The 144,179-nt window shown below is 41.9% G+C and overlaps 1 protein-coding gene and 1 long non-coding RNA gene across 4 annotated transcripts; one reads left to right on the top strand and one right to left on the bottom strand.

Moving 5' to 3' along the window:
* Window positions 1-15,454: 15,454 nt before the first annotated feature.
* On the bottom strand, window positions 15,455-17,021 carry LOC147023440 (uncharacterized). Its single transcript, XR_015059741.1, has 3 exons — window positions 16,771-17,021; window positions 16,519-16,677; window positions 15,455-15,961 (listed from the first exon to the last, which is right to left on the bottom strand). It is a non-coding gene; the product is annotated as an uncharacterized LOC147023440 (long non-coding RNA).
* A 26,485-nt stretch (window positions 17,022-43,506) lies between these two features.
* On the top strand, window positions 43,507-104,739 carry LOC147023439 (protein phosphatase 1 regulatory subunit 16A-like). 3 transcript variants are annotated; one of them, XM_085888858.1, is made up of 10 exons: window positions 43,507-43,676; window positions 57,765-58,059; window positions 63,286-63,356; window positions 65,448-65,593; window positions 77,587-77,690; window positions 91,906-92,027; window positions 93,593-93,718; window positions 94,303-94,378; window positions 101,623-101,737; window positions 103,832-104,739. In XM_085888858.1, the coding sequence occupies exons 2-10, from the start codon at window positions 57,795-57,797 to the stop codon at window positions 104,430-104,432; spliced, it is 1,626 nt and encodes a 541-aa protein (XP_085744984.1). In that variant the 5' UTR covers window positions 43,507-43,676; window positions 57,765-57,794; the 3' UTR covers window positions 104,433-104,739. The 3 variants fall into 3 exon arrangements, with proteins under 3 accessions (XP_085744984.1, XP_085744983.1, XP_085744985.1); XM_085888857.1 differs by lacking the exon at window positions 43,507-43,676 and having other exon boundaries at window positions 57,653-58,059; XM_085888859.1 differs by lacking the exons at window positions 43,507-43,676; window positions 63,286-63,356 and having other exon boundaries at window positions 57,672-58,059.
* Window positions 104,740-144,179: the final 39,440 nt, after the last annotated feature.

Raw genomic sequence — 144,179 nt, 5'->3', positions numbered from 1 at the left:
ATAGTTTAATTTTCTTTGCACAATAATCCCCATCTAAAATATTGAAAAACAAAACATTTGAATCTTTATATTTTTTAAGATACCCCTTTTGTGCCATTACGAAATGATAAACTTCTCTTAATGCTCTTGTTTGACCACCTCCTGAGCCACATATAATTTTGAGATTATAGTAAATTGTTTTTTCATTGTTCAATTGATAACCATCAAAGTTTTCAGTCCATTCAAGGATATTCATTTTTTTCTTTACATCCTCTAACTTACTACTTTTTAAATTGATTCGCTTATTTGTTTTATTTACCTTTGTTTTAGTTATTTTTTCAATAAGACTTATTTGATATTTTTCACATTCATTATGTTTTCCATTTATATACCAAGACTGAGATTTTCTCCACTCTTTAGTTTGATTAATACTTGGTTTGACCATTTATATATTGCAAAAACCAAGTGTAGCCCTTAAAAAACCCTAACCCATCTTCCCATCGTTAAAACACAATCTATTCTATTCACTCTATCATACAATATCCATATGGAACACAATCTATTCCATTATCTAAAATAAATCTCTTATCATCAAAGGCTCCTAATGCCTTTTTATTTACTTCTTCACTATATATGTTATGTTTATAACTTCTTATTGTCTTCATTTTCCTATATTCTTCTTTCTTATTCATGAAACAATTATAATAATTTATAAAAGTTATTGATTTCTTTATTACATATTTCTTTATTCCCTTTAACCTCTTATCAATCTGATCACCATACTTATAAGCAATATGCCTTTGCTCTCAATCCAATAAACTCACTCATTACTTTTCCACCCAACTCATCCTTAAACTTACCAATAACCTTTTCATTCTTTTTGGAAAATAACTCGCTCTTCTTGCTGAAATTACTTGTATCATATACTCCAATATTTTTCTTCATATCTTTATAAACATCATCAGTTTTTATATCTAGGATAAAACTATCAGTGTCCATATACAACAATGAAACATTTTCACCATACTCTTTCTTTAAGTCATTATACAAATAATCATACATCAATATCTTTGATAAATCAAGAACTGCTGTTCCAATATAAATTGGTTTATCCATTACAATACTTTCCTTTTTCATATGAATTGCAGAAAAGTTCTCTGAAAAAACCTCTTCTCTCTCAAAACTTGGTTTATTTATCAATCTCGAAGCTTCTTTCCAAGATGTTGCGAATCTAATGTTTTGCCTGTTTCTAACATTTTCCATAGTCTTTCCAAATACAGCATTATTCATTAATTTATAAAAGTCTCCTTCAAATTTTACTTTTGTATTTGCTCTCATATCTGTATTGAATTGAATATACTTTTTCACCCAAGGACTTTGTTTAAATTTTAAAACTCTATGAATTTTAGCTACTCTCAATCCTTCTCTCAAAAACTGTTTTAAGCTTCTCTGATGCAAAACATATCCCTCTATCATAGAATGTTATTAATAACTTTTCTGTTGATTTGCCTTTAATATTAAAACTTTTATGATAATCACTGAACCATTCTTTCTTTGGGGTTTCTTTCTCACATGCAAAAGGAAGGTCTTTATGCTTATTATGAAGATCACTCGGGTACCTCAAATCAACTTCAAAATAATAACCTTCTTCTTCGTCATTCAATTCCTCTTGACAAGAAATAACAATATTCATCAAAGCCTTTTCATAATCCTTTTCTTCCACCCACTCTAATTTACCATAAGGCAGAGATTGAGACATCGCCCATCCATACAAATTATTAGCATCAAAGTACATCAAATAATTACTGTCTTTTTCACTATCATAATTTGGAAGATATTTATTATTTGCTTTAGCATATCTTTTTGAACATACTTGTGATATTCCACCTCTCTTGGACTTCTCAATCATCAAAAGCATATCAACATCACTGATTAAATCTATATCTTGTTTTGTCATTTTCAACATTGCACTCCAAGCTAAACCAGGAGCTGTGAAATAGTGGGCAGGATCTAATCCATAACAATTTTTATTATGACAGAGTGATCTAAAAGCTTCAAACACATCAGCTAACAATAAAACATCTGTTTTTAGATATAAATCATGATATTCTCCAAGGTTCTTTATCTTAAATATTTTCCATATTTCTTGTGCGTGTTTATATTCCTTATCACTTATCTCTTCTTCATAAAGGTTATTATAGAAACTTTCTTTTGAAGGAAGTTGTGTTTCTTTAAATCTCATAAATGAATCCATATAATCATAAGGATAAATTCCCTTACTTGTAAGAATTTTCTCTTTACTTTGAATTTCATTCCTTGTTTGAATTTCCTCTCTCGTAAGAATTCCTTCTTTAATCAGAATTTCATCTTTAATCTGAATGTCCTCTTTGGTTAGAATTTCATTCATTGTTCGAATTTTCTTTATAATTAGAATTTCATCTTCAGTTAGAATTTCTTCATTAATTTCCTCATTAATTAGAGTTTCCTCTTTACTTTGAATTCTCTCTTTAATCCGAATTTCCTCTTTAGTGAGAATTTCCTCTTTTGGAAAGAATGAATTAAGATTTGGAAAAGAGTCCGTGGAGCTTAGATTTGATGCGAGGTAGGCTAGTGGTGTTCCCATAAACTTGTAAGAATCTAGAAACCTAATACGAGTTAAAGGTTTTGTGAATATCATTTTTGTAAATGAAATATACTTTTGACTTGTATTTGTTATGGCAGAAATATTCCCTGGTGTTTTTGAAAGTTCATTTATAAATAGATGTGTATCATAGTTGGCGCTGTTGTGAAGAAAGACTGGAATAAAAGAAGGTAATTTATAATTAAGATTACAACAGGAATGAGCGGGACCTCTATATTTACCAGTAAGATGACAATGATCCCTAACTTTAGACTCCTTAATTTCCCCCTCACAAATATGACAGATATTGTTCTTTCTAAATTCTAATTTTTCTTCTTTGGTTAATTTCATCGGTTCATTTGTTTCTTTCATTAATTTAGTGAGTCTTATACAATCCTTTTCTAATCGTTTTACAAACTTGTGAAGCTTTTTTTCCACTATAATGTTCAAGTTTGTTATACTTTTCTCCAACAGATGATTTGATATAATAACAGAAACCACAAGGAATATGTTTTTGATATTTATTTGTATATGATTCTTTTGGATTAGGAGAAGCAGTATTTATCTTTTTAAGGATACATTCAAAATCAGCGTATATCACAAATGGGTGCATGATAGATTTATTATAATCTTCAAAAGAAATCTTTTCACCAGGTTTAGGCATTGTAATTACAGCTGATTTATGATTACTACAATATTTTGAATGTTGTTCTAATCGTTCTTTTGTATGAAATGAATTAAGACATCGCTTACAAGGATATATTTTGTTTGCTGTTCTGAATACCTGAGAAGAGATTAATCTTGATAAATTATTGATGTATGTGTAATGTGAATTATTTCCAACACTAAAATATAAAAGATCAATGTGTGTTTCTTCATTTTTATAGTTGTTTGAAATTTTTAATATTTGAACTTTGTTTGTATCCGTTAATCCATATACATTAATAGAAAGATTATTCTTTTTCTCAAATTTAGGAATATCTGTTAGTGGCATTGGGAATTTAAAATCTTTAATGTCCAAGGTATTCTCATATTTCATATATTGTTTTACTCTTTCTGAATTACATTTTGGTGGATGAAAGTGAGCAAGAACAGACCAGAGAAAACATTTATTATCATTGTTCTTAATATTAACAACTGCCTTCTTTAGTTTTATTTCTTTTGGTAATTCAATATAAGAAGAAGCTTTAAGAGGGTTTGATTTTAGAATGTGTATATCTAAAAAGATGATTTTTTTAATATTGAATCCACTTCCTACCACTGTATTATCAACATCCTCCTCTTGTTTTGATAGTTCTTCATAAACCCCACTATTCAAAAAATCTTGAAATGATGTTATAAAATGAAGATCTGTTCTCATATAAGGAGTTTGTTCTTCATCTTGTCTTTTCATATTCATTTTCACTCCCATATAAAACTTTAAAGTTTAAAGTTTTCATTTCTTTTAATGTCTTTTTAATAACTTTTTCAACATCAGGTTTCACTATTTCAATTGATTCAGCTATTGATGATGGACCGGGTTCTCCAAATTGAAAAATCCTTATTTTTATATGCCCTTTAAATGCCCCATCAGTGTTTTCAATATAATAGTCTCCCTTTACTTTAAACTCATTTTTCTTGTGTTTTTGTGATTGAAGATGTCTATTATAACTACTCTTCAAAACATCCTTTGAGCAGATATCACAATGTTTTCTTTCCAATTCAAGAGGAGATATTTTATGAAATAGATTAAATGTGTGTTTGTTGGTTCGGAGGTGTTTTCTATAATGCTTATATTTGTGATTACAAACATCGCAGTATGTTGTATTCACCATATTTATATAATAAATCTTTGCTTAAACTAAAATTTTCTTGATGAAAATTTTGTTTATTTTACAGGTGAATCTGTGCTTAAAACCATTTTATCCTCCAACTTTTTCACTTAATAAATACAATGTTTCAAGACACAAAAGACAAGTTTCAATCAATCTCTTCATTTGTTAAAGATACTGAGAAATATGTCAAGGATGTAAAATTGAACAAAGATAAATATAACAACTATTGGATAAAAACAATTATGGTAAATAATATGAGTTCTTCAATTTCCTTCAGTGGAAGGGCTTTTAGTATACCTGGTAGAACATCAATTAAAGTATCTCTAACAAAAGTTTCTCCTCTCCTTCTGGTAATATATTCAAAACTAGAAAAAGCAATGAAACAAGAAAAAGTATCAAAAAACAAAAACCTTATGGATGAAGCTTTAGAAAGAAAAGATAAGACCATCTGTAATATGCAAGGAGAAATTTGTCTTTTTTTCAACAACCCTAAAGATGTAAATCCTGATGAAATAAAGGATGTTAATATATCAGGTGAAATGACATTTCGTTCAATAGTAGTTAACGATCATTTTAAAATTCCCTTTTATGTAAAAAATGTTGTCGTTGAATCTGGTAATGAAAAAAAGTATATCAATATCGATGGTAATATTATTAAATGAGTCAATATACAACTGAAAGTATTGATGAATTTCAGTTTAAGTAAAGTTTTACTTTATAAATATTCTAGACTTTCCTGATTCTCCATATGACAAATTTGAGAATTGTCCTGCGTGTGAAAGACGGGGATTAAACACAGAGTCAAAAGCCTATAAACAATGTATATTCTGTGATTATCTTCTAATTAATGATAATAAAAAATCTAAAAAGGAAAATAATTCTTTTCGATTTACACCAAAAATGAATTACTTTACAAGATTGATTAGAGAAATGAATGTAAAGTATGAGGGTGATAACACACCTTTCCTTACAAGGGAAGAAACAACGTATAAGAGAAATGTTCAAAGGATTGTTGTTATATATTATTCATGGATGTAATTTTCAGGGAAATATCAACACAAGATATTGTATAAATAAAATAATGGATTATCTTGAAATTAAACCTGAACTTAGGATAAAATATAGAGTTTCTAAAAAAGCCAATAATAAATTAAATAACCTGTTTTCCAAATATATAAATGAATGATTTTTTACCCATTTGGGAAAATAAGATAAAATTTAACAACCATAAAAATCTCCCAAATTCATTAAGATGTCTCATAGTTGGTTCAAGTGGATGTGGAAAAACCTGCTTACTTTTAAAGATGCTCCTCACTCCCAACTTTTTAGATTATGATAATTTAATAATTTTCACAAAGTCGAGTTTTCAACCAGAGTATCAACTACTCTCACAAGGTTTTAATGCTGGTCTTCAAAAAGAAGATATAATCGGTTTATTTAAACGTCAAAAAAACCTAAATGATTATAACATTGAAGATATAATTCAACTATTTTGTGATACACAGAGATGTAAAAAGAAATCAAATCCTATAACTTGTATTCTTAGTGATAATACGGATGATATACCGTCTCCCTAAGATTTGGATAAATCAAAAAGAACCTCGTTATCTTTGATGATTGTGTTAATGAGAGAAACCAAACGGTAATGGACAGCTACTACACAAGAGGGAGACATTCTTCTTGTAATTGTATTTATCTTAGTCAATCGTACTTTCAACTTCCTCGTCGTTCCATCAGAAACAATGCTAATACTTTTATTTTATTCAAGTTAAATTCAATAGATATCAATAATTTTTGGAGAGATAATTGTTCTACATTATGTAGTAAAAAGAAATTTGAGGATTACATGAAGCACACGACTGAAAAATATAAATATATTGTTGTGAAACAAGATGAGATATTAAGGGATATATTTTTTGTTTTATAAACAATTACATATATAAATGACAACTATTATTATAAATCTTGTGGGTTAATCTGCTTCTGGAAAAAACTTTCATAAATCAAGGTTCTTGTGTAGTACAAATGAGAATATTGTAAATTTACTTAAAAAACACCCCGTGATACGCATTGTATCAACAACAACTAGAGCAATAAGACCTGGAGAAGTAAAAGGTGAAGATTATCACTATATTTCAGTGGAGGAACATATGCGATTGAGGAATGAAGGTCAAATATTTGAGGAGGTTTCTCTTGGTACAACAAAATATTCACATTGTAAGAGTGAGTTAAGGAAACTAAAATCTGGTGGTGTTGGGATATTAGAAACTAATCCAGAAGGAACGAGACAAATTATTAAACATCTGAGCGGAGTGAAGATTTTATCATTTGGTTTTGATGTTGATGAAGAAACTCAATGCAAACGTATGAAAAGCAGAGATGCAAGTATTAGTGAAGAAGAAATTACAACTCGCATTAATGTTAATAAAGAATTTGATGAAATATTTAAAGAAAAGGATTTATTTGAACACATCTACTTGAATGATGAAGAAAAGGAAAATTTCCCTGTTGATCTTTACAATTCATTAAATGATATTTTACAATAAATAAATGGATGCAAAAGAAAGAGCAAGAAGATTTAAGGAACATCAAGAGTTGGTTTCAAAAGTTGTAAAACAGCAGGAAGACATAAAGAAGAAACGCAGACAGAAACTAACAGGCGAAGAAGCATTTGAAAGAAAACAAGAGAAATTTTTTAAACCACTTTTAAAAACTTCCCAAGAAAAAATGAAAGATGTTTCCACAGTTCCCACAGTAGAATATACTCCTAACAAACTTCAAATGTTAAAAGATTTTGATCAAATGACGAAGGAAGAATTAGAGCATTTAGGGGAATTAAAGGTATATGATGATGAAGGTTTATTTCAACAACTGGAAGAGATTAATCGACCCCCTGATTATATTGTGAATGCTCTTCAAAACAATGAATATTCAGCGGATTAAAAAACCAAAGCAGGACTCATTCCAACAGAACAACCAGCAATATTTCATCTTGTTCAAGAAAAGGTATTGATATTTAATGATGAATTAAGGTTCTTGGGTTCTGCTCAACCCCCTGTTAAATTAACTCCGAGATTAATGTTTCTTCTCACAAAAGATGGAAGACAAGGTTCAACTGTGAGGGGTGAATCAAAGTATATTGATAAACCATTGGATATGAAAAATAATGATGATAGAGTATATATTGATCTGCTGAACACTCTAAATTATAGGGTTAGTATTTCTAGTAAAAGTAGGAAAAATGAGAAGGAGAAACACATTATTCAGGCTTTAAGTATCCTTGGTTCAGGTATTAGTTTTCTTCCAAATGACCCATCGCAATTAGTTAATAGACTGTTATTGTTGTTAGGTAGTAAGAAGGCTGGAAATAACAATTGTTTAAATGAAGCATCAGCCATTTTAGACCAGTTGATGAACATGAAAATAATTAATAAATATCAATATAAAGACATTTTATCTCATATTAAATAAGATGAGAAGCACAATCCTTAGTTTCAATTTCACAACAAGCGACCACACATCTTCATTCCCATACCCACTACAACTTGACCCAACAAAAGAATATGAGGCATCTTTATTGTCCATGGAAACTTATAATACCTTATTTAATATAACTGATAAAAATGACAAGTTTAGTTATAATCCCGGAAATGGATACAAAACGATAACAGTCTCACCCGGAGCATATGAGATTTCTCAAATATCTTCCGAAATTGCTCGTCTTATGAAAGAACAGGGTGATGAACCAAAAAATATTGTTATAGACATTCAAAAACATACTTCAAAATCAACGATTAAAGTTAAAAATAACGACAAGTTGATTTCACAATTGATAATTCATTTAGAGAGTTGTTGGGTTTCTCCTCAAAAAAGATTGAAACTAATGGAACGTTTTACAGTGATAATGTCATTCAAATATCCTCAGGAATAAATTCGGTGTTAATTCACTGTGATTTGATTGATGGTGCTTATAATGATGGAAAAAAAACAAATGCAATATTTTCATTCAGCGCATACTCAACCCCAATTGGTTATAAATTCAATATGGAACCCAAAAATTTGGTTTATCTCCCTGTGTCAGGAAAAACCATACACAGAGTAAATTTTAGGATAACCGACCAAGATAATCGTATGATTTCTTTTAATGTAGAAGTTATATCCATCAGAATTCACCTACGTGAAGTTTTCCAATAAATAAATACGATGGTTATTGTGAGGAAACACGAGTTGGGAAAATATAAAATAATTACAGGGGATGGGATGTTCCTTTCCCCATACTACAAGGGTGAAGGTATGTATCTTGGTAGAGGATACTATAAACCTAAGAGACAAAGGGGTATTGGACATCAATTTAGAGGAGATGGGATAATTGATACTCTCATGGGTATTGGTTCAACTATTCTTAAACATAAAGATCTAATTGGTTCAACTGCTTCTGCTGTGGGAAATGTAGCAGGTGCTGTAAAGAGCATAAAAGATGCCCAGAAGGAATCTCATAAATTACAAGCAATAAAAGAAATTAAGAAAGGCAAAACTCAGTTGTCCCCCCAAGAACGACAGAAAATAATTCGAATACTTGGATCAGGGTTTCAAAAGTTTTAACATCTTTTTTTCCTAAATAAATACAAGTATGGAAGCAATTGATAGTATCTATGATTTGGATGATACTATTATTATCTCAAACTCCACTAAAAAATAAGATTACTTCAAGGGAAATGCAATAACTGGAACAGACTGGAATACGAATGGTACAAAAAGTTTTGAAATTAATAATCAACAAACCTATTTGAATCTCTCCGAAAGTTTCTTGTTGTGTAAATTTAAATTCACTAAAGCTGGGAATAACACAAACGCTACACTTGTAAATGATTTCTTCTGGAAAATGTTTTATAGTGTGCGTTTGTATATTGGAACACAAGAAGTTGAAGCGGTTGATTATGTCTCTGCTGTATCTGAAATGATGAAATTTACACTCTATACATTCAGTGATAGAATGGGAAAGGGGTCTGTCGAAGGTTTTATTCCTGATATGTCAATGGGAACAAACACAGACCCTGGATATACTCAAAGGAAAGGAATGCATAATGATGATACAAAAGCAGAAAATAGTTTTACTGTGGCAGTTCCTCTTAAAGGTATATTTGGATTTTGTGATCATGATAAAGTTCTGTATGGTCTTAAAATTAGATTTCAACTACAAAGGAATGATAATGAAAATAGATTGCTTTTTGGTGTTGCTAGTGCTTTTAGTGAACAGAATAAATTTGTAATTGAGGAGATGAGTTGGTATATCAGTGAATATACTCCTAATCTTAAAACAGAAGAGATGTTGAATCGAAGACTTAACTCAAAGAAACCACTCAGTGTATCATACCTCAAAAGAAGATGTCAACACGTAAAACTCAACCAAACTACTTACACGTGGAATTTGGGTGTTCTGGAAGGAAAGCCACGATATCTGTGGATCATTTTTAAAAAGCCAGATGGTGATACTGCGACTGATAAGAATAATGCATTGAGTGATAATGCTAAGGTGAAACAACTTCGCGTTTCTCTAGATGGAACATTTTATCCACGAGATAGATTGGAAATTAATTGGGAAAAAATGATTTTGCTGAAGCATACAAGTCTTACCAAAAGGTGTGTGAAAGTAATGGAAATAAAGAACCTATTTTGGATATGACAGCATTTAAAAGTTTGTATACAATCTATGCGTTTGACCTGAGTGCTCAAAAGGAAACTATAAAGTCTAATCGAGTGGATACTTCCCTATACATTGAAAGAGGAGAGAGTGAAGAAGTTGATACATATTGTTTGCTTTTGGAAGAAACAGAATTGCAGATTAATACAGATAATGGTGTGATGATTAGTCTCACATAATTTTTTGTTAAAAAAATGAGTGGCAAAGTACCAACTGGGGTATATGTTAATTAAATCAATCTTCATAAACTATCATCTTGTGTTCAAAATCAAAAGCCTTGTACGATTAACGTTAATAAAATTCAGAGAAAAGGAGCAGTAAGAATTGATGTTTTGCTCACAAGAGAACAGGTTAAAATTTTGAATGACACTGGCTCACTTAAAATTAAAATGACAAAACCAATGTTGAAAAAATATTCAATAAGAGAGACGAGTGGAGGATTTCTCCCATTTCTAATTCCTTTATTTGCTGGTTTAAGTGCGGTTGGAGCATTGACGGGTGGTATTTCAACAGCGGTGAAAACTGCCAACGAAAGGAAGGCTCAACTCCAGGCTCAAAAAGAATTGGAAAGACATAACAAAGAGTTGGAGAAACAAATTAGTGGAAGTGGTGTAATTGTAGATTTTGCTGAAAAACTTGAAGGTCTGCCTGATAAAGCGAGATTGTTAGTTGGAGATATGCTTTCTTCTATAGCACAAGCAGGTGTAAAATTAACGAAAAGAGGTAATGGATTATATCTTTCTAATAAATAAATGAGCATTGATGAGTGGTTTAAAGAATTTGGAAAGAATACAACATCAAATTTACAACTTGTCAAATATTGTAAGAAATTAAAAATTAATAATGTGGTTATTTGTATGAGAGATGAATTAACAAATGTGCCGAAACATACAAAGAATATTATTATGAACTTAGAAGATAATAATGGGAACGGTTCTCATTGGGTTTGTATTTTTAATAGTCAAGACAAATATTATTTTGATAGTTTTGGTCTTCCACCACCTGTTGAAGTCATAAAATTCTTAGAGAATGGTGTTTATCAAACATTTCAAGTCCAAGAATTAAATTCCAAGTGTTGTGGTCAATTATGTCTATATGTGTTATTTCAACTCAACAAAAATAAAAAATTTTATGATATTATTTTTCATCTAATATAAATGAGTTATGTTGGCAAAGATGGTTCTATCTTTGGTGTATCCCAAGAACTGGATATTGATTTATCAAATTATTACACAAAGGCACAGGCTGAACGACATAAATATAATATAACCAAAAATATTAACATGAAAAATGCTTATAAGTTAAAAAATTATCCAAGCCCGACTGACGCGAATGACTTGGTGAGATTAAGCGATTTATCACAATATATATATATATATATATATATATATATATATATATATATATATATATATATATATATCTTCTTCTTCTTCCTTTGGCTGCTCCCGTTAGGGGTCGCCACAGCGGATCATCCGAATGATCCGCATCGTGATTTGGCACATGTTTTACGCCGGATGCCCTTCCTGACGCAACCCTGGTCGCCTCTTACGACACAGGGATATGGTACACCTATTTTAACCGGGGTATACACCGGCCCAGTACACTGGTACTCACTTCGCCGACCTCAGAAGGATGACAGGCTGAGTCAACCCCCTGGTGTATTAATTCAGTGGCCGAACGGGGCTTGAACTCAGGACCTTTTGGATCCCAAGCCGCTGCCCTAACCACTGCGCCATCACCAGGCTTGCATATATATATATATATATATATATATATATATATATATATATATATATATATATATATATATATATATATATGTATATATATGTGTATATATGTATATATATATATATATATATATATATATATATATATATATATATATATATATATATATATATATATATATATATATCCTTAAATAAAACGGCCTTGTATTCCAAAGATACAGAAGTGTTGATATTATCTCCAGGTCATACAGAATTCACAGTTCGAATTAAAATTAATTTTTATAAAGAAGGGCGTATCGTTTGTATGAGAATAGAACAATGGGGGTATGATATGAATGATTTAGGGTATAATTGGTCATTTAAAATTAACCTCGAAGAACTGGAACAATTAAATCAGTCTCGTAAGGAAGAATATTATCCACTTGGTATCGAGAATGAGTTTTGTGGGGCCACGATTAGTAAACAACAAATAAAAGAATTTAATAAGGGGAAATATAATCATGGTTTTGCCCTTGTTTATATCATGAAAACAGAAAAAACAGGATTATATATAATAAGTAAGGAAATACAAAATGATTTAACTATGGGAAGATGGGGAGGTGTTTCGTGCCATAATATTATTCTCACATATATTTCTAATACATAAATGACAGCAAGAAGGCTTCAAGAAAATTATCATTTCTGTTTCCAAGCATACCTTCAAGAAAAGGGTATTCGGTATTTTAATAAATATGTTCTACAACATAAGAATGAGGTATTTTCAACAAAAGATTGGCATTATGCTGATGTTGATAAACCGACAACTTTAGATTTAATTAGAATGTTAAATAATGAAAAAATTATAAAGTTAAGAAAAGGTAAGGCTCTTTTAGAAATTCAAAAGAAATTTTATTGGTTTCCTGTTGTAAAAAAATTATTTTGGATACAGGAATAACAAGAAATCCTGATGAATATATGTATGATATTCTATGGGGTGTAAGTGAGTCAAGGATAATAAGGGATGAGGAAGGAGTTGAAGAAGAGAGGGAAGAGGAGGAAAAGGAGAGGGAGAAGGAGGAGAGGGAGAAGAAAGAGGAGGAAAAGGAGAAGAGAGAGAAGGAGGAGAGGGAGAAGAAAGAGAAGGAGGAAAAAGAGAAGAGAGAGAAGGAGAGGGAGGAAAGAGAGAAGGAGAGGGAGGAAAGAGCGAGACAAAATAAATATCAAAATATGGAAACCAGTGAGATTAAAAAAATATTGGTGGTATTACAGAAAATAACTCAACCCACCGAGGAGGAAAACAAAGAATTGACAAGTCTATTTGAAATATTTTCGACAAGACTATTGACATCGACAAGCTATTCATTTTAATTCAAGTTTTTCATTTTTTTTCTTAAATAAATGGAGGAGAGAGTGAAGGCATTTCTAAGGATTCTTTATGTTTTAAAAATTAAGATTCAAATGTGCATGTTGGAAACTAAAAAGGTTTTTGCACTCTGCAGGAATTTTTCACATAAATAAATGAGTTATTGTCTCAAATGTAAAAAGAAAACTAATACTAAAAATATTTCATATATTAAAAGTAAAAATAACAGGGTTATACAAAAAGGTATATGTTCAGTGTGTGGTTCAAAAAAAAATCAATTTATCTCCAAACACAAACGAGGAGGAGATATACAAAAGTTTTTGTCAGGAAGTAAATTTACAACTACTAGAATACCAGGGGAATTACATCTTCCAGGGTATTCTTTCTGTGGTCCAGGCACAAACTTGGATAAAAGATTAGATGAGGCAGACAATCCTAAATCCTGGAGTAAACCCATCAATAGAGTTGATGAAGTGTGCATGAGACACGATATTGATTATGGGAATACCACAACGTTGGAAGAAAAGCATGAAGCCGATAGAGAAATGTTGTATAATTTGTCTCTGATAAAAAATCCAACCTTGAGAGAAAAAGTTTATCGGTTCATTGTGAAGAAGATGATCAGTGCTAAATTGAAAGTTGGACTTGGAAATTCAAAAAACTTATAGGCTCTAATGATGTCATTAAGACTGAAGAGCAATTAGCTGATGAATTACATAAACCAATATTCACAAAGTTTCAGAGAAGAAAAGTTTATTCCAAGGAAGTTGATTATATCTGGTCTGCTGATTTGATTGAACTCAATAATGATAAGGGGTACAAGTATGCTTTAACCGTTATTGATTTGAGGAGTAGATACGCATGGGTTGTACCATTAAAAAACAAAACAGGTAATACTCTTATGTTAGCCTTTCAACAGATATTTAATAAAAGTAAGAGAAAACCTAAAAAATTGTGGACTGATGAGGGTAGAGAGTTTTATAACAAGACATTTATGAATTTTCTAAAAAATAACAGTGTTACATTATACAGTACCTTTAATGAAGGGAAGGCAGTTGTTGTTGAACGTTTTAATCGTACCTTAAAAGAGAGATTATATAAAAAATTCACACAACTCGGTTCACAACAATGGTCATCTTTTATTCAGGATATTGTGGATAAGTATAATGACACGATTCACACGTCAACAAATATGAAACCATCAGAAACATTTACAAAATTAAAATATGAAAAAGAGATTAATGTCAGAAAACCTAAGTTCAAAGTTGATGATGTCGTAAGAATATATAGGTGGAAATCTCATTTTGAAAAGGGTTTTACTAAACGATGGACGAAAGAACTTTTTAAAATTGTTGATGTAATAGATACGGTTCCTTGGACTTATAAGATATATGATTTGGAAGGGGAAAAGATTTTAGGTTCATTTTATTCACAGGAATTACAAAAGACAAAGATAAATTGAAATTTTTGGACTCCGCCCATTTTTGACTCCGCCCACACAAAACCCACCCACATAAACCCCACCCACACAAGCCCCACACAAACCCCACACAAACCCCACCACACACAAACCCCTCACAAGCTCCACACAAAAACTCCACCCCACACAAGCTCCACACACACAAACCCCACACAAGCTCCACCCATATTCATCATATTCACATAATTAGTGATTAGTTAATTAGTTCCCCACACACAACATGTTTATTTAATTAAAAAATTATCCACCCATCCACACAAGCTCCACTCATCCACCCATCCACCCATCCACCCATCCATTTATCCACACAAACCTCATCCACATAAGCCTCATCCACATTCACCCCTCCCACATAAGCCCCACCGAAGCTCCACCCACATAAACCCTGCCCACATAAACCCTGCCCACATAAACTCCTCCCACACAAGCTCCACCCACATAAACCCTGCCCACACAAACCCCACCGAAGCCCCACCCACATAAACGCCCTCCCACAAGCCCCGCCCACACACGCCCCGCCCACACAAGCCCCACCCACATAAACCACACCCACACAAGCCCCGCCCACACAAGCCCCGCCCACATAAACCCCACCCACACAAGCCCCGCCCACACAAGCCCCACCCCTCATCCCCCCTGTGCGCCCCCACCTTTGATCCACCACCTCCCTCATCCCACCCCCACCCTTCCCCACACACACACATGGGGAGGGGGGGGGGGGGATGAGGGGGTGATGGGGCGGTGGGGGGGCCCCCCTCCCCCCCCCCACCTACACCCTCTCCTTAATGTCTTGATCCTTTTTTTGAAATTCAAAATCAAGTAATTGTAAACAAAACAAATATAATTAATCAAAATTGAAAATATTAAATATTCATTTGCGAGAATGTATAATCTTTCCCAGCAATCTTCTTCAGATGTCTTGTGATTTCGAAACTCAGACACCATATTCTGTTTTGAAACAAAAAGTGGATAATAATTAGGTTTTATAAAGATAATTACATGGTAATATGAGTAAGCCTGGTGTTGGTTCTAAGTTCAAGCCTCGTTGACCACTGAATTAACACACCAGGAGGCCGACTCAGCCTGTCATCCTTCCAAGGCCAATAAAATGAATTCCAGTGTACTGGTAAAACCGCGTCCAAACTAATGATGCAACCAACATAAGACGACATTCCAAAGAGAGAGTGATATTAATAAACAAATAACTAAATAATAATTCAGAAACATTTACCTCCAGAAAATCATGTGTTGTACCAGATTGCTTCAACAGCTGATGTTGTGTGATCGAGCTGAAAAAAAAAATAATAATGAGTCAAGGGTATAGATGGAGAGACAGACAGAGAGAGGTAGGTAGAAAGACAGACAGAGAGGGATACAAAGAGACAGACAGGAGAGATAGAGACAAACAGACAGGGAAAGAGACACACACACACGCACACACACACGCACACACACAAACACACACATATATATATATTCACACGCACACGCACACATATATATATATTCACACACACACACACACACATATACACACACAGACACACACATATATATATATATATATATATATATATATATATATATATATATATATATATGTATATATATATATATATGTATGTATATATATATATATATATATATGTATGTATATATATATATATATATATATATATATATATATATATATATATATATATATATATATATATATATATATATATATATATACATATACACACACACACACACACACACACATACATATATTCACACACACACACACACACACACACACACACACACACACACACACACACACACACACACACACACGTCTCACCATTGGTTTAATTTATTCGAGATCAGAGGCCGTGATAAGACTTCGTACCAGTCATTATAAATGTTTTTCAATTCTCTTCTAAAATCATTGACCTCTTCAATAAAAGCATTCATTTGATGCACCTCATCGTGATATGTAAACTCCACTTCTTCCAAGGACCTGCCAGGAAAAAATATATATTTTCGCATTATCACGATTTAATTTATAATCAATTGCTTCATTGTTCAAAGAGGAAACCATACACAAACTTACCAACTTTGTAGTGAGCTGTTATCTTCATCGGAAGAGAGTGAGTCCATGTCTCAGTTTTTTTTTTACCATTGGTACAAGATGGCAAAAAGATCAGAGGCCGTGATAAGACGTCGTGTCAGTCTTTAAAAATGTTTTTCAATTCTCTTCTAAGATGATTGACCTCTTCAATAAGAGCATTAATTTCATGCACCTCGTCGTGATATGTAAACTGCTCTTCTTCCAAGGACCTGCCAAGAAAAAAAAATATATATATATATATATATATATATATATATATATATAAATATATATATATATATATATATATATATATATATATATATATATATATATATAAGAATTATCACGATTTAATTTATAATCAATTGCTTCATCGTTCAAAGAGGAACCTATACACAGGCTTACCAACTTTGTGTTGAGCTGTTTTGTTCGCGGAAGAAAGATCGCTCATGTCTCAGTTGTAAAAATGAAAATCCTGTCTGGCAGAAACTTTGTCTGGCGAATCACTTATGAGGCAACGATGAGGAGATTGCTTAATCATTGGGTGTGGCCACAGGAAATGACGCTTCGGGCGAGATAGCTTGGAAAATAACTGGGCGATATATTCTCAATTTGTATGAATCATTTTTAAAACATACTTAAAATACCCTAAAATGGTTTTGTTTCAAATGTTTTCAGTTCGTGTTCTGAGATAAAATAGAAACACGAGGCCTTGTCTCAGAGAATAGTTCCTATTTTTTCACAGCATGACTGTCCAAAAACACTTCCTCATTCACACAGCACGACCGTGTCAAAAAAAACACTTCCTCATTTTCATGACACGAACTGAAAACATTTGAAACAAAACTTTTTTTATGGTGTGGTTTATGTACAAAAATGATTTGCAACTCGGGCGGTGGCCAGATGAGATCATTCAGAGAAGTTTATCATTTCGTAATAGCACAAAAGGGGTATCTTAAAAAATATAAAGATTCAAATGTTTTGTTTTTCAATATTTTAGATGGGGATTATTGTGCAAAGAAAATTAAACTATTGAAGGAATTTGAGAATGAACAAATCTTTATAGGTTCAATGAGTGAGCTAAACAATATGCATCGGTTATTTGATAAAGAGTGTCCCGAGGCTTAGACGTTTTAGATATTTCTTTCGAATCACCTTCAACAAATCACATTACCACTTTAGTACTTGTACAAATCTTTATCTTATTGTATGGATTATTTGAAAAAAAAAAGTGTCCCCAGGTTAAAAGGGGAGACAAATAAATATACCTTGGGATAAAAAGGGGGTTTATTTTTCGGGAAAAAAAATATGAATCGCTGAAAATCCCCCATTCATTTACATGGGGAAAAGTGAGCCAGAACCAGTATATTCACCCTACTATCAGCCAATAACAATACATCATTTTAAAGATACAAATCATGATATTCTCCAAGATTCTTTATATTAAACTTCTCCCAAACCTTTTTAGCTTGTGTATAATCTCTATCGGAAATATGAGTTTTATTCAACTTGCCATAGAAACTTTCCCTTGAAGGAAGTTGTGTTTCTTTAAACTTCTCAAATGGATCCATGTAGTCATACGGATATATTCCCTTTTGTGATAAGAGATCAATCTCTTCTTGATTTGAAAAATGTGATTTAAGATTGGGTAATTTTTTAATATTTGATGCTAAGTTAGATAATGGACTTGCCATAAACTTGTATGTGTCATGAAATCTGATATGGGTTATGGGGGATGTATGAATTGTTTTTGTGAATGAGATGTATTTTTGATCTGTGTTCGGAATGGCAGAAATATCTCCAGATGTCTTTGAAAGTTCATTTATGAATAGATGTGTGTCATAGTGAGCGTTGTAAAGAAAGACAGGAATAAAGTTTGGGGGCTTGTAATTAAGATTACAACGGGAATGAGCTGGACCTCTATATTTTCGAGTAAGATGACAATGATCCCTAACTTTGACCTCTCCCTCAATTTTCTCCTCACAAATATGACAGATACTGTTCTTTCTAAATTCCTTTTTCTCTCCCTTTGTTCATGACATTGGTTTATAGGTTTTAACCATTATTTATCTTAATCTTATACAGTCTTTTTCCAATCGTCTTACAAATTCCTCTGAGGCATCTTCTCCTCGATAAAGTTCTAACTTGTATTCATCACCAACAGATGATTTGATATAATAACAGAAACCACAAGGAGTATGTTTTTTTGATACTTATTTGTGTATGATTTATTTGGATTTGGAGAAACAGTATCTATCTTTTCAAGGATACTTTCAAAATCAGCATATATCACCAACGGATGTTTTATAGATTTGTTAAAATCTTTGAATGACGTGTTTGAACCTGCTTTTGGTAAATTGATGACTGTTGATTTTTGATAACTATAAAATTTTGAATGTTGATTTAATCGTTCTTTTTTATGAAAGGAGTTGAGACATCTCTTACAAGAATACGTTTTACATTTTCTCTTGTATAGTTGTGATTTGGTTAATCTTGATAAATTTTTGATGAAAGCATAATGTGATTTTTCCTTTGAAGTAAAGTAGAGAAGGTCAATGTGTGTTTCATCATTTTTATAGTTGTTTGAAATTTTTAATATCTGAACTTTGTTTGGATCCGTTAATCCATAGACATTAACAGATAGATTATTCATTTTCTCAAATTTAGGAATATCTCTCAATGACATTGGAAACTTTAAATCTTTAACATTTCATGTATTCTCGTATTTCTTATAATGTTCAACCCTTTCAGGTTTCCATTGTGGAGGATGTAAGTGAGCAAGAACAGACCATAGAAAAACATTTATTATCTTTGTTTTGAATGTTAACAACCGCTTTCTGAAGCTTTATCTCTTTTGGTAAATCAATATAAGAAGAAGCTTGAAGAGGATCTAATTTTAAGATGTGTATATCTAAAAAGATTATTTTTGAAATAGCAAATCCACTACCTACTGCAGTGTTATCAACATCTTGTTCTTGTTTCTGGAGTACATCGTAAACATCACATCTTACAAAATCTTGAAATGATGAGATAAAGTGAGGGTTTGTCCTCATATAGGGAGTAGTTTCATCACCTTCTCTTACCATATTCAATTTTACTCGGGCATATAAAACTTAAAAGTTTTCATTTCACTTCATGTGTTTTTAATTAACGTTTCAATACTTTGTTTAACCATATCAGCAGCTTCAATGATTGAAGATGGTCCAGGGTCTTGAAAGCGAAACAATCTTATTTTTATATGTCCTTTAAATGCCCCATCAGTGTTTTCAATAGAGAATTTAGTGGCACCTTCCCTTTCTTCATTGTTCTTGTGTTTGTGTGATTGAAGGTGTTTATGATAATTTTTTTAAAGAATATCATTATCACATCTATCACAATGTTTTGTTTCTTGGTCAAGTGGAGATATTTATCTGAAAAGATTGAATGTGCGTTTGTTGGTTTGAAAGTGTTTTTTATAACATTTTTATTCATGATTACGAACATCACAGTACGTTGTATTCACCATATTTACAGGACAAAACTTTGCTTAAAATGAAATTTTCTTGATGAAAATTTCATTTAATTTATAGGTGAATCTGTGCTTAAAACCATTTTATCCTCCATCTTTTTTCACTTAATAAATACAATGTATCAAGACACAAAAGACAAGTTTCAATCAATCTCTTCATTTGTAGAAGATACTGAGAAATATGTCAAGGATGTAAAATTGAATAAAGATAAATATAACAACTATTGGATAAAAACAATTATGATGAATAATATGACTTCTTCAATTTCCTTCAGTGGAAGGGCTTTTAGTTTATCTGTAAGAACATCAATTAAAGTAGCTCTCATAACAGTTTCTCCTCTCCTTCTGGCAATATATTCAAAACTAGAATAAGCAATGAAACAAGAAAAAGTATCAAAAAAGAAAAACCTCATGGATGAAGCTTTAGAAAGAAAAGACAAGACCATCTGTAATATACAAGGAGAAATTTGTATTTTTTTCAACAACCCGAAATATGTAAATCCTGATGAAATAAAGGATGTTAATATATCAGGTGAAATGACATTTCGTTCTATAGTAGTTAAGTTCCATTTTAAAATTACCTTTAATGTTAAAAATGTCGTTGAATCTGTTAATGAAAAAAGTATATAGATATAGATGGTAATGTTTTTTCTACTAATTAAATATGAGTCATTATTCAACTGAAGATTATGAGAGTGATTGATGATGGTATCTCTGTTGGAACAGAAGACAGTTATGATACCGAGAGTTTGTGTTCAAACGATAGTTATGAAAGTTGTTTTATAGATGTTTGTGAAAGCACCAATGAAAGTACCGAAGATGATACTGAAGTTGAATTTTATTTGAAGTAAAGTTTTACTTTATAAATATGAATAGTTTACTAGATTTTGAGCGTCTTGAATTTCCTGATTCTCCACATGACAAATTTGAGAATTGTCCTGCATGTGAAAGATGGGGATTAAACACAGAGTCAAAAGCCTATAAACAATGTATGTTCTGTGATTATCTTCTAATTAATGATAATAAAAAAAATATAAAAAGGAATATAATTCTTTGAGATTTACACCAAAAATGAATAACTTTACAAGATTGATTAGAGAAATGAATGTAAAGTATGAGGGTGATAACACACCTTTCCTTACAATGGAAGAAACTGAACGTATTAGAGAAATGTTCAAAGGATTGTTGTTATATGTTATTCACGATTGTCATTTTCAGGGAAATATCAACACAATATATTGTATAAATAAAATAATGGATTATCTTGAAATTAAACCCGAACGTAGGATAAAATATAGTTTCCAAAAAGCCAATAATATATTAAATAACCTGTTTTCCAAATATAAATGAATGATTTTTTTTACCCATTTGGGAAAATAAGATAAAATTAAACATCCATAAAAATCTTCCAAATTCATTAAGATGTCTCATAGTTGGTTCAAGTGGATGCGGAAAAACCTGCTTACTTTTAAAGATGCTCCTTACTCCCAACTTTTTAGATTATGATAATTTAAACATTTTCACAAAGTCAAGTTTTCAACCTGAGTATCAACTACTCTCACAAGGTTTTAATGCTGGTCTTCAAAAAGAAGATATAATTGGTTAATGTAAACTTCAAAACAAACTAAATGATTACAACATTGAAGATATAATACAACTATTTTATGATACACAGAGATATAAACAGAAATCAATGCCAATATCTTGTATTCTTAGTGATAATGTTGCGGGGCCGGGTATCGGCGATGAGCGCGACCGCTAGATGGAGCCGAAGAGTCGACTCCGCCGATCACCCAGAATTTAGATCTTATCTTTTCGGAAAACTCCGAAAAGTACGGGTCCCTTATCGGACCGTGAAGCGTTAATATTTCTACCACGTGATACAGGGTTATCTGCCAATTTTCAAAATACCCAGAGATCCACGTGGCGATTTACCGAGTCTTCACACCCTCGACGGCACCCGTACGGAACGAGCCGCCGGCGTACTCGAACCGTGTGTGACCCGAGCGGACGGTCACCAATGTCCCGTTGGTCCAAATGTCGCCTTACGGCGACACAACGGCCTTGCTAATTTTCCAACACGCAGCACGCTAAATCAATGTAGGAAAGGACACGAACGAGCTGATACATTTCACAAATGGGGATATTTATTAAACAATAGGGAAATGAGGGGAGCACGTAAGGGCAGAGTTATCCGAATATAAGAAATGCAGTCAATGTACAAGCAAAAAGCACTTCACAGTTGCTACTTATAGACGGGCCCACACACAGACACACACACACAGAAATGGACCCCAATGGTCTTTATTGAAGTCTTCCAGCTCGAGGAAAGGGAGTTGGAGACCAGAGCCTGCGCTTGGACCTGTCCACCTCATGTGGTCTTCGACGATCCGGCTCGACGGGACTCGAACCCACAACACGATGCCACTTGAAGCACCAGGGACGGAGGAAAAGCGTCGGATGCCAGGTGGACGAGACGAGAGACAACCCGAGCACTGCCAAGCCGACCAGACCAGACGAGTCGATCTCCGACACCTCGAACCCGATCGCTGCCAAGCTGACCAGACCAGATGAGTCGATCTCCGGCACCTCGGACCCGATTGCTGCCAAACTGACCAGACCAGACGAGTCGATCTCCGGCACCTCGAACCCGATTGCTGCCAAGCCGACCAGACGAGACGAGTCGATCTCCGGCACCTCGGACCCGATCGCTGCCAAGCCGACCAGACCAGACGAGTCGATCTCCGGCACCTCGAACCCGATCGCTGCCAAGCCGACCAGACCAGATGAGTCGATCTCCGGCACCTCAAGGAAGCGAGGTGTGAGGAAGCGAGGTGAAAGCTTGTTGTTGTAGACGAATCTCCGCAGCGCACACACGTAATTCCCGTTAGACACAGGTAGGGGTCCTAACTCTAAACGCACACTTACCGATATAACTGTTCTATAGGGACCCTGGCTGTTGTGTGCAATGGGTTCCAGATTCGTAACAATAATATGGATGATACACCTTCTCCCCAATATTTGGATAAATCGAAAAAGAAACTCGTTATCTTTGATGATTGTGTTAATGAGAGAAACCAAACGGTAATTGATAGCTACGACACAAGAGGGAGACATTCTTCTTGTAATTGTTGGGTCGCCGAAATAGGTGACCCTTATTGTCAGTAATTATGTCTGTTTGTTTGGATGTTTGTTCGTTTGTCATCAGCATAATTGGTAGTAAACGTGGGCCGATTTTGACCAAACTCGGGTGGTAGATACATCTTATGACCTCGTGCATTGGAAATTGTGATGGTTGCTCGGGACGCTTTGCTTCCCTAGCAACAGCCGAAAAACAATAAAATCTGTACCGTTAATGCGAAATCAATTCCAAAAGCCATTATCCCACGTAGGCTTATGAAATTTGGCATGCATCATCTACAGGTGATGCTCTACCAAATATATTCCGGTTTTTGTGATATATGGAATAGTTTACCCTTAGCGCCCCCTACAAATGGGGGTATGCCCGAAAATTGGTGAAAATTGAAGGCCCCTTAGCGACCAGGTGAGTGCATCGATCCAAATGAAACTTTGCAGGTTCATAGCACGCAATGAGTACTACAACGTTGCCTCAGGACATATTGACCGATATTGCTTAGGTCAGGGGTCAAAGGGCAAAAATCGATAATATGCGAGAGCTGGAGGTGCCTTCGCTCCAAATGCTACTCCTAGGGTTATGGTCAGATGGTCATGAAAATTCACACTAATCATCTGGAATGCATTGTGCACAAACAATCGAGCCGGATTTTCGATTTATATCTTTGTTCACCCACAGCACCCCCTCAAACTTTGGGGATTTCCGATATCAAACCGCATTTTCGGTACTTTTCATTCAAATTGATACCGAGTAGTTATCAGTAGATGGAACTCGATGAGATTTGGTATGCACAATCTTAAGGTGATTCTCTAACCGCTATATGACATCCATTTTTTTCTATATCATATAGTTTCCAAATGGTAACACTCTCAACTTGGGTGTCCGGGGGCCATTGAGCATTCCCGCTGAAAAATCAAAGTACACGAGCTCCAAGACGGTTTAACCAAATCGAATGAATCTTTACATGCTTATAGACCATAATGAGTACTGCAACTTTGCTCATTTGCATAATGACCTATCTCGAGTAGGTCAGGGATCAAAGGTCAATAAGTGCATTTTTCGGGCGAAATTACCATTCAAGGCACCCTTGCTCCTACACGGATTAACCGGTATGAATGAAAGTTTATAGGTACATAGTACTCAATGAGTACTACAACTTTGCTTCAGCACATATTGACCTATCTTGGCTCGGTCAGGGGTCAAAGGTCAATGAGTGCATTTTTCGGGCAAAATGACCATTCAAATCCCCCTTGCTCCTACACGGGTTAACCGATATGAATGAAAGTTCAAAGGTACAGAGTACTCAATGGGAACTACAACTTTGCTTCAGGACATATTGACCTATCTCGGCTAAGTCAGGGGTCAAAGGTCAATGAGTGCATTGTTCGGGAAAAACGACCATTCTAAGCCCCCTTGCTCATACACGGGTTAACCGATTCGATTGCAATTTCGTAAGTAATTAGTACTAGATTAACTCAGATCAGGGGTCAAAGATCATCGGATGCTCGGCGACCCATGGCTGCCTACTGGCTTGTATTTAGGCCAAAAAAAAAATGTTGCATTGGCGTAACGGGTCACTGAAAAATAGGGTAGGTCGGTCGGGATCTTTTTTTTTTTTTTTTTTCCTAATAAATTACTCCCAAAATCTCCCCCGGCTCGAGTACCACCCTTTTTGTCGGCGGGTTCTGTCCGAAACACTTCCGGGTTTTTGCGATCGCGATCGCAATCAACAAGATACTTGAAAACGATAGCAAAACAACAAAAATAGCAATAAAATAGGGTCGGCAAAATTTTTCGATAGCAAAAAAACAAAAAAAAAAACGTAGGGTCGGCGGAATTTTTAGGGTCGGGCGGGTTACGCCAATGCAACATTTTTTTTTTTTTGGCCTTATCTTAGTCAATCATACTTTCAACTCCCTTGTCGCTCAATAAGAAACAATGCTAATACTTTTATTTTATTCAAGTTAAATTCAATAGATATAAACAATTTTTGGAGAGACAATTTTTCCACATCATGTAGTAAAAAGGAATTTGGGGATTATATGAAGCACATGACTGAAAAATATAAATATATTGTTGTGAAACAAGATTAGATATTAAGGGATATATTTTTTATTTTATAAGCAATTACATGTATAAATGACAACTATTATTATAACTCTTGTGGGTAAATCTGCTTCTGGAAAAAAGTTTCATAAATCAAGGTTCTTGTATAGTACAAATGAGAATATTTTAAATTTGCTTAAAAAAGCACCATGTAGTTCATATTGTATCAACAACTAGAGCAATAAGACCTGGAGAAGTAGAAGATGAAGATTATTACTATATTTCAGTCGAGGAACATATGCGATTGAGGAATGAAGGCCAAATATTTGAGGTTTCTCTTGGTACAACAAAATATTCACATTATAAGAGTGAGTTAAAGAAACTAAAATCTGGTGGTCGTGGGATATTAGAAACTAATCCAGAAGGAATGCGACAAATTATTAAACATCTGAGTGGTAATGGGGTTAAGATTTTATCATACGGTTTTGATGTTGATGAAGAAACTCAATACAAACGTTTGAAAAGCAGAGATACAAGTATTAGTGTTGAAGAAATTACAACTCGTATTAATGTTAATTTGGAATTTGATGAAATATTTAAAGAAAAGGATTGATTTGAACACATCTACTTTAATGATGAAGAAAAGGAAAATTTCCCTGTTGACCTTTACAATTCAGTGAATGATATTTTCCAATAAATAAATGGATGTGAAAGAAAGAGCAAGGAGATTTAAGGAGCATCAAGAGTTGTTTTCGAAAGCTGTAAAACAACAGAAAGACATAAAGAAGAAACTCAGACAGAAACAAATGGGTGAAGAAGCATTTGAAAGAAAACAAGATATATTTTTTAAACCACTTTTAAAAACTTCCCAAGAAAAAATTATAGATGCTTCCACAATTCCCACAATACTTTATACTCCAAAAAACTTCAAATGTTAAAAGATTTCAGTCAAATGACAGAGGAAGAATGAGAGCATAGAGGAGAATTAGAATACGATGAAGGTTTTGTTTCAACAACTGGAAGAGATTAATCAACCCCCTGATTATATTGTGAAAGCTCTTCAAAACAATGAATATTCAGCGGATTCAAAAACCAAAGCAGGACTCATTCCAACAGAACAGCAATATTTCAATATTCCAACAGCAATATTCCAACAATATTTCAATATTCCAACAGCAATATTTCATCTTGTTCAAGAAAAGGGATTGATATTTAATGATGAATTAAGGTTCTTGAGTTCTGCTCAACCCCCTGTTAAACTAACTCCGAAGTTAATGTTTCTTCGAAGAAAAGATGGAAAACAAGGTTCAACTGTGAGTGATGAATCAAAGTATTTTGATAAACCATTGGATATGAAAAATAAGGATGATGCAATATATATATATATATATATATATATATATATATATATATATATATATATATATATATATATATATATATATTTGCTGGACTCTCTTAATTATAGGGTTAGTCTATCTGGTAAAAGTAGGAAGAATGAGAAGGAGAAACACAGTATTCAGGCTTTAAGTAGGCTTGGTTCAGGTATTAGTTTTCTTCCAAATGACCCATCGCAATAAGTTAATAGATTGTTATTGTTGTTCGATAGTAAGAAAGCTGGAAATAACGATTGTTTGAATGAAGCATCAGCCATTTTAGACCAGTTGATGAACATGAAAATAATTAATAAATCTCAATATAAAGACATTTTATCTCATATTAAATAAGATGAGAAGCACAATCCTGAGTTTTAATTTCACAAGAAGTGACCACACATCTTCATTCCCATACCCACTACAACTTGACCCAACAAAAGAATATGACGCATCTTTATTGTCCATGGAAACTTAGAATACCTTATTTAATATAACTGATAAAAATGACAAGTTTAGTTATAATCCGGGAAGTGGATACAAAACGATAACAGTTTCACCCGGAGCATATGAGATTTCTCAAATATCTTCCGAAATTACTTGCCTTATGAAAGAACAGGGTGATGAACCAAAAAATATTGTTTTAGATGTTCAAAAACATACTTCAAAATCAGCGATTAAACTTAAAAATAACTACAAGGTTGATTTCACAATTGATGATTCATTTAGAGAGTTATTGGGTTTCTCAACAAAAATGATTGAAACTAATGGGACGTTTTACAGTGATAATGTCATTCAAATATCATCAGGCATAAATTTGGTATTGATTCACTGTGATTTGATTGATGGTGCTTATAATGATGGAATAAGAACAAATACAATATCTTCATTCAGCGCATACTCAACCCCAATTGATTATAAATTCAATATGGAACCCAAAAATCTGGTTTATCTACCTGTGTCAGGAAAAACCATATGCAGAGTAAATTTTAGGATAACCGACCAAGATAATCGCATGATTTCTTTTAATGGAGAAATTATATCCATCAGAATTCACCTACGTGAAGTTTTCCAATAAATAAATACGATAGTTATTGTGAGGAAATGCGAGTTGGGAAAATATAAAATAATTACAGGGGCTAGGATGTTCCTTTCCCCATACTACAAGGGTGAAGGTATGTATTTTGGTAGAGGATACTATAAACCGAAGAGACAAAGGGTGTCGAACATCAATTTAGTAAAAAAGGAGATGGGGTAATTGATACTCCAATGAGTATAGGTTCAACTATTCTTCAACATAAAAACCTAGTTGGTTCAACTGCTTCTGCTGTGGGAAATGTAGCGGGTGCTATAAAGAGTATAAAAGATGCCCAAAAGGAATCTCATAAATTACAAGCAATAAAATAACTCAGTTGTCTCCCCAAGAACGACAAAAAATAATTCAAATACTTTGGTCAGGGTTTCAAAAGTTTTAACATCTTTTTTCCTAAATAAATACAAGTATGGAAGCAATTCATAGTATCTGTGATTTGGATGATACCATTGTCATCTCAAACTCTACTAAAAAAGAAGACTACTTCAAGGTAAATGCAAAAACTGGAACAGACTAGAATGCAAATGGAACAAAAAGTTTTGAAATAAATAATCAACAAACTTATTTGAATCGAGCCAAAAGTTTCTTGTTATGTAAATTTACTTTCATTAAGGCTGCGACTAACACAAACGCTGCACTCGTAAATGACTTCTTCTGGAAAATGTTTGATAGTGTTCGTTTGTACATTGGAACACAAGAAGTTGAAGCGGTTGATTATATCTCTGCTACATCTGAAATGATGAAATTTACACTATATTAATTTAGTGATAGAATGGGAAAGGGGGCTGTCAAAGGTTTTATTCCTGATATGTCAACGGGAACAAACACAGACCCTGGATATAGTCAAAGGCAAGGAATGCATAATGATGATACAAAAGCAGGAAATAGTTTTACTGTGGCAGTGCCACTTAAAGGTATATTTGGATTTTGTGATCATGATAAAGTTCTGTATGGTCTTAAAATTTGATTTCAACTGCAAAGGAATGATAATGAAAATAGATTGCTTTTTGGTGTGGCTAATGCTTTTGCTGATCAGAATAAATTTCTAATTGATGAAATTAGTTGGTATATTCGTGAATATACTCCGAATCTTAAAACAGAAGAGATGTTGAATGGAAGACTTAACTCAAAGAAACCACTCAATGTGTCATACCTTAAAAGAATCTGCCAACACGTTGAACTGAACCAAACCACTTACACGTGGAATTTCGGTGTTCTGGAAGGAAAGCCACGATATCTGTGGCTCATTTTTTTTCAAACCAGATGGTGATACTGCTACTGATAAGAATAATGCATTGAGTGATAATGCTAAGGTGAAACAACTTCGCGTTTCTCGAGATGGAACATTTTATCCACGAGATAGATTGGAAATTAATTGGGACAAAAATGATTGTGCTGAAGCATACAAGTCTTACCAAAAGGTATGTGAAAGCAATGGAAATAAAGAACCCATTTTGGATATGACAGCATTTAAAAGTCTGGATACAATCTATGCGATTGACCTGAGTGCTTAAAAGGAAACTATACAGTCTAATCGGTGGATACTTCTCTATGCATTGAAAGAGAAGAGAGTGAAGAAGTTGATTCATATTGTTTGCTTTTGGAAGAAACAGAATTACAGATTAATACAGATAATGGTGTTATGATTATTCTCACATAATTTTTTTCAGAAATAAATGAGTAGTAAAGTGCCAACTGGGGTATATGTTAATCAAATCAATCTTCATAAACTATCATCTTGTATTCAAAATCAAAAGCCTTGTATGATTAATATTAATAGAATTCAGAGAAAAGGAGCAGTAAGAATTGATGTTTTGCTCACAAGAGAACAGGTGAAAATCTTGAACGATACTGGCTCACTTAAAATTAAAATGTCAAAACCAATGTTGAAGAAATATTCATGCTTTCTTTTATCGCACAAGCAGGTGTAAAATTAACTAAAAGAGGTAATGGATTATATCTTTCTAATAAATAAATGAGCATTGATGAGTGGTTTGAAGAATTTGGAAAGAATACAACATCAAATTTAGAACTTATCAAATATTGTAAGAAATTAAAAATTCATAATGTGGTTATTTGTATGAGAGATGAATTAACAAACGTGTCTAAACATACAAAGAATATTATTATGAACTTAGAAGATAATAATGGGAACGGTTCTCATTGGGTTTGTATTTTTAATAGTCAAGACATATTATTTTGATAGTTTTGGTCTTCCACCACCTGTAGAAGTAATAAAATTCTTACAGAATGGTGTTTATCATACATTTCAAGTCCAAGAATGAAATTCCAAGTGTTGTGGTCAATTATGTCTGTATGTGTTATTTCAACTCAACAAAAATACAATTTTTAATGACATTATTTTTCATCTAATATAAATGACTTATGTTGGTAAAGATGGTTCTATCTTTGGTGTATCCCAAGAACTGAATATTGATTTATCAAATTATTACACAAAGGCACAGGCTGAACAAGAGAAATATAGTATAGCAAAAAATATTAATATGAAAAATGCTTATAAATTAATAAATTATCCAAGGCCGACTGACGTGAATGACTTGGTGAGATGAAGTGATTTATCACAATATATATCCTTAAATAAAACGGCTGTGTATTCCAAAGATACAGAAGTGTTGATTTTATCTCCAGGTCATACAGAATTCACAGTTCCAATTAAAATAACATTTTATCGACAAGGGCGTATCGTTTGTATGAGAATAGAACAATTGAGATATGATATGAATGATTTAGGGTATAATTGGTCATTTAAAATTAATCTAGAAGACCTGGAATGAAAGGGAAGAAGTGCTTTAATCAGTAAGTCTCAATTTTACATTTGCTTGTTTGGGAGGGGGAGGAAATCAGTCTCTTATTTTGGGCTTTTTGGGCTTGAGTCAGTCTCAATTTTACATTTGCTTGTATGGGAGGGGGAGAAAATCAGTCTCCTGTTTTGGGCTTTTGGGGCTTGAGTCAGAAAGTTTTTCCCTTTTCCCCCATTCATTTGAATGGCTGCCTCAGAACCCCATTTATCCTCTACTGAGGGGGCATGGGGTGAGGGGGTGGCATGGAAGCAGTTTGTCCCTTCACCACGTGTTTTCTGCCTTTTATTAGCCATTTCATTACCTCTGCCACCAAAGGTGGACGGAGGTTATGTATGCACCAGTGTTTGTCTGTCTTTTCATGAGCAGGGTATCTCAAAACGTTATGGACATATTTGGACGAAACTTGGTGTTCAGGTTGGGTGTGCAAAAAGGACGAATTGATTTAATTTAGGTGAAAATCCATATCTGGCTCCTATCATTTTTTTATGTGAATCTTCACCAAAAATGATATATTGCACGATACAGTATTTCAAAAAGTTGTGCACAGATTCTGACAAAACTAGGTGGATGAGGTGACGAAAACAAGGTGATCTGATTTTGGTTAAGGTCCAGATGAAGATCCGGCCTATCAGTGGGATACAAAATGTACAAAATGCTGATTTTTCTTTGTCTTCTCTGCAACTGCTTATCCGATTGACACAAAATTTTCACCATTGGTGCGACGACTCATGTAGAACATTTTAATGATAATTATGATGTCATAGGTCATGTGGTGTCGCAGCCATGTTGGAAAGAGGAAAAACTTTGGACCTCTCTGTGAAAGTGTTCCATGGAAATTTTTTTCACTTGGTACATGTGAAGTACTCCCCATAGGAAATGTGATTTTTTGATGTCATTGGTGGCTTCGTTATGATGTCATCATTGCATACGTCAAATGCCTTATCTGATCAGTATGATAATTTTTGAGTCATCTAGGACTAAATTGTATTGGGGAGGGGTCAGAAAAATTACCTGAATTACTCAAACAAGTCCCAATTTGTCTGTGGGCAACACATGCCAATGATGTATGGCGAATTAGAGGCATTCACCCAGTCAAGATCAATATAGATCCAGAAAAGAAACTTTCTCGAAAACCGCAATACCCATTGCGTCCAGAGGCGGAAGCAGGGATAGCACCCGTAGTGGAAGTGCTATTGAAGCAAGCGATAATTATTCCCACAGTTAGTCAATGTAATACGCCGATCTTACCTGTAAGAAAACCTGGGAAGTGGACGTGGACATTCGTACAGGATTTGACGGCAGTGAATGACACGGTGATTCCAGCTTATCCTGTAATTGCAAATCCAGCTACCATTCTATCAAGCATCCCAAGTACTACTACCTATTTTAGTGTCATGGATCTCTGTTCAGCTTTTTTTAGTATACCGATAGCCCAAGAAGCACAATTTATTTTTGCGTTCACCTATAAGGGAAGGCAATACACTTGGACTGTGCTTCCTGAAGGGTATGTCGAGAGCCCGACACTGTTTTCTCGAGCTTTGAAAGACAACTTGGATGACGTCGTTTCCCCCCCCCCCCCTGTGGATCCACACTGATTCAATATGGTGACGACCTGCTGATCTGTTCAGCGTCGAAAGACGCATGCGAGCGAGATGCGTTGACGCTGTTGGGAGCTTTAGCCAGAAAGGGACACAAAGCATCGAGAGCCTGGTGCTGATTAATGGGGATTAATATGGAGGTGGTCCCCCCTTTGCTGTTATAACAGCCTCTACTCTTCTGAGAAGGCTTTCCACTATATGTTGGAAAATCACTGCAGGGTTTTGCTTCCACTCAGCTTCCATTCCATTCCATGCGAGGAGGGGGGGGGGGGGATTGATGACATCATTAGTCACGTGGTTTTTTTTTAGCATAATCAAAATTCAAATTTTTTTAACAAAATCATTTTTTGTTAACATAAAAACCTTCAAAAATATTTTTCTCTGAAACAGCTGAACAGATCGAGGCGAAATTTTACAGGTATAATCGTCTATCCATGAGGAACAAAAAGTTCTCCACCTATGATGTCATATGTCACATAGATTGGCAGCTATGAATTTTTTGAAGAATAAACCTTTGAAAATCCTCTCCAAAACGGCTTAACAGATCGAGGGAAAACTTCACCCACATGTTACTTAAGCCTTGGAGATACCAGAGTGTTCAAGAATAATTAATCAGTCACCTGGTCTGGCAGCAATATTGGATTGAATGAAAATTTTAAAATAAATTATTTCTCTTGAACCGCTTCATCAGTCGAAGTAAAATGTCACAATTATGATCTCGTTGTCATCTGGAGTATATGTTGTTAATTTCAACCTGAACCCACATGGTCTTGCAGCCAGAATTTTAAAATATTTTGAACCTGGGGTCAGGGATTTACAGTAAGTCAAACTTGGTACAGGTACGTATAATAATGTAATAATGTGGGTGGAGGCATATCTGTTGTCGGAGAGCGCCCTTTAGTTTTATGTTTGAAAAGCTGAATGTTTGTATCCATATAATTTTTTATGCCTCTGCTGGCAAAGTCGCCAGAGGCATTATGTTTTGGGGTTGTCTGTCCATGATGGGTTTTTGTTAACACAATAACTTAAGAATCAGCCTGGTGTTGGCGCAGTGGTTAGGGCAGTGGCTTGGGACCCAAGAGGTCCTGAGTTCAAGCCCCGTTGCGACACTGAATTAATATATATGTATGTATATGTATATATATATATATATATATATATATATATATATATATATACATATATATATATATATATATATATATATATATATATGTGTGTATATATATATATATATATATATAATGTGTATATATATATATATATACATAATGTGTATATATAATGTGTATATATATATATATATAATGTGTATATATATATATATATATATAATGTGTATATATATATATATATATATATATATATATATATATATATATATATATATATATATATATATATATATATATATATATATATATATATATATATATATATATATATATATATATATATATATATATATATATATATATATATATATATATATATATATATATATATATATATATATATATATATATAAAAACCAAGTCGAAAACACCAGGGGGTTGACTCAGCCTGCCATCCTTCCGAGGTCGGTGAAATGAGCACCAGTTGTACTGGGCCCGGTATATGCCCCGGTTAGAATAGGTGTACCATATCCCTGTGTGTCGTAAGAGGCGACCAGGGTTGCGTCAGGAAGGGCATCCGGCGTAAAAACCTATGCCAAATCATTATGCGGACAACAAAACGAATTTCCATACCGGATCGGTCGAGGCCCGGGTTACCAACGACCGCCACCGGTACCGGTGGTCAGCAGGGTACCAGTGGAAATTGTGCTACTGCTGGGCGAAGGAGGAGAAGGAGACGGGGAAGGCGAGTCCGGAGGCAGTGTGAGAGGGGGAAGGGTAGAAGTGTGGAGGTGAGAGTTGGAACTCTGAATGTTGGGACGATGACTGGCAAAGGGCGAGAGTTTGCTGATTAGATGGAGAGAAGAAAGGTGGACATACTGTGTGTACAAGAGACCAAGTGGATGGGGAGTAAGGCGAGGAGCATTGAAGGTGGTTTCAAACTGTTCTACCATGGTGTGGATGGGAGGAGAAATGGTGTCAGGATAATCCTGAAGGAAGATTATGTCAAGAGGGTATTGGAGGTGAGGAGAGTGTCTGACCGAGTGATGAGTGTGAAGTTGGAAATTGAAGGGGTGATGATGAATGTCATCAGTGCATGTGCCCCACATTTGGGGTGTGAGATGGAATATAAAGAAGATTTCTGGAGTGAGTTCGATGAAGTGGTGGAGAGTGTATCCAAGGATGAAAGAGTGGTGATTGGAGCAGATTTCAATGGACATGTTGGGGAAGGGAATAAAGAGGATGAGGAGGTGATGGGGAGGTACGGTCTCAACAAGAGAAATGTGGAAGGGCAAATGGTGGTAGAGTTTGCAAAAAGAATGGAAATGGCAGTGGTAAATACGTATTTCAAGAAGAAGGAGGAACACAGGGTGACATACAAGAGTGGAGGAAAGTGCACACAGGTGGATTACATCTTCAGTAGGAGATGCAACCTGAAAGAGATTAGTGACTGTAAGGTTGTGGCAGGGGAGAGTGTAGCTCGACAGCATCGATTGGTGGTCTGTAGGATGACTTTAGAGGTGAGGTTGAGGAAGAGAGTGAGGGCTGAACCAAGGACCAGATGGTGGAAGCTGAAGGAGAAAGACTGTTGCGTGAAATTTAGAGAGGAGATGAGACAGGCGTTGGATGGTGGTAAAGATGGGTGGGATGATTGGGCAACGACAGCAGAAGTTGTGAGGGAGATAGCTAGGAAGGTACTTGGTGTGACATCTGGACAGAGGAAGGAAGATAAGGAGACTTGGTGGTGGAATGAGGAAGTACAGGAAAGTATAAGGAAGAAGGGGTTGGCGAAAAAGAAGTGGGATAGTCAGAGAGATGAAGAAAGTAGGCAGGAGTACAAGGAGTGGCATCGAAAAGCAAAAAGAGAGGTGGCAAAGGCCAAGGAAAAGGCATATGGCAAGCTGTATGAGGAGTTGGATACAAAAGAAGGGGAAAAGGATTTATACCGATTGGCAAGACAGAGGGACCGAGCTGGGAAGGATGTGCTGCAGGTTAGGGTGATAAAGGACGCAAATGGGAATGTGCTGACGAGCGAGGAGAGTGTGTTTAGAAGGTGGATGGAGTACTTTGAGGAGCTGATGAATGAAGAAAATGAGAGAGAGAGAAGGTTGGAAGAGGTGGAGATAGTGAATCTGGAAGTGGGGTGGATCAGTAAGGATGAAGTGAGGACTGCTATGAAGAAGATGAAAAGTGGAAAGGCGGTTGGCCCAGATGGTATACCAGTGGAGGCATGGAAGTGCTTAGGAGAGATGGCAGTGGGGTTGTTAACCAGATTGTTTAATAAAGTCTTGGAAAGTGAGAGGATGCCGGAGGAGTGGAGATTAAGTGTGCTGGTTCCGATTTTCAAGAATAAGGGTGATGTGCAGAGCTGTGGAAATTACAGAGGGATAAAGTTGTTAAGCCACACCATGAAGTTGTGGGAAAGAGTAGTGGAAGCTCGGTTGAGAGGAGAGGTGATGATCTGTGAGCAGCAATATGGGTTTATGCCAGGAAAGAGCACCACTGATGCGATGTTTGCTTTGAGAATGTTGATGGAGAAGTATAGGGAAGGCCAGAAAGAGTTACATTGTGTGTTTGTGGATTTAGAGAAAGCTTATGATAGGGTGCCAAGAGAGGAGTTGTGGCATTGTATGAGGAAGTCGGGAGTGGTGGAGAAGTATGTGAGGATCGTGCAGGATATGTATGAGGACAGTGACAGCGGTGAGGTGTGCGGTAGGAATGACGGACCGGTTTAAGGTTAAAGTGGGATTGCACCAAGGATCGACTCTGAGCCCTTTCCTGTTTGCAATGGTGATGGACAGGTTGACGGACGAGATCAGACTGGAGTCTCCATGGACTATGATGTTCGCGGATGACATCATGATCTGTAGGGAGAGTAGGGAGCAGGCTGAATCGAGCCTTGAGAGGTGGAGGTACGCATTGGAGAGAAGGGGAATGTTAGTCAGTAGGAGTAAGACGGAGTACATGTGCGTAAATGAGAGGGAGGGTGGTGGTATGGTGCGGTTGCAAGGAGTTGAGGTGGGGAAGGTGGATTGGTTTAAATACTTGGGATCAACTGTCCAAAGTAACGGAGAGTGTGGGAGAGAAGTGAAAAAGAGAGTGCAGGCAGGATGGAGTGGGTGGAGAAGAGTTGCAGGAGTGATTTGTGACAGAAGGGTAGCTGCAAGAGTGAAGGGGAAAGTATACAAGACGCTAGTGAGACCAGCTATGTTGTATGGTTTGGAGGCGGTGGCGCTAACAAAAAGACAGGAAGCGGAGCTGGAGGTGGCAGAGTTAAAGATGCTGCGATTCTCGTTGGGAGTGACGAGGATGGATAGGATAAGAAATGAGTATATTAGAGGGACAGCGCAGGTAGGACGGTTTGGAGACAAAGTGAGAGAGGCGAGATTTTAATGGTTTGGACATGTGCTCAGGAGGGAAACGGAGTATATCGGGAGAAGGATGTTGAAGATGGAGCCGCCAGGTAGGAGGAGAAGAGGAAGGCCAAAGAAGAGGTTCATGGATGCGGTGAGGGCGGACATGCGGGTGGTTGGAGTGTCAATGGAAGATGTGGAGGATAGAGCGAAATGGAGACGGTTGGTCCGCTGTGGCGACCCCTAACGGGAGCAAACCGAAAGAGGAAGAAGAGAATAACTTAAGAATGGCTGAAGGGATCCAAGTCAAACTTGGTACAAGTATTATAATGATAAAAAGATTAATGGATTCGATTGTGGGGTCAAAAGGTCAGATATCCCGTCAGGTAAAAATGAGATACTTGAGAACAGCTGAAGGGATTTAAATCAAACTTGGTACAAGTATTTTAATGATGTAATAATATGGGTGTTGGCATATTGGTCGACGTCGAAGAGTGCCGTTGTTGATTTTCTCATGGTTCGACTCCCTCCAACCTATCATCTCCCACCTCACACTCCTCCACCTGCACCCTTAAATTCAACCGACACACCTGAAATGGAAGGGCACAGGGGGAAATATGTAATCTAGTGGTTTAGATGTGAACTATTAGACTTATTTTGTGGTATTCACGTTTAGTTTTACAACTTATTATCTTGTATCAAGTGTTAATTTAAGATGAGGAGTCGCATGGTAGATGGGAGGATGTGCTTTTTGAGATAGCTCAGTTAAGGTGCCTCATCTCGTTATCCTCTGTGAACTTGAACTTTTTTTCCGGACAGTGGCGGGGTGACATCATGTTCCCCGAACCAGTTGGAGAGGGAGGGATTTAACTCCTCGCAGCAGTTTTCTGTTAGACCTCGAGAGTCGAAGAGTTGTTGAAGCCCGCGAGGTGGAGACGTATCCATCATCCCACCCTTGGTACACTGAAACTTGCACTGAGATGGATTGCCTTAGGGGTAGATTGGTGGAAGGTCATCAGTTTGGTATTATTAAAAACTTTTCTTGAGGATGACGTCCACACAACTGTAAATTGCACTGACCAAGAGTACACTTTGAGAGAAGATAAGATTGCACAAGAGGAAGAAAATATAATAATAAACTAGAACGGCACTCGGTAAGGTCCATACTTCCTCCAGGCTGAACAGTTTATGTTTTGTATCCCACTCATGGTGGATCTGAATCCGAACCTGAACCATCATCGAATCGGCTTCTTCTTGTCACCTAACAAACTCGTCCACCTCGTTTTGTCATAATCCGTCCACGGCTTTTTGAAATACTATGTGAAATATCGTTTTCGCCCCATCCCTCAATGGTGAAGGTCAGGTCAGGTATGGGAGCATGCGCCGGAGCAGCGCGTCGCTGCATCCACTCTCTGCCGGTACTCCAGGGGCCTCCGTCTGGCCATCCCCCAAGCAGATTCTTGGCCCATCCCCATCTCCTTGAGATGCCAATCAACCTGCTGCAACCCGAGGCATGCGGTCGGCCCATTGACCTCCTCCACTCACGAGGTTCCCTCGCTGAGAGAATCTGGTGAGCGGGGTCAGCAATGGTGAAGAATCACTTGGAAATTAAAAAAAAAATGTTGGATCTAGATTCGGTTCTTCACCAAAACTGAATAAATTCTTCCTGGTCACACACCCAACCTGTCCACCAAGTTTTGTCCAAATTTGTCCATAACTTTGACTGCAGAAGTTAAGTGTAACAATATTTCATATAATGATACAAGCATGAAATTAGGTTTGCATGTACCTTAGATTATGTATAAAAAGCGGAACCCAGTGGACAATAGAAATATTCGAAATGGTGGCCAAAATCCAAGATGGCTGCCAATTTCAAGTGTTTGTGTGTATCAATAGCAAAAATCACACGAGTTTCGAAAAACATTTTTTCAAAAATACTTTTATGATGTTCAAATGATAGAATTACATTTACGTTAATACTTTAAACAACGGTTGAAGCAATAACAAACCAAATTCAAAATGCCAGATACAGATCTGAAAATTAATTACAATGGCAGTATGTCAACAGCATCCTAATATGAGTGATGTTCTTTGCTCTCATGACATTCTTTAATCATGTACTAATAATGCAATATTTTGCATCTGAAAGAATATTTTATACAGGCAAATGTTCATTTATTAAGGTAAGTATAGGCATAGACTACGTGATGTGCACGGCAGTCCGGACCGTTTGCTGTGTTTACATCCAAATATTGTGTCCCCAACCTCTCACTCTCGGTACCCCCCATTCCCTATCATACCCAACTGCTCCCGGACTGCTTTTGCACCTGAGAAGGTGGAGAAATTTCTGGCAACCACTGATTCTGCATCGAGACCATCAGCTCACGTGTCATTACAAACCTGCTCTGTGGTTCTTGTACTTCCTCGCTCTGCCCTTTTAACCCTATCATTTGCCCTAGGTCATCTTCCATCTGCTTGGAAGTCAGCCAACATCACTGCATTATATAAGAAGATGCAAAAACCAATCTCCTTAACTGCAGACCTTTTAGATTACTTCCAATCAATAGCAAGGTCGTGGAATCAATCATCACTTTCGACGTGAATTCTTTCCTTTTCTCCAATGACCTCATCTCAGATTACCAATTTGGATTCAGACCAGGTACTCTACCTTGGACATGCTGCTTCTACACTCCCAACAATGGATGGAAGCCCTCAATATTAGAGATGAAATCAGGGCCATCTCTCTCGACATGCATTACTACGTGGCCAAAAGTATGTGGACACCTGTTCGTCCAACATCTCATTCCAAAACCATGGGCATTAATATGGAGTTGGTTCACCCTTTGCTATTATAACAGCCTCCACTCTTCTGAGAAGGCTTTCCACTAGATGTTGGAAAATCACTGCAGGGCTTTGCTTCCACTCAGCTTCCATTCCATTCCATGCGAGGATTTGTTTCAAAAGCATTTGTGAGGTTGGGCACTGATGTTGGGCGATTAGTTCTGGCTTGCAGTAGGCGTTCCAATGCATCCAAAAGGTGTTCAATGGGGTTGATGTCAGGGCTCTGTGCAGGCCAGTCAAGTTCTTCCACCTCGATATCGACAAACCATTTCTGTATGGACCTCGCTTTGTGCACGGGGGCATTGTCATGCTGAAACAGGAAAGGGCCTTCCCCCAAACTGTTGCCACAAAGTTGGAAGCACAGAATTGTCTAGAATTTCATTGTACGCTGTAGCTTTAAGTTTTCCCTTCACTGGAACTAAGGGGCCGAGCCCGAACCATGAAAAACATCCCCAGACCATTATTCCTCCTGAACCAAACTTTACAGTTGGCGCTATGCATTCGGGCAGATAGCGTTCTGGCATCCACCAAACCCAGATCCGTCCATAGGACTGCCAGATGGTGAAACGTGATTCATCACTCCAGAAAACACGTTTCCACTGCTCCAGAGTCCAATAGCGGTGAGCTTTACATCACTCCAGCCAACGCTTAGCATTGCACATGTTGATCTTAGGCTTGCTTGCAGCTGCTCGGCCATGGAAACCCATTTCATGAAGCTCTCGACGAACAGTGCTTGTGCTGACGCTGCTTCCAGAGTTAGTTTGGAACTCGGTAATGAGTGTTGCAACCGACGACAGACGATATTTATGCGCAATGCGTTTCAGCCCTCAGCGGTCCCGTTCTGTGAGCTTATGTGGCCTTCCACTTCGCGGCTTCGCGGCTGTTGCTCCCAGACGTTTCCACTTCACAGTCACAGCACTTGCAGTTGACAGCTCTACGGGGAAGCTCAAGCAGGGCAAAAATTTGACGAATTGACTTGTTGGGAAGGTGGCATCCCATGACGGTGCCACGTTGAAAGTCACTGAGCTCTTCAGTATGGGCCATTCTTCTACCAATGTTTGTCTATGGAGATTGCATGGCTGTGTGCTTGATTTTATACACCTATCAGCAATGGGTGTGGCGGAAATAGCTGAATCCACTCATTAGAAGGGGTGTCTGCATACTTTTGACCGTGTCGTGTATCTCTGGCATCCAAACCAACTCCACTCTTTGGTTGTTGACTTCCTTTACTCTCATAGCCAATGTGTGGCTCTCAATGGAATCCTTTCATCTCTTCTCCCTGTCAAGGCTGGAGTGCCCCAAGGCAGTGTTTTGGTCCCAGTTCTATTCCTAATCTTCATCAACGATCTCTCTGACTCTAGAAAATCCTCTTTTACTATTTGCTGATGACTCCACCCTCTGCTATGACATCCCTCATCCTTCAGACAAGCAGGCTGCCTTTTCCCTCTTTTCAGAATTTGGAAAAAAAAAATATGATCAAACTCTTAGAATTTATCTTTCAATCCAGACGAATCTTACACACTCACTATCTCTCTCTGAAAGAACCATCTGGCAAACCCTCCTATCTACTTTTTATACAATCCACTTAAAGAAGTTCAGTCATTCAAACTCCTGGGTCTCACTATTGGCTGCAGTATTTCTTGGGCAAACCACATTTCAAAGTTGGCCTCCAAAGCCAGCCACCGACTGGGCATCCTCTATCATACAAAGTCCTTCCTTGACACACTTGAACTTCCACCCACCAACAAGACCTTCATCCTCAGCTTGATGGAGTCCTGTTCGCACCTCTGGGCTGGCCCCGCTACATCACACCTTGCTCAGCTTAATGCCTTAAAAATCGAGGCCTTCAATATCATTGGAATCTTGCGTGACGAAGCTGAGTCTATGGGCCTATTACTTTGGCATCACAGACAAGTTGGTGTCTTTGTCTTCGACCACCTCCTTTCTAGTCTTGCACCATCTGTTCTTTCTGTGCCTTGCACCTCCCCCCCCCAAAAAAAAGGTTTCTGCATGACGCACGCATTCTGCTATCAACCCCTGACTGGTGAACTTTCTAAAATCCAGAATCACTCCTCAACTCCACTCATTTTTTCCTCTCTTTTCATTCCTGTGGAACCAACTTCAACATTCTCTTCAATCTCATTCTTCCCTCCAGGTCGACATGACATTTCTTCATCACCATCTCAGATCATCCCTCTTCTTAAACCATTGTCTTTTCAACCCCCCCTCCCCCCCCCCCGTTAAACCAACACTTCCCCTCCCCTCCCCTCCCCCCAAATATTGTCTGCAAGAGCTCCTCATGGTTGTTGTTCTGGTTCTTGTTTCGGGTCAATTTTTGAAATGCGCACCCATTGGTCAAACAGCTGCTGGACCCCACCCACATTTGTCACTTGACTCCACCCACCATGGCACCCGAACAAAATAAGATGGCCTCTGCTGATTATACACTGCCCGGTTTTGTTGCGTCAGATTTCTATTGGCTTTGTTTGGGTCGAGTGCTACTCATGAGGAGGGGCCCTGAAAAGTCGAATCATATGTCAAATAAAAATTATTCGTGAGGTATAATCAAGCCCGTCAGCATACACAGGAAGCGCCTCCTTAAAAATAGCATTTCGGAATTTTTGAACAGCCCAATATTGGGGTTAAACATTTTGTGACCATGTGACAAATCAGCTCGTTCTGATATAACCAGGGCGGAGGGTGACATGGATCAGAGGTGTCGAGTTAACCTTTCAAGAGTGCATTAAATGAGTGTTTCCCAATCGGCCCATTACCCAATTTTGTCGCAAGTCGTGACCACAGTGCTGTCGTTCTTGTTCCTTCCTGAGAGTTTGCTCCTGTATCCATCTTGTCCAGCCCCTTCACCTCCCCCTAACCCCCATTCTTAACCCTATCTCTTGTTTTTAATTCTCCATATATTTTGTCCTTTGACCACATCATTTTTAATCATTGCATTTATCAAGTGTGGTAAATTTGCATGGCTGCACAGGCTCACCGTGGAGGTGATCAGTTAACTACAAACGATTTGTACAAGTGCGACGTCTAATGCCATGAATACACCACCACTCTGTATTCCAATGAGCATTCCATCCTACATCATTCCAAGTCTTTGTTTCAAAAAATTTGAATTACTCTCAGCCTCCCAGGAAATTGTCTTCAGCTCAATGGAGTAATGCTCAGACCTTTGGCCTGGACTCCCAGCATTCCATGTCTTTTCTGGATTCCGTGGAATCTAAAGCTCTCGACCTGATTGGCATATCCCGCGATGAGGCTGGAGCATGCACAAGACCTGCTGCTCTCACATCGCAGAGAGGTTGGTGGCTTCTCCATTTCTTAATGCCTCTCCGGTGCAGCTCCCTCTGCTTTCCAACCCTCCAACCATGCACAACTCCTCCAGGATGTCTTCCAGTAACACCCCTCCTGGTTAAACTGTCATCATCCATGCACGCACACTCTCATTTCTCTTCATTTCTTTTCTCTCATTTCTGGAACTCCCTTCTGGAGGTGGTTGAATCGCTGGCTCTATTCCCAAAGCTTCAAGCAGATGGTGCACCACAATGTCATATGATCCTCCTTTCCTTCCCATAATCTTTTCTACCTATATTACCCTGCTTCACAACTATAGCGCTCACCTACTCTACATGAAGGACACCGTGGGATATTTAACGTTTACCAACGTATGCTGGCAGACCGGACGACATGTTTAACGTCTACCCTGAGAGTCGTTATGATGCGTGAAAGTAACACCTTGCTTGTGAAACACTAGGGTGGTAGTTTATGGTCAGGTCGAGATTCGAACCCAGGGTAGACATTCAGAGGTGAGTGTAATGTGTATATCTCCAGGATATCTTGCCAGCCCATGTGCTTTCGATCACTGTTTGAAAAAAAAAAATCATAAAAAGCAAACACGATGTTTTATTTCTCCAGGCTTCATTTTGATTCCATGAACCGATTTTGAAGGACTCCAGAGTTGACCGGGATACACAGAGTGACTGAAAAAACGTTCACATCAAGAGTTTTGGTGAGAATACAACACAAAGTCACAAACCCGTTAATAGCTTGAGGATTGTAAAATACCATGAGCGGTATAAGATTACAGAAATAGAGTTCTCCGGTAACTCAATCTTTTGGATAAATAACTTTCTAAGGTAAAGAAATACACAAGGTGCAAATACGGTTATAAAACGTATCACATTCCGAAATGCCATTCCTCTCCAGGTCAGAACATTTGGGTAACGAGGTTTGGACTTGATAATCCAACTAGGTGTGTGTGTGTGTGTGTGTGTGTGTGTGTGTGTGTGTGTGTGTGTGTGTGTGTGTGTGTGTGTGTGTGTGTACATGTACATGTATATATTAATGTATGTGGATATCAGTACATGTATAATCTTAATGTATATGTATATCAGTGCATGTTAATGTATATATTAATGTATATGTATATCAGTACATGTATATCTTTATGTATGTCAGTACATGTTAATGTATGTATTAATGTATATCAGTACATGTATTCTTTATGTATATCAGTACATGTTAATGTATATATTGTTGTGGTTGACGAAATTCACAAACCACCATTCAGGTCCCTTAGGTGAGATATCTCGGTAAGTATATGTGTAGTTAGGCCCAAACCCGTTGTCTAGAGGGAATAAATGTCATTCACTCGGGCTGCGACTCTTCAGGATAGCCGTTTTTCTTTTACTATCTTTATTTTGGACCAGCCGCCATTATTACCACCACCAACCACGTCTCAACAGCCATCACACAACAACCACCAACCACAACGCCGCTTCACAACAACAACCACCAACCACAACACCGCTTCACAACAACAACCACCAACCACAACGCCGCTTCACAACAACAACCACCAACCACAATGCCGCTTCACAACAACAACCACCAACCACAACGCCGCTTCACCACAACCGCCACGACCTTTACCGTCACAACTCGCCACCATCGCATCCACACCATCTCGCGCCACTCGTGGGCACCGATACTGGACTCGTGCAGGGCGCGCACCGAGCAGCGTATTCAAAAACATCACGGAATTTCCACAGAAAACGGATCAAAAACGACTCACGCCCACTTTTGTTCCATCCAATCGGAAAGCGTGGGCGCCTCCAGGGCGTTGGAGTGAGGTCGCGATATGCAAATTCATGGATCAAAAAGCATTCACGCACACTTTTCTCGGTCCAATGGGGAGCCAGTTAGAGGTGAAGGGTCGGATGCAAAGGGTCAAGGGTGAAAGAGCGAAGCCACGGGGCTTATATAAACGGCTGCGTTCGTCAGTAAAGGCAGTTGTGCGGAGTTCAAGAGAGTCGTCGGTGGAGCTGGAAAGAAGTGGGAGAAGTCAAGAGTGAAGAGTTGGGACGAGCCAAGAGAGGAGACGGAGAGGGCGAGTAGACGGAGCTGTGGAGAGGTGGCGGCGGCGAAGGCGGACGAGGGGGTGCTCGCGTCGGTGCCGGGAGCTGTAGAGGGAGAGGCCAGCAACGCGACCGAGGTCGAGGAGGAGACGCTCGCCGCGGGACCCGAGACAGGGTGATGTCCTCCTTCCCCCGAGCATCAGCAACCCCCTCCTGTTTCCCCCCGCGCTGAGATAGTGCGACAAAGGGGGCCCCTTTCCCACCCCCTACCAGACACTGTCCGCGAGGCCCGCGGAGTTGAGGTACCACCGCCACTTCGCGTCTCATCATCAGACAGGTAGGCCCGACCCGGTCTCGGCCCCAGGCCCGCCTCATCCTTGAGGGTGGTTCTTTTTCTTTTGTTTTGGGTACATGTGTTGTCGGCGCCGTCTGTGAAGTAAAATTGTATAAGTGTTGCCGTGTGCTCGGTAGTCAGATAGATCTGCATTGTTGCATTTGCTTTTTGTGTAATATTGCATTGTCTTCTTCTTTTACATGTGCTTTTGGTGGAATTGTATATGTGTGCTTTCCGTTCATCGCGAAATAAATGTGCTTCATGTTGAACTGTTTTCCCGCTTCGCTTCGTCTTTTCTTTCATTGAATCTCCATCTTGCTTCACGTAAAGGGTTGGTCGTGGGCTAAAACGCCCGATAATTAATCGAACCGTCGAGGCCGACGAATAACACCGCTCGGTTATCCCGATAGTACGGAACGGGTCGCTTAAAGTAGCCCGTGTCCGAAGTCGACCTGCGGCGAGGTGCGATCGCCCGGTCTACCCTCCGTGTGGGTACTTAGGTAGGTCGAATTTGGCGAGCAACCCTATCCCACGCGGGGGCCGATTGGCACGATCGTGGTGAGACCGAAAGGTCCACCCGTGACTGGTTCCCGGCGTTAGTCCGAGAGGGTCACGACTGGATTGTCCTTCCGGTGGGCGACGTGCCGCGATTCGAGTTACGTGGCCGTCCGCACGCCGGCGGGCGCGAATCCGCAACAATATTAATGTATATCAGTACATGTATATCTTTATGTATATCAGTACATGTTAATGTATATATTAATGTATATCAGTACATGTATATCTTTATGTATATCAGTACATGTTAATGTATATATTAATGTATATCAGTACATGTATATCTTTATGTATATCAGTACATGTTAATGTATATATTAATGTATATCAGGACATGTATTTGTATATCAGGACATGTATGTGTATATCAGTACATGTATATCTGAATGTATATGTATATCAGTGCATGTTAATGTATATATTAATGTATATGTATATCAGTACATGTATATTTTAATGTATATGTATATCAGTGCATGTTAATATATATCTTAATGTATATGTATATCAGTACATGTATATCTTAATGTATATGTATATCAGTGCATGTTAATGTATATATTAATGTTTATCAGTACATGTATGTGTATATCAGGACATGTATGTGTATATCAGTACATTTATATCAGTATATGATAATGTATATTTATATCAGTGCATGTATGTGTTAATGTATAAATTAATATCTATCAGTACATGTACATGTTAATGAATATATTAATGTATATCAATACATGTTCCTGTTGATGTATCTATCATTATGGATTTGGGGGTAGATGGAGGAATTTCATAGGAAAGATAGGATTGTATGGAGTAGCTTGGTCCGTGGACGTGTAGAAGACATCTCAATGTAAATTATGGAGGGAAACTGTGAGCTTCAGTGTTACATGTCACCACATGAGGTGGTGGTGTTGTATTAATTAGGTAGGGTTGAAGGATAATTTGTCCCAGTTAATGTATATGATTCAGATCGCATATGATTGCCCCCGTGACTTTTTCCAATGTTTTGCATTTCAAGACCGACGATAAAAAAGGGATCACGTCCATCAACCAACAACTGAGCTGCACGTCCAAGAAGGCAAAAAGTCTGCCTCCAGGAATGACAGCTGGCAAACCACGCCCTTGTCGTGGATGAGTGATGTGTGTGACGTCAGAGTGGAGGGGAGATAGGTTCGGATCGCAGTCGGGACAAGAGGTTCGGAGCGGGACAAAAGTGAGAGAGGCAGGATCGGTGGTTGAAAGAGAAGGGCATTACGGCTGGCTTCCCCTCGACACGGTGAAGAAGACTGCGTGATGCTTGTGTTCGTGCTGAGGGAAGTTGGCTCACATGGTGGAGCAAGACGCCGGCCATCGACTGTTAGCTGGGTCGTGTGAGACCAGCCTCAAAGCCTCCGATTGTGCCATCGGGGAAAGAGACGCCGCTATTTTGCAGAGCAGGGACGTCGGCAAGTGCGATCGACGAAATAAGTTGCACGGCATTTTCTGAGCCCTGGTGTTGAGTATCGCCGCCCAAATTGCCTCCTGTACGTTTTCCCGCCCAGACTACTGCTGGGCGCCATTTTGGGTGCATTTTCCCGCACAGTGACGAAGCAGTTTGTCGAAAATCAAGCTCCAGAAACTCATCCCTGGGCACACAACTAAGTGCAGGGATAAAGGAGGGGTTCTTCTTTAATTATTCTGTCCCCTTGTCTGTATTAAAGTCTGTGTGGAGGCACCTCAAAATTAAATTTAGTTTACCTCGCGTTCGCTTTTTTATTACTGCACTTTGATTCATTACAATTGTGAATATTTGATTTATTTTCATTAAACCCCGTATTTCTTTAAGTTGCTGGTGTTGTCTAAGTTGTGGGTTCGAGTATAAACCCGTGTTCCTCCGTATTCGCCGCCCTTCCGTCCTGCGCGCACCATAATCTCCTGAGAATCTCGGCTGTAAGCCTCCAAGGGAAATTGTTTGGTTATCCATCCAGGTAGACGCAAACCCTCTGGACATGACAACTGGTGGCATTAGAGTGCGATTTTTCAAACTCCCCACACCCAACAACTGGTGTCAGGTAGTGGGATTTGAACCCTGATCAACAATTGGTGTCAGGTAATGAGATTGTGGTTGTCTTGTGGCCACCTACATCGTGTTGATTGTGGGGAAAGTTCACTTCCACATTGGGTGGCCAGTTTTTCCACTTGGCATGGCGGTGGCGGACGTGGAGCTTGGCGCTGCAGAGGAAAGTGGCGTTGACGCCGTTTTTCGGTTGACAGTGGAGCTGTTTGTTGATATGGATAGTGAGCTCAGCACTTTTGAAAAAGGGTTTTACATTTTTGGATCCATCATGCGCTGTCTCCATGACACAGTCTAAACAGTGTCGTTTGACACCTCTCACCCAGGTCATACCAGATATGAGTCTCCTCGTCTCCCTTCCCATGGAGGTGCAACTGTGGTGCGATGGGGAGCAGGGGCCGGACACGTGAGTGTCTGCGTTGGCTGAGCATGTGAGTCCAGTAGTGGTGATTCCAGGCGAGGAAGAGCCAGAACTTAAACCGGAACCAGAACCACAGCTTTTGCTGATTCCAGAACTCAGCTGATACAAGAAGGACCCGATGAAAAAGATCTGCTGATAGCGAGCTTACGCCAGGAGAACAGGACATTGCGTATTGAACGGCAGTCCTTCAAGAGTGAAGCCTAGAAATTGGTGAGTAGACGTTGGTGGGAAGAAAGCTAGAGCCAGGATAAATGCCAACAGAAAGAACAGGAGCAGGCCTCTAAGCAGGCGTACAGCCAAGTACGACAGCAGGTTGAGGAGCAGGGAATTCGAGCAGAGAAGCTGGAGCAGAGAGTTGCATGAGGCCAAAATACATCTCGACTCACTCCAACTCTCATCGCAGGTAGCCGAGCAGACGAGCGTAACAGCCCAAGGTCAGGTGATGGCGTTTGCATTAACCATAGTGGCTGTTTGTCTGGCTTTTATCTATCATGGATGGTAGAGTACGGTTGCTGGCATCTATGCATACCAGGGAATTATTGCCTTCATAGTGGTTGTAATTCAGCCAATCATGGCTTTGCTTCATCATCATCATCCTGGCGCACCCAAGAGATACAGTTTTAACTGGGTCTACTGGGCTGTGAGAATGTCTGTCTCAATTGTAGCTGTGGCCACAGTTTTTCCTGGAGAAGGATACAGGCATCAATTGGGAGTGGATGAAAGAACAATGGGTCTACCAGATCCTGAAGGAGGATGTAGGCTTCTGGGAATAGGTGTGAGAACTCTGGATCTGCCAGATCCTGGAGGAGGATACAGGCATCGATCAGGACAGGATGAGAGAACATTAGGTCGACCAGATCCTGGAGGAAGGTGCAGGTTTCTGGGAGTGGATGAGAGAAATTTGGGTCTACAGATCCTGGAGGGGGATGCAAGCATCAATCCTGCTGCCTCTCGCAAGAAACTTTGTAGACACAGCTCCTGTGGCTGATTTGATTCTCTGACATCTCATCGAGGGTGTGCTTGAAGTCTACAATTGCACCCAAACATAAGCCACGTTGGTCTCCACGATTTTTCAATAACAGGCAAATTTAGAAGAAAAAGGGGGGGGGGGGTGGAATCCAGAGAGTTTGAAAGGAACGAATCCACAGGGGTGGATTAGAAGGGCGCGAAGAAAACTTGATAGGTTGGATGACACTCTTGGACCCGACCAACCTGCGATGGCTTGCACTTAGGGTAAGGTACCTTGATGCGTACTGTCCCAAGGGTTCAGTTTTGCTTAGAAATTTGGACATGGGTAATTAGGATGAGAGCGGGCAAGAGTGATTCAATGGTCAGTAAAGGGATCGGTTTGGAAACAAGAATTGTCTTGTAGTGTTGATGTCTGTTATGTGTGAAGAATTGGATTGTGTTTGGAGGATGAATGTGAATTATAACATGAAAGCAGGCCATGGAAAAGTAGGAACACCATCACCATCTCGCATTGCAATGTTTGAGAATTGAATGGCAACAGGGGAGGAAATGAGATGTTGGATTATGTGGGTGGGGAAGATATGTGGGTCTGCAGGAATGGATCAAGCTCTGGAGGAGCGGTGACTGCGCCCCCCCCCCCAAGGTAATTTATCCCTGGCAGCCGGTGGTGTCTGGAAATAGCGACCCAGTGGAGGGGGGGTGATTGGGTAACCACTGGGAAGGAGACCTCTGGCGACCCGGGTGAGGCCTAGACAGGCTGGATGGTGTGGAGACCCTCTCTGTCAGGATGTACAGCAAAAGAGCTTTTTGGCTGTCAGGGACCGAATAGTTGAAGGGTGGGGGGGGGGGCAGAAAAGTCGTAAGTCGGGCGACTTGTTTTTGGAACTGTGGGCACCACAACTGGAAGTGCCCCCATCATCGTTTTTTGTACGGTACCTCCCCGCTGCATAGTTGAGGATCACACGTGGTCTAATGACAGTTAAGCCATGGCCTTGCAGGTTTGGAATGAATGATTGATATTGGGTCTATGTGTGAGTGTGTGAAGGAAGGTTCACTTGATCCATGTCACGAACCTCCACCAGAGAGATAGAGCTCACATAAATTTGGAATAGGTCAATTGGAATGGCTCCACAGGTAACGTTGGGTATTGTGGCATCCACCAGGGAACGCAGTCTTTAGAAGGGGGTTGTATAAACGTTAAATAGTTTTGGATAGGGATTTCTCTGTTGCTGTGGATTTTTGTGTGTGCGTTCTGACATTTTCTACTTGCCGCAGAAGTTAGGAGCAAGGAACCAAGAGTTTGCAAGTGTTTAAATTGTTGTGTTTAAGGGGTGTATAATGTTCAGAAGAATAGGCAAGTTAGCTACGGCTTGCTTCCCACAGCCCCTCTTAATTTACTTCATCGGCTAATTTGGTGCGAGTCGGTAAGTGGTAAGTCTCATCAAGGGGGCAGTGTGGTTGATGTTGTGTGTTTTTAACCAAGACCCATGCCTCCTCCCATGAGAGGAAGAAGAAAAAAAATTACAAAAACTACAAAAACTTAAAATAGATAGATTAAAAAAAATATTTCATTTTCTTCTTTGGATCTTGTGCTGATAAATTAGTATGGTGTTCCTGCAGGCATGATGGGGTGAATGGCCTCCAACTGTATCTGATTTCCTTTTATCCTTGTAAGGCTGGAATGGTAACACCAGCGTTGAACCTTGCAGTAGCTATGGTTCTCGGGGAGGGGGCTGTGTTCGTTTGTGGGGTAGATGGAGGAATTTAATAAGAAAGAGAGGCGTGTACAGAGTAGCTTGGTCCGTGGACGTGTCGGAGACATCTTGATGTCACATTTAAGCTCACAGTTTCCCCACTTAATTTACGTGTCACCACACAGGGGGTGGTGCTGTGTTAATTAGGTAGGGTTTAAGGATAATTTCTCCCAGTATGTGATTACCTCCTGTAAACTTTTCCTATGTTTTTTGCATTTTGTGACCGACGATAAAAAAGGGATCATGTCTTTAAAACAACAACTGAGCTGCACGTCCAAGCAGGCAAGAAACCTGCCTCCAGGAATGACAACTGGCAAACTACGCCCTGGTAGTGGATGATTAAAAAAAAATATATATATATATATATATATTAAACAATGCCGAGGCTCTTATGAGAGCTAACACACAGAATGTACAAAAACGGGGGACTGGAGACAAGAGGGGTGGGAGAGGGAAGGAAAAAACAGTGGGGGACAGAGACATGAGGAGATCTGTGGAAGGGAGAGGGATGGGGTGGGGAAAATGGGGTATGCAAGATGGACATTACAGGGACTTTCAGGAAGGAAAGCAGGGAATTTGAAGGAGGTGGGTTTGGGGTGGATTAACGGGGGTGGAAAAGATCGTGGTTTTGGATGGGGGAAGATAAGAGGTGGTGGTGAACAGCTGTTTGGAAGACCTGGAGAGAAGAATAGGATTGAAGAGAGTGTGGGAGTTTGTTCCAAAGGTGGGGAAAAAGAGGAATGATTGAGTGAAGGTGAGCAGTGATTCTTTATTTTGGTAGTTTTACCAGAAGGGGGTTGTTGGCGGACCTTGAGCACCCTGCGGAAATATGGGGGGGGGGGGACATACCTCAGACAGAGCAGGGGGGGTGAGGCCGGAGAGGAGATGGCAGAAGACAGAAAAACAACTGACTTGCTTGGGCTGAGAGAGTGAGAGACCCAAAGACTCAGCCTCATCGCGGGAGATACCAATGATCCTAAATGTCTTGGTTTCTACAGTGTGAAGCCAACAAAGGTGAGAGGCAGGAGCACCAGCCCAGAGGGGAGAGCAGTACTCCATCAGCCTGCGGACGAAAGCTTTGTGTGTGGACAGGAGCTCAGGTGTGCCAAGGAAGGACTTTGTACGACGGAGGATGCCAATTCGGTGACTGGCTTTGGAGGCGTGCTTGGAAATGTGGCTTTCCCAGGAAGGATCATAGGAGATAGTGCGACTTAGAAGCTTGAATGAAAGGACTTCTTCAAGAGGATTGTTGGGAAAGTAGATGGGGAGAAGGGGGGTCCAGACGGTCCTTTTGGAGAGACATAGTAAAAGTGTGAGATTTGTCAGGATTGAAAGACATGTTCCACGTGTTGGACCAGCTTGTGATTTTATCCAGATCTGCAGAGAGTGAAGAAGCTGCTGCTTGCCGATCTGAAGGATGACAGATGGTACGGCAGAGGGTGGAGTCTTCAGAAAAGAGATAAAGAGAATTTTCCAGAGAGTCGGAGAGATCATTGATGAAAACCAGAAAAATAACAGGGTCCAGAACGCTGCCTTGAGGAACTCCAGCCTGGACAGGAAGAGGGGATGAGAGAACTCCATTTAGGGCCACACTTTGACAGACAGGAGAATATGTCTGCAAGCCATGAGTGGAGATTGCCTTCGATACCATTGGAAGAGACTTTGGTCAGCAGGGTGGGGTGCCAGACTGTATCGAAAGCACCCGATATGTCTAGGGAGATGGCACTGATCTCATGTCTGACATTGAGGACCTCTATCCTTTGTTGGGAAAGCAGGAGCAGCAAGTACAAGGTAGAGTGACCTGGTCTAAATCCAAATTGATGATCGGAAATCAAGCCATTGGAGAAGAGGAAGGATTTCATGTCTGAAGCGATGATGGATTCCATAACCTTGCTGATGATTGGGAGAAGGCTGATTGGTCTGTAGTTGCAGGGATCTGTTTTTGCACATTTTTTATGCAGGGCAGTGATGTTAGCAGATTTCCAAGCAGATGGCAGAAGACCTTGAGATGGGATAAATCTGTGCACAAGAGAGAGCAAGTTTCTTTGAAAGAATTCCCAGGACGAGTTGATATTGGAGAAAGTAGAGATGGGAGATCAGTCTAGAAGTTTGATGGCTGCTTGAAGACCCTGCAAGTCAGCCTGAGTGAAATGCCAGACTCGACGGCACTGAGGTGGTTCTCTGATAACAGCCAGAGAGATGTTTACTTTGACAAGGACGTAGTCAGATGAACCGATTGGAGCGGAGGAAGAACAGTAGATGTTTTTTGGGAAAGTTGTCAAAATTAGATCCAAAAGAGATGGAGTACCATTGGTTGAGATCCTGGTCAGGAAGTTGACAGATTGTGTCAGTCCCAATGAGTCGCAGAAGTCTTTTGATGAAGAACATGGAAGCACACCATGGCAGTTTAGGAACAAGATCACCATTTTGCGTTGCATTGTTTGAGAATTGAATGGCAACAGGGGATGAAATGATATGTTGGTTTGTGTGGGTGGGGAAGAAATGTGAGTCCGCAGGAATGGATCAAGCTCTGGAGGAGTGGTGACTGTGCCCCCCCCCCCGAGCCAATTTATCCCTGGCAGCCGGTGGTGTCTGGAAATGGGGACACGTTGGAGGAGAGGTTTGATTTGGCGACCAGTTGTAAAGAGACCCCTTGCGACCTGGATGAGGCCGAATGGTGTGGAGACCCTCCACGGTGGGACTTGCAGCCGAAGAGCTGTTTGGCTGGGGGGGGGGGGGTGGGCAAAGAAGTCATAAGTCAGTGGACTTGTTTTTGGACTGCAGGCACCACAATCAGAAGTACCCCAACCATCCTTGTTATATGGTACCTCCCTGCCGCCTGGTTGAGGATCACCCCATGTGTGTAATAATTTTTAAGCCATGGTCTTGCGGGGTTGGAATAAATGATTGATGTTGGGTTTATGTGTGTGCGTGTGTGAAGGTTTACTTGATACATGTCACTAACCTGCACCAGAGAGACAGGGCTCACGGAAATTTGGAACAGTTAAATTGGGATGACTCTACAGGTCACATCAGGTATTGTGGCATCCACCAGGGAACGCAGTCTTTAGGGAGGGGATGCATATATGAACATGTTCATGTATATGTATGTCAGTCCGTGTATATGTTAATGTAAATATTGATGCAGAAATCAAATAGCTTTTCGAAGTACGTGTGTGTGTGTGTGTGTGTGTGTGTGTGTGTGTGTGTGTGTGTGTGTGTGTGTGTGTGTGTGTGTGTGTGTGTGTGTGTGTGTGTGCGCGCGTTTGTTGTTATGTCTGGTTTCCTTCTTTGGGCTACGGTGCAGTAATTGGTCTTTATTTTGGATATGTATGTGTTAATGCATATGATAATGTTTATGTATGTATATCAGTACATGTATATGTTAATGGATATGTATATATTTGTATGTTAATATATGTGTACAAGTATATGTGTCTGTACATATTTATGTGTATGGAGATGTTAATGTATATGTTTATCAGTGCATGTATATGTATATGAGTGCATGTATATGTATATATTTGTATGTTAATATATGTGTATAAGTATATGTGTCTGTACATATTTATGTGTATGGAGATGATAATGTATATGTTTATCAGTGCATGTATATGTATATGAGTGCATGTATATGTATATATTTGTATGTTAATATATGTGTACAAGTATATGTGTCTGTACATATTTATGTGTATGGAGATGTTAATGTATATGTATATCAATACATGTATATGTATATATGTATATGTATATCAGTACATGTATATGTATATATTTGAATGTTAATATATGTGTACAAGTATATGTGTCTACATATTTATGTGTATGGAGATGTTAATGTATATGTATATCTGTGCATGTTGATGTGTATATGTATATGTATATCAGTACATGTATATGTATATATTTGTATGTTAATATATGTGTATAAGTATATGTGTCTGTACATATTTATGTGTATGGAGATGATAATGTATATGTTTATCAGTGCATGTATATGTATATGAGTGCATGTATATGTATATATTTGTATGTTAATATATGTGTACAAGTATATGTGTCTACATATTTATGTGTATGGAGATGTTAATGTATATGTATATCTGTGCATGTTGATGTGTATATGTATATGTATATCAGTACATGTATATGTATATATTTGTATGTTAATATATGTGTATAAGTATATGTGTCTGTACATATTTATGTGTATGGAGATGATAATGTATATGTTTATCAGTGCATGTATATGTATATGAGTGCATGTATATGTATATATTTGTATGTTAATATATGTGTACAAGTATATGTGTCTGTACATATTTATGTGTATGGAGATGTTAATGTATATGTATATCTGTGCATGTTGATGTGTATATGTATATGTATATCAGTACATGTATATGTATATATTTGTATGTTAATATATGTGTATAAGTATATGTGTCTGTACATATTTATGTGTATGGAGATGATAATGTATATGTTTATCAGTGCATGTATATGTATATGAGTGCATGTATATGTATATATTTGTATGTTAATATATGTGTACAAGTATATGTGTCTGTACATATTTATGTGTATGGAGATGTTAATGTATATGTATATCAATACATGTATATGTATATATGTATATGTATATCAGTACATGTATATGTATATATTTGAATGTTAATATATGTGTACAAGTATATGTGTCTACATATTTATGTGTATGGAGATGTTAATGTATATGTATATCTGTGCATGTTGATGTGTATATGTATATGTATATCAGTACATGTATATGTATATATTTGTATGTTAATATATGTGTATAAGTATATGTGTCTGTACATATTTATGTGTATGGAGATGATAATGTATATGTTTATCAGTGCATGTATATGTATATGAGTGCATGTATATGTATATATTTGTATGTTAATATATGTGTACAAGTATATGTGTCTACATATTTATGTGTATGGAGATGTTAATGTATATGTATATGAGTGCATGTATATGTATATATTTGTATGTTAATATATGTGTATAAGTATATGTGTCTGTACATATTTATGTGTATGGAGATGATAATGTATATGTATGTATATCATTACATGTATATGTATATATGTATGTATATCAATACATGTATATGTATATGTGTATATGTATATCAGTACATGTATCTCTCTCTATATATATATATATATATATATATATATATATATATATATATATATATATATATATATATATATATATATATATATATATATATATATATATATATATATATATATTTGTATGTTAATATGTGTTTTAGTATATGTGTCTGTACATATTTATGGAGATGTTAATGTATATGTATATCAGTGCATGTATATGTATATATGTATATGTATATCAGTACATGTATATGTATATATGTATATGTATATCAGTACATGTATATCAGTACATGTATATGTATATATTTGTTTGTTAATATGTGTTTTAGTATATGTGTCTGTACATATTTATGTAGATGTTAATGTATATGTATATCAGTGCATGTATATGTATATATGTATATGTATATCAGTACATGTATATGTATATATTTGTATGTTAATATGTGTTTTAGTATATGTGTCTGTACATATTTATGTGTATGGAGATGTTAATGTATATGTATATCAGTGCATGTATATGTATATATGTATATGTATATCAGTACATGTATATGTATATATTTGTATGTTAATATGTGTTTTAGTATATGTGTCTGTACATATTTATGTGTATGTAGATGATAATGTATATGTATGTATATCAGTACATATATATATATATATATATATATATATATATATATATATATATATAATGTATATGTACATGTAAGGTCCAGACTTGGTGGCATAATGGTTCGAGCGTCCACGTTGAGTCTACGAGGTCGGTTGTTCAAACCCCGACCGAGTCATATGAAAGGCTTTAATAATAGTACTTGCTGCTTCCTTTCTCGATGCTCAGCATGTAAAAAGATAGAGCACGGACAAACAACTCTGGGAAGACAACAACAAACCATCTAGTATAACATTTGCCAAAACTTTTTCGGCAGCATCAACACTTTGTCAATAATACAGTCCATCAAAATGAAATAATTGTGTATAGTTATATATATATATATATATATATATATATATATATATATATATATATATATATATATATATATATATATATATATATATATATATATATATATATATATATATATCCATCCGTTGAGATATAAAATCGTTGGTGGGTTTTAGATTGTTGCAGCTCGTTCCGATAACTTTTTGAATGTCCCAACACAAATACCTTTACAATTTATTTGAAACCCAAGCTCATTGTTTTGCCGAAAACCCCTGCCGTGCAGAGTCGCATTGCTCCCAGATTAGTTTGCAGTTACTTTGTACCTTAACCCAGAGTTACCTTTCCATTCCGGGAAATGGGAGGAGGAGAGCGAGGGCGAGGTAGGGAGGTATGAGAGGCAGGTACAGCAGGTGGAGTAACGGAGTCTCGAGTCCTAATTGTCATTTCTTTCATTCCTCAATATCCACCGGTGCGGCTCTCATGCGGTGGGTGTTGTCCATTTTGTACTTTGTTTTTTTTGCCTTTTTTTCGAAGCAGATATTTCTCACTTGCGGGTGAACAACATCAATGGCGGAGCACGGAGAGCTATTGGCAGAGATTCCTTTGCTCCTGAGACTTCCACCCGGCAAGCGACGCGCACAGGCAATCGAGAGGCGTCGGTTGCAGCTCCAGCGCTGGAATGATTGGGATCACGAGCTGGCCTTCGAGAAGGACGCGTGCATCGTCGACCCACAGAGTGCAACCAACCTTCGAGACGGACCTGCGTTGTGCGTGCGCTTTTCGAGCGCAGAGTGTCTGGTGGAGGCGACGGCGCGGGGGAACACCGCGGAAGGTGAAGTGCGATTTTTAGGGTCTTTCGGCTTTTCGGTCAGGAATCGAACGGGATTTGACAACTCAAAGGCAAAGTACAATCACCTCTTCGCCGTCGCTACCTGATATTATGATCATTTCCCTTTTACCATCTTAAAGAATAAAGTGGTCGTGAAAATTGCGTCAAAAAAATGAACAAGGTGCTCTATTTGCAAACACCTTGAAGCCAAAGGAAGGTATCCACATGACATAAGCATGTTCGTTATAATCAACCACCCAAAAACGGCCAGTGTGTAATGGTCAACACTGATTTCCACCCTGGGTTTGAATCCTGACCCAGCTGTAAACTGTCATCCTGGTGTATTGCGGGCAGGGCGATTGATCAACGGATGTGCGTCCCATTTTCCAGCATTAATTGGTGGACGTTAAAGATCCCATGATGTCCACGGTGTCCTTCGTGAAATCTTGGCGAGTTATCGCCGGCATCCTAAACATATTACAAATTCCTGCCCCGATTGACTGCCGGGAAGACAATAGCAACCCACTCAGTGTAGCCATTGCCAAGAGGTTGCTTCGGCAGTACCAATACTCTCTCTGTAAAGAGTATGGTTCAGTTTGTTGATGATGATATGTATATTGAAAACTTCTAGCAAGTTGCACGTGTCCAACGGGATTCTGTTCGGGATTGGGATGAAGGCGGCAAAAATGCGAGTGGCGTCTTCTGTCGGCGACCCGACAAGCTAGGAGCAACGATTCCCATTTATCGCCGCATCTGATACGATCTAAATGCTCTGATGATGGCGAGGTGCTCCATTTGAAACTGTTTGTTCGATATATGGAGCTTTTTGATTCCTCGGTTCCCTAATAAAAATTTGTTTTGGTGTCAAAGCCAGTGACCAATTGCAAATTAATGGTAGGATAAGAAAATATTGGCATTTCTTGGACAATAGTGAGTATTTCCTTGTGAAAACCTTTTAATTGCCAAAAATATATGTCCAGGGTAGGACATTCATTGTTGAGAAAAAGTTTGTGAACCCTTTCAAATTTTCTGTATTTCTGCATAAATTTGACCTAAAATGTGATCAGATCTTCATGCAAGTCCGAGTAATCGATAAAGAGAATCTGATTACACAAATAACATACAAAAACAAGCTCGAATGAGCTAAGGTCCTCGTCCTCTTAATGATGACGTCATAAAAACGAATATGACGTCATTGTGATGTATCAGGTTTGCGATAAATAATTATCTGTGCTAATGCCCGGCTTGATTCCCACAAACAAAATTCAAACAGCTTGCCTAGTTTCGGAGATAATTTTTAGGCGATTTCCATTAGCGGAGATATTTTGACGTCATAACTTTTTTTTCTAGGAGTAATTTTCAAAATCGGAGATGGTTACTGTCTGCGCAGGGTATTTTTACATATATATGCCAAGTTTCAGGAAGTTTCGATGAAAACTGCAGGCTGTGAAACAAAAAAGTCCACAAGAAGAACAACGTAAGACTTAGAGATCCTCCACGAGGATCTAAAAAATTGTACTTGTTCATTTATTTATTGAGCAAAATGATCCAACATCCAATTTATTTGTCGGAAAAAGTATGTGAACCTTTACGTTCAGGAACTGGTGGCACCCCCTTGAGCAGCAATAACTTCAACCAAACGTTTCCTGTAACTTGATCAATCCTGTACATCGGCTTGGAGTAATTTTGTCCCATTCCTCCTTACAAAACCGCTTCAACTCAGAGATATTTGTGAACTTTCTTTCATGAACTGCTTGCTGCAGCTTCTGCCAAAACATTTAAATTGAGTTTAGGTGTGGACTTTGACTTGGCCATTCCAAAACACAAAATCTCTTCTGCTTCAGCCATTCTGTTGTATATTTACCTGTGTGTGTCGGATCATTGTCTTGCTGCATGACCCATTTTCTGTTGAGCTTCAGCTCACCGATAGATGCCCTGACATTCTCCTGAAGAATTTTCTGGTACAATCCAGAATTCAATATTCCATCAATGATGTCAAGCCGTCCGGGTCCTGAGGCAGCAAAGCAGCCCCAAACCATGATACTCCTAACACTATGCTTCATGGTTGGGACGAGGTTCTTAATTTGGAATGCAGTGTTTCGTTTTCGCCAAACATAACGTTTCTCAATGAAGCCAAAAGTTCCACTTTCGACTCATCTGTCCACAGAACATTATTCCAATGGTCTTCTGGATCATCCAGGTGGTCTTTGGCAAACTTGAGATGGGCAGCAATGTTCATCTTGGAGAGCGGTCGTTTCCTCCTTGCTGTCAGTGTTCTTGCCATTCTTGTTCAGTGTTTTCCTAATGGTGGACTCGTGAACACTGACAGCCAATGGAAGAGAGGCCTGCAGATCCTTAGACATTACCCTGGAGTTCTTTGTGACCTACTGGATTGTTGTACACTTTGTTCTTGGAGGGATTTTCGTGAGACGACCGCTCCTGGAAAGAGTAACAACGGTGTTGAATTCTCATTTTTGTACAATATCTGCCTGACGGTGGATTTGTGGAGCCCAACATCTTCAGAGATGATTTTGTAACCTTTTCCAGACCGATGAGAATCGACAACTCTTTTTCTGAGGTCCTCAGAAATCTCTTTTGGTCGGGGCATGACATGCTTTTACAAACCTGTGTGGTGAAGACCAGACTCTGATGGTGATGAACAAAGTTTATGTTTTTCATATAGGACAAGGCCACCAAAACTCACTCCTGATCGTCATCCCATTGATTGAAACACCTCACTGTAATTACCCCCTTAATTGAGCTGATTAACCTGGAGGTTCACACACTTTTTCCGACAATGTTGGATCAATTTTCTCAATAAATAAATGAAAACGTACATTTTTGGGGGTTGTGTGCTATTTTTGTGTAATCAGGTTCTCTTTGTGTATTATTAGGACTTAGATGAAGATCTGATCACATTTTCGGTCAAGTTTATGCAGAAATAGAGAAAATTTGAAAGGTTTCACAAACTTTTTCTCACCGCTGTACCTTTCTAAGCAAATTGATGTTAATCCCACATATTATTGCAAAATGGAAAATTTTTGCCAATCTATTTTTCTGCTCTTATTAATTATAGGCCCAAATTACTCGTTTGTTGGGTTTTCATTCAGAACAATGACGTCACGCCTTTCGAAAGTGCGTTCATGCAAAACGAGACCTTATATAGGTCGGAACTATATGAGGGACAAAGATCTCTTATTGCTTTTCACAATACACTTTGCACGATATTAATCAGACAAAAAAACGCGTTCCATTAAACTTCAACGTTACAGTAAATACAGTGAGACTGTAATATTCCTGTTTGAACTTTGGTTCAATTTGAACAGAGTATGAAAGTTTGAACTGCATATAGAAGATGGTAAAGAGACATTAATGGACTTCATGTGAACAACAGAGACATTGAGAGACCGCGGTCATTTTTATGGTATCAAACCTGGAATCATAGCAATTGCTCGGATGGAATCACCTAACTCAATAATGGGTGGTGAGGGATGAAAGAGCGTGGAGCTAAAGGCTGGGTGTGGTGCTTGATCAGAATGGGGTTTTTCAGGAATGAGATGCATGAGCATGTCTCTGCATGCACGCACTTGCCGAAACCGATGACTATAATGGACACCCTTTCCAGCAGTTGATGATTGCTCCACAAGTTTGTCTGATTTGCGTAAACATGATGTTTATCGATGGACTGTTGTCATTGGTGAATGCATGTTGGATTGAGATTCAATTCTGACTTCAGCCCTCTGGTTCCATCATCGCTGAGCTGTGACTGTGCCGCTGATGCATTGTCCCTGCACATTCAGGAAGGAATTTGTTATTCCTTCAGGGTACCAGCGATGCACTCCTCTACTTTTCACAAACGACAATGTGGGATCTTTAATGTCTAACATCTCATGCTGGCAGATGGGACACCCAGCTTAACATCCTTCCAACGGACAGCGCACAAGTTGATGCATCACCGTGCATGTGAAACACCAGGATAGCAGTGTATAACTGTGCTGAGATTTGAACCCAGGCTCGACAGCTCAGAGGAGGGTGCATACCTCTCGGACCTCGGCCATCCTACCAGCCCGATTAACCAGCTGATTATTTACAGTATGCCTGGTGTTGGCTTAATGGTTAGGGTGGTGGGCTTGGGATCTTAGGATCCTGAGTTCAAATCCCGCTCAGCTGTTGAATTAATACCAGGTGGGGTTAACTCGACCTGTCATCCTTCCGAGGTCGGCAAAATGAGTGCCAGCATTCTGGTATACTGCGTCGGAGTGGCGACTCGTCCAGGATTGTGCCCAATAGCCAAGGAGACTGCTTCAGCAGCACCAACGCTCTGCACAGAGTATTGTCCCAACAGAATAGATATGCATTCAGCAAACAGACCCCTTCGTCACTTCTGAACCGTTAGCACCAGTGAGAGAGAGAGGAGTTAATGGAGTTATTATGACTAACGGTAACGGCGTCAGGAAGATAGGCATTTCCTCAAGATCATTTCGACCTTCATAATCAATAACCAAATCAAGTGTGTCAAGACATTGCAACCCATTGAAAATCATCTGAAGATATGGAAGTGACTCTTTTGTTACAGTCAACCTCCATAAAGGTGATGATAGAGTTAGGGATCCGTTGAGATGTCAGGTAAGCACCCGTGCAGTTCATTGAGCCTTGCATCACATTGGATACTACCGAAGAGCATATGCAAACTTGTAAGCATTTAATCAGTGTCAGCGTGACACAATGTGGTCCATCCAATGGGACATCCCGTCGTTTTGAAATGCGAAACAATTTTTGAAGAGCATCGAGTCGAGGTGTATATTGTCCAAGTCTGATGGTGGGGTCTGTGGGATTGCATTGACACAACAATTATGGCCACAACATCGACCACAAAATCAAAACGAACTCGATGTGCTGTACGGGGAATACAGCAGTGGAGCAACAGAAAAACGTTGTCCTTCAAACCGAAAATCTTCAACCCCCTCTGTCATTCGATTCCTCCGCTAGCTTCGATCTCTGTAAATATAACAATAAAATTAGAACAGTTTTTGGCCCAAAACACTTCCAGGTCTCTTTGCTTATGTTTTCTTTTCTTTTTTTAAACTATTTGTTTGCAAAGTTGAAGCTCATTGAAGAGTGGAATACATTTTGATAAATGACTACATGTAGAGTTACTTGAAAACTTTAAAAAAGAAAAAAAAATTGGATGTTTCTGATTTCCATGCTGCCTGGCGTTTAACCTTGCAGTGTTAAAGCTTCTGGATAATGGAGTTGATGCACACCAGCAGAATGCACAAGGACTCACCATGTTGCATCAGGTACTGCCGTGAACATAACCACAGATTGCTCATCCCTCACTGTGCAGCGTTGTTGGGCTGTATCATAAGTTGTCCGTCGCATTGGATTTGACGTGACATCATCCCGTGATAGGTTGACCCATTCCCATGATGATAGGTTTTGATCTTGCTGTTGCTCTTCATTTTATACAATGACCTATAGGCACGCACAATTCCTAAATAACAAATGTCATTGGACATCCTTGAGATGAACTTCAACGATACATATCTTCCTTACATTGACTGAAGTTCGTGCAGGAGCTTGTGAGACAATAAATTACATTATTAGACATTTTAGTACTTTTTATGTTAATTTACAAAGATATTATTTGAGTCGACGATGGACGAATCAAATCGGTGTGAGATCACGGCATCATGAGCTAAACGTTTAGATACTGGGAACATGACAAACAGATCAATTCATTCTTCATCACAATCCATTGTTCATTTCCTTGTATTAATTGTGTAAATTATTGATAGAATTAAGTAATTTTGAATCTCTTGAGACATGCTGAATAATCTTGTATCAGGTTGATACCTCGTTGCATCCCGACTATGATTAATTAAGATAACAAACACCAAGCACTTTGCGGGGCCCACATGCGAAGCCCCCACTATTCTCAACACAACAAACACAACTAACCCCGACCCTCTTGCCAAAATCTTCACCCCCCCCCCCCCAACGCTATTCTCCTGCCCATGGAGCCTACACTATTCTCGAAAAGTTTGGTCACGATCAATTCAAGTGGTTATACCCTTCCCAATATTCCAAATCCCCTTCTTCGGTCTCAAAATCTATTGAGGCTAATAATTTCATCTTTTTCATCATTAACCCCCCCCCCCCATGAGGCCTGTCCTATCCCTACCAGGTTTGGTGATGATCACTTAAGCCATTACAGAGATCTCCCATCCTCCATCTTCCAAATCCTCCAAAATGAGAGATTTATAAAAGCGAAAAACTTCATTATTTTTATCCCCCATGAGGCCCTATTATGATATGCCACGTCTGTTAGCCCCCTACCTCCTTCCCTATAATCGCCACCCCCTGCCAATAACACCCTCCATGAGGCCTCCATTATGCATGCCAAGTTTGGTGGTCCCCCAATGTTCCCTTCTCAAGATATACAAGATAAGGGAGCGGACAGCCATGCGACAGACAAATAGAAAAATGGAGTGTGACAAAAAGGACAGCTTCGCGTTTGTGATGGCTTTGCCTCATGCGAGGCTGGTTTGCGGACGTGCCACACGTGGACCAATAGGGGCACAGGAAGTGTAAGTTTAAAAAGCACAATTTTTCACAATCACGACAGCCCAATAGATAGGTGGCATTCCAACAATTCAATCAAGCTCGGTTGACTCCTCATTAAGTTGTATCCAACTTCAAACAACAATTGTGAGGTCTTATGCTCCTGCTGTCCTCGAGTGGGGCCGTAAAGCCAAATAGTTTACTTGCGTTTACTTGCACTTGTTTGTGGATGCTACTGGTCATGTAGCATGGTGGTGATGGTGGTGGGGTTGTTGTTTGTTCTTTGTTGTTACCACACTCCTCAGGAAGTTAACAGAACTACATCGTAGTCTGAAATGTTTCCATAGCTTACCTTAGAAAGGTCACTTCTCCATTGCAGAATGCTGCTGAAACTCGCGGCCCTCAACCAGAGCAAGAATTAATCATGTTGCCATGTGACTGGAACACGGTGACCTACTATTATTGAGAGGTGTTGTGGGATCTTTAATATCAGAAGTGAATGCGAACATATAGGCATACCGACTTGACGTTCCTTCCAAAGGACGGCCCACTCATTGACGTGATGCCTTCTCTTCCCCCGTTGATCAAATTTGATATTTTATTGTCGGAATGGGAATCGAACACAGACTAGACAGTTCACAGTGAAGTATACAACCTCTGAGATATCCTTTAGTTTGGTAATGTGGCAAAATTAAAAATTTCCCTGTGTTCAACACAAGGTGAAGTTTGTTGACATCAACTGTGGTTGAAATGCATGAAACTGTCATAAATGATAATTATCCAGCAAGTTGTTCTTATCTTTTGGCTGCTGGATATTCCCTGTCCAGGCATGTCTCTCTGGCTCAAAGGAACTCGTGGAAGACCTGCTAGACACGGGTGCCGACATCGATGTCCGTGATAGTGGACAGTGGACGCCTCTCCATGTTGCAGCGGCAAGTGGTCACACAGGGGTTGTCTTCCTCCTCGTGGAACGGTGAGAGCCATCATATGCCCGTGGGACGTCTTACAATGACATACTTTAGTACTTTAGGAACCATTTATTTATTATGTCTGCAAATATGATGGAATTTTTGACCCACTCCCCTCCCCTTTCTCAGCATAATTGCTCTAAACAAGTCCCTTCCCTTTCCTTCCTTTACTCGGTTTCTCCGGTAGGGGTTGGGGAGTGGGGTAGACAAGAAACAAGTGCTTTAGGGAAAGAAGAAATGAGCAGCAAAGATGACATCTTTCAATTTACTCCCCACTCCTTGCTTTCCTTTGCCACCATCCACCGGAGAACCACCTTTCCTTTCTCTCCTTTCCGATGCCCTCCGATAACTTCCTTCCATCGACCTATCAACCTCCATTCTATTTATTTTCTCAGTTTTCATTTTCTCAATTTAGTCCTTCCCCTCTCCCCCTTCACCATCCCCACATCCCATCTTACATAATTATCAGTTGTTGCTTCTGTATAATATTCAGCTTGATAACTCCATGTTGGGTGTTTTCTATTCAGAAATCGATTCTTGTGGAATATTTAAATGAAAGTGTTGAAATGGCGAAGAAATGCAGACAGATATTGGATACAGAGACTTTTTTTTTTTTGAACAATAAGGGCCAAAGAGTCAACAGACACAAAATAGGGCAAAGGGAATAAAGGAGGACAAGAACGTACAGAATCGGCACAGCACATGATGAGGAAATGCGACTGAGGGGTGAGAACAGGGGTTCGGTGGCTGCAGTAAAGCTCAAAAATCTAAATATTGGGAAAGACCAAGGGGGTCGCAGTAAGGACGGATTGAAAGTTCTTGAGGGAAGAGCACGACGCAATAAACTGTTGAAGAAGATGGTTCCACATGCAAGAGAAGAGGGGAATGAATGAAGTGAGGGTTGTTTGGACTGTGGGAGGGATGACAATGTGAGGTCTTTGGTGGAAAATGTGACCTGAAGGATCCGTCAGGTTGGGTGGAGAGGTGAGGCAGCAGTATCAGGACCAGAGTAAAGGCGGTAAAAGACTGCAACTCGGTCACCAACTTGCCTGCAATGAGCAACAGGCATATCCTGAGAGTAGACATCCTCTTGTGAGATGCTAACGACATATAGACAAAATTTTCGACATTACAAAACTGGCATGTCCCACATGAAACGAGGATTTAACGTCTCAGGGAGGATAGCCAAAATCTTGCATCGCACCGTGTAAGAGTTGCGCTAGTTGAATACATGGCAAAAATACACAATCCGGTACTTGAGTGAGACATCATGCCAAGAAAAATGCAAGAGGGCTTCCGCTGCGCAAACACAAGCCGTTTTGACCATTTAGTAGATGACGAGTCAGATCCGCTCTTTCATAAAAGCCGCAAAGGCCAAGAAGGGATCTGGAGTGACTAACAAGGCAGCAGCATTGGCCAAACAGCATCCAAGGGACAAGAAAACACCTGTGCCAAGTCCCATTGCAGAAGTTGGAGCCACTGAGTCAGCTGGTGACTGCAGGGCTCAGGAGGAAGGGTTGGCAATGTGTTCACCAGCGGTCTGGCCTGCGCACATCTGGTGCTTGAATGGGGATTCCCTTTTGGCGCAACAGCATGTTCGAGCACTGTGTTCTCTCTGAGAGTTGGCAAGGTCTATGATCTGGTCCTCGTCCTGACTGGTAGGTTGGACACCCTGATCGGGAAGTTTTTGGTCCCTGCCCTGTTGTCCGGACCTTCAAGCATTTGATTGAAGACAAGGGTGAAGAGTCCACAGTGTCTTCTACTGATAAGTCTGGCTGGCCTCCCTGGGGCCGTGAATGTTCCCGAGGTGGGTGTGTGGGTTAGCGGGAGTGGGGGGGGGAGTCAGTCACGCAGATGGATTTGGAATTTATTGAGTGAGTGGTTATAATTGGCATAGTATGAGTGATTGCATTGGTCTGAAGCTGGAGGACAGGCAAGGACGGAGTGGATCTCACGAACAGAGGCTCCTTGAGGAATGACACCAGAGAGATAAATCACTCAAGTGTCAAGTCTACGAAGCATGTTGGTGATCAAACCACTGTGGCAGCAAGGGGTCTAAGCCTGGAGAAGAAGAGGATGAGATGAAGCAGATGTCACTGGATAAGTGCAAGGCCGGGGACAAATGCATGAGCGGTTATAAACTCTGTGTTGGTTGTTGTATGTGTGCAATGTTCAGATTTGTGGTGACTGGAGAGGAAAGGAAAGGAGGAGTGGTCTTTCCTGCTGTAAATGCTTGGACTATAGGTGGCTCATCTTCGAGCTTTGGTGGGTAACCTGAGAAAAGGGTTAACATCTTTGCTGGATTTGTCATCGGGTGGGGGGTCGGTTGTAGAGTGTCGGTTGTGTTTGCTGGGTGAATCAACTACAGGTGCATACATTGGTGGCCATGGGGGGGGGGGCATGGGGCACAGAGATTGTGGGTGGTATTGGGGTGCGGAGTGTGAGGACGATGATGGAAGTTCAGCGTATGCTGCTGGCATTGGATTTACGGATGGGGTGGGCGACAAACTGTGGTGTGATGGGTGAGGTTGCCAGTCTGGGTGCAGGTGAAAATGTGGATGTAGGTGGGGGGCAGGCTGTGCAAGTATGGGTATTGTGGTTGAGTGGGTTTAAAACAGAGGTAATGGCATTGGGTTGTGGTTGGTGTAGACAGTGTTGGGAGTGTTGCAGGTGCAGGAAGTGATGGGAATGCTGCAAGTGTGCATGGGGGCTATAGCGCTGATTATGGAGGTGGTGGTGCTTGTGTGCATGATGGTAGGCGTTAGCTGGAGGTGGGAGAGAGGGTAGCCAGTGAGATTTTTTTTGTCAGGGATGAGTTATTGAATATGTGTACTCCACATTTTGTCACAAGGATACGAGACATGGGGTTTTGTTTTGTTTTTTTGCTTTCGAGGGATAGGGGTGGGGGTATTGATGAAATTGTGGATGAGGGTTTGTCGGATTTTTTAGCCTCAAACACTGATGATGGTTCATGCAAGGGTAATGATGTGGGGAGGGTCTGCTTGGAACCTTTGAAGACAAGATATGAGTTTTTGGGGAATCATTTGAAGGATTTGGGTTGTGAAGTGATATTTTTCAGGGATGGTATTCAGTGCAGATTTCTGTACTAGAGCGATGGATGTTTCGCAGTGGTCAGAATGGTGGTATTGGGTGGGGGGGTGGAAATGGTTTAATTTCTTATGAATATGTAGGGATCTCTGCGTGGTCATCGTAAGTGCAGTCTGCAGTCAACTGCTCAATATAAAGTGCGCGGTGTACATCAAGGCCCTGCGTTGAGTCCAGGCCGGCGCTGTTGTACAAGGCGTGGAGACACAGCCGATAATCAGAGGGTTGGAGCAAAGATTAGATATGTCTGAGATGAGGATGTTGAGATGGTTGTGTGGTGTAATGCGGGAATACCATGTGAGGAACAGATGCATCAGAGGAACTGTTCAGGTGGTTGAAGTGTCAAATAAGCTACAGGGAAATAGGTTGAGATGGTATGGGCATGCGATGAGAAGGGATGAGAGAAGTATGTGGGCAGAAGGATGATGAGAATAATACCACCTGGGAAAAGATGACTAGGCAGACCGAAGAGGAGATGGAGTGATTGTGTTGAAGCTGACATGAAGAAGAAAGCTGTGGATACATAATGGGTATACGACCGACCCAAATGGTGGAACAGGATCCATGTCAGCAACGCCACTTGAAGTGGGCGAATAAGGCTGTAGAAGAAGAAAGAGATTGATGATGGGGGATTCAAATTTTCCAGAGATAAATTGGTTCCAGGAACAGGAGAAGGACAGAGTGGATGAGTATTTTCTATCTTTTTTTTTTGTATACCTTGTCGAGGCTCGTATGAGAGCTAACACACAACGCACAGCAAGGAGGCACGAGACAAGAGGGGCAGGAGTGGGAAGGACAAAACAGTGGGGAACAGAGACATTAGGAGATCTGTGGGAGGGAGAGGGATGGGGCGGGGAACACGGGGTTTAATAGATGGACATTACAGGGACTTTCAGGAAGGAAAGCAGGGAATTTGAAGGAGGTGGGTTTGGGGTGGATTGACGGGGGTAGAAAAGATCGAGGATTTCGATGGGGGACAATAAGAGGTGGTGGTGAACAGCTGTTTTGAAGGCCTGGAGGGAAGAATGCGATTGAGCAGAGTGAGGGGGTTTATTCCAAAGGCAGGGAAAAAGAGGAATGAAAAAGTTAAGGTGAGCAGTGATTCGTAATTTTGGCAGTTTTATCAGAAGGGGGTTGATGGCAGACCTTGAGTGCCCTGCGGAAATATGGTGGGGACATATTGCACACAGCGCGCGGGGGGAGGGGGGGTGAGCCTGGAGAGGAGACGGTAGAAGACAGAAAGACCACCGACCTGCTTGCGGTGAGAGAGTTAGAGGCCCAAAGACTCAGCCTCACCGTGGGAGATACCAATGATCCAAAATGCCTTGGTTTCTACAGCGTGAAGCCGAGAAAGGTGAGAGGCAGGAGCACCAGCCCAGAGGGGAGAGCAGTACTCCATCAGGCTGCCGACGAAAGCTTTGTATGAGGTCACGAGCTCAGGTGGGCCGAGGAAGGACTTTGCACGATGGAGGATTCCCATTCGGCGACTGGCTTTGGAGGCGAGGTTGGAAACGTAAGATCTCTTGTCCAAGATTACTTTTTAACCCCTTTTGTGGAATATTTCATGAGGGGGAGTGCAGAGTTAGACCTCTTTTTAAGTAATTATCACAATGTACAGCAAATACAACTCTATTGATGAGATGTGAAGTTTTGTTTCGTGGTGTGAGGCTGTTGGATTTTCGGGGGGCAAAGTTTTGAGGGTATGAGAAGTGATTTAGGTGAAGTTGATGAGTGGGTTGTCTGCATCAGACAAATCGGTAACCTTCAAGCACCAAATGTTTACGGTGCGGAGTAGGTATGTTTCGGTGAGGTGTAAAGGCAGCGGAAGAAAGAGACAAGGGTGGTTGAGCTGGGAGGTACGCACTTAAGGATAATCAGAAGGCATTCATTAAGTACAAAATAACAGGACTAGAGTCTGACACATCAGGGTAAGTGTAAACAGAGGTTATTTAAGAAAATAACTCGGCAAGCCAAAAGAGTACAATATGGCAAATTCAAAAACATCGCCAAAATTATTAAACATAACAGCAAGACATTTTTATGCCTCCACTGGCGGTTTGGGTTGTACGTACGTACGTCCGTTCGTTCGTCCGTCCATGCTAATTTTCTCTTTTCTATGCAACTGCTTTACCCAAGTGGCACAAAATTTTCACCATATGTGGGACTACTCATGTGGAATGTTTTAATGAAAATTATGACATCATAGGTCATGTGGTATGGCAGCCATGTTGGAAAAACGGAAAAAAGCTTTGGACCTCTGGATCAACAAAACCGCTCCATGGAAAAAAAAATTGAAACTTGGCACATGTAAAGTACTCCCCATTGGAAATTAGTGCGATTTTTTTATGTCATAGGTGGCTTTGTTATGACGTCATAAATGCAAATGTGGAATGCTTTATCCAATCAGAATGAAAATATTTGAGGGTCATTTTGAGCTAAATTTTATGGTGGGAAAAAAAAATTGATGACATCCTCAGTCACGTGGTTCGGCATCCATATTTTTTTAACATAAAGGCCTTCTAGAATAATGTTGGTGGAGGCTTATCTGTCGACGTCGTGACATCGAAGAGTGCCATTCTATTTTTAATATGGTTCAGAGGAGTGTGGGCACATTGAGGAATAGCACTGGAGGATTGATGGACGATGAGGATGGTATGTTTTTGGGGATTGTAGACTTATTATATGTTTGTAGATGCCAGACATTAGTTGTTTTTGTTTTTCGTGCTTCTACATTTGCATAGGAACACTCAGGGGAACTTCCAATGGCTGAGAGTATACATCTCAGTGGATGAGTATGGGCTTTTACAAGAGATCCAAGTTAGAGTGGAAGAAGTGAAGAAATGGCTCAAAAAAAAGGGATGATAAAGCACCAAGGCCGGATAATGTGCATCCTAGAGCATTGCGGGAGGTGGCTGAGCAGATAAGCCTCGTGTTAGCAGATATCTCTAATGGCTTGTTGGAGTCAGGAGAGGTATCAGAGGATTGGAGAGAAGCAATTGTAACACTGTTTATGAAGGTTTCCAGATAAGAATTAGGGATCTATGTTAGCTTGACTTCAATTATGGGGAAGGTGTTGGAGACATTAACTAAGGAACAGAAAGGGAAACATTTGAATCCTGTATGTTCAAACTAACTCAAGGTAGTCAGCATGGATTCCCTAAAGGGAGGTCTTGTTTAGCAAATGTATTTAGAGTTATATTGGGCAGTTTTTGACTGGGTTGATAGGGGAAGTACAGTTGATGGAGTTTATCTAGACTTTCAGAAAGCTTTTGATAAGGTACCACAGAGAAGGCTGTTGGCAAAGGTGAGGGTTTGTGGAGTCACCAGCTGGATTGAAAACTGGTTTAGTGATAGGAAGCAAAGAGTGACGTTGCACGGGAAGATATCTGGCTGGCAGGATGTAAGTAGTGGGGTACCCCAGGGATCAGTTATAGGACCATTATTCTTCCTAATCGACATTAACCATTTGGATAATGAGGTTTGGAGTAGGCTATGCAAATTTGCAAATGACACTAACCTTGGAAGTCAGGTAGACTGCACAGAGGGCAGTCATCTATTTCATAAATGCGAAGATACTTCAATAGATTAGGCAAAAGATTCGCAGATGCAATTTAACATTCGTAAATGTAAGAAGCTGGGAATTGGATGGACCAATGAAAATAGGGATTATATAAATTCAAGGAGCAGTCTTGGAGCATGTCACACAAAAAAGAGGTCTGGGTTGGTAATACATGTGGAAGGTAAACAGACAGCACAGTACCAGGTAGCTACAGGTAGAGTAGTTGTGTGGGATAAATTATAAAACAATAGAGGTCGTGTTAACATTGTACAATAATTTAGTGAGACCTCACCAGGAATATTGTACTCAATTTTGGTCACCGCATGAGAAAATAGAGCTGCCATGCAAGTGGTCCAGCACAGAGTGACGAGATTGATTCCTGGACTAGCGAGACTTTGCAATGAGGAACAGCTGAAAGAGACTGGATTTTGCTCATTACAAAAGAGGTGATTATGAATTGAGATGTTTAACATTAATAAAGGGTGGAGAAGGGAATAAGTTTGAAAAAATTTATCAGCAGAATGGACAGCGACGGCACCAGAGGCCATCGCATGGGAGTGAAGAAGAAGAGAGATGGGATATCATGAAGGCAGGGGTCTTTTACTCAGAGGGTAGTTAATGCATGGAGTTGTGGCAGCTTAAATGGTGGAAGGATTTAAACTGGAGTTGAATAGGTACCTGGAAGCATTAAGGATGGAGCAGTACATGGATATTGGCGGAAATGCGTGGGCATGATGGGCCGGATAGCCTCCTCCTACATCAGACTTCCTTGTATGAATCCTTGTATAAATCCTGAAAAGCAACAAAGCGCAGAGTAATGACACCATTTTCACTTTAGTATCCCTATCCTGCTCACAGCATGCACGTTCAGTCCCTCTTGCAATTAATCACTTGTTTTGGATCCCTGGCTGCACAAAAATTCAAGAATGTAAAAATGACACCTTTGAGCATTACAAGGTTGGTCTGCCAAAAGCAAAACTTTTCCCAATTGCTGCTTACCTTGTTTGTGCAGTGATAACTGTGATTGATTGGCAGCTGTTGTCATATGCCTTGTCAATAAAAATGACACTTTCCAAAATGCATTGACTGAGGATCACAGCACGTTCTGTTGTTGGTACTGGGCAGATTGCTTACCTGCCCAAAGAGTTGGCATTTCCACAGTTGAGATTAACCACATACCTCTGCCCAGATCGGGATCTGGATTCGGATCTTCACCAAAATCTTATAAATTCGTTCTTGTCTCACATCCAACCTGTCCACCAAGTTTGTCCGAATCCATCCATAACTTTTTGAGATATCGTGCTAGATATCGTTTTGGCTCTGTCTCTCAATGGTGAAGAAGAATGACTGAAAAAAATTATAGTATCCAGATCCGTATTCAGATCTTCACCAAAATCTCATCGATTTAGCCTCGTCACACACCCAATGTGCTCAACCAAATTTCATCCAAATCTGTCCGCAACTCTTTATAGGGACAGGCAGGTGGAGACTTTGAAGTTTTAATGCTCTCAATCTTAAAGCCATCATGCCAATGCCTGCCTATGAGCCAATAATGTCCTTTTTAGACCACAAAGGATTATTGGCTGGCCAAGCTCGTCTTTACTATTGCCAACCTTTTTGCAGCCTACTGAAGCAATCAAATTCAGCACAATGTTGTCTTGATTTATCTTTTGGGAATGGTGCCCAGAATCCCACCTTTATCTGTCTCCTCACTTGGCTGCCTGCGAAGACTCCAAACCTCAAGGAGTCAGTAGCATCACTTATCAAGAGGCAGGAGCACAGGACCTACCACTCTCAAACTGTCGATAGGATGATAGTCCTTCAATGTTGTATTGCTTTTAATCTACACTTGCACCCCTGAACCGTCATCTCCTTAACCCTCATCAGCCCTACCAGAAGAGATGCGTAGACCGACAAGTCGACTCCATTTAATGAAACAAAATTTCATCATGAAGAAAAACCAAGACAAATATGCAAAAACCTTTTCAGAGTTAATCACCCCACTTACTCGAATATCGGTACACTGTACAGGACACTGAATGACCACGCAAGAAACATATGGATCAATCAATCAATCAATCAATCAATCAATCAATCGATCAAACAATATACATTGAGGCATACTCGACTTTGTCAAGGCTAGTGTAGCTCTCTGTCAGCAGGAAATTCTAACGATTGTTTTTATCAACTGTGAGTTAGCAAAGGTTATGCAAAACCAGCGTGGGAAGCAAACGAATGCTGATGTTTCTGGTATTAACCTTTTGTTGGAGAAAGAAAAGGATGTATACCATGGGTGAAGGATCAAAAGGGGGGGCTGGATCTGTGATGAGGGGTGGAGAGTCAAAGTATGAAGGGGAGTAATGAGGATTTTGAGGGTCAAATGGCAGTAAGTCATGAATGGACGGTTGAGATGTTGAGTTGCTAATCAACAATAAGTCCTTGAAAGAGGGAGTTACGATGGTTGATGAAAAGCATTCATTAATATCTCACTGGGTGTGAGCGTACCGAGTTCAAAAACAAAGTACTGTTCTTCGTTAACCCTGGTTTGTGTGAGTTTACCTCATTTAAAACCAAGCACGGTGCTTTGTGCTTTCACGTGCCTGTCATGCCATGCTGGAGGAGGGTTGGGTAGATTGCCTGGGAAGATTAAAGAGTCGAGCTATGTGCTTGGACAGGTTTGCGATCGAGGTTTGGACAGCTGACATCTACTGTATATGCTTGGAGAGCTTGGTACAAAGGCTTGGAGGGGTCTGTGCTATGTGCTATGGGCTTGGGGAGGTTTTTGTTGCAGACTTGGAGAGGTGTGATGGAGAGGTCCATGCTAAAGGCCCAGAGGGATCCATCCTATATGTTTGGACAGGTGTGGACGACAGTCTTTTGAGAGGTCTGTGATTTTATTATTTAGTCCAGTAAGTGCTGCGTTCCCCAATCTTCATCCCTTCTCCCTGATGTAGATTTTTATTGCACACAGCGAACGTCATGCAGTATATAAAGTTGTGAGAAATGCAATCGAAGCGATCAATAACTTTTAATGGAGCTTTTCGTCCTGAAGTTGACGTGCGCGTTCTGATAAAAAACAAAAAAACACAGGTGTTGTAAATATGCTTTCGTGAGCCATTAAAAGTTCCTCGTATAAGCTCAGAGGGTAAAGTCCTTTCAATAGGGAATTCCACCAACCTTTGTTACGTTCAAAATAAATGAGGTGGTGGGTTCAAATGGAGGCTTTTCAAACCTTGAAGTTTGTCTGAATTGTTATTGACTGAGAGATTGATATCTGATGATAAATTAATGCAAGAAGAATGATTTCCTTGGGTTTTTGAGTTGTAAAGAGGTTGTCGGTGGTTGTAACGTCTGTCGTCGGTGCAGCAGTGATCCAAAAGCAAAGGAATCGACTCATCTTTTTTCAGTTTTGAAATCTGAACCATCGCCGCATAGATTGTGGAGTTGAAGGATAATTCATGGTATAGAATAGAACAATGGTTCTCAAGTTTCTCCGTCGGGGACCTCTTTCACACAGCACGCCTTTGAGTGCATCCCCCCTTTTTAGATGAAAAGCATTTTTTGTAAATAGTTTGCCAAGTGTATGTAATGGCAAACTTTGTAACTCGAGTGTTAAATAAATCTACCTTTTGTCTGTACTATTATTAACCCTTAGGGGTGCATGGGATGAAATCTCGATGACTTTTTTGCCATATGGGTCTGATAGGCCCAGGAACTGAAACAAAGTCATAAAGGAGGATAAAACACATTTTAGTTGCATGACAGTGAATCTAATATTAAGCAGAAAAGTTTATTGTATGTTGTATAAGTGCTTTACATTGTAGTTGTGAGGTTAATGTTCAGTCGAATTTTATTTCATATTTCACATACTTGATAACAACCATTGCTCAACATAAGCTTCAAGCAAACCAGTGGTATGGACGATGCTGTTTATTTGACATGAGAATTTTTATTCTTTGTGCCGCGTTACAAAGAGTGGATCCTATATCCTTCACACGTCAAGCCGGTTTTGGGGGTTTCACACTAATTGTAGGGGGCTGTGAATAATCCACTGTGACAGGAGAACTCCAAAGGCCATTTTGGCAACCAGTAGGCATTCACTTACAACTGAACAAACCCTGTTTTCTTTTTTTACATATGACTCCACATTGTATCCTACAGCATCCAATCCTCCTGACAAGTAGAGAGCAGCTGCGTCACTCTCTGCTGATGTGGAATAGATTTGATGCTGATCTGATTACCGGAACATGCCCTTCAATCCTGGAAAATCTCACATTTAGTGTAGTTCTTGTGTAGTAAAATTCAGTATCTGTCTGTGCGCATTCAAGTTTGAATGTTTTCCCAGAACTCACTGGTTGATGTCATGAAGTCTATCAAACATATTGATGAGGTATTCAAGCAGAGAAACAATTTTCTCGCACAAAACTTTTTAATTAAGTCTTGTTTCTCTCTTTGTACAAAGAAAAAAAAATCACTGCCATCTCTTCATGCAAAAATCCCTTTAGTAGCCATTCTCCGGAGTCATCAGACATGCATTGAGAAGAAGAACTTCGTATCTATCACCGGTTTCTTCGCAGAGGTCTCAAAAGAGACGCCTAATCAAAGCACGTGCCTTAATGAAGTTCGTTGCTGGTACGAAGACCTCCACCACAGTCCGAAGGCACACTGGCAATGTTTTTACAGCTCGGACTTGACTATGGATCGTGCAATAATGAGTGACATTCACATTCGGTGACACGCACTTGACCTTTCCCTGTAAGCCACGACCGTGCACCCATCATTATCGCAGCACCGTCAGCACACGTATACCACAAAGATCTTTCCACTCAATGCTGTTGCTTTGGAGAAAGGTATTTGTCTTCTTGAAAATGTCCACTTGCGCTCTTATCTTGCGGTTGTTTAGAGTTCTTCACAGAATATGAATTAGTCCCTTGCATCTCATCGTAAACTCTACACAAGATCAACTCTTGCGTCGAGTTTTTGCAATGAGTAGGCGAGTGTATACTTGTTTCATCGCCAAAGTCCTGCCTTCTGCAGGAGACATTACATCATTGACACAGCCATGTCTCCCAAAAAGGGTTCGGGTTTGGGTTAAGCTACCGTGAGCAACACAGTTAATGTGGCGTAAGGATGATGATGATGATGATGATGATCAGTATAATTTGTCATCAAAGTGTGATACAATTCCCATTTTTTTGTTTCCTGCGCAGATCAGGAAATGGTGTAAAATGGCTATGCTGAATATTTCCTTGAGTGTTTTGAGTGCAGGGTGTGAGAGTGTGATATGAGCACAGTACAACTGTGTGAGGGCGTTGTTTTGGATACTGCGTGCAGTGGTGCCCAACTTCTGGCAGTGAGCAGTGAAGACGAGCTGGCCATTGATGTATGCAGTGTGGAAAATACTCGCTTGGGCCTTCTTCACCTCATGAAGGAACATGGTCTGAAACCCATCTTTCATCCATAACTCTTTATTCATTCAATTACTTTGCCTTCTTGTCATTTTCCTTTTAATCAACTGTAATTTTAAAACAAACAAAAAAAATCTTCATTTCATTGAATCATTAGCTTCCTCTTACCAATATAATGAAAAATAAAAACGGTGGTGTGTCTTGGACTATTCAGAGGATCTCACTCAAGAACATTTATTGAACACCCAACATATTATGTACAATGGCATTATTACCTCCGCCACCAAAGGTGAAGGAGGTTATGTTTTCACCCCTTTCTGTCTGTTTTTTGTGTACAGGATATTTCAAAAAGTTGTGCACGGATCCGGATTAAATTTTGTGGACAGGTTCGGTGTGTGACGAGAATGAACTGATTCGATTTTGTTGAAGATCCGGATCCGGATCCGACTACTAGAATTTTTAAAGTGATTCTTCACCATTGCGAGATCGGGCCACAAACGATATATAGCACGATATCTCAAAAATGTGTTGGGCCCGATATGTTCTCATGGATCAGGCATTACGTGGTGGAGGTATGCGCCCTACCCGAGTGCCCTTTCAATTTTTATTCTTATATTGCCTTTGACAACTTTATAACTTTACTGCCATGGTGAATAACAGTGACAAAACTATAAGGGCACTCGATAGAGCGCATAACTCCACCCTGTAATGCCTGATCCACGAGAACATATTGGGCCCAACACATTTTTGAGAAATCGTGCTATATATCATTTTTGGCTCTATCTCTCACTGGTAAAGAATCACTTAAAAAATTCTCGTAGTCGGATCCAGATCCAGATCCGGATCTTCACCGAAATCTAATCGGTTCGTCCTTGTCGCACACCCAACCTGTCCACAAAATTTCATGCAGATCCGTCCACAACATTTTGAGATATCCTGTACACAAACAAACAGACAGACAATTAAACAGACAGAAACAGGTGACAACATAACCCCCTTCACCTTCGGTGGCGGAGGCAATAAGAAAAGGTAGGAAACAAGTACTACAGTCAAAGGAATAATGTGTCGAGAAAGCCAAACAGTATTATTACAAATTGAAAACATTGTTTTCCTGAAATGCTTAATTCAGGTCACCTGGTCGAAATACCTTGTAATGTAGCATTTTAAGCATTGTAGTTATCAGTGTAGTTCAGAATAATGTGCCACATCTCAGCTGTCCAATTGTCAGCTGACATGTGTCCATGTGGACACATGGACAAAACAACAGTCCATGTGCCGCATGTCAGCTGCCACATGTCAGCTGTCCACATCCAATGTAGTCCAAAAAAGTGCCAAATCACTATGCGGATCATACGGATGATCCGCTGTGGCGACCCCTAACGGGAGCAGCCGAAAGAGGAAGAAGATGTCAGCTGTCCAATTCTGAGTTTGTTTCCGGCATAATCTTAGTCAACTAAAATTCCTTGTGGTGCAACGCTGCCAAGAGGTATAAAACAGTGGAACACTGTCCGAAGCTGGCTGTTCCGTCTGCAATCATTTGCACATTGGTGATAATGCATCGTCTTTCTCGAGCAAAACCATTGGTAGGACTGTTGTTTTCGGATAGTGTTGGTGTCACAGATACGCCATCCGATTGGTGCCGAACTGTGCATTCATTTTTGGAGGGTTAAAGATGTTTGAGCGCAACAGCAACTCCCTACATCCACAACCCTAACCCCCTAAATATGCAATGCAGACCAAACTAGAGAGTTCATGGAACATGTTCATAGAACACAGCATTTACATATTTACATCAATCTAAATAAAATAATGATTTTAAAGATTGTTAAATAATATTTGGGAACATTAGTGCCATTCAAGAAATCTTATACACGACCCTATTTGACATGTCCAAGTACAGTACTGCTCGACCGAAGGGTTTCAAAGTGCAAAGAAGGTGATTTGTGTTCTCCGGTGTTCAAATACATAATTCAATTTAAAGTAATATAAAGATTGGAAAAGTCATGTAAATTAATTAATTCTGGAATTTACTGCCATTGTTTAAATGAGTGGCAGTGTCTATTACACCACCCGATCTAACGCGTTACATTCGTTATTCATGCCTGTTGTTTGTGTCCTTTATAACATCCTTAAAAACAGTGTTTCCTTTTTGCAAAGATTTTCAATTCTGTTAAACTGCCAGGCAGGCAAGCAGAGTGAAATAAATTATCTCACTCCCCTCTATACATGTGCGATCGGGACGAATCTTTTTTTTCTTTTTCTTTTTTATACATGGTCTAGGCTTGTGGAAGAGCGGGGACACAGAACAGAGGAGCACACAACATAACAAAGTGGACAGCAGGAGAAAGGGGAAACGCCAACAGCAGGATGGAAGGAGAAAGTAGACGGAGATGGACAAACAAGGGATGTCGGTGTTGACGAGGGGTATGGGGAGAATGCAAAGGGTGGACACGATGGCTACATAAGCAAAAATTTGGGAGGGGTGAGAGGTGGTTTAACGGGTGTAGAAAAGATCTGGTTTTGGATGGGGTGGGGGGAGGGGGTGTTGACTTGAGATGGTGGTGAATAACTGTCTTGAAGACCTGGATGAAAGAATGAGATTGAAGAGAGTGTTGAAGGTGGTTCAACAGTCAGGAAAAAAGAGGATTAAATGAGTGGAGGTGTGCAGTGGTTCAGGATTTAGGCAGTTTCACTCGGAGGTGGTTGCTGGTGGACCGCATGTGTCCTCCAGATACCTGGGGGAAGGGGGGTGGGGGCAAAGTATGGAGAGGGCTGAGGATGCAAGACCAGAAAAGAGGCAGAAGGAGACAGAGAGACCACCGACGTGCAGCGATGGCGAAGTGATCCCATAGACTCTTGATCTTGAAAGCCCTGGTTTCCACGGCATCAGGCTGAGTAAGATGTGAGGTCGGGGAGCCAGCCCAGAGGAGAGAGCAGTACTCCATCAAGCTGTGGATGAAAGCCTTGTCGGTGGATCGGAGCCCAGGTGTGTAAAGGAAGGACTTTGCACGACTGAGGATGCCCAGTCGGCATCTGGCTTTGGAGGCCAACTTTGAAATGTGGTTTTCCCAAGAGAGATCATGGCAGAGAGTGAAACCCAAGAGTTTGAGTGACTGAACCTCTTCAAGATGGTTGTTCAGAAAGTAGATGGGAGGGTTTTCGGTATGGTCCTTTTGGAGAGAGAGTGTGAGAGTGTGAGATTTCTCTGGATTGAAAGACATTTTCTAAGTGTTTGACCAGCATATAATTTTGTCAAGGTCTGAGGAGAGGGGAGAGGCGACTGCCTGTCTGTCAGAGGGATGTCACAGCAGAGAGTGGAGTCATCAGCAAAGAGATAAAGAGGATTTTTGAGAGAGTCAGTGAGATCATTGATGAAGATTAGGAATAATATGGGGCCAAGAACATTGTCTTGGGGTACTCCAGCCTTGACAGGGAGAGGAGAAGAAAGGGTTCTGCTGAGAGCTGCACATTGCCTATTAGAGTGGAGCAAGTCAGTAATCTAAGAGTAGAGTTGGTCTGGGATTCAATAGGCAGACAGTTTGGAGAGCAAGGCAGGATGCCAGACTATCGAAGGCTCGAGATATGTCTAGAAAAACGGCCCTGATCTCATGTCTAATATTGAGGGCCTCCACCATAGTTGGGAGAGTAGAAGCAGCATGTCCAAGGTAAACTGACCAGGTCTGAATCCAAATTGATGATCTGAGATGAGGCTGTTGGAGAAAAGGAATGATTTTATGTCAACTGTGATGATGGATTCCATGACTTTTCTGCCAATTGGAAGTAAACTGATTGGTCTGTAAATAAGGAGATCCATTTTTACACCTTCTTGTGCAATACTATGATGTTGGCTGATTTTCCAAGGAAATGGAAGATGACCTATGGTAAATGATAGGGTGAAAATGGTAGAGAGAGGATGTGCAAGAACAGCAGAGCAGGTTTTTGGACACATGAGCTGATGTCGCCCGGTGCAGTTGCAGAGTCAGAGTCAAGGATTGCCAGAAGCTTTTCCACCTTCTCAGGTGCAAAAGACACAGAATGCAGGAGGAGTTTGGTGTGAGCGAGTGGTTATAAGGACACAATATTTTGAATCAAACACAGAATTGAGGCATTCGGCGCTCTCATGAGCAGAGTTGGCTGTGGTGCCATTGGAAAAGAGGGAAGGAATGGAAAGCAGACACCAGAGACTGATTTGACAAGGTGTCACCAGGTTTTAGAGGAGAGAGACAAGTTTGAAAGCTCATTCTTGAGATTGGACAGATGTTGTTTTCTGGATCTCCTGAGAGTGGACACAAACTTGTTACAGGCCTTGCGGAATGATCTTTGGTTGCCTTCAGTTGGATTTGCCTTCCTGGAGGAGAATGCAAGTTATTTTTTTCATGTAGTTGTCTCACTGCAGGATTCAGAGTACCAAGAGCAGGAGGATTGGTAAGTTTACTGAAGATGAGATGGGATTAATCTGTGAATAAGAGAGAGCAGGATTCTGTGGAAGACTTCCCAGGCTGAATTAATATTGTTGCGGATTCGCGCCCGCCGGCGTGCGGACGGCCACGTAACTCGAATCGCTGCACGTCGCCCACCGGACGGACAATCCCGTCGTGACCCTCTCGGACTAACGCCGGGAACTAGTCACGGGTGGGCCTTTCGGCCTCACCACGATCGTGCCAATCGGCCCCCCGCGTGGGATAGGGTTGCTCGCCAAATTCGACCTACCTAAGTACCCACACGGAGGGTAGACCGGGCGATCGCACCTCGCCGCCGGTCGACTTCAGACACGGGCCACTTTAAGCGACCCGTTCCGTACTATCGGGACAACCGAGTGGTGTTATCGTCGGCCTCGACGGTTCGATTATTTATCGAGCGTATTTCGCCCACGACCAACCCTTTACGTGAAGTAAGATGGAGATTCAATTAAAGAAAAGACGAAGCGAAACGGGAAAAACAGTTCAACATAAAGCACATTTATTTCGCGATGGCACACGGATAGCACACATATACAATTATACACCAAAAGCAAATGTAAAAGAAGAAGAAACACACAATAATGCACAAAAAGCAAATGTAAAAGCAAAACACAATGCAGATCTACCACCGACTACCGAGCACACGGCAACACTAAAACAGTTTTACTTCACAGACGGCGCCGACAACACATATACTCAAAGCAAAAGAAAAAGGTACCACCCTCCACGATGAGGGGGGCAGACGGGCCTGGGGCCGAGACCGCGTCGAGCCTACCCGTCTGGTGATGAGCCACAAAATGGCGGTGGCGCCCCGACTCCGCGGGCCTCGTGGACAGTGTCTGGAATGGGGTGGGAAACGGGGCCCCCTTCTCGCACTATCTCAGCGCGGGGGGGAAACAGGAGGGGGTTGTTGATGCTCGGGGGGGATGAGGATATCCCGCTGGTTCGGGTCCCGCGACGAGCGTCTCCACCGCGACCTCGGTCGCGTTATCGGCCTCCCCTCTCCGCAGCTCCCCGACTCTGACACGAGCGCCCCCTCGACTGCCTTCGCCGCCGCCACCTCTCCAACTCTCCAACTCTCCACAGCTCCGTCCAACTGCTTTCTCCGACTCTTCTCTTCACTGACTTCCCAACTCAACTTTCCGACTCTTCCCAACTCCACTTGACTGACTCAACTGCCTTTTTGGCGAGTGAACGCGGCCCTTTATAGCCCCCGTGGCTTCGCTCCTTCACCTTCGATCCTTTACCTCTGGCTGGCTCCCCATTGGACAGAGGAAAAGTGGGCGTGAATGCTTTTTGATCCATGAATCTGCATATAGCGATATTACTCCGACGCACCTGGAGGCGGGGCCAAATCGCCCCATGCTCGCTGATAGGACGGAACAGAAGTGGGCGTGAATAGTTTTTGATCCGATTTCTTCGGAAAGGCTGGTGTTTCTGCACCCGCTGCTCGGTGCGTGCCCTGCACGAGTCCAGTATCGGTGCCCACAAGCGGCGCGGGAATGACGGTGATGCGATGGTTGCGAGGGCGAGTTGTGACGGTAAAGGTCGTGGCTGTTGGCGTTGTTGTTGTTGTGAAGCGGCGTTGCGGTTGGTGGTTGTTGTGTGATGGCTGCTGAGACGTGGTTGGTGGTGGTAGTAATGGTAGTAATGGCGGCTGGTCCAAAATAAAGATAGTAAAAGAAAAACGGCTATCTAAAGGGGTCGCAGCCCGAATGAATGACATTTATTCCCTCTAAACAACGGGTTTGGGCCTAACTACACATATACTTACAGAGATATCTCACCTAAGGGACCTGAATGGTGGTTTGCGAATTTCGTCAACCACAACACTACCCCCTCCCCTTTTTACAGACTCATCCCGAGTCGTCAAATTTTCATGTGCCATCATGTGTAGTTTTCCCCGAGTACATTTTACCTACGGATCCCTGAGTGCGACATTCATGGTATTCGTGTCCCCAAAATAAATAACCTGAGGGCTGAGTAACTACCTAAACAAACTCACTCACACGGACGACTTAAATAAAATTGCCGGCGCTAAGACAGACATGCCGGGGGCGCACTCATATGTACAGTACATCTTAACCTTAACTTACAAATTTTACACTAAACCATGGCCCAGGATCAATGGACTCTGCAAAAAGAAAGCAGTTAGCAGGGAGCCAGGCTGCTCACATGCAGTCTCTGACTCAACCAATGCAGGTGACAGGGAACGTGGCCGGCTGCTCACACGCAGTCCAAGGCCTTCCCTTTTGAAATGAACCCAGTGAACCACAACGGTGCATGGGCTGCACAAACGCAGTCTCCGTGCCAGCTCAAGTGGCACACGCAATGAGCACAATGGATGGATGGATGGATGGATGGATGGATGAATGGATGGATGCAAACATGGTGCACGGGCCGCCACTGCAGGCCTGTGTTGTAGCTGCCAACAGGGCAGTTCTCGCAGCTTGCAAACTGTTGCCTTGATCCTGGCGCACATGGCAATGAACAGGGGGGTGGGGGCAACGCAAAATTGAACGGGGGCTGGTGAACAGGGGCAGTGGGCATGGCATGGCAAAGGCAGCAGGCAAACACAGCCCGCAGAAGAAGGCCGCTGCAGGCAAACACAGCCGGCAGATGAACTGGCCGGCACAGGCTTTGAAGCACAGCAGCTGCAGACAATCCGACCGGCCCAGGCCTTGCAGCACAGCAGCTGCAGACGATCCAGCCGACACAGGCCTTGCAGCAAAACAACAGCTGCCGATGAAGTGGGCCGGCCTTTGCCTTGCAGCAACGCAGCCAGCAGATGAAGCTGGCCAGCCTTTGCCGTTCAGTGGAGGTTGGTGGAGGGAGTGCGGTGGTGCTGGCCACTCGGCAGGCGGGCTCGGACCTACCTACCTGTCTCCCTCCCACCTATCGCCTTTGCCTGTCACTGTACATACCCACTCCCTTAATTTGTCAAACCCTAATTTAGCCCCAACTTTTTCTTTTTTTTTACTTCCCCACTATAAATCGTCCCCTAACCCCCTGTACTGTCCTTGTTCGGCTAACCTATCCTGTCACCTAGCCTACTCCCAACCCCTACGTTCCCTTCCCGGAGGGGAATAAGGGAGAGCTAGCGTCCTGTGCTGAGGCCCAATCTAAGCCTCAGGATGGCCTCCCCAGAGTTCAGCGATCTATAACCAAAGTGGGTCCAGCGGCCCACAACGAGAGCGAGGGGATGGATGGTGCGGAGGGGTACACTTCCTAATCTACCCTAACCATTAACCTGTTAAACTACCCCGGGGCTTTCAACAAGCGCCTCGCGCTTAAGCTATTGGTTCTAACAACCCAGATTCCCGTCGCCTGTGTTGGTGTCCTCACAATTTCGGGCCTTGCCCCCCAATTTTCTCTCCGTGCCCTCACACGGTCTCATGGCTGGGACACGTGGCTCCCTTTGGCAGGCACGACCCTCTGCCGAATCTCCCGCTATGGCACCCCCGGGCACTACACTGCCTCCGAGCCTACCAGCTCCCTAACACCGGGGAGTGCCCCCCATGGCACCTCCCCTGAAACGCACACGTGGCAGGCTGGCTTCCCAGGCCCCTTTCCGAGGGTCACCCGTGCCCACAACACTGCCCACGCGGCTAATGGCGCCCCGGGCCCCCGCACCAAGCAGGCGCACCCGTGCCCACTACGCTATCCCGGCCCCCCATGGGCCCTTGGCCTACCACGGCCGACTAGCCTGGTGCCCGGGGTACCCACTCAGCGATACTCACCTTTCGCCACCACGCTCCCAGCCTGTCAACAGGGCTCCTGCACCCCTCCAAATGGGTTTCGAGCCTACGTTCACACCAACAATAAAACGACCTCCATTTTTCAATTTAACTAACCCCCTAACTCACTCTACACTGACCCCGGGGTCCCTTGGGCGGGAGTCACTCCTCCCCCCAATCACTCATCGCACCATGCATTCCCCATTCGCTCCATTCACACAGACCCGCTGGCCTCACTCACTCATCATGTACTCACCTCACAACTCTTCAACACACACACCGCTGAACTCTGCCATCCTTCTAACCACCTCCCCTAACTAACTTGTGCTCCCACGTCGTCCCTTAAACTACAGCACGTTCCTTTTAACACTACGTAGCTAAGCTACGTCCCCGCTACACATCCACAAGTCTGTCAATGTCTCCAAATAATCCCATTAATCAATTTCCCAACCTAAATCTCGCTACAATCCCTCTAACTCATCCATTCCACGGACTCCATGAGGACTTACCCCTGCCCCATGAAGTCGGTCTAGCTAAGCTAACCCTTCCCCCTAACTAGTTTCCATCCTGTGCCCTGGTCAAGGGGGTCTTCCACCCCTTGCCCAGGAATCCTGTGCACCCGAAAGTGAGGCTTGCTTTTTTTTTTTTCACATGCGCAGCACCAGCGCGGCAACTCGCGCACTTTGCACCTGCCCGTGACGTCATGCAGCTGCACGTGTTCCTCGTCCCTCCTTGGACGGTACCATCCGGCAGGGATACCCCTCTTGCCGGATTCCAACCCCGCGTGCAGCCATGACGTCACCGTGCGCATAAAAAAAACACAAGCCCCACGTCTCGAGGGGTTCCCCACGCGAACACATGTGCTTTGCCAGTTGGAGCTTAACACACACGATCGCGTGGAGAACCCGTTCGGTCCAAATCCGTAATCCTGCCTAAACTTTGTCCGTCCGCGGGATCGGCAAATCCACCGCGTGCGTTTCCCGACCGGGACTTCACTCTCGCAAGCGAGCACGTGGGGGCCTCGTGCGTTGCACAGCACGGACCTCGTGCTCGCTGCTGGGTGAACCCGGCACGGTCCCCGAAACAACTACAGCCGCTACTCGGCTTTCTTTCCTCTGTCGCAGTCTCCGTCGCCATTCAACACACGCACTCCCGCGTGTTACGACGCTAACACACCTCACCATTAAACTCACACCGGGAGACGCGGCTGCATGTTCACACATGCCGACCGACATCTCCCTTACACACAGCGACCTTGCACACGCTGTCTCTCTCACACTCGGCCGCTCACTCACGCATGCCATTTCCCTTGCACACGTGGCTCCACTCACTCGCGGCCTTTCACTCACTCGTGCCATTTCCCTCACACAAACCATACTACTCACACACGCGGGGGCACTCATCCGCCGTGCCTCACTCATACACCGTGCCTCACTCACACACGCGGGGGCACTCATCCGCGGTGCCTCACTCATACACCGTGCCTCACTCACACACGCGGGGGCACTCAACCGCGGTGTTTCACTCACACACGGCGCGCTGGGAAGCACGCCCTTCTGCACACTTACCACCACACCACTCACACACGGGGTCGCTTCCACACACCGGGTCTTTGTCACCCACCCGGTCGCTCTCACACATGCCCTTGGACCCGCGCTATGCGTGCGTTGCAGCACGCATTTCGCCACACTCGTGAACACACACCTCGACACCACACACACCGGGACAACCACACTGGGGATTCGTGTCCCCACAAGGGTCTCCGGGGCCTCTATACCCCCCAAGCTCGGCGTACACCCGTCCACAGCACTCCTCCCCTCGACCTCGCAAAGCACGACCGAACCCACCTGGTCGTGACTCGCCTCAAGGGGGCAGACTCCCTCCCCTCGTTCCTGGAGGAGGCTATCCCGCTGCTCGCACCGGGTCCCTACACGCTCCGCGAGCTCAACCTCATCGTCCTCCACTACCTCTGTGTGTGTGTGTGCGTCTCTAACCCCGTCATTATCATGCAGTCTCTCCTCTATCGTTCCCATCTCCCGTGTCTCTGTACATTTATTCGTTTCTGTTGTCCCCTCGTGTCTATTAGTCTCTGCTTCTTTCTGGCGTCTTTCCCTTATCTTTATGTAGGTCAACCTTGCTTTCTCCTTAAGTCGCTCCCGTCCTTCCCTGTTTTTCACTCCTTGCTCTTTCACGATCTCCGCGTACCTCATCCTTGCTTTCCGTCTTAATTGTTCTTTTCTCTCCCTCCCAATTACTTTCACCTCGTCTCTTGTCTCCCGAATTATTTTCTCCTTACCCGCCTCCACCGCGGGCCCGACAGCCGTTGCACTCCCTCCCAGCTCGTTCGCTCCCACACGTGGAGTCGCCATTTTAAGCTCCCTGGTCACTGCCTTCATGCCCGCCTGCAGGCTTCGGCCCATGCTCTGCGTCTCACCCCGCAGCTCTTTCATTTCGAGTGAGTTTGTTTCCATCTTTTCGTTCATGCCTTTTATTTCGTTTATCATTTCCTTTGTGTTTGTATCCATCTTCGCTGTCATTGCCGCCAGCATGGCGCATAGCTGGGCCATGTCGGGTGCGCTTCGGTGAGCCGATTCGGCAAGGATCGGGGGGTTTGGGCGGAGAGGGGAAGGGGAGGTGTCATACACCGCGGCCGCCGCCGCACCTATTTCGGGCTCTGGGTTCAGTTGGGCGAGTTCGTGTTCCTGCACAACCAACATTTCCTGCACGGGGATTTCATCCTGGCCCATGGATCCTACATTACTACACATATACATTTCTAATACCCCCGGGTCCCGCTCGCCTTGAGACGCCATCTTATTTCTCGTAAAGGGTTAATTTAGCTCGCTCGTAATTTGGAGGGAATCGGGGGTCGCTCCTCTCACCCCTGGACCGATTCCCGTGAATTTAGCTGGAGACAGGACAGCCCGTTTTCCCGTTCTCCGATACCAGTGCTGCGAGGAGGGCGATGAGTTTATATCGCACGACCTGACACCAGTGTTGCGGATTCGCGCCCGCCGGCGTGCGGACGGCCACGTAACTCGAATCGCGGCACGTCGCCCACTGGACGGACAATCCCGTCGTGACCCTCTCGGACTAAAGCCGGGAACTAGTCACGGGTGGGCCTTTCGGCCTCACCACGATCGTGCCAATCGGCCCCCCGCGTGGGATAGGGTTGCTCGCCAAATTCGACCTACCTAAGTACCCACACGGAGGGTAGACCGGGCGATCGCACCTCGCCGCAGGTAGACTTCGGACACGGGCCACTTTAAGCGACCCGTTCCGTACTATCGGGATAACCGAGCGGTGTTATCGTCGGCCTCGACGGTTCGATTATTTATCGGGCGTATTTAGCCCACGACCAACCCTTTACGTGAAGTAAGATGGAGATTCAATTAAAGAAAAGACGAAGCGAAACGGGAAAAACAGTTCAACATAAAGCACATTTATTTCGCGATGGCACACGGATAGCACACATATACAATTATACACCAAAAGCAAATGTAAAAGAAGAAGAAACACACAATAATGCACAAAAAGCAAATGTAAAAGCAAAACACAATGCAGATCTACCACCGACTACCGAGCACACGGCAACACTTATACAGTTTTACTTCACAGACGGCGCCGACAACACATATACTCAAAGCAAAAGAAAAAGGGACCACCCTCCACTATGAGGGGGCAGACGGGCCTGGGGCCGAGACCGCGTCGAGCCTACCCGTCTGGTGATGAGCCGCAAAATGGCGGTGGCGCCCCGACTCCGCGGGCCTCGCGGACAGTGTCTGGAATGGGGTGGGAAACGGGGCCCCCTTCTCGCACTATCTCAGCGCGGGGGGAAACAGGAGGGGGTTGTTGATGCTCGGGGGGGGGATGAGGATATCTCGCTGGTTCGGGTCCCGCGACGAGCGTCTCCACCGCGACCTCGGTCGCGTTATCGGCCTCCCCTCTCCGCAGCTCCCCGACTCTGACACGAGCGCCCCCTCGTCTGCCTTCGCCGCCGCCACCTCTCCAACTCTCCACAGCTCCGTCCAACTGCTTTCTCCGACTCTTCTCTTCACTGACTTCCCAACTCAACTCTCCGACTCTTCCCAACTCCACTTGACTGACTCAACTGCCTTTTTGGCGAGCGAACGCGGCCCTTTATAGCCCCCGTGGCTTCGCTCCTTCACCTTCGACCCTTTACCTCTGGCTGGCTCCCCATTGGACAGAGGAAAAGTGGGCGTGAATGCTTTTTGATCCATGAATCTGCATATAGCGATATTACTCCGACGCACCTGGAGGCGGGGCCAAATCGCCCCATACTCGCTGATAGGACGGAACAGAAGTGGGCGTGAATAGTTTTTGATCCGATTTCTTCGGAAAGGCTGGTGTTTCTGCACCCGCTGCTTGGTGCGCGCCCTGCACGAGTCCAGTATCGGTGCCCACAAGCGGCGCGGGAATGACGGTGATGCGATGGTTGCGAGGGCGAGTTGTGACGGTAAAGGTCGTGGCTGTTGGCGTTGTTGTTGTTGTGAAGCGGCGTTGCGGTTGGTGGTTGTTGTGTGATGGCTGTTGAGATGTGGTTGGTGGTGGTAGTAATGGTAGTAATGGCGGCTGGTCCAAAATAAAGATAGTAAAAGAAAAACGGCTATCTAGAGGGGTCGCAGCCCGAATGAATGACATTTATTCCCTCTAAACAACGGGTTTGGGCCTAACTACACATATACTTACAGAGATATCTCACCTAAGGGACCTGAATGGTGGTTTGCGAATTTCGTCAACCACAACAATATCAAGGGCGGTGGATATGGTAGACCAGTCTTGAAGTGTAATGTGGCTGCTTGCAGTCCCTGACAGTCTGCCTGAGTGAACTGCCAGACTCACCCGTGCTGAGGCTGTTCTCTGAGAATGGCCAGAGAGATGTTCACCTTCATAGGCACATGATCAGATGAGCCAATTTTGGCAGAGGACAGGCAAGACACATTGGCGGGGAAGTTGGTCATCACCAAATCCAGAAGGGAAGATTGGACGGTGTATAGGCAACTGACAGCTCTGTATGCGCAAAAAATAAAAAATAAAAAACCCAGTTCACCTGCATAAAGCAAAAACATACCGACTGCTTATAATTCAAAACACTTCACTGCACTGGAAAACGTGGGGACAGGAATACTGAACTGTAAATTATGGAGATTTGCAAGACCCTCCCCCATCTGGAGGTGGCGCTACAAGATACACATTTACAGTGAGAACTAGCATCCTCACCCTCCACCCTCCCAAGACCATGGCAAAGATAAAAACGCCCTATACATTAATTGGGGTGAAGCTAATCCTCTGTAGCAAGTCTAGGTGTAATTTGGCCAGAACTGTAGGGGGAGTAGCACAACAAACAGACACACACACACACACACACACACAAACAAACACACACAAACAAACAAACACACACAAACAAACACACACAAACAAACAAACAAGCACACAAACACCAGTCCATGAATTATAGTAAGGATTCAGAGACGACTGTTAAACAGTAAACGGCATGTATGTTTTCCGATTCTTGTTCAAAACATAACATTCAATTTAAATTCAGTTGTTCTTTGATCATAAACTGATTTTTGTTGACAGACGGACAGACGGACGGACGGGCATGAACCATTCTTGCTGAACCCTGTTTAGGTTTCACATGCACAGGGTAATAACGTTAACCTATTTAAATCTGTCACGTTCTGTGAGATACTCAGAGCCTGACAAAGAAAACTTCTTGGCATAACTAGTCATCATCTGATAGATAGATTTGACAATTCATTGAGGAATTCAATTCTAATACTCAGATCGAAAGCATTGTCAGTCTGTTTACTGTTGATCAAACAAATTGATTGGCAATTGATAATAGGCTGTGATTTTGGGGGACAATCTCTCTCTCTCTCTCTTTTTCTCTTTCTCTTTCTCTTTCTCTTTCTCTTTCTCTTTCTCTCTCTTTTCTGCATTTTACTCTCATCATCTCAACATTGATCTTTGTCAAACTCTTTAGAAAATGTGGTTTAATTAATCAACTGTTTTATGTGGTAGGTGTAACGGAGGAAGACAAAGAGCTGGCAAGGTGCAAGAGAAAAGAAATGATCGTGCAGAAATTGGAGGAGATTATTGACAGTGGTGAGAACCTCAAGTCTGACAGCCAGTGTGCGACTCTGGTGGGTCTTCTTTCTATTCCTCGACACAAGCCAACTCGTTTGCAACGTTATGATGTTATCATGGTGCGAGCCTGATGAAGTTAGCTTGTCCATGTACTCTTGCTACACATGGAATCACATTACCGCTGTTTGGTGTTGTTTAGAGAATTGCAGGTCTATGAAATGCAAATACTTGGAATAAAATTTGTTGACATGCAACAAAGCCATAAACACGAAGGGAAGAATGACATGCTCAATAAGGCATTCTATCCCGTAACCAATGCTAAACATAAAACAAATCTTAAGGGGCAAAATTAAACCACAAAATGAAAGCCCATAAACACAGGAGCGTATTTTTACAGATAGATTCCTTGCCATACAGAGTCGAGCCTCGGAGAAGAGCTCAACAACAGGAAACGAGGGAGTGGGCGCACACATGAGCGTGATCTTAGGGGAAACGCTGGCATTTTGGAGAGGGTTCACAGGAATGAAAATCTCAGGGGTAGGAATGGGAGATGACATGTGATGGTAGTCTTTTGCTTTCTTGTCATTTTCTTTTCAATAAACTCATTAAAAAATATATATATATATTTCATTTTATTCATCTGTGAAGCAATGGAGGATGATTGGACAGATGCAGAAAGGCATTTCCATAAGCAGGAAACAGAGGGTTAAAATAGTGCAAGGGAGTCTGAACTTTGGCAGGATATAAAAGAGTGGGTTTCTGGGTGACCGTGCTCATACTAGTTTGGCTTTGGAGCAGAGGTTGAAAATAGCAGCGGGTGCAAGACCAGATGACAGATGGTGGAAGACCGAGAGGTCACAGATGGTATTGTATTTTGTATTTCCTTAAGAGAACCGATGACCAGTAATTCCTGAATCCATTGCATTCCATATAAACCTTTTAACGGACATCTCAGTGATACAATATTTGCTGCAATACCTTTATAAGTTAAGGGTAAACTTAACTGGTTTCAAAAGATTTTTCAGCAGTGATATGTCCAGGATGAATTTGCTTGAGACGAGCGCGGGACATATTTACAGGAAAAGAAAGAAAGAAGCAAAGGTTGAGATGAAAGTGATGATCGGAAAGGAAATTCGTTTATAATGGCATTAGAGAGAAATTGGGAAATCAGAAAAGTCAACATGCAGCACTCGACACAATGTCGAACTCGATCATGAAGCATATTCTTACTGGTTGTTTAAGTTAAATGAATGAATAGATGATGATGTTAGAATGTGATGGAGTGAGTTATTGAAATAGGGAATGGGATGTGGAGAAAATACTCTCAAGGTGAGTTGAATGTATTATTTTCATGTTGAGGTTTCCTTCCTCTTTGCAGCAGGATGGACTCATTGAATCATTCTTGACTTGCTGATGCTTCCACGAAGTTTCCTCAACAGTACTGCATCACCTCCGTTGTCATTTGATAACTTTTTACTCGCATTGCCAAAAACACAAGACTATTAAAAAGCCAGAAAAAAAATCTTATCTCCCTCCAGCAAAGGAGATATAATTTTGAGTTTATATATATATTTTTATCATTAGTGTCTTTTTTTCCCCCCCTTTGTTCTTTCATTTCCAGCTCCATGTGACTGCCTGCTATGGTCTGCTTTCTCTGACTCAGCTTCTGCTAGAGAAAGGTGATGACCCAAATGCTGCAGATGAAGATGGCTGGGCCCCACTCCATGCTGCAGCCTACTGGGGACAGGTCATTGCTTTTCCCACATTCCTCTCGGAAGCTCAAAGCACAGAAACAAAATATCTTTGGTTCAGATCACATCCAGTTTCGCTGGGATGGAAAGATGCTTCTTCGTTTGTATGCAGCACAAGGCTGCGGGGTAGCATCATTGGCTGAGGGGCTCAGCTGTGCCACTGAATCGGCGCTGGTTTGGGCAAGAATTTGGAATTTGGCCATGAAGCTGGCAATAGCTTGCCCACTCTTTACAAAGGACACCATGGGATGTTTAACATCCACCAACAAATGCTGGCAGACGGGATTCCCATTTAACGTCCATCCGAGGGGCGGTACATACATTTATGAATCTCCCTGCCTGTGAAACACCAGGATTAAAGTTGATAGCTGAGTCGGGATTCAAACCCAGGCTACACAGCTTGGAGGAGAGTGTGCGTACCTCTGGACCATCCTGTCAGTCCCGCATGTGAAGTTGAAATGTCCAGACACAAGCGAGATTATGAAAAACAATAATAGTCATGATGTGTTTGTGCCTGGTTGAGATCTTTCTCATTTTTTCTGTCTTCTCCTCCCTTCCTCTATTTGGTGGCTGTGAATAGGATGATGTAGCAGGCTTGCTGCTCAAGAATGGTGCAGACTGGGAGTGCAAGACCAATCTGTGGGAAACTCCTCTTGGTATGGGGAAAAAAAGATGGATAATCTCATTTAGTGTTAGGTTTTATTGTTTAGGGGACATTTACGTGCAATGCACATGAACAATGGGAAACTTTTTGGCCATCCCATCTTTCCCCCAGATGTTCCTCATCCCTTTTCTCTCCTCTTATCATGAATATCTCATTCCAAACGACATTATTTTTTCTTCCCCATCTACAACCGATTACATCCTTTCTCATTTGTGTTTCCCATTTACCTCCCTCCACCAATCACCCCACCATCTCCCCTACCCCCTCCCCCACACACACACACTTACACACACACACACACACACACAATGGTGTCGATGAAGCCGGCACGTAATTGCCTCATCACGCCATCTTCCTCACTCGTTTCCCCGCTTGTGTCTGCTGGTGGCAATTGTGAGGGCTTGATATTGATGACGAGGAAAGAGAGAGAGGAGGAACAAAATATTTTGGAGAGAAGAATGGAAATCTGAGCAAAGTGAGGAGGCTCAATGGAGGAAAGAAGCATAATAGGCTGTTGCGGGGCACACCTGGCTTTGAGGCCTCCATGCTATCGGGACAATGTTCCATGGCTTTTTGTATCTCAGATGGACTGAGACATGAACAGCCCAAGAATGAGAGCTTCAAAAGTGGCATGGCTGGAGTTTGAGAGGCTTGATCAATCATGGAGTCATGGATTGCTGAGGGACACACCTGGCTTTGTGACCTAAGGACCAGGATAAATCCCATGGGTGGTTGCATCTCGGATACGCTGCTTGAAGCCCTGAATGATTATTGTGCTGCAAGACTGGCGACAGACGTCGATGGTATTGTGGGCCAGGAAGAGGAGGGGGAGGTAAACTCGAAGTGATGCAACGCTATTTGCACCTTGGTTGGGATGTCGGGTAGCCCACTTGGCAATTTCAGAGGGGAAAGATCGGTGCTGAGGTGGTGGGGAATGGGGCGGGATGTCGAGGAAATTCCAAATCGAATGTTGTGTTGAAAATACATGAAAACCAAATAGAATTTTTTTTAAATGAATAATGGGACACAGACCCCATTACAGGCAGAGTCCTGAGTATGTGCAGCTGCACCGAACAGGCAAAATGCATACTGTAAAGAATAAAACCTGTACCTCTTGTGAAAAGGAAGACCATCTCACAGACAGGGATCTGCACCTCGTCACAAAATCTGAATGAACCACACTCGCTCACAAATACCGACCAATAACCTGTCTACCAACAACCAACAAACTTCTGATGGGAATCGTGATAATGATTATGTACCACCACCGACTACAACAAGCAGGTCTGGAGGCAGAACAGAAGGGATGTAAGAGAGAATGCTATGGAACAACAGACCATCTACTTCTACACGAGGCCATACTTGAAAACTGTAAAACGAGAAGAACCAAATTGTCCGCAGCCTGGATGGACGACAAAAAAAGCTTTTGAGAGTGTCCAAAATTCATGGATGATAAAATGCGTGCAATTGTGCAAGATCAACCCCCAAATAATCAAACTTATTGAGAAAGCAACGGAACACTGGAATACCACATTGATATTACAGCACTGATCATAAGGAGAGATGAAAATACCAGGGGCGACTATATGACGTGGTATCTTACAGGGTGACAACCTTTCACCCTTCCTGTTTTGCCGAACACTGGAACCACTGCATGAGCAACCTCATTAATGAGCAAGAATACAGATACACCCCAACATCCAAGAAGACAGTGTCCAAAAGAGGCATGAAAGGTAACACATCTACTATACATGGATGATCAAAAACTCTTCGCATCAAAATACAAAAATTGGCAGAAGAACTGAAATTAGTGAAGTGGTATCTCTAACGGCATTCAAATGAAATTTGGTCGAGATAAGTGTGAAAAGGGCACATCCGTGTGTGGTAAACCAACAAAAACGGACAAAATAAAAATCGACCTCGATAGAACAACGCAGGAACTAGAAAATGAAGCATCATACAAATGCCACAGGACAAAGGAGAGCCACCAAATGTCAAAAAACAAATGTGCAAAACAATTACCTAAGAATACCAATGTCAAAACGAGGCTGCTCCTGAAAACGTACCTTTCTCAGGTCAGGTCAGGTATGGGAGCATGCAACGGAGCAGCGCGTTGCTGCGTCCACTTTCCGGCGATATTCCAGGGGCCTCCATCTCGCCATCCCGCAGGAAGATTCCTGACTCATCCCCATCACCTTGAGATGCCGATCAACCTGCTGCAACCACGAGGCACTTGGTCGGCCCACTGGCTTCCTCCACTCATGAGACTCCCTCATTGAGAGAATCTGGTGAGCAGGATCAGCGTCAGGAAAACGAGCCACATGTCCATACAGCCACAGCTGACGCTCACGGACTATGCAGGTAACAAATCTCATCCGAGTCTCTCTCAGCAACCGCTCGTTGGACACAAAATCCGACCAGCGATAGCCAAGGATTCTCCGAAGAGACCTGGTACCAAAGGAATTAAGTCTCCATCTCAGATCCCTGGTCAGAGTCCAAGTCTCACATCCACAGAGCAAGACTGGAAGCACCAAGGACCTGAAGACTCGGACTTTCGTCCTCCTGCACAGGTACTGGAAGCGCCACACCCCATGATCCAGTGAATCCATGACTCCCCAGGCCCGACCCAGACGTCTATTGACCTCTGACTCACATCCAGCAGAGACATGAATATCATTGCCAGGGTAAGTGCATCTCAGTGACCTCAACATCCTCACCACAAACAGGTGCAGACAAGATAGTAGCATCCAAGATATCATTGAAAGACTGGATCTTAGTTTTGACCCAGGAAACCCATAATCTCAGTGGCTCCAACTCCTCAATCAGTGCCTTGAGGGCCCCCAAAAGGATATCCAGCATCTTTACAAAGATTACTGAATCATCTGCGAAATCAAGGTCAGAGATCTTGTCATTCCCAAATGTTGCACCCCAGCTTGATCTCTCCAACATTCTCCCCAAAATCCAGTCCATACACACGCTCAAAATTGTGGGGGCCAGTATACCCCCTGATGAACTCTAGTAATAACTGGAAATAGGTCGGAGATGGAACCACCACACCTCAAATCACTCTCAGTCCCAGAGTATCATTCAGAAATCAGATTGATCAGTTTTGGTGGCACCCCACAAAGACTGAGAATTCTTCAGAGGGCATCCCGATTCACTGAATCAAACGCTTTGCAGAGATCAACATAGGCTGTGAGCAGCCCCTGCCGAAACTGTCGACTGCATTCGGTGAGGACCCGAAGAGCAAGGACATGGTCAATTTTTGACCTCTTTGGTGTAAAGCCCAACTGCTCTGGGTGCTGATGCTCAAGCAGATGGAGGTGAACCCTTTCATTAATTATCCGAGCAAAGACCATGCCTGGCATTGAGAGCAGCGTCAACCTTTGGTAGGTATTGTTGTCCTGGTGATCACCCTTCCCTTTCCAGAGAGGGACAACAAGCTCCCTCTTTCAGTCAGTTGGGATGATGCATGTGTTCCAAATAGAGCACAGAACTGCATGCAACGACACAGTACAGCATTTCCAACTGCCTTAAGAATTCAGCATGGATGCCGCAGATCCAAGGCACTTTATCCCTTTTCAAATGGGTCACCGCAGCCAGTGTTTCCACCAACAAAGGTGGTTCACAGTTGATTGGAGGGTCAGCAATCAGGATAGTTACACTCTTGACATCCTACTCAACAGCTGGTGGGTCAGCCTGGTACAGAAGCTCAAAGTTACCGGCCTAGCGGGCCTTCACATCGGACTCCTCTGTCAAGAGTCCACCACCCTCCGCTCTAAATGCAGTACACCGTGGGGCGAGCTTGGAGGAATGCAATGCCCAAATTCCTCTGTAGCTGTAAGCAGGATGAGAATTGCTGAGAATAACCACAGATGAGAAATGCTGAAAAAAATTCCATCACCAGCGTTGGAATACCAAGTTCAGTGATGAGCCTGTGGGCGCTGAAACCATGAACCAGCCACCCGAAGTCCACGACCTCTTGCAAAGTCAAGGAACTTAGTGCTATTCTGGTTCACAGTTTCAGACCCATGGGGACCAACACATGTTTTCTCACCATCCCTGTCAGTGCAGGTCGATGCATTAAAATACCCAATACTGGAGTACCAAATACCAAGATCTCAAAAATGAAGTCAAGAGATCCTTGAAACCGAAGAGTGCTGAAATTATTATAGTGATAATTGGAGAAACGGGAATGAAAAAGAAGAACCTTGCAGAGATCTTACGAACCATCCCTGGGAATATTGCTACAAACAAACTACAGTTGGAAGCTATCCAGGCCTCAGTGACAATATTGAAAAGAGCCGTCGGGACAAAACTTTGAGAGCAAGAATAATCTGGGAGCTAACAGAGATTTGTATTACATCTCGAGTACAAAAGGTTTGAGAGCTAAACTCATCAGATGGTGGGATGTGAACCTCCGAAATGACCAGTCTTAAGTTTTCCAATTGGTGCATTAAGTCGGGAGCGCTGCTTGAAGTCAGTTTAAATTACATTTTTGAGTACATCGATGAAACTGGTGGTACAGTTTCCTGTTTGCACTGTGATTACAGATGTGCCATTCTTAAGTGACGAATTTGGTGCAAAATGCATTTAAGAACGGCCTAAAGAGGGAGCACATTTTTAGCACATTCAAAACACATCTCAAGTACATCAATGAAACTTTGTGTAAATATGCTTTTGACCTTCCTAATGAAGGATCAGTGGTTCTCAAGTAACCCTTTTGGTGCAAAACCCATTTAAGAAGGGGTCACAGGCAAATACCTGTTTCCGGGAAATTAAGATCAACCAGCCAAACCCGCACTCCGCGTGAAGTTTCTAAAGTGAGAGTTCGTTAGGACGTCGATATATCCAGTGTTCACAATGAGATTTGTAGAATTTCTTAATATCCAATGTTTCTTGTTACATTTTTGTGTCAAATGCACCTTCTGAGATTGTCAGCATGTGCAGAAGAAGGTTTTACATAGCAGATGCTGTTTTCTAGGAGTGGCATTACGCCTCTCAGCGGTGACGTCACACGTCGCCATGCAAACTAATGTAAAAATTATAAAATCGCCAAAAATTCCCAAACCTGTCCGTCTGGCGTGATCTCACATAGCATATGATGTACATTAGACCACAGAGCGCCCGCATGCCGAAAGTGGCGACAATCCGTCTGGCAGTTTCGGAGGAGATACGTCCACAAAATATGGCTTAGCTTATTAACATAATAATAGAGAGCAGGTCATGGTGGAATAAAGATCATTTCATATCGAATATTTATATTGTTCCTTGCAATTAAACCAGGAAAATGTGTAAGATTCTATCAGATATCAAATTTTGCATTACATTCTGAATTTAAAGAAAATTATGGTAAATTATGGTTGAAATCCTATTTATGTTCTCTGGTAACATGATAAGAGCATGTATACTTTTAAGACATGAAAAATTTAAAACATATAGAATGCCTTTAAATTTGACTCTCATGGAATAGAAGAAAAAATAAACTATTAATTTAACTTTTCGATCAACTGCTTATATTTCGATGATAAAATCAAGTGTGACGTGTAGATCTGGCATCAATACATAAAAGGAGCATCAGTGATCAGTAAAAGTAATTGTACTTGGTATTTTTCCAACACATTCAGTGCATATGGAACAAGCATCATGAATCATGAAAAATTAAACAGTTTTTCTAGTCTAATGTTTCACGCTTTTCGCAAGAGGGCATCCACTAAGTAGCTATTGTTGTAAAATATTTGTATTTAATTATATGTTGCAACAGGACACTAACATGCCTATGTTCAAGTGGTTATGCTCTTTGGAAACCAAACTTTTGTCATGTGTCAACTCTGACTACCTTTTGATATCCATATCCATATCATGCTCAATTTTAAAATGATATCAATGTATCGCTAAAACTTACAAGACAAAACATCAAAACTTCTGATGAGTGACACACATACTGTAAGACAAAAGTTATATTCCTATACTGTGAATATGTCTATAATCATGAGTACACTAGTATTTATTAGTATTGGTATAATTATGGTTTCAGCCTGCCTGTCTGTTACAAGATTCTAGTCATCCTCGTCAGAACTGTCATCTTCATCTGAAGATGCAATTTCCATGTCATCTTCCTCTTCCTTGTCCATTGCTTCTAATTCCTCTGTCTCTGGAATAAGGCTTTTGGGAAGTTGCTCCCCTTCGAACCAAACCGGTTTGTAATGGTCATCAACTAACTGCCAGCCATTTTCTTCAGTGGGATGCTGCTCTATATGATTTTGATCTGCTCTTGCCCACATGTTGGCAACAAAGGAAGCACGCTTAATGTGAGTATTGAGCTCATCTTCGCAAGGTGGTCGTCCACTTGCATTCATTCCCCTCAAATTGGCGAGTAGGTTTTTTCAATTTCCCTTTGGTCCGTATGTCTTCATGAACTTCTCGTACCTACACTCATTCAGGCTGGTGTTTGCACTATCCTTAGCTCCATACATCGTGGCTTCTTAAATGGGTTTTGCACCAAAAGGGTCACTTAAGAACTACTGATCCTTCATTAGGAAGGTCAAAAGCATATTTACACAAAGTTTCATTGATGTACTTGAGATGTGTTTTGAATGTGCTAAAAATGTGCTCCCTCTTTAGGCCGTTCTTAAATGCATTTTGCACCAAATTCCTCTCTTAAGAATGGCACATCTGTAATCACAGTGCCAAAATGAAACTTTGGGCACCAGATTGATCGATGTACTCAAAAATGTAATTTAAACTGACTTCAAGCAGCACCCCCTTCTTAATGCACCAATTGGAAAACTTAAGAATGGTCATTCGGAGGTTCACATCCCACCATCTGATGAGTTTAGCTCTCAAACCTTTTGTACTCGAGATGTAATACAAATCTCTGTTAGCTCCCAGATTAAAACTTCACAACTTGGTCCATGATTCATGATTCCTTACGAAAATGGAGGTGGATACTTGGAGACCTGTGAGGACCACCTTTGAAAACCCACATATAGAGATAACAACCAACAACAACACACACACACACACACACACACACACACACACACACACACACACACACACACACACACACACACACACACCCAACAACTTTCTCAGAATCTTAGATTCACCATTGTCTCTTAATGAAGATGCATGATGCACTGGTAGTTAACATACTGATTTAAGAATAGCACTGCTCTTTACAGGACATATCTATAGATATTTGTAACAATGTGTGTTTGCCATATGTGACAGACCTTTGTCCGGATGACAAGAGTCGAAGACGGTTCTTGAACCTTCATTCAAATGAGATGGACAAAAATGGTCCTCAGCATCTGGTGAAAAGGTCTACATGGAGGGGAAGCAAAGGGTGAGGAATTAAAGGATGGGATTACGGAGGTGTAACTGCTAAAGGTCAATTTTAGTGATTGATTAGTGATTCGAGGTCGTATGCCCATTTTTCGATTATGCCCCCACATTTAACATCGCAGCCTGACCTACCTGGTAGGAGTTGCTTTTGCCATTAAGAAAAGTAAACATAAATCTCACCTGTAATCATTGACTTCCGAGAAATGTGTGTTGATAAACATTTGAAATACACACGACATGAACCAGAAGGGAAAAGAAACATTGTGCCACGCACTCGTTTGCACAAAGATTTATTATCCACTTGAATATTTCTCGATCTCACGCAGACTGCGTGAGAAATGCACTTTTGAGGAGGAGACATTTACGCATCACAGATCCTGACAGGTTGGTGCTGAGGTTCGTTCGTTCATTGGTATGCAGCACAAGGCTGCAGGGTAGCATCGTTGGCTGATGGTTCAGCAGTGCTGCTGATGCAATGCCCTCTGCTGGTTAGGGCAAGAATTTGAGATTTGGCCATGGTGCCAGTGATAGCTCGCCGACTCTTCGAGGAGGACACCGTGAGATCTTTAACATCCACCAACGAATGCTGGTAGAGGGGACGCCTGATTTACGTCCATCCGAGAGTCGGCGCACACATTGATGAATCACCCTACCTGTGAAACACCGGGATGACAGTTTATGGCTGGTTCGGGATTCAAACCCAGGCCAGACAGCTTCGAGGCGAGTGTATGTACCTCTAGTCCGTCCTGCCAGCCCAGTGTTGAGGTAACACAATAACGATTGAGCAAAGTCTTGTATCGAATCCTGACCCGATTAGAAATCATGACATTGGTGTTTCTCAGGCCAGGTGTTATATCACAGGGTGCGCTATCTCTTGGATGGGCACTGAGCTCGTTATCCTATCTGATAGTATGTGTAGATGTTAAAGATCCAAGCTGTCTTTTACAAGGAGTGGGCAAGTTATCAGCAGCACTTTGAACAAACGAAAAATTGCTGCCACATTCAATCAAACGTCAAGACTTTTCTGAAAGACCTGAACCAAAAACCTTCCCTGGCCGACTCCGTGTTCTCTTTTGAAAGAGTGAGCAAAATGGTCTTGTCGTTTTACCACCTGCAGAAGAAAAAAAAATTATTATTCACAAGTGAAAAAAACCCCAAAGATCTAAAGGGATGGTCATCTTATAAGTGGCGGCGCTACAACAACAGCTACAAGTGGAGCTGCTTCCAGTGTGAAATTGCAAGGGCTCGGGTTGGCCTAAACTGGCTCCAGCTGTATGGGAATGGGGCTTCGGTGATTTTACCTTGAACCTAAACAAACCGTTCAACACCAGGGTCTGCTGCACCGTGTTGTCCTTACCATTTATCCCTGATTAGCTAAGCAATGAAATGGCAAAAATAAGTATTACTTTCAAAATCAATTTTGTTTCCCTTTGACGTCAGATTTTCATCATCATTTTTTCACGTCTATCTTTCCTGATTATTCCTATTTCGAGTGTTTACGTGCTCTTAGCTTGTCTAACAAGTAAATATGTCCCTACAGAATGCGCCACCCACATATTACGTGTACAAGATTTTAAAAACTTTTGCCCCGAACCACCTCTCCCCCCCCCCCTCATCGAAATTGAATCCTTTCTTTTCCTATCAATAGATTTCCCTTTTTCTCTTGCCAATGGTATTGGGCCCTTTTCTCTGTTCCTTACTCACCTAACCTCACCTTTCATTCCTATCTATCTCCTTTACTTTCATTTCTCAATTTTCTTTTCCTCAATAAAACTGTCCTCTTCCCATCTTCTTGACCCCCCCACTCCTCACACCCCCTTTGCTCCATACATGTATAATAATAATAATAATATAGATAATAATAATATAGGCCCGTTTTATGGTATTGTTGAAAGGCAAATGTAACAAATGACTTATTCCCATGTATTAGTTTCTTTGTTCATATTTGTCGATCAGACTTTTACTTTCTTTCACTATTTTGGCTTATTTCCCCCAAAAAAGTTCAACCTTCCTCCTTGCTAATTTTATATTTCTAAATACATATATTTATTTTTGATAACTCATGTTTCTTTTTCCACATTCCGTCCCAACCAAGGAAAATATCTTCATTTGGGCGGGTGGAAGTGGACGGCCAAGCTGCCCGCTGCCTACCGGGAGAGGGTTTTAACTGGAAATTCACACAAGAGGGCCTACCTGGAGATGATGGAGTTGTTTCCTCCAAAAACTCCGACTCGTGGCCACTGCACAACAAGGATCGGCGGCAATCGGATGGTCTGCTCAACATACCCTCAGCCGTAAAATGCAAGCGTCGCTTCTCAATTTCTGAACCGATGTCTGACTTCTTAAAGAAGATTCTGCTCAACGCAGAAATGAACACCTCTCCCACTTTGGTGAAATCTGTCGCAATATCAAATGAAGCATTCACAGAAGCTCCCGAAGAAAACCAAAATTGTGACTTGAATGATATGGAAAAGGCAAATGATCCTGTCACAGTTCAAAGTACCATGGAATGTGAACTCCATTCTGGAAAAATCAATGGTGTTATAACTCAGGAGTTAAAACCTACGTTGCCCTCATCCACAAACGATGGAACACCTGAATCTGACAGTGAATCTCTTGATAAAATTTCGAACAACAAAAGTGAGAACGTTGGTGACTGCATCTGCTGTTACTGTTGTACTTGTAAGGTTATGTGATGATGAAGTCAGAATAATGAGGAATTTGCTCTTCTCATCACCAATAGTTGTAGACAAATAGATGGCTTTTATTTTAATGTAATTCATCCTGAGTTTGTACACTTACTTACAATACGCCCATCCCTCGATTTACGGAATATATACGTTCTTGAAAAGTTGTACATAAAGTTGAAATTCCGTATGTCGAACCACCTTTTCCCATTGACTTCCATTATATACTTGGAGATGCATTCGTTCGGAAAATATTTCGTCGCCAAGAACACACGGAATAAAAACACACTTAAGAATGCAGCAAACATTTTTTTAAGTACATATTTCATAGAAATTCGATTCATAATAATGCTCAAAATAAGCTTTTTTTTCCCCCCAGACATCTTGGCTTTCTTTTATTGACATAAGAACGTTGTAAAAAGGTGAAGTTCTACACAGTGCAGGATCAAGCGTGATCAACACAACGGACTGAACCGAAAACAACAAAACAAACCAAGCTCGAACGGCACGAAAAGCACTGGAAACCAGTACGTTATGAAAAGTGTGCGCAAACGACCCGGAACAGCCTGGAATGCACACCAGTACAAACAACATGCTGTCAAAAACAAAATTATAATTTATTTCTTCAAAATGTGGTCAAAGTAAATTTAAGGTACTGTATCATGAATTGGTTCCCTAATTTTATATGCTCGGAGACGCGGGAGGCGATTTGGTCCATCAAGTCTGTGCTTTGTCGTCATTCCATGAATAATTCTGATTCTGATGTGCCATACTTTGCACAGAGCGTCGCTGCTGATGAAACTGTTTCATGGCAAGGGTTATGCTGGGTGGTTTGCCATTGCTTTCCTAACAGTAGTTGTGGCAGGAATTTTAGGAATTTGGCCATGGTGCCGGCGGATAACTCGTCTACTCTTCGCAAAGGACACCATGGGATCTTTAACATCCATCAACTCATGTCAGCAGACGGAACGCCCAGTTTAACGTCCATCCAAGGGACGGTACACACTGTTGAATTACCCTACCTGTGAAACACCGGGATGACAGTTTATAGCTGGGCCAAGATTCAATCCCAGGATAGACAGCTTCGAGTTGAGTATACGCATCACTTGGCCATCCTGCCAGCCCCATTAACAATAGTTTCCCAGTTTTCTTCCATATACTAATCGTATTAGATTTGACAGGATGGTGGAAAGGTCGTGCTAATGATGACCCTCCTAATGCATTACCAACTTATTTAATCATGTCTGTCGTACATAGTTGAAGAAGCAAACTTGGCAACACTTCCAACATCCATTTTGGAATTGTACAATAGATAATTGTACACTAAAATTTATTTTCTTGTCTGGCTAAGAAAAAAACAACTATGGACCATATTTACCCACTCTCCTATAGATTTGCCTTCAGATTTTCTTCTCCCTTGTTGTGGTTATCATGTTTTGTTTTCTACAAGCTGGACACATCTTCTACTTCTTTTATGTAAAACAAATGGCTGTGGGTGGCATCGTTTTTTTTTTTTCCCTTTACCGGTGTGAAGCTATGGAAGAGCAATGGAGATCTCATAGTCGAACAAACAATAAGGGAATGAACAAATAGGATGAGAGGAAAAGGAGAAGGGGAGGAAACACTGAAAATGGGAAAGTAAGATAGTTGGGTTAGGAAAAGTTAATGAGGTTAAGAAAGATCATGGGACAGAATTGGAGAAGACAAGAGATGGTGGTGCACTGCTTGTTTGAAGCCCTGGAGGGAAGAGTGAGACAGAACGGCTTCTGGAAGGCAGTTCCATATTTGGGAGAAGTGCAGAAATAAAACAGTTAAGATGTGCAGTGGTCGACAGATGGTGTCCTGTCTGTAGACATCGTCCTGGATTTTGGAAGTTTATTCAGAATGGGATTAATGGGAGACGGCACATCCTGGAGTAGATCGGAAGGATCAGAGGACTGAAAGAGCAGAAGGAGCAATCATGGAGAAGAGTCAATAGAAAAAAAAAACAGAGACCACCGACCCTCCTATGATTTGAAAGCAACAGACTATGTTCTTCAGCTTCATCATGACAGATTCCAACTAGGACGGCACTCGGTAGTGCACATACCTTCGCCAGGCTTAATAGTTCACGTTTTGTATCCCACTGATAGGCTGGATCTACATCTGGACGTTAATGAACATCGAATTGGCTTGTTTTCGTCACCTACCCAACTCATCCACCAAGTTTTGTTATAATCCGTCCGTAACTTTTTGAGATATCGTGCTATGCAGTATATAGTTTTTGGCCCCATCTCTCAATGGTGAAGAAACACATTAAAAATTGTAGTGTCCCGATCCGGATCTTCACCGAAATCTTAGTAATTAGTCCTTGTCACATTTCCAACCTGTCCACCAAATTTCTTCCAAATCTGTCCACCAAATATGTCCACAACCTCTTGAGATATCCTGCTCACAGACAGACAAATAGAGTGGGGTGAAAACATAACCTCTGCCGACCTTCGGTGGTGGAGGTCGTAATTTTGAAAGCTCTAGATTCCACAGAAACCAAGATAGACAGATGTGATGCTGGGGTGCCAGCTCACAGGGGATAGCAGTACTCCATTGAGATATGGACAAAGGTCTTGTAGATTTTGAGTATCTCTGAGTTTCCAGGAAAGACTTAGATCAACAGAGAATGCCCAGTCTGCAGATGGCTTTTGAGGCCAGCTTTACGATGTGGTCAGCCCAGGAAATGTGTATAATGGTGAGGCGAGGCCTATAAGTTCAAGCGATTTAATGTCTTCCAGTGGAAGACCAAGGAAATAAAGGGGTTCATTTGACAATCCTTCTGGAGTGATACGGTAAGACTCGGAGATTTTCCAGGATTGAAGAACACCAATTTACCAAATTGAAAATATCGACACCTACCCCGAAAAAGGGAAGCACATAAAATGGGTCCACATGTGGTAAATTGATATATTGAGCTACCAATTGGAATACAAATCAAAAATATTCATTTTTAACATCTTTGGTTTTTGTCTTAGTGGAACCTAAGGGGGAACGTATCATATGAAAATGTTTGGGCTAATTGGGGGTTGGGGGAGGATGCGTGGCGACCCCTGTATTCCATGGCCTAACGGGCTTTGTTGCCTTGTGTAGTTGGGAACATTTATCCACCTGTCTCACCTGCACTCACTCTTGGATGTAACAGATCCAGTGGTACTTTTTGAACAACAATATCCTCTGTTTTAGGGACAATGCAACATTGTCCAATTCAATCTTGCCTCCCGGTTATGAAACCTTAACTCCACTGTCTTGTCTGCTAGTATTCCCTGGTAGACGTTAAAGATCCCATGGAATGTTTTTTTCACAAGACTCGACCACTGTGTGCCTGAATCCTTGCCAAATTTCAAATTCCTTCCCTGACCTATGGGGTCACTACATCCACAATGCAACCGCTCCTCAACAATGATGCAATCAGTGTAACAAATTCGTAACTGAATGCTGGTCAGATATGCATCAGATAGATAAATGTATTGCAAAATGTACTCATTTATAATAGGCATTTAAAGAAAAAGCTTAAGTGGCATGTGGTGTGTCTAAGAAATGTTAAAACCCAGATTGTGTGTTATAACTGATGAATGTAGGAGCAGGAGGAGGGGTGGGGGAGGAGTGTTCTTATTTTGTTCAGTTATGCAGTTACACAGAGGCTGGTAAAAGGTTTCATAAGATGAAAAAGTATATTCCAACAGACAGTTAATGCTAAATTTGGTGATATGTGGATTCAACTCAAAGCAATATCCCAGGAAAAAAAACCACAATCGGTTGGAAAATGTCCTTAAATTGAAATATTCGTAAATAAGTGTCAGCCGGTACTGCCTCACTCTTCCCACTTTGGGGCACGTGACCCAAGACAATTGGACGCGACATGATCAAGCACGGGCACAATTGCTTCCTGAGGGAGCTGATGTTTCTCGGTTGTTTGGTGGTAGGTTTTGGAGGATGGGAGACCCAGAACAGATGGGCTAACCATTATTCTACCAAGTCTCGTGTTGGAGTTGCTGTGAAAATGTACTCTTCCGTCAACCCAGAGTTACAAAGGGTTGCTGTGGTTTTTTTGGCGGGATGACTGAGAAAGTTTACGTGAGTTTTTGTCATTTACGGATGATCTACAGGGAAAGGAAGTTGTAAACATTTAACGTTTACAGATGGTATACAGTGGCGAGTGTAAAATGCATATTTTAAGGACGAGTGCACCCACTCCCGACGGAAGTGGCAGGAAGGGTCATGTTATTCTCCTCTCTGGGGTACATAGATGATAGTATATCTCGGCTCGAGTCGATAGTCTGTGATGGACGCGATAAGCATATAATGCCTCAAGAACGTCGGGTTTCCTCCCTTTCAGTTTCGTGTTAAAGAGCAGTAGCGATTGTATTAAAAGGCAATCATATGTGTTTGGGGTTTATAATATTTTTTATTTCCAATCTGGTCAGGTTATGTCAGGTATGAGAGCATGCACCAGAGCAGCGCGTCGCTGCTAGCACTTTCCGCCAGTACTCCAGGGGCCACCATCTGGCCATCCCCCAGGCAGATGACTGGCCCATCCACACCTCCTTGAGATGGTGATTAATCTGCTGTAACCACGAGGAACGTGGTCAGCCCATTGGCCTCCTCCACTCATGAGACTCCCTCGCCGAGAGAATCTGGTGAGCTGGATCAGCATCAGGAAAACGAGCCACATGTCCATACAGCCGCAGCTGACACTCATGGACCATGCAGGAAACAAAACTCATTTGAGTCTCTCTCAGCAACCGCTCGTTGGACACAAAGTCTGACCAGTGATGGCCAAGGATTCTCCGAAGAGACCTGGTACCAAAGGAATTAAGTCTCCGTCTCAGATCCCTGGTCAGAGACCAAGTCTCACATCCGTAGAGCAAGACTGGAAGCACCAAGGACATGAAGATTTGGACTTTTGTCCTCCCGCACAGGTACCGGCAGTGCCACACCCCATGAGCTAGTGAATCCATGACTCCCCAGAGCCAACCCAGACATTTATTGACCTCTGGCTCACAGCCAGCAGAGACATGAATATCACTGCCAAGGGAAGTGAATCTCAGTGACCTCAACATGCTCACCACAAGCAGGTACAGACAATATAGCAGCATCCAAGATGTCATGGAAATCCTGGATCTTAGTTTTAACTGGGGAAACCCGTAATCCCAGCGGCTCAGACTCCTCAATCAGCACCTCCGTCCATCCATCCATTGGGACCGAAGACAATTCTCTGTGCAGAGTGTTGGTTTTGCCTCAGCAGACTCCTTGGCTATTGGATATAGTCCTGGATGAGTCGCCACTCCGACACAGTATACCAGTATGCTGGCACTCATTTTGCCGACCTCGGAAGGATGACAGGCAGAGTCAACCCCACCTGGTATTAATTTTACAGCTGAGCTGGGTTTGAACTTAGGATCCGAGGATTCCATGCCCACCACCCTAACCATTAAGCCAACACCAGGAATAATCAGCACCTCGAGGTACCCCAAAAGGATATCCAGAGTCTCCGCAAAGATGGCTGCATGATCTGCAAAATCAAGGTCAGATCTCTTGACATTCCCAAATGATGCACTGCAGCTTGATCTCTCCAGCATAATCCCCAGAATCCAGTCCATACCAGTACACTCCCCTGACGAACTCCAGTAACAGCTGGAAATACGTCGGAGATGGTATCACCACATCTCCCAGCATTCTCAGTTCCAGAGTATAGTTCAGACATCAGCTTGATCAGTTTTGGTGGCACCCCGCAAAGATCAAGAATCCTCCAGATGGCATCCTGATTCACTGAATCAAATTCCTTGCTGAGATCAACATAAGCTGCAAGCAGCCCCTGCCGAAACTCCAGTCTGCGTTCGGTGAGGACATGAAGGCAAGGATGCGGTCAATCATTGACCTCTTTGGTGTAAAGCCTGACTGCTCTGGGTGGTGGTTCTCAAGCAGATGGTGGATAATCATATCAAGAATTATCCAAGCAAAGACATTGCCCGGCAATAAGAGCCGCATCACCACTCGGTAGTTGTTGCAGTCCTGGTGATCACCCTTCCCTTTTCAGAGAGAAACAACAAGGCCCCTCTTTTAGTCAGTGGGGATGATGCCTGTGTTCCTGGTAGAGCACAAAACTGCATGCAACGACACGAGTACTGCATTTCCACCAGCCTTGAGAAGTTCAGCATGGATGCCACAAATCCCAGGAGCTTTACCCCGTTTCAACCGGTTCACCGCAGCCTTTTTTTTTCCATAAATGAAGGTGCATCAAAGTTGTTTGGAGGGTCAGCCATAGGGATAGTAACACCCCTGACATCAAACTCAACAGCTGCTGGATCAGCCTGGTAGAACCGCTCAAAGCTACCGGCCTAGTGGGACTTTACTTCAGACTCCTCTGTCAAGAGCTGACCACCCTCTACTCTAACTGCAGTACACCGAGGGATGGGCTTGGATGAACGCAATGCGCGAATTCCCCTGTAAGCGGGACGAGAATCAGTTGACCACAGTTGATGCTCTACCCCCTCACAGATTCCTCGCATATCAGCCTCCTTGTTCACCCTCGGTGCACGTACAGTTTTACGCCACAACTCCCTGAACAGCTCAGCTCTGCCATTAGGCCCGGCCCTGCGACCCTGGAAAAATGGTATCCTGTGTACCTTGAGAGACAAAATTCTTCCTCGCCCAACGGTGAGTTCCAAGACATCCACTGGCAACATCAAGGATGGTGGTCTTGGAGGCACTCCACAACTCTTCAGGATTCCCCAAAGCATCCAGACACCCCAAATCCACACTCAGCCTGTTCGCATACTCCTCAACTACCCAATCATCATTAAGTTTGCTAACATCCAGCATAGGCTGGGATGTTGCCATTCTCCTCGATTTAAGCTGCAACTTCAGTGTCGCTATAACAAGCCGGTCGTCAGTATTGAGGAACTGAGCACTCCAGTAGACCCTGCAGTTCTGGATCATCCTCCAGTGACTAACAACGAGCACATGGTCAATCTCCTTTGCCACACTACCAGACCAGCATTGGAATACCAAGTTCAGCAATGAGCCTGTTGGCACTAAAACCATGAACCAGCCAACCTCAGTCCATGACTTTTTGCAAAGTCAAGGAACTTATTGCTATTCTGGTTCACAGTTCCAGACCCATTGGGACCAACATATGTCTCATAACCATCCCTGTCATTGCTAGTCGATGCATTGAAATCCCCCAAGACGAGAAGAGTATCTAACCTGGGGCACTGATCAACCACAGACTCGAGCGTGGCATAGAATGCGTCCTTCACGTTGAGATCACTCGCCTCAATCAGAGCATAAACAGAGACCAGGGAAATGACACTCAAGGAGTGACAAATCCTTAGTCTCAAAAATACACTCGTAAACCGGTGTTTCCTCAATTATCATTGGAGTCAGCTTATTGGACACAGCTACAGCAACTCCTTGGGCATGGTAACCTTCAGAGCGACCAGATGATAGTCAGGTTCCTTGTGTAATTTCGTTGGAATTTTTCGGAGAGTAACAAACCTATAGATTTGTGAGAAGTTTAAAATGTATTAAAATAAAAAAAAATGATGTTTCACATTTTTTCAACTTTTTGGAAAGGTTGTTTTGGGGTGAAAAACGCTTTTTTTTGAATTCCAATTTTTTAAAAATCTGAAACAATACAAAATAACCAACTGATGATGGATTAAACTGTTAAATGGCTAACAATGGATTTTATAAGATAATAAAATGTTGCATTTTGACTGTCGGTTGCCATGGAAACAGCATTTTTGGAGTGGAATTGCCATTTTTATATATATATATATATATATATATATATATATATATATATATATATATATATATATATATATATATATATATATATATATATATATATATATATATATATATATATATTTTAAATTATATTTTCCATCGGATGGCCGTAATAATTGTTAAATATAGTGACCATGACTAACTTACACATAAGTATTATATGAGAGTAGCTCATGGTGGTTTTGTATGCACTTGTATGTCCAGAGCTAAACTCTTCAAAAATCATCTAATTGAAGGTCATTGAACAATTTTTGGTTGGTAACACATTTGCCACTGACGGCAAAATAGGCGAAATGGCCACGTCCCTTTTTAATCGAAGTACGACCACCCGCCATTACTGTATCTCCAGAACCCTTGGACCGAGAAGGTTGTGTGACCACTCAAAATGTTCGGAATGGTCACATTATGGGGGGTCAGTAATAGCGAACGCAGTGAGCTTCATACTTAACGCGTGCACATAGAGAATAGGAAACAACAACAACACAATACCCCTGACAATTTCAAATCGGTGTCGTTGGCTATGACCCTTTTGCTTCCAGTTGTTGTTAAACGCTGTGCGGTGTATAAACACGATTGGGTTTTATTTCTATCTTGTGAATATTACTTAATGCGTGCACATGAGAGAATAGGAAACAACAACAACACAATACCCTGCCAATTCTGAATCCGTGTCGTTGCCTATGACCCTTTTGTTTCCGGTTTTTTTTTTGTTTCTGGTTTTTTTTTGTTTCCGGTTTTTGTCATGGGGAATGATGCATGCCGGGAGATAAAGGCATCGTCGGGGACATGGAAGACCCAAATAATATCAGACATGGTGTATATTTCCTCCACTGATTTTAATAAAGATATCTCCCGCATCATCAAAAATTAATTTTTATTCGTGATTTACATTACTTGATCGCTGATCCCGAATCCAGGCCGAAGTAACCGGAAATTGCGTATACAGTTGTGAACAAGTTGTAGGTAAAGTCAGAAGCGAATGTAAGAATAATTCTACGTTCACATCTTGTATTCATTTTTTTTAGATGAGATCTTGTTCTCGGCGGTGTAGGTGTTGTTGTGAAGGTAATGTTGAGGTAATATTTATTTTTTTTAGATGAGATCCTGTTCTAGGTGGTGTAGGTGTTGTTGTGAAGGTAATGTTGAGGTAATATTTATTTTTGCAGATGAGATCCTGTTCTTGGTGGTGTAGTTGTTGTGAAGGTAATGTTAAGGTAATATTTATTTTTTGAGATGAGATCCTGTTCTAGGCGGTGTAGTTGTTGTGAAGGTAATGTTAAGGTAATATTTATTTTTGCAGATGAGATCCTGTTCTAGGCGGTGTAGTTGTTGTTGTGAAGGTAATGTTAAGGTAATATTTTTTTTAGATGAGATCCTGTTCTAGGTGGTGTAGTTGTTGTGAAGGTAATGTTAAGGTAATATTTATTTCTTTAGATGAGATCCTGTTCTAGGCGATGTTGTTGTTGTGAAGGTAATGTTAAGGTAATATTTATTTTTTTAGATGAGATCCTTATTCTAGGCGGTGTCGTTGTCGTTGTGAAGGTAATGTTGAGGATTTTTTTTTTCAGATGAGATCCTGTTCTAGGCGGTGTAGTTGTTGTTGTAAAGGTAATGTTGAGGTAATTTTAATTTTTTTCGATGAGATCCTGTTCTAGGTGGTGTAGTTGTTGTTGTGATGGTAATGTTGAGGTAATATTTATTTTTGCAGATGAGATCCTGTTCTAGGCGGTGTCGTTGTCGTTGTGAAGGTAATGTTGAGGATTTTTTTTTTCAGATGAGATCCTGTTCTAGGCGGTGTAGTTGTTGTTGTGAAGGTAATGTTGAGGTAATATTTATTTTTTTAGATGAGATCCTGTTCTAGGCGGTGTAGTTGTTGTTGTGAAGGTAATGTTGAGGTAATATTTATTTTTTCAGATGAGATCCTGTTCTAGGCGGTGTCGTTGTCGTTGTGAAGGTAATGTTGAGGATTTTTTTTTCCAGATGAGATCCTGTTCTAGGCAGTGTAGTAGTTGTTGTGAAGGTAATGTTGAGGTAATATTTTCTTTTCAGATGAGATCCTGTTCTTGGCAGTGTAGTTGTTGTTGTGAAGGTAACGTTGAGGTAATATTTATTTTTTTCAGATGAGATCCTGTTCTGGGTGGTGTAGTAGTTGTTGTGAAGGTAATGTTGAGGTAATATTTATTTTTTTCAGATGAGATCCTGTTCTAGGCGGTGTAGTTGTTTTTGTGAAGGTAATGTTGAGGTAATATTTATTTTTTCAGATGAGATCCTGTTCTAGGCGGTGTAGTTGTTGTTGTGAAGGTAATGTTGAGGTTATACATTTCCATGTCCAAAAGTCAATGGTTTTTAAGATTTTTGCCAAAAACTGATTTCAGCATGGTACGCACTACAGTTCTGACCCTTTATTATATTACCTGTTGTAATTTTGCACATTGTCCATACATTAGAGTTTTTAATTATGTGGATTTCTACACTTTTTGCCTTTACTACAGCCACAAAACACCACACATTTTATGTTCATTCCTCTGCAAGTGCACGTCTTGGTACTCGTACATGATGTTGGACATTTGCATGGAGGGGGCAGGTCATCGGGCCTGCACGGTACTGGGAAGTATCACAGGTGTAATTCCAACATCTGTTGCTTTATAACCATACTGGCGTGGATCCGGTTTGGTGACTGCAGGATTTGGAACTTGTAACCACATCTTACACTGCAGATATGCTCGCTTTATGTGTTCTCGTGGCGTTGAAGAACAGCACACAAGCTGGTTGAAGTTGAGCTCTTTCTTGGAGTTGTGGTACTGCTCCCAACGATACTCATCGAACGTGGAACAGTCGGTCTTCTTTAATCCAGACACAAGGAATTTTTCAGCATTACTTATCATCTGTGGTGACAGTTCCTCACAACCAAACCCTTCCAGTAGGGAGAGATCCATGGATGCTTTCATCCCAGACGGTTTTAGACCCACCTTGCTGGTACTGTCACACCCGCTAAGTGCATGAATGGCTGGGAGACACGACACCAAATTGTTGTCCAGTTGATCAACTAACAGGTGGACTGGTACAGTTTTCTTGTTTTTTCCGGTTACCAAGCTTTACAAACAGCTTTTGTAGTTGCCAGGTTTTCTTGAAGTGGAAGATGAGGTTGACAAAGACGTGTCAGGTGAGTCAACCAAGACTGATTGAACCCCGTGTTTCACAACACCATCAAGAATATGGAACATGATTCTGTCATCGGCTTCTTCTTGGTTGCTTGAGAGCTCTGCGATCTGTGTTTCAGTGCCAGCTAACAGTTTCCTACATTCTCCCCCATATACTCCTCCAAAGATAATTTCCTTTTCTGACACAACATTCTGCAGCATCCACTTGAAGACATACTCCTGCAACCTCACTTTGTTCAACATTGAGCTCCAGAACATATCAAGATCGACAGGGAGTTTATGATTGTCAGACCTAATGGTGATAGTGATTTCCTCAGAAGAACTTCTCTGTGCACGTTCCATTTGCTTGATTGATGATTTTTGATGAACATCAAAAATAATGTCTATTCTTGTGGACTCAGAACCTTTAGCAAGAATGCTGTTGGAAAGACTCTCAGCCAATTGCCCAAATGTGTCAAGGCCCATCTTTTTCATTGGTAGTTTTCGCACAAGTGTCATGAAGTCCACTATTGTCATCTGAGCATCACATTTGACATTCCTTTTCTCCTCTAGAAGTTGATTGACTAGTTCTCTCGATAAGGAGGCTTTATCAGGCTTCTTCAATCTGATGCCATCTTTACATTCAGTGGTGAGGAACTGGGATGTGCTGCTCAATTCATACTTCAGGAGCTCAAGCATGCTGTACCCTCTTTCTCTGGCATAATCAATGTACCTAATCGTTTCTGCAGCATCTTTTTTTGCCATCCATTTCATCGCTGTGGACGGTGTAGAAGCATGCTTCACGAAAACAGTCTTGCGGTTAGTAGGTATTGTGTCATCTAGGTGTTTCTCCTTATTCCGAAATCTGGTCTCAACAAACTCTTGATAACTCTTATCACCAGTTTCCAGGAATTCAAGTAATTCGTCAACAACCTCCTGGGGTATATCAGCTCCAGTAGAGATGTTGTGAGGTCTAATCCCAGTGCTGAATGGATTGTTGATACTGAATAATAGGGTCCATCTACCTGTGTTCCAAAGGTACCAAAGATTTAATGTTTACGAGCATGGCATTGTATACACACATATAAGTACACACTTTTTCATCCATAGACATTGTGAGGTAAGGGAAGTATTGTTCATCAGTTGGCCAAATAGGGTTCTGATGCTATTACATCTGAAATTTACCTGTTAACGTTTTCCCTGAAGCAGTGTTGCATATAACGCATGAAGTCCCATCAAAAACCCCTTCGGCTGCTGACCTTGAAACCACTAAAATTTCCTGTAAAAAATTTTTTTGCGTAATTAATTGTAGATGACGCAGTTATTATTCAAAAACTTTGTTCAGATGATTTTAATGTGCATAATTCAACAATAATGAAATCATACCATGTTATAGTAACAGCAAGCAGGGATCCAAGGTAGAATTACTTGCCATCAGAGAACTCTTTAACACTTGAACACCGAGCGCCTCCTAAAACAAAGAAATAATATGGTTAATTGTAATCTTTTTAATGCAGATTATTGCCAACCTAGAATCTTCAGGAGTCAAGTAATTGAACATAAAATTACCCCCGTGTGGGGGTGACGGTCATCTCTATAATACCACAAGTTCTCAATGTTCAGTTATGACCGAAGACTACTGCACAGTTCTACTGCGCATCTCGACTGCGCAGTTTGGTTAAAGATGACTCGGCATTTTGGCGCGCGCGCACGGAATTCTATTCTGAAAATAAATGGCGACGTTTACATTTCGGGTTTTGAAACTTTTGCACCTTCGGCGGAAAATGTATTAATATACAAGGTCAGCTGTTATGCAATGACACCATTCACTAACTTTTACCATGCCCAGTAGAGAATATATAGCCTCCTGAAGATAGGGCAGTTTTTGCAAACTTTGAAGTCACGTGACGCGAAAACGAAAGCGAAATTCGAAAATCCGGCCTGACCAAATTTAGATATTGTCCCATAGATTCATATGCCACAATCAAATTCAAGATCGCTTGAGAAATGTAGGAGATAGATTTTGAAAATCGTCATTTTCGCAACTTCAAAGGCCTCGTGACCTTGACCTTGACCTTCGGTGACCTTGAAAGTCATACCATCGTGTACGTCTCATCGACCTCTATCAGGATCACTAATGACCAGATCTCCCGCTGCAACTTCATTGTGAACAGACGGACGGACGGACATCGACACCCATATTATTAGGTCATGCTCGAAGAGATGACCTAAAAAGAAGACGGAACAATTATGAATAATTGAAGTCCGCAACACATTGAAATCAGTTTTTGGCAAATATCTTAAAAACCATTGACTTTTGGACATGGGAATGTATTACTGACCCCCCATAATGTGGCCATTCCGAACATTTTGAGTGGTCACACAACCTTCTCGGTCCAACGGTTCTGGAGATACAGTAATGGCGGGTGGTCGTACTTCGATTAAAAAGGGGCGTGGCCATTTCGCCTATTTCGCCGTCAGTGGCAAATGTGTTACCAACCAAAAATTGTTCAATGACCTTCAATTAGATGATTTTTGAAGAGTTTAGCTCTGGACATACAAGTGCATACAAAACCACCATGAGCTACTCTCGTATTATGATTTTCAAGTATTGGAACAGTTGGTTGCCATGGAAACGGCCATCTGTGCAATGAAACATTGGTGTGTCCGTTATTCAATATCAGAAGGTTTCGGCACCTTCAGTAGTAAAACGTTTTATTTTAAGTTTTTGTAGTTTGATGTATTGTAAGTGTGATCTTGTAGGGAACATTGGTGACGCCACGTCGCGACGCCATGCCATCGCCTCAGGTTACGGTTGCTGGGCGTGGCATGACGTCATGATGTGGCGCGGCGTGCTTCCAAGCACTTGCAGCACCATGACGTCATTTTCAGTTCGCTTTGTTTATTCTCGATTTATTCATGACGGTTTACTTCGGAGCTTCATTTCATCATAATTGGTTTTCAACACCTTTCTTCCTTTTTTCGGTAAGTTCTGATCGCCTTTGAGGCGTATGTACCTTTTTTGTCATTTTATGTTCTTCTGTGTGGAGTTGGATTATGGTTTGAATGGCCACGGGGTTGGAGGTTTTTGTGGTGAATTGAAGGTCGTGACGTGCGATCACATGTTGCACGGCTCGAGCACGGAATAGATAAAGCTAAGGTTCCGCTCGGTCGGGGGGATTGTCCCAGGGGCATTGTCGTTTACGGCGGCGGTTCACTTGGTGCTCGTTGAATGGTGAGAATTGAGAGTATATCGGACTCCGGGCTTATACTGATTTATTTTGCGGTGATTAGTTGCACGTGTATACCTTACTGCTTATGTACTCCTTGCTGCAACTGTATCCCCTGGTGTGCCCGTAGAAGCGGCTTCAATCAAATGGAATAAAGCCTACACTCTGAAGGTTCTTCTCTCGTTTCCATTTCAATTTATTCCATTTGGTTTTCTCGGCTCTCTCAACCAACGATGGACAAGATCTACAAACCAGAGAGGTTCGACGCAGACCCAAACGCGACTGACTCAGAAATGAAATGATCGCATTGGTTCTGTTCCTTCTCACACTATCTGACCATCATCGAAGAAGGAGCCGACAAATTGGCCGCCCTTGTGAATCATGTCTCGCCCAGCATATATAGGCTCTTCTCGGAGTGTGACACCTACGAAGCAGCGATTGACGTGCTGCAGGCGCTCTACGTGAAGCGCAAGAACGAGGTATACATACGACATCTTCTCAACACACGCAAGCAAGCAGCCGGGGAGACAATCGATCAGTTCCTGCAAGCTCTGAAACAGCTGGGAAAAGACGGCAGCTTCCGGGCCGTAAGCGCTGAGGAACACCGAAATGAAGCGACCCGGGAGGCATTTATCCAAGGACTCAGATCAGCCCACATACGGCAACGCTTACTAGAGAAAGCGCAACCCACTCTTGAAAAGGTAGTCGACCAGGCTCGAGCGATGGATACGGCTCAGCAGCAATCTGAGTCATTTGGGACACCGATGCTGCTAATGAACGCCGCTACGGTGGAAACTCAAGGAACCCCACAGACACAGACACAGCCTGACACAGGGGATGGAGAAAAACCCGAGGACCCGGATACCCAGACCTCGTCAAACTCCTCAGCAACTACTCCGGTTGGTAAATGCTTCTTTTGTGGGTACAAAAGACACCTCCGCCACAAATGCTCCGCCAGAGATGCCACATGCATGAATTGTGACAAGAAAGGGCATTATGCCAGGGTATGTAAATCTACTCTAAGGAGAAATAAACCCACTTCTGCGGCTCTCTACTCACAAAAGAAACTAACTGCAGCCTCACCGGGGAATCTATCCAAGGCTATCATCAACGTACGAATTAACGGGCATACGGCTGAGGCACTGATTGATACCGGTAAACCTGAAAGTTTCGTCAACAGCTCGCTAGTGAAGGGCAGGAAATGGAAGATCCACCCGACAGACAATACGGTATGCATGGCCGCCACATCACTACAGTCCCGCGTATGAGGGTACTGCAATGTTGAATTGGACGTGAAAGGGTACACGCATCGGGATGTAAGGGTACTGGTGCTTCGTGATTTATGCGCAAACATAATTCTAGGTCATAATGTCCTCAAGCAGCACACGAGCGTCGAAATACCCTTTGGAGGAAGCAAACCTCGTCTAATTTTAAATGCTTTGACCACCGCAGAGGTAACGTCCCCCCAGCTGTTTGCTAACTTGTCGCCGGTCTGTAAACCGATAGCGATCAAATCGCGGTGATATACCACTGCTGATATGAACTTCATCACTTCAGAGACCAAGCGATTACTGGAAGAAGGAATTATAGAACCGAGCGATTCGCCATGGCGCGCACAGGTGTTGGTCACCGCCAATCAGAATCATAAGAAACGAATGGTTGTCGATTATTCCCAAACGGTCAATCGTTTCACCCAACTCGATGCCTACCCTTTGCCGCGCATAGACGAGATGGTCGAACGCGTGGCCAATTATAAGATATTCAGCACCATCGATTTGCGAAGCGCCTATCATCAAATTCCCATCCGAGAGGAAGACAAACCTTACACCGCATTCCAGGCAGGTAGACGCCTCTACCAATTCAGGAGGATTCCGTTCGGTGTCACGAATGGAGTTGCTTGCTTCCAACGAGTAATGGACGACATCATCTCAGATGAAAACCTCAAAGACACTTTTGTTTACGTGGACAATGTCACAGTGTGCGGTAGGGATCAGGGGGAACATGATATGAATCTGGACAGATTCTTGAGCATTGCTAGAAAATATAATCTGACTCTCAACTACGAGAAATGCGTATTCTCGGCAAGGTCAATTGACCTTCTCGGCTACACGATAGCCGACGGCACGATTAAGCCTGATCCTGAACGATTGCGCCCACTTTGTGAGCTACCCCCACCTCAGGACCTGCAGACAATGCGCCGGGTGATCGGCATGTTCGCTTACTATGCAAGATGGATTTCCCAATACTCTGAGAAAATACATCCCCTAGTGCATTGCAAGAACTTCCCACCAGATGCCGCTGTTGTAAAAGCTTTCCACAGCCTCAAAGATGATATCAGTAATTCCGTGGTATTATCGATCGATAGCTCGGTGCCCTTCGTGGTGGAGACCGATGCCTCAGATCACGCGATAGCTGCTACGCTTAATCAGTCTGGGCGACCCGTCGCGTTCTTCTCGAGAACTCTCTCTGGAAGCGAGCAGAGACACTCGGCAATAGAGAAAGAAGCGTACGCCATTGTCGAAGCCCTACGTAAATGGAGACACTATTTACTGGGAAACCATTTCACGCTCGTTACGGACCAACGATCCGTGGCATTCATGTTTGATGGGAAAAATAACGGGAAAATTAAGAATGAAAAAATTATGAGATGGCGGATAGACCTAGCCTGCTACAGTTACGACATAGTTTACCGGCCCGGGAGGGAAAACCCTGCTGCAGACACCTTCTCGCGGGTCTACTGTTCGGCGACAATCAGTCAGGCTTTGCAAGACCTCCATGTGTCTCTGTGCCACCCGGGGGTAACCAGAATGGCACATTTCGTGTGCAGACAAAACCTTCCCTATTCTATTGAAGATATTAAACAAATGAATGCTTCATGCCCTGTTTGTGCTGAACTAAAACCCAGATTCTATGGCGCGGCTTCTGGCAGATTGATCAAGGCCACTTCTCCCTTCGAGAGACTAAACATTGACTTCAAAGGGCCCCTGCCGACCGAGACAGACAACAGATACATATTCACTGTTGTTGATGAATATTCAAGGTTCCCTTTCACATTTCCGTGCTCGGATATGACCTCGGGCACTGTCGTGAAATGTCTGTCTGACCTCTTCGCTATGTTTGGGAAACCTTCGTACATACATTCAGACAGAGGGCCGTGTTTCATGTCGGCCGGGCTAAAACAATTCCTATTAGAGCACGGCATAGCAACTAGTCGAACGACGGGTTACAACCCACAGGGTAATGGGCAGGTGGAACGATATAATGGAGTTATTTGGAAAGCCGTAACTCTGGCGCTGAAATCGAGAGGACTGGGCCCCGAGCGGTGGGAGATTACCCTTCTCGACGCTCTGAATTCCATACGCTCTTTGCTCTGCACGTCCACCAATGCAACTCCTCACGAACGAATGTTTACTCACCAGCGGCGTTATGTTGACGGTCAAACGGTGCCCAACTGGCTAACCCATCCCGGAACAGTGTTCATGAAACGCCCGGTACGACAAAGCAAGTATGAACCCATGGTGGAAGAGGTCGAACTCATCGATACTAATCCAGAGTATGCTCATGTCAGGCTCCCGGATGGCAGGGAGACCACTGTGTCGGTTCGCCATTTGGCTCCCTCAGGTACTCCTCCCGCAGGTGCACCACCATCTGGCACTCCTCCCTCTGACATCCCCTCCCCAGGTGTCCCCCCCCCCAGGAACTCCACCCGAGAATGGTGGCGACGGAGCTGCCGCGTTCCACCCGAGAGCGATCGGGGAGTCATCCCCGGCACGAGTCGAGGCTCACCAAGAGGATCGGAAGCCTCCCTCAAGTGAAACCGCCATTTACTCCCGGAGAGGTCGACGGATAATACCCCCTCGCCGACTCAATCTGTAAGGGGATTATCGGCATCCTTGATGCTCATGCTCCTATATGCTCGTTACATAATATATCGATGCTCATTACCATGCTCCTACAACTCAAAATAATCCTCACTGCTTGGCATGTATGCTTCTGTAGTTTAGATAGTTCGCGTTGCTTGAAATGTATACTCCTGTAGCGCTGAAGTAATCATGGTGCGTTAGTTGGGCCTCTAGTTACATTTTAAAGACGGGGAAAATGTGGTGAATTGAAGGTCGTGACGTGCGATCACATGTTGCACGGCTCGAGCACGGAATAGATAAAGCTAAGGTTCCGCTCGGTCGGGGGGATTGTCCCAGGGGCATTGTCGTTTACGGCGGCGGTTCACTTGGTGCTCGTTGAATGGTGAGAATTGAGAGTATATCGGACTCCGGGCTTATACTGATTTATTTTGCGGTGATTAGTTGCACGTGTATACCTTACTGCTTATGTACTCCTTGCTGCACCTGTATCCCCTGGTGTGCCCGCAGAAGCGGCTTCAATCAAATGGAATAAAGCCTACACTCTGAAGGTTCTTCTCTCGTTTCCATTTCAGTTTTAATTGCGTTTCCTGTTCAGCGAGGAGTTGGAAGTCGGGCAGTCGTCATGTTATAGCTATGGGTTTATCCTTTTTCTATTCGTTCAGATTGATCTTTAAATATGTCCTTATGTGCTGATTCGTGCTTTCATTTATCCGGAAAGAAAGTCACCATCAATGTAATCAGTCACTGACAAATTTTATTTCACTAGTACGTGCCCATAAAAAAAATAAAAAATAAGAAATAAAAAAAGAATAAATAAATATTCCACCCACGAGCAACAAACAACAACCACACAGGACGTTTCTTCGCTCTCGCGTGCCGTCCGTGCGTGGCGCGGAAGTTCGCATATCACAGTTATGATGATTCGCAATTTAGGTTTTAATGGCCAATTATTCAATTGGCGCCAACGTATTTTGCCTTTTCGCAATGTCGTCGCAAGGAAAAACAAAAAGAGAAGAGAATAGAGAGAAAAAAAATTTACTTCCTGGTTCGGAGCATACCAGCTCACTCTGATGTTACCAAAATTTATGCACCGTCTCAAATGAAAACGATCATAACTTGGGGCATTGGGTTTATCTATAAATGCGCATAAGAAATCGAGAAATTATTAGAATACACGAAGTCATCACTCTCCGGAAGCCCGTACGTTGTAACCTGTAATGGGGAACGCAGCTGAGCTTCCCTTCCCCATCGGCCACGCTCACGCAACAACGTGTCTTGTCATTGGTTTGGTAAATAAATGGCCATAACTTGGGAAGCACTTGTCCGATTAATATCAAACCTTGAAAAGGCACATCCTCAGGGCCCCAGCAATATACCTGGCAAGTTTCAATTAGATCGGACCAGTGGTTGTCAAGAAACAGCGGTCACACACACACACACACACACACACACACACACACACACACACACACACACACACACACACACACACACACACACACACACACACACACACACACACACACACACATTGCTGGAATTATAGATAGATTAGATTAATTGCTGTATAAAAGTGTTACGGTTGTGGAAATTCACACAACACCACAAAGGTTCCTTAGATTAGCTATGCCGGTAAGTGAGTGTTCAGATAGGTTTCCCCACCGTTGTTTAATGGGAATTATTCGTGTCACTGGGCTGATCCTTTGAGGTAGGTTTTTCTTTGTATATCGTTATTTTGAACCAACCACATCTCCACCACCATTACAACAACCAACATCGCTCCCCTTAACCACAATGCCAACCACGCCACCAATGCCACAACCACGATAGCCTCTACGACCGACCACCTGTTGGTTGTTCGCCGCTATGCCAGCTATCAATTCCCTTCTTCTCCACGGACACATTACAACCATCTCTCCGCATTCATTCAAAACGCGAGCAAAAGGAAACGAAAGGAACTTCGATGGCGCACAGATGTTTCCCGCCTAATATTCCCACCTGTTTTCTCCACACTTGGTGTGGGGGATAGGGCAAGGCAGATCGTTCACCATTGGTCGGTTCGTGGAATGAGGCGCTGGGAACGGAGGGACGCCCCTTTTCTGGAAGCTTCTCGCAGGAACTGGAAGGGGGCGGAGCAGAAAACGGGGAGGAGCAAGGGGTTGGACCCCAGGGGATATAAGGGCGGACAGGACACGAGCTCGAAGAAGGAGGGGTGATCGTGTGGGTTGTTGTCTCTTCGGGGGAGCTTCGAGTCTTTTGTCGTCGAGCTTTTTTGTCGTCGTGCACTTTTTGTCGTGGATCCTTACGTAGTAGAGCTCGAAGAAGGAGGGGGTGATCGTGTGGGTTGTTCTCTCTTCGGGGGAGCTTCGTCTCTTCGTGACATTGGTGCTTTTTGAACGCCGTCGAGCCCTTTTGTCGTCGAGCCTTTTCTGGTCTGGTGATTGCTGCTGCTTCGTGGTGGTTCAAGCTCCGGGTGCCTTCCCTTTGGGCGCCAAATCGTGAGGGTTGTGTGCGGTGGTCCAGGGTCGAGGCGCGCACGTGAGGAGAGTGCCGGAGAGAGCTCGCCGACCATCGCACCACGAGGGTGCAGGTAACCAGCGTCGGTCTCGTGGGGCACATTCGGTCAGCCAAGTCTCACGCCATAAAGGCCCACGGGCCCAGTCTGACCCCCCCTGTCTATGGGGGTGGTCTTTTCCTTTTCTTTTGCTTTGGAATGAATGTTGTGGCGCCGAGTCTGAGAAGTAGAACTGCTTAAGTGCCTGTAAATTATTACTGCTTATATTCGGTCGAAGTGCATTTCCCTTGCTTTTGCTTTGTCTGTATACGTGATTGCTTTTGTCTCTTTGCATACGTGTATGATTATTTCATTGCCTTGCCTGCATACGTGTTGTGTGTAAATTTTAAAGAAATGTGCTTGGTTGAAATGTAACCCGTTCGTTGCGTCATTATCTCCCTATTGGAAATGCCATCTTGCATCGTGGAATAAATAGTTGGGTTTTAAACACCCGTTCAATAGAATCAGATCCGGCGAGGTCGGGCGATAATACCTGCTCGGTTATCACTGCAGAACGGAACGGACCGCTTAAGCGGTTCGTGTCCAGGCCGACCTGCGCCGAGGTACGGTCGCCTGGTCGGCTGCCCGCGCAGGTACTTAGGTATATCAAATTCGGCGAGTGACCCTATCTTACGCTGTTACACAATTGGCTCGGCCGTGGTGGGGATTAGAAACCCACCCATGACTGGTTTCCGGCGTTAGCTCCGGAAAGTCACGACTGAATTGTCCGTCCGGTGGGTGACGCGGTTGCGATTAGAGAAACGCGGTCGATCCCACGCCGGTGGGCGCGAATTCGTAACAATAAGATAGGATTAGGTTAGCTTTGTGCCCGGGGTTGGAATTACAGAGGGAGTCTATTTGGAGTTTCTATTTAGTTTACTGGCATGTAGTTAGCGGCATCTAGTTAGCGGCATGTAGTTAGTGCGTATTGTTGATTTCCCACTCATCTCTGCTTTTATTTTATTCAGGTAACTTTACGTCTTAGTAGCGGTTTTTATTTTGGATTCTAATAAAGTTCTATAATTGCGACATTTACCCGCAATCTTCTGTTTAAATCACATAAGTTTAGGTCAATAAATTAGTCAAAGAAAATAAGGATGTTGTTTTTCTCATCTGTTTGCTTTTTATGGTGATGAATGTTATTTGTGGCCTTGATATGGCCCGAGACATAGGCACAGCCCGAGTTTTATAGGCTGTATCACGTATGATAGATTTGACATTCATGAGCTGACGATAGTCTCACCTGATATGGATGTTCTGGTTCTTGCCATAGCAAACTATCATCTCCTGCCAAGACACACATCTATCTCAATGGCATCTAGCATTGTCAAAATCGAGCCAATCTGGAAGGCCCTAGGTGAGAAGAGAGCCCAGGCATTGCCAGCCTTCCACGCATTCACAGGTGCCAATAATACTGGGCGGTTCGCTCGACATGGTAAGGCAAAGTGGTTCCAGTGCTACTTGAAGGCCGATGACGACATGGTAGATGCCTTTGCTATGCTCTGTAAGGATGCTGAACTGTCATAGGACCTATACACAACTTTAGCAAGACTTGTCTGTTCAGGTTATTGTCCAAGTGGTGTCAGTATTTCCAGCATCCCTGAACTTCGGTGGCATCTCTTCTGTAAGAACATGGCTGAGAATGACAAGTTACCACCAACTGTCGGTGCTCTGAGGCAGCATATCATGCGGGTACATATCCAGGCATATGTTTGGGGTCAAGCAGCAATTTCTCAGCAAACATTTCTTGATCCATTAAAGAATGACTTCCACAAGGACATGAGTGGTCAACTCAAACCGACAACAACAGACATTCTCCCTGCACCAAAGGCAATTATCGAGATGATAAGGTGCCAGTGCAAAACAGAATGTTCATCACAGATATGTTCCTGCAGGGCCAAAAACTTAACATACACTGATCTTTGCATGTGCAGCACTTCGTGTGAGAATGACGACGACTCAAACATTGAACGGCATGACCACGATAGTGATGATGACGATGGCAATGATGAGTGACATTAGAGACAGTGATGCCAATTGGCTACAAACTCATATTTGACATTAAGTACATTTCACTGATCACCATATTCATGCGTTACTTGTTTCATGATTTGAAAGCAATACATTAAATAAACGGTAATTTGACAAAATGATAGCCGTTTCCATGGCAACCATTGCTCAAAATACAGATATATGTATTCTATATTAAGAACTGTCCTCTAGTTAACAATTATGCATCATCAGTTGCTTGCATGCGATTAATTTTGAATTTTCAGAGCTGAAATTAAAAAACTGGGTTTTTACCCCAAAACGACCTATTTGACCACATTATATGCATTGAAAAAATGTGAAACATGGATTTTCTGTTTTTGTATTGTTTAAGCTTTCCAAAAATGTTGGGGTTAGCTACTCTCTAAAAAAAATTCCAACGAACGTCAAATTATGGACACAAGGAACCTGACTAAGACCAATAGTCAGTGCGACCATCCACCATGATCTCACCACTATCAGGTCTCCAAACCTCAGAGTGCTGCAATGCCAATGTTGAAACACTTGAGCTCAGATGATAACAGAGACCGGTGATCATCCTCTCTTAGGGATTGGACATTCCAGGCACAAACCCGAAGGGACTGCCTCAGGTTAACCGAAGGAGACCTCCTTCTGGTGAGTGACACCTCAGCACCACCCTGACACACACTACTGCAATCTGACCCAGGAACGATACCCTGTGGTTTTCTTCCTATCATCAAATAGTGGGGGTCCCGAAAGCTTTGCCCCATTCCTGTCATCCGGTGAGCTGCCGTGCAGAGGGCAGCTCCACAGGGGGTACTCCCATGGAGTGGATTTTCAGATTTCTTTGCGTTTTTGTGTTTTGCGGAATGAAGGGTTTTACGGTGGCCAGAGTGCAAATCCTGCCACCAACCTCCGAATAAGAAGTAACCCAACTGCAGGAGGATGTCTGCAGACACAGTTGGGCACTAGATATGGATGGCCATTGGCTGACAAGGAGTTCCTCCACCCTGTGACAGGTTTTGTTTTTAATCCTGCTGGGTGTCCATATCCAAACACCCTCCCCACCAGGAAACCTGGTGGGGGAGACGATTTAGTCGCCGACAACCTGACCACGAAACAGGTTCGTACAGGTTTACCTGGTACCTGTAACAAGTCACAGATATAATCCGGCCTGTCCTGCCAGTAGTCTGATCCAGTACCGGTGCCCCACAAAATGCCATGAATAGCTATTTATACGCATTAACACGGCGTTTGTCTAAGGAGGAAAAACCCCTTGGTGACGGGGGATATTATTAGTATTAATATTATTTTGTAGCAACATGAATATTATGCCATTATCGTTAATGCTATTACTTTTCTTGTGAGAAGTGGTCTTGGAAAAACGCCACGATTAGCTATCTTAACACGGATATACACCTCAACATGGTTTTTGCCCAAGGCGGAAAGCCCCCTTGGGGAGATGGGTAAATTAAGTCTCCACAACCTCCAGCATGTGACCCTTAGTCCTCATATCAAGTTTGGTTGAGATTTGGTAAGTAACGACCAAATGTATCTTGGTCAGACAGACAAACAGACAGACATAAAATTGCATATTTTAGTATGACTGCCTTTTTACATGTACAGTCACACCTCTCTGCATCATGCACCCTGGTTATAACGGACATTCAGAACATTTTTTAATCAATGCATAATTTCTCTGTATTCACCATCCACATAGTTGGAAATTAACCCAAAAATCAAGAGACACTTTGTCCCGGCAAGGTGAATGCAAACACAAGACCGTATGTTCCAAAATCCTCCGATGGAAGATGAGATTGCAAAAACAATTGTAGAAAACATCAAAAGAAAACAAATTTTCTTATTCTTCCGTTTTTGTGTCACTCTCATGGTAAAATACACCACTCAGGGATACCGCGAAGAGAAGGGGTGGAGACACCCAGCTGAGTAAGGCCTGCTTGGACCTACTTAAGTATGGGATCTATGAAGGAAAAGTTGTCAGCCAGTTGCAGGCATGTGGCATCCCCTATCAGGATACCAGTTGCAGGAAGATCCTGCTATCCCCCTACCAGGTGTTGAGTTGGACAGTCTTGCTGTAGATGGTCTGCAGTCTGGAGGTCACCACACTCACATGAAGTTGACCTGCTAGTCCCCAGGCAAACATGTTGATAAATTGGCAAAAGTAAGTTCGGAGCCAGTTCAAGGATACCATTCCTTCTGCAGCACGTCACATCCTAGAGATTCAGTGGAGGTGAAGAGATATTGCAGAGGACCTGCAGATTTGTTGTTTTCCACTGGTTCATTTGCCATGTGTCTCTGCTGGATCTTTCATGTTACGTGATGTAAGGATGGGCCTCTCCAGTGAAGGAATTGGGGCTTTTCATTCATTGAAGAGGAAATTCTTCACTGAGTTTATTGTGTCATATATTTCATTTGGCCAGGCAGGACAAGGCTGTGGATAGGTGAAAGGTTCTTTATGGTTATGCCACAGTATTGAAGTTGCTGGTAGAATCTTATCATTTACAGTTTCCTTGTGTGAAGTGCACTTAATGAATTTAGACCAGAAGCTATCATACTTGATTTGTGCACCAAGTTAAAAAAATAATTAATCAGTCACTCTCTGGATGGGTAATCTTGTTCCTGATCTCATAATGACATGACAATCCCTGAGTGCTTAATAATTACAAGAAATGACAGAAGGTCAGCACTTTGATTAGGCAAATTATCAGAATTGCAAGTTCATGTCACTGAATGGAAAAGGAAACCTGGTTTGGATGTGTCTAGTCTTGTTTGATAAATACAAAGACACAGTGATTGGAAACACATGCAAAAATAAAGCAGCACCAGAAAGATTTGATCTTAATTATTTTTGGTTCGTTTTGAGTTTCACAGCCAATCGAGTCATATATATATATATATATATATATATATATATATATATATATATATATATATATATATATATATATATATATATATATATATATATATATATATATATACACACATGCATATGTATTTCACTTTGGGATATCAGTTTTGATTTGTCATTGCAACTTGTGAAGCAATGTGAATGGTGCATGAAAAGGTCGTCAAAAACGATTTTCGTGGGACTATATATACATTATATATATTGTTGCGAATTCGCGCCCGCCGGCGTGCGAGCGGCCACGTAACTTGAATCGCGGCACGTCGCCCACCGGACGGACAATTCCGTCATGACCCTCTCGGACTAACACCGGGAACTAGTCACGGGTGGGCCTTTCGGCCTCACCACGATCGTGCCAATCAGCCCCCGCGTGGGATAGGGTTGTTCGCCAAATTCGACCTACCTAAGTACCCACACGGAGGGTAGACCGGGCGATCGCACCTCACCGCAGGTCGACTTCGGACACGGGCCACTTTAAGCGACCCGTTCCGTACTATCGGGATAACCGAGCGGTGTTATCGTCAACCTCGACGGTTCCGATTAATTCTCGGGCATATTTAGCCCACTACCAACCCTTTACGTGAAGTAAGATGGAGATTCAATTAAAGAAAAGACGAAGCGAAACGGGAAAAACAGTTCAACATAAGACACATTTATTCCGCGGCAAACGGAAGCACACATATACAATTACAACAATTATGCACAAAAAGCAATTGCAACAAAAGAAACACAATGCAGATCTACTACCGCCTACGCGAGCACACGGCAACACTTACACAGTTTTACTTTACAGACGGCGCCGACAACACATATACTCAGAAGCAAAAGAAAAGGGGGCCACCCTCTACTACAAGGGGGCAGACGTGGTCTGTGGGCGCGAGACTGGGCAGAGCCTACCCGTCTTGTGATGAGCCGCAAAATGGCGGCGGCGCCCCGACTCCGCGCTCCTCTGCGGGCCTCGCTGGCACTGCCTGGAATGGGATGGGAATGGGGCCCCCTTTTCACACTATCTCAGCGCGGGGGGGAGGGGAAACGGGGTGGTTGTTGATGCTCTGGGGAAAGAGGATAGCTGGCTTGCCTGGGTCCCGCGACGAGCGACTCCACTGCGCCCTCGACCGCGTTCCCGGCTTCTCCTCTCTGCAGCTCTCCGACAGACTCCGAACCCCGACAGACCGACTCTCCTCCAGACCCGTCTTGACTGCTGCTGCCACACTTCGCCGCCGTCGCCACACCTCTCCAACTCGCCCGAGCCCGAAACAGAAACTGACTGAATTCGCCCCACGCTCGGTGCTTTATAGTACGGCAGGAGAACCCATATGCAGATTTCTGGATCAGGATGGGCTCGGGGGCGGAGCCACGCTCGCCCATTGGACAGAGGAAAAGTGGGCGTGAACCTCCCCTGATCCTCGAATTTGCATATATCGATTCCACTCTGACGCACCTGGAGGCGGGGCCAAATCGCCCTGCGCTCGCTGATAGGATGGAACAGAAGTGGGCGTGTATCATTCCTGATCCGACTTCCACTCGGAAAGGCTGCTCTTTGCACCCGTGGCTCAGCGCGCGCCCTGTACGAGGCCAGGACAGCCTGACGCTCGGTGCCCACAAGCGGTGCGGGAATGGCGGCAGAAGGAGGAGAGGTGAAGGTGGTGGAGGGTTTATTGTGGCGGTGATGGCCATGGCGACGCTTGGAATGGCGGTGATGCGATGTTTGCGAGAGCGAGTTGTGAAGGTAAAGGTCACGGCTGTTGGCGTTGTTGTTGTTGTGAAGCGGCGTTGCGGTTGGTGGTTGTTGTGTGATGGCGGTTGAGACGTGGTTGGTTTAAAATAAAGATAGAACAGAAAAACGGCTATCTTAAAGGGTCGCAGCCCGAATGAATCACATTTATTCCCTCTAAACAATGGGTGTGGGGCTAACTACACATGTACTTACAGAGATATCTCACCTACGGGACCTGAATGGTGGTTTGTGAATTTCCTCAACCACAACAATATATATATATATATATATATATATATATATATATATATATATATATATATATATATATATATATGTATATCTATTCATCTATTGGGACCATACACTGTGCAGAGCGTTGATACTCCCTAAGCAGTCTCCTTGGCTATTGGGCTCAATCCTGGATGGGTCACCACTCTGACACAGTATACCAGCAAGCTGGCACTCATTTTGCCAACCTCAGAAGGATGATAGGCAGAGTCAACCCCACTTGGTATTCATTCAACAGCCGAGGGGGATTTGAACTCAGGACCCGAGGATCCAAAGCCCACAACCCGAACCATTAAGCCAACACCAGGCGTATACATACTGTGCCTACAGAAAGTTTACACCCTCTTTCAAAATTTTCACCTTTTGTTGCCTTATAGCCTGGAATTAAATTGCATCAAATCAGACTTTTTCCACCTTTATATACACATCGTAACCCACAACTTCCAAGTGAAAAACAAATTCTACAAGTTTCAGAAAATTAATCAAAAATACAAAACAAGAATATCTTGGTTTGATTGAGGCGTCCCCGGTATGCCAATGGCAAGGATCTCCATTTCCTCCAGAGGAAAGTTCACAGGAACGCTGTTTCTAGTGCATTCCATCCCCTCAAACTGCTAAAGCTCTGCATCATCTTCACATGAACCTTTCTGCGTTCTGCATGGGTTTTCTATCCAGCACTGCTCACAGGACAGGCATTGAGGTGGTTCTTCCCACACACTTCCTGGGCTTCTTCCTCCTCACTCAATCTGCAGAAAGCCTTTTAGGATGTGGACGAGCACCAGCTCTAAGCTCCTTTATCCTCACAGGATATGGCTTTATCCCATCTTGTCTCATGTGAGCCTCTTTCTCATTGGTCCACATCCGATGTGTGCGGTTCCACGATGCAGCTTTTGGGAAACTGCCCCTGTATCTAAAGGAAACTTCAACACAACCCCCACCACACCCTTGGCACGCGAAAGACACCACGGGTGCCCTCTAGCCTCTACCTGCGCGCAAAACATTCTCTGTACTGTACACCACTGTATCAGGCAGGTGAGATGTGCCGCACTTTATTACGTATGAAAAAGTGTTGCACTTCATGCCACGGACATGTTTGTGAGAACGGACAAAGTCTGATGCGGTAAAGTATTAATGACTGAGGAAAGACCGACCAGTTGCAGGGTTGAAGGCAAGGCTGATGGGGTAAAGGAGGGATTGTTGAATTGAGGTGTTGTGAAGTGGATTATTGGTGGATTGAGAAAGGCAGAGGAGAGGATTGTTTGTAATGGACCGATGGAGTGAAGTAGGGATTGAATGTAGCAGAGGGTTTGGAATGGACTGATGGGGGGTTGAGAGTAGCGGGGGGATTGTTGGAATGGACCGATGGGGTGAAGGAGGCATTGTTTAATTGAGCAGTGAGGGGGGCCTATGGGGTAACGGAAGTATTGTTGCATTGAAGTTTAGTGAAGGGGATTATTGGTGGATTGAGAATGGTAGAGGGGGGAACAGACAAATGGGGTATTGAGAGGAGTGAAGGGTGGGAATGGGGGAGGGGGGGAAGACATCACACTGTGGAAATACAAACTAACCTCAACGCCTGCCACCCCCACACTTTTAGACAGTGGGCAAAGGTGTACCGACACATAGATCATTGAAATAACTCTCATCCTCGGGTCTCCTTCGTGTCCATGTATGCTGTCTCTCAGGGTGCATTTGCAAAACCATTACAGTGTGTGTGTGTATATATATATATATATATATATATATATATATATATATATATATATATATATATATATATATATATATATATATATATATATATATATATATCTATATATATGTATATATATATATATACATATATATCTATATATATATATATATATATATATATATATATATATATATATATATATATATATATATATATATATATATATATATATATATATATATATATTATGGGCACAGATTGAAGACTTGCCAATTTTCACCCAAAAATTGGCCATTGTGTGCCATTTTGTCTTAATATGCCTCTGAAAACTGTACGAGGCATGAACGATGGATGGATCAACACTGTGTAGCCTTCATGAAGACCAGTTATTCCCACGCTTTTAGAAAAATACGGGGGATGTTGTAATCGGCTCTGTCTGTCTGTCCTTCCATCGCACTATCTTCTCCGAAACGGTTGGGGCAGAATTTCACCAAACTTGGTAGTTATGATCATCACATGGTAAGAAGGTGCTAGAGCAGTGTCAGTTTTGGCTCTCCCCCTGGGACAGGGTCGACAGGTGAAATCCCGAACAATGCAATTACGGGTACATTGTTGAACAATTTTGAATGAAACCTTGTATGTGCAATCAACATTGGGAGACACAGGAAATGTGTAACAATTTTTTGGGGATTTGACCCCCGGTTCATTCCCCAGGTGGTGGGGAATTTGGGTAAATGGGGGTCAAAACGGGGAAAAAAAAATTTAAACTCAAATTGTGATAGCATGTCATTCTTGATGGAACCTTTTGCCATCTTTCAACTTTGCTTTGCTTTGGGTGGGAAGCGTGGGAATTTGCGATGGTGCCTCCCTCGACTTTGCTCGAGGTTTCCATTGCATTAATCATGGTTTTTTAAAGGATGGGATAACAAAAGGAAAATAAATTTAAACAGCAACAGCTCTTGTCCAAAAAGAAAAGGACCTGCATGTGTTTAAATGAAAAAATCAATAAATTATCGTTTGTGGCAAATCTGAGTTTCCCAAATGCTGTGGTTAATTGAGCGTTAACTCTGCATGCAACTGCAGTATTTGTGAGACAGGCATTTACATTATTATGATTAATCCTCATCAAATTGTAAACTAAAAGTTCTCAAAGGATTTCTTACATGCGAGAGTAATTCTTCGCGCTTGTTTGTTTTATGATAGAATCCCGATTTATGAACACCGGTTTTTAGAACGACTGGTTCAGGTGAACCATTTTTCCTGAAAAAAAATCTTGGAAAGACAAAAAAATGTTGCTTGAGGAACATATACAGAGATGTTTTACCTGTCATACCCGGTACCTGTCATCGATACAATTATTCCCCAATTTCTTCTGGGATCTGCTCGGGAAAGTGTTTGGTCCAACCGGGTCTTTCACAACCAACTGGTCAGGGCTGGTGCTCGATTGAAGGAGGCAGGAATTTGTAATTTGTTCAGGGTGCCAGTGATAAATCGCCTACTCTTCACAAAAGTCACCGTGGGATGTTCAACGACTAATAAAGACCTCAACTCCTCAGGTAGAATCCACCAACGACAGTGCTGGTAGATGTTCTTCCAACTCAATGTCTTTCCTTTAAAGGGTGTGCACATGTTGCTGCATCGCCCTGTACGCCAACACCACTGGATCAAGATACAAACCCAAGCGAGACAGCTCTAATGAGAGAGCAACATACCTCGAGGTTAATCAGCCAGCCCCTGCTCAATCTTGTGAACTTTTCGATTTTTACAAACACAATCCTCATATTAGTGCATAAAATTGGGGTTCTTGGCCATTTCCTTACCCCAACCTCGAGATTTTGATTCAAGTACAATGTTTTGGTTAAATTAAGCAATGAGCACAACTCACTCAAACCTGGATCATTTATTTATTTATGTTTTTGTAAAGTATGATGATATCTTAGAGACTAAACTTGTCATTTTGGATCGAACAACTCACGAGGTTATCGAGCAACTTCATTTGTCATGAATTAATCGAAATAATTTCAAAAATGTTTTTTCTCCCTGAAAACTCGTTGAAAATGTTACAATTTTATTAATAGCTCGCATTTCGTAAAATGAGGTTTTGCAAAAGTAATATCCCATCGATAATTTGTTACCAAAACAAATCACATGGACTTTTGTTCCCATTGAAATTCTCATCCCACAATGAAAATCAGGAAAAAGATACAAAACAGATTGTAAGAACGACCCCCAGAATTACCCAACAGCCCAATTGCCCAATATAGTAACTGCTATAACCAGAAAATGAATACCTTCTCAAGTTTGGTGACTGATCAATTTATCAAATGCCGAAAACATTTACAAACGGTCTTTGAAATTCTCAGTCTGTGCCATAAAGTATCTCCAAAGGGAAATCCTATTTTAATGTCAAAACGAGCAATATTATACAGGGGTGTTTCAAAAAGAGTGATGCAACTTCAAATGTATATTTACAAAGAAACAGAAACCTCAGCAACATGAACCAAACATTTCTTGAAAGCTTATGACATGATATTTTCTATCACTGATTGCTATTGCAGTAAGTCGCTGCTAGAGTTAGTGATCCCCAAGGTCTGAAATTGGCATTTCTGCAAAATCCTTGTAATTGACGTTCTCGATGTGTGTCCCTCTGTGGTTCAGACAGGCAGTGAGCCTAACTCCAAAGTTCTGTCCAACTTTCCTGTCGGTCTCATATGGCACTGCCTGGAGGTAGTCTGACACCTCCTGCTTCAGTTCATCCAGTGTGGCAGGGCAGTTGGTGGAGACAGAGCCCTTGGCAGCCCCCCAGAACCAGTAGTCCAGAGGGTTCAAGTCTGAGCTATGGAGTGCCCAGTCATGAGCAGTACCCAGGACAACGAGGTGGTTTCTGAAGAGCTGTGACAGGGAAGTGATGTCACCAGCTGTATGTGGGGGTGCACCGTCCTGCATCAACTCGGTCATGCTGAGCTTGTTTGGGGTGATCTTTTGGGCGAGATCATTATGGAACTTCTGGAGCACGGCCCGGTAGCACTCACCATTGATCATCACTGTCCTGCTGTTGTCATTCTCAAACCAATAAGGCCCTAGCATTCCCAATCTGGTATTGAAGGCACAGAAGCATGTAACCTTAGGCCTTTTCAGGTACCTCTCGGTGATCTCATCAGGTGATTCTGCCCCACAGAAAATGTTGTTGTGGTTGTTGATGGCACCCTGCAAGTGGAAATGGGCTTCTTCCCTGAACCAGATCAAGTTGATCCAGTTTTGGTACCGCTCCATCTGGTCACTGAGCCAATTGCAAATATCAAGTCTCCTTCTCATGTCATCTTGACTCAGTTTATGCCTCATAGAGATGATGTTTGGGAAAAGCTTCAGTTCCTTAGTGAGGATACGCCAGACTGATGTTGGTTTGATGCCTAGCTCCTGGGAGTGCCGGCGGTGGGACTTCTTCGTACTGTCCACTGCAGACTCCCACCCGGTGTCGATATTGGCTTGGCTCTTGGTTACTGATACTGGCCTGCCACTGTTGCTCTTGCTCTGGTTGTGCACTGTACCCTTGTGCTCAAAATGTTTCACAATACGTTGAATGGCACAATTTGTGGGTCCATCACGTGTTCTGAGGTTGTATTCCCAAATTTAGTCTCAAACCACAGAGCACTACTTTTGTCTTCTGCTTCACTGTCAATGGCATAGTTGAGCTTTTGAGCTTGGAATCCCAGTCAACAAATACCACGATAACACCACTAAGCTCTGAAAAGGAAAACTGTTTCAGTCCAAAAAACAAAGAAATGGCGGGAAATCAAAGTTGTATCAATCTTTTTGAAACACCCTTTATGTTTTCAACAATAAATGCTTTTCAACATTGTTGAAAACCAATATCTATACAATCTATATCGGGACGAGGTTGCACTTCATATGGACGTTTGCTTACAAATAGTCTTGTATAAAACCCTGATGGGAAATTATCATCAAGCTATGTAATCAATCTTCCATAATTTTCTACAAACTTGATTTTTTTCATCAACCAAAAATATAAAATTATTTGCTGCTCTTTGACATCTCACTTGCCGTCAACATGTCTTTAAGGCCATGCAATAAAGCAAGAAACACATGATTGTCATGGTGATTGCTTCATCCAAACCAGGGGCTTAGGGATAGGGTCAGGCCAAGCAGGTCAGTTCAGGTATGGGAGCATGCACTGGAGCAGCGCGTCACTGCGTCCACTTTTCGCCGATACTCCAGGGGTCTCCGACTGGCCATCCCCCAGGCAGATGCCTGGCCCATCCCCATCTCCTTGAGATGCCAATCAAATTGTTGCAACCATGAGGCACGTGGTCGGCCCGTTGGCCTCCTCCACTGACAAAGCTCCCTCGCTGAGAGAATCTTATGAGCATAATTGCCATCAAAAAACGAGCCACATGTCCATACAGCCACAGGTGATGATCATTGACTGTCGGTAACAAATCTCATCTGAGTCTCACTCAGCAACTGCACGTAGGACACAAAGTCTGAGCAGCGATAGCCAAGGATTCTCCGAAGAGACCTGGTACCGAAGGAGTTAAGTCTCTGTCTCAGATTCCTGGTCAGAGTCCAAGTCTCACATCTACAGAGCAAGACTCGGACTTTCGTCCTCCTGCACAGGTACCGACACTGCCACACCCCATGATCCAGTGAATCCATGACTCCCCAGGTCTGACCAAGATGTCTTATGACCTCACAACAAGCAGACATGAATCTCAGTGCCAAGGTAAGTGAATGTCTTCATGACCTCAACATCCTCACCACAAACAGTTACAGGCAAGGTAGCAGCATCCGAGATGTCATTGAAAGCCTGGATCTCAGTTTTGACCCAGGAATCCCATAATCCCAGCGGCTCCGACTCCTCAATCAGCTCCTCGAGGACCCCCAAAAGGATATCTAGAGTCTCTGCAAAGATGACTGCATCACCTGTGAAATCAAGGTTCGCGGTTTTGACACTTCCAAACGATAAAACCATGGGGACCATATTATTTTACTAAAACCATGAGGGCTATGACATTTTATGTCTTTTTCTCCTTGTTATTACTCGAAGGGGAACCCGGCAAAAAATAAACTTTCACCCTTTAAAAATCGTGTGAATAAATTATTAAAATATCAGCTGCATTTTTAGATCCTTGTGGAGGATCTCCAAGTCTTATTCACGTTGTTGTTCTTCATCTTCTTCTTGTGGAATTTTTTGTTTCACATCCTAGTTTTCATCAAAACTTCCTGAAACTTGGCATATATATGTAAAAATTCCCTGCACAGACAGTAACCATCTCCGATTTTGAAAATTCCTCCGAGAAAAAAAGTTATGACGTCAAAATATCTCCGCTAATGGAAATCGCCTAAAAAATTATCTCCGAAACTGGGCAAGCTTTTTGAATTCTGTTTACGGGAGTCGAACAGGGCATTAGCAGAGATGAATTACCGCACATATGGTACATCACTGTGACGTCATTTCAATTTTTATGACGTCATTCCTATTTTTTTGACATTTTTTGTTTCACAACCCAGAGTTTTCATCTGATCTTTGTGAAACTTGCCATGTATATGCAGAAAGCCCACGCGCAGGCAGTAACCATCTCCAATTTTGGAAATTCTTCCTAGAAAAAAAGTTGACGTCATAATATCGCCGCTAATGGAAATCGCCTATACCATTATCTCCGAAACTAGGCAAGCTGTTTGAATTTTGTTTGTGGGAATCAAGCCGGGCATTAGCACAGATTATAATTTATTGCAAACCTGATACATCACAATGACGTCATATTCGTTTTTATGACGTCATCATTAAGAGGGCGAGGATCTTCGCTCATTCGAGCTTGTTTGTATCCTTTTCTCACTTCCGTTGAAACTGGAGTGAAAGGTGGTGTATAATCAAACATACTGTTTGATAGGGTGATATATTGCTGTTGTTTGAATAAAATGGACACGGTTAAAAAAAGTATTGAACATCGCAAGCGTTTTCTGAATCTAATCGATATGAGAACCGCGATTTGAATGAGACTCACAATTATTATTAGTGAAGAAGAAGATGAAGGACAAGACTTCTGTTTTAATGTAAATTGAAACCGGCCCATCTATCCTCACCATACTCAACTATATCGTACTATTTGCAAAATTGGACTTGATTAGTTATATCTCCTATAGGACAATTGTTGCTGGACGCACGCAAGTAGGGACAGCCGGATGCAGGGACGGACGCAGGCACGCTGAGACCGAGCTCATTTTCTATTATCAATATATTTATTATAAATATATTACAAAAAGATTTATTTACAACAACGGAAGGGAGCGGCTGAGCTCTTGTTTTTGTTCTGTTTATTCTCCAACATTATTATTATTATTATTATTATTATTATTATTATTATTATTATTATTATTATTATTCTGCCAGCATTTTCCAGGTTTATTCCCTTTTTTCAATTCATTTTCTCTACAACTGCATGTTTGATTGACACAAAATTTTCACCATAGGCGCAACTACTCATATAGGATGTTTATTGATAATTGTAACGTCACAGGTCATGCGGTGTGGCAGCTATGTTGGAAAAAAGGAAAAACTTTGGACCTCTGCATCTCCAAAACTGCTCCATGGAAAAATTTGAAACTTGGCATATGTGAAGTACTCCCCATGGGAAACAAGTGTTTTTTTTTTTTCTTGTGTCATAGGTGCCTTCGTCATAAATGCAAAACGTCATAAAAACGTCATAAATGTAAAAGAAGAATGCAACATTCGATGAGTATGAAATTTTTTTAGGGTCATGTTGGGATAAATTAATGAGACTTGTGTGGCTCAGTGGTTAAGACGGTGGCTTGGGATCCTTGGGGTCCTGAGTTCGAGCCCCGCTAGCCGCTGAGTTAGCATCAGGGGGGTTGACTCAGCCTGTCATCCTTCCAAAGGTCGGCAAAATGAGCACCAGTATACTGGTAATTATCCCTGCAGGGTCGAAGGCGACTAAAGGGTTGGCGTCAGGAAGGGCATCCGGCCATAAAAACATTGCTACAAGAAAGGGTACCATGATTGGAGCCCGAAAAAAGCTGACCCCTGCTCAGGGATAAAGGCTTTCAAATGGTGTGATGATGATGTTGGGATAAATTAGTCGACAGAAAAAAACTCGATGACATCATAGGTCATGTGGTTTGGCAGATATATATATATATATATATATATATATATATATATATATATATATATATATATATATATATATATATATATATATATATATATATTAACCTTCAAACTTCTCCAAAATGGCTAAACAGATCGAGGAAAAAATTTACACACATGAAATTTGAGCAAGATTTGCATGTTGGGTCACTGAAGCGTATTGCTTTTGAGGTGAAAAGGTCAAGGTCATCTAAAATTGTCAATTTTGTTATATTTTTAACTCCACCACCGAAGGTGGAAGGAAGTTATGTTTCACCCCTGTCTGTCAGTTTGTTTGTTTGTTTGTTGTTTGTCTCTTTGTTTGTTTGTGTGGAGGATATCTCACAAAGTTGTGGACGGATTTAGATGAAATTTGGTGGGCAGATTGGGTGTGTGACAAGACTACATTTTGGTGAAGATCCGGCTACAAATCTGGATACTACAATTTCTAAGGTGATGTTTCACCATTGAGAGATAGGGCTAAAAACAATATCTAGCACGATATCTCAAAAAGTTGTGGTCAAAATCGGCCGAAACTTGGTGGACACATTGGGTGTGTGAAAAGGAAGAATTGAGTCAATTGTGATGAAGATCCAAATCCCGATCTGACAATGTTTTAAGTGATTCTTCACCATTGAGAGTTTGGGTCAAAAAACGATATAGAGCACGATATCTGAAAAAGTTGTGCACACATTCGGACGAAACTAGGTGGCCCAGTTGGGTTTGTGACAAGGATTAATTGATTCGATTGTGGTGATGATCCGAATTCGCATCTGGATACGATAATTTTTTAATTATTCATGTGACTTCACCATTAAGAGATGGGGCCAAAAAACGATATGTAGCACGATATCTCAAAATGTTGTCTACGGATTAGCACAAAACTTGGTGGACTGGTTGGGGAGTGTGACAAGTACTAATTGGTTCGATTTTGGTGAAGATCCAAAACCAGATCTGGATACGAGAATTTTTTAATTATTCATGTGACTTCACCATTAAGAGATGGGGCCAAAAAACGATATCGCATGATATCTCAAAATGTTGTCTACGGATTAGCACAAAACTTGGTGGACTGGTTGGGGGTGTGACAAGGACTAATTGGTTCGATTTTGGTGAAGATCCAAAACCATATCTGGATACGAGAATTTTTTAATTATTCATGTGACTTCACCATTAAGAGATGGGGCCAAAAAACTATATATAGCACGATATCTCTAAATGTTGTCTACGGATTAGCACAAAACTTGGTGGACTGGTTGGGGGTGTGACAAGGACTAATTGGTTCGATTTTGGTGAAGATCCAAAACCAGATCTGGATACGAGAATTTTTTAATTGTTCGTATGACTTCACCATTGAGAGATGGGGCCATAAATGATAAAAAGCATGATACATCCATCAAAAATTTATTGGGTCTGATATGTTATACTGGTGTGTGTGGGGGTTATATACTGTGTTGGGGTTATACTGTGTTATATTGAGTGTGTGTATGTGTGGGGGGGGGGTGCCTTGCACCAATTTTATTGCTCCTAACTATAGCCCTTGCACCAATTTTACAACGGACATGGTCTTACCCACACTGTTAATTACCATCAGTAGTTCGACAAATTCCGGAAGGGAGGGGCCACATTTATTTGGCTTCTGAGCTCATTTAGACACACATCCCAACATTCGACTCAGAGAGCACACACACTTATGCTGGATGTGTATTGATGAAATGACTAGTCTATCTTACTCCCATTACTGCCGATGGCTGTTCCTGCAACACTGCCTTCCCCTTTCTCTGAGGTCCGCAACAAACCTGAAGAGGTCAGTGTTGGGTTTGGTTTGTAATTACATACAAGTTCCCACCTATTCTATTCCAGCAGGAATACTGTACAATAATTTCCCTATTCTGTGTCGAACATTTCCTACACATTCTCTCACGAAGTACATACTTAACAATTCAACAGCCCCAGAATTCTTAATAAATGAACAAGTGCGGTATTTATGGAACTGGTGGGAGGCAGCACATTATTCATGACATTTTCAGAATTTACATTTCTCACCAATGAGTTCTTTTTTTCAGGCTTTCTCTGCCCATCAATGGCCCAGTTCATGGTTCTTTATTAGCCCACAGTGGTAGACACTCCTCTGCCTCCACCAACAGACTGTTGATGGGAGTCCTGCGTGCAGGATGGGAATGGCTGGCTTTTGGCAGCCATAGCAAGTGGGTCCACAGGTCGACAAAGCAGTGGATGGTCTTACAGGCTGGCGTGTCGGCAAAACTATGGTAGCAGGTTTGCAGGTGGTTACGCAGGGCTACAGGCATGACAGGCAGGTGGGAGTTGGCAAGCAGCTTGGACTGCCAGCTTCACCTGAAGCAATCTTAAACGAAGCTATTCTCCCACCTGATCTGTTCCCCCCTTCGCTCGATGAATATTGGCACTCCCCTTCCCGGGAGGAAGCATAGGCACATGCAGACTCTAAGGTTGGGGGTGGCCTCACTGGGCTCGCTGGTGGAGTGGCTCGATTAGGATGTGCCTTCCCCTATGCTAACAATTTGGGACTCAAAGGGTCCTCAGATAATTAAATTCCCTCCTCCTGTTCTCTCCAGTGGCTGTCGACATAAATTGTGTGAAGGGGAAGCATCTTTATTCTATGTTAGCATTTTCCAAAACATTTTCTTCATTTTCCTTCTTAACCACCCTCTATTGAGGTTCTAAATAATCAACTTACCCACTGCCCCATTGCGATTTTGAGCCTGTTCTTCAAATTTTCCTCACTGTGCTCATGCACAATCTCATGGCTGGGCATTATGGCCCCTTCCACAGGATCCTTGCCTGCCCACAATGCGGCATGCCTGAACTCGTGAGGTCTGAGTCATACCACACTTCTGATCAGAATCATGGGGAGGCCCTCTCTGGCTACCTCTGTGGGCTTGGTACTTCTCTCCTCAACACCTCCTGTGCCCTCTTGGCATTCACCGCCTCGGGTCCTCATCCGGGTACCTGGGCCTTCTCACAACAAAATTTAGCATCTCATGCCCTCTTTGCATCTGCGGCCTATGCTGCTGAAGGCTCTCAGGGCCCAGGTTGCATCCTCAGTTAATTCCCTTGCACTCGGCCCACACTCCTAGCCCTTTAAACTTTGCACTCCATTAATTAATAGATTCCTTTACTTTTCTCAGCACCAACACCGAAGTGACAACCGTGTTCCAAAACAGCTGAATCCCCGCTATCTACCTATTGCTAAGATGGGGAATCATCTCCACAGGGGGGGGGGTGCACTTTCTCTTCTTTCACTCTCGCACACTACCTTCGCACCACTCCATACACTCTCATCACATACGTTGAATTT

Source organism: Eptatretus burgeri, chromosome 7, assembly GCF_056783735.1.
Source record: "Eptatretus burgeri isolate ZD-2024b chromosome 7, Ebu_testis_v1, whole genome shotgun sequence".
In the NCBI taxonomy this organism is placed as follows: Eukaryota; Metazoa; Chordata; class Myxini; order Myxiniformes; family Myxinidae; genus Eptatretus; species Eptatretus burgeri.
The sequence above is the reverse complement of the archived record's forward strand: the minus strand, read 5'-3'. Positions and strand labels throughout refer to the sequence as shown.

Coding starts and splice junctions, on each gene's coding strand:
- LOC147023439 (XM_085888858.1), top strand. CDS start 57,795: ATGGCGGAGCACGGAGAGCTATTGGCAGAGATTCCTTTGCTCCTGAGA. Junction 77,691..91,905: donor TCACCTCATGAAGGAACATG/GTCTGAAACCCA, acceptor TTTATGTGGTAG/GTGTAACGGAGGAAGACAAA. Junction 92,028..93,592: donor ACAGCCAGTGTGCGACTCTG/GTGGGTCTTCTT, acceptor TTTCATTTCCAG/CTCCATGTGACTGCCTGCTA.